The sequence below is a fragment of the Dermacentor silvarum genome, chromosome 2, assembly GCF_013339745.2.
Source record: "Dermacentor silvarum isolate Dsil-2018 chromosome 2, BIME_Dsil_1.4, whole genome shotgun sequence".
Taxonomy (NCBI): Eukaryota; Metazoa; Arthropoda; class Arachnida; order Ixodida; family Ixodidae; genus Dermacentor; species Dermacentor silvarum.
The window spans coordinates 133,830,124-133,974,302 of record NC_051155.1 but is presented as its reverse complement, the minus strand read 5'-3'; the positions used below and the strand labels follow the sequence as shown (position 1 = coordinate 133,974,302).

The 144,179-nt window shown below is 48.1% G+C and overlaps 3 protein-coding genes across 8 annotated transcripts; 2 read left to right on the top strand and 1 right to left on the bottom strand.

The window, feature by feature from the left end:
• The first annotated feature begins 49,932 nt into the window (after positions 1-49,932).
• On the top strand, positions 49,933-92,616 carry LOC125943535 (uncharacterized). The gene is made up of 6 exons (XM_049662902.1): positions 49,933-50,178; positions 50,598-51,299; positions 66,004-66,162; positions 66,582-67,283; positions 82,562-83,263; positions 92,485-92,616. The coding sequence occupies exons 1-6, from the start codon at positions 49,933-49,935 to the stop codon at positions 92,614-92,616; spliced, it is 2,643 nt and encodes an 880-aa protein (XP_049518859.1).
• Positions 59,263-133,649, top strand: LOC119441785 (uncharacterized). Of its 6 annotated transcripts, none has more exons than XM_049661618.1 (5): positions 59,263-59,371; positions 122,286-122,476; positions 129,388-129,531; positions 130,129-131,449; positions 133,206-133,649. In XM_049661618.1, the coding sequence occupies exons 4-5, from the start codon at positions 130,348-130,350 to the stop codon at positions 133,355-133,357; spliced, it is 1,254 nt and encodes a 417-aa protein (XP_049517575.1). In that variant the 5' UTR covers positions 59,263-59,371; positions 122,286-122,476; positions 129,388-129,531; positions 130,129-130,347; the 3' UTR covers positions 133,358-133,649. The 6 variants fall into 6 exon arrangements, with proteins under 6 accessions (XP_049517575.1, XP_049517574.1, XP_049517577.1 ...); XM_049661617.1 differs by lacking the exon at positions 59,263-59,371 and adding an exon at positions 75,247-75,355; XM_049661620.1 differs by lacking the exon at positions 59,263-59,371 and adding an exon at positions 91,246-91,354 and having other exon boundaries at positions 129,449-129,531.
• Positions 133,650-137,040: 3,391 nt separating this feature from the next.
• Positions 137,041-140,489, bottom strand: LOC119440399 (gamma-secretase subunit Aph-1-like). The gene is made up of 3 exons (XM_037705311.2): positions 140,258-140,489; positions 138,725-138,926; positions 137,041-137,429 (listed from the first exon to the last, which is right to left on the bottom strand). Exons 1-3 carry the CDS (start codon positions 140,480-140,482, stop codon positions 137,041-137,043), a joined length of 816 nt encoding a protein of 271 aa, XP_037561239.1. The 5' UTR covers positions 140,483-140,489.
• Positions 140,490-144,179: the final 3,690 nt, after the last annotated feature.

Genomic DNA, 144,179 nt, shown 5'->3' with positions numbered 1-144,179 from the left:
ATTTTCAATGTTTTTAAAAAGTGGGGTATAATAAAATGTGACTGCCTTCAAGCCTCGCCTCTAAACAACTGCCCTTGAATTTGTAAAAAAATGAAAATGTTTTGTTTATTAGTCTTCTAAAAAGGACGTTAATAGTGGCGAAGTATATTCGCCTGGCTTTCCAATTTCTCTGCAAACGCCAGACGTTCAGTAGGCTCATCGCCATTAAAAAAAAAGTATGCATTGTGTAAAAATAATAACACCCTGTACAGTATTCGAGTTTTTATGCATGAAATTTTTATGTGCTTAACAGGCCTCCTCACTGCATCCCGGGGCGCTGCTTTTGCCAGCAGGTATATTCAAAAGTGCGGAAAGAACATTATTCTAAGCTACAACTGGACCACACCCAAACTCGCAAAGGTACTCCCACACACCATTGCTTGCAAATAAGCAAAGGCGCTGCGCTTTTGTGCGACGAAATTACATCAAAAGCACGTTTCACACTTTTTTATCCTAATTATGCAATGTTTCTTTCTACATTTCCATCATTTATCTTGTTCCGTACATCTGTTCCCAGGAGTTTGACGTAGCACTACAATATGCACGGGTTCCTCGAGCATCGGCTTAAGCCATTGCCGAGTAACGTCTTTCAGAATGCCAATTCATTTTCGAAAATAATGAAGTTTAGTGCACCGCTAATGGCAAAGCAGAGAGAGCTTGAACCGCACGCATGATTGAAAGTAACCTCCCGCCTTGGTGCCAGGCCAACAGCTACAGACCCCTGGGACTGTGGGCACCGATGTTATGCCAAGCTTCTGGCAGGTAGCTTGCTATGGAGCATCGTTTGCGGTTCCACAAAGCAATACCAAGTGGACCAATGTGTTTGTGCAAGACGCGCAGTTGCGGTTGCGATGCGAGCCTTTGTGTGACGAAAGCACCGAGAAGGCGACGACGATGGTGACGACGATCGTATGACGTCAACGACATAATTTATACTCCGACCATTCGATGCGAGTTTACGACAGATCGATTGTTGGGTTTATGCAGTTGTATGTACTAGTCGGGCGGTCAATGAAAAGAAAAAAATGAGGGTGCATAAGTGTTCCTTGGACGGAAGAAATCATCCCTCGTTACTATGGCCCTCCATGCATTATACTGGGAGTTATATGCTACAAGCATGCAACGACATTAGTCATAAGACAATTTCAGATCACTGCCAGGTGATTGCACCAAATATCAACATTTTTTTAGGTTCAATAGGAGACTTGAAACAAAATATTGTCGGAAGGTGTATTTATTTGGTAAACTGCTCACGCTTCTGCTAAGTTAGTAATCTTATTAACATGTGTTTGCCTGCTCCAAAGCACTAGTGAAATGAAGCTGCATGCTAGCGCCTAAGAGATGCCTGGTGTGATAAATTTGGCCGGGCTTTTTCTGTTGCCTTGCCTTGTTTTGCGCTCTACATTTATTGAACATCGAAGACGTTAAGCCAGTATTACTCACACCAGAAACGTGCAATAACTCAGATAACGTTTAACACTTTACGACCTCGCACACGGCGATTCAAATAAACGCACGCTTTTTCATCTGTTGACTACAACCACGCAACGCATGCGAAAGCCATCTTATCGACTACGGAGAAATTCAAACCTGATTGAAGAATTTGCCCTGAATAATTATTTTGAAATCACGAGCTGTAATCACGATCATGCACACCACGTCTTTGATAAGAATTGTAGAAGCAATAAAGTTTACGCACAATAAAAGCAATACGCTAATTACGCAGGCAGACACAAAGCACACATTTCCATCATAATTTAGGCGTTTTTCGCCCTGTAACTTTGATATTTTCACTAATGAAATTTTACTTGCAAGCTCTGGCTTCTGTGTGTTGCAGGTTGCCGAAAAGGGTTGCCTCGGCTTGAGGCTGTGCTACGCCCATAACGAAAACATAAAGAAAAAGGTGAAGTGTTCATAGTGAATATTGCAATTGTGAATGCGTGTTATCTCTTTTGTTATGTTAGAAATTGTAAAATTGCATTAGAGTGTTTAATTTTATCTGATATTGGCTCAAAGCTTATTCGGAATCACCAGTATTGTGGCGACACTACAAAAAGCGTGTATTGAATTGCTTAATAAGTTATCTGACTGTCTTACTCCAGTAAGCAAAAACAGGAAAGCAAAATGAAAGTATTAAGAACGCCAAATTCCTTTCCGCAGCACCAACAATTGGAGATCACGTTTTCGAAACTTCATCGGAAACAAGAGGCATTAAATAATGTATTGGAAAATATAAAGTTCAACCGAAAAGTTTCAATACAGCAGCAAACGAATGTCTTGCTCATCATTTGATCCGCATTATAATGAAACGAACGTTTAAGAGGTGCTGAAAGTCAACGCTGTGATTTGCAGTCTCTGTCACACTGCTTTATAATAGAAACATATTTTTGTGCAGACGTTATTCGCGGTCATGTCATTTGCCGAAATTTGTGGGTCACTGTGTGATATCGCGAAGAAACTACAAGCGCTCATAAAGTATCAGGTAATTCGAAAGAAACAGTCAAATTTAAATTCACTATATTTAAAGTACAGAAAGTTACACGTCGAGGCTTTTACAGAATGGCACAAAAAGTTTTTTTAATAATAAACACTTTTATGGCCTGAATTGGGTCATTTGCCACCAAAAAGTGGTATTTTACTACTTCCGTAATTTACTACAGTGACTGGTGATGATTTCTAATATCTATATTCGAATATGGGTGGCAACTTACTTGTAGGTCACAACTTTCTTTTTGGTCATAATGCCAAGTTGTGGTTATGGCGTAGACCACACTGTCCCCAAGAGCGTGACATCAAGACGTTAACTCTTTGTTGGGCGAACCTGTGCCCAGCAAAACAAGTGGACTCAAAGCACACCGGTAGAGGCGAGCGCAGTCGGCGATCGTCAAAATGTGATCAGCTGGTCAAGCGCGTCGACTTTTATACGTGACTCATCGAACGTTCCAATGTAATCGTTGTTGCCCGCGTGCCTTCCAGAAAGTACTGCACAATTTGTGTCGCGGACACAGTCCAATTACAGGTAGATCAGCGAGAACATACACAACAGATATAATGAACGATAACATTCGCGTAAGTTCCAAATCATGCAGGCGCATCTTACGTTGAGTGATAACTATAAGTTGTTAGCGAGTGAAATGCAGTCCCCGGAAAAAGGGTAATTAAGTACACGTGTCAATATTGCAAGCTACCTCTCTGCCTTTCTATGTTGTTTCTCGTAAAGTAATCTAGGCGTATGAGGGTCCTGCGCTCACGTCGTCAATGCACTTTGTAAAGCGAAGTTTTCTTTCCGCTTCCTTCAATTTCCCGCTGCGGCTGTTCCTAATGCTGCTCACTGTTGTCTAGTCGCGTAGCTCCTACCAAATTTGTGAGTAATATCGACATTACGTTGTGGTCAAGCCTTCTTATTGCGGTCGTCGTCACTACAGCGTCGTGATCCCATTGTCGTTTGAATTGGATCGAGTTTGAGTTTACTGTCTATAAACTTGCAGGATTGATATACAGAACGATGATATATAACAGGATATACAAAACGAGGTCCCTTTGGCGTCAACACTGCAATGGGACACTCTCGTTGAAATAAACCTAACAGAAATAAAAGTAAAGGAGAAGAAATCGTCATTGTGTTCTCGTCATTTCGTCGACTTCATTCCGCCGTCATCATACCATTCTCTTCATGGCATCATAGTTAGGCCGTCATGGGCGTTGTATCGTCGTCATTTTGTCGCAGTGGTTTCAGCGTCCTCGCGCCCTTCGTCTTCATGTTATCGCCGTCATTCCATCATCGGCATCACATTGTCGTCACTCTACCGTAGTTACACGATCGTCGTCACTCAGCAGCATAATGTCATGGTCTTTATGCCAATTTCGTCATTGCATCGTCGTCATTTTGTCCCGTGACTCCAGTGTCTTCATGTCATTGTCCTCATGCTGGCGCAGCCATTCCATCGTCGTCGTCTCGTAACGTCATACCGTCATCTTCATGCCATCGTGGTCGTTTTATTTTCGCCATTCCTTAAGTCGTCATGCCTGGGATCTGCATGGTCGAATGCACCATGCTTAAGTTGAGCGAGACTGTTCTCAGTGAAAATGTCAACAGTGGACCGCGTGGTCTCCACTTGGAAATAATTAATTGGCAGAAACAGCGTTCTCCGCAAACACCAATTAAATGAGAATCGCAATCAGTTTATTCGCCTTCAGTAATGAAGTAAGAATGACAAAACATGCACATGGAGAAGGAGGTCCCCTATATAGAAACTGAATTAGGACGTCTCAATTGAGTTGTCAATCTCATGCACTGTGGGATGCAGCATACGCTTCGTTAATTCGATTTCCACACCCTATGAAATCCGTTTTTTCTTCGTCTTCTTTTTTTTACTGCCAGTATTCTAAACGTCTCTTGCTCGTCTCGACCGCTCAGCCTTTAACTCTTCCATCAGCTTCAGCGTGCACGGAAAGTGGACGTTCCTGCCATTCCGGCTGGGTAAATACCTTGGTATTCTCATAAGATGTGCTTAATTATCTCCGGTGTTTCCTTCTTTTCGGCAGCACAGACATTCCTCACCCTGTTTTTAATATTTGCTTCTATATTTCATTGCATTTAGGCAGCCAGCTTAGATCACAAAAGGAAGGTAAACCCTTTTGTGTTATCGTACAAGTTTGCTTTCCAATTTTTATGCTTACCATGATAGCAAAATTATATAAACTTCATTGTTTGAATCATTGGCGTCCAATTTACGTTTTGTGTTTCCCCCACCTTTTTTTAACACAAAAGTGTTTTATGACCGGGTCCACCATCGACTTCCTGTAACAGACGTGACGTTGACGCGAACGCGTAAAATATGCTCTATCTTGATCGAGATGGCGCCGCCATCTAGGAGCGGGGAAGCGAAGTACTGTATCATGAAACTAACGAGCGCCGACAGTGAGCGCTGTGGTAGTCAAATCGCAGCGAAGGCTCCAAAGCGGTTTAACCTGGTGTAGGCGGTCATTGCCTCGAGGTAGAGTGACCTAGAATATGGGAGAGTGTCCAAAGCGCCTCGCGAATGCATGGGAGGAGCGAGGACCTTTTTGTGTGAACTCCCGCGCCGCGGCGCTGCTGTACCGGACCCGTGGGCTTTCTCCGCTGCGGAAGCCGCGCGAAGGCGGCGGGCGTCTGCTACGAGCCTGATATTTTGGTTGATATTAGCCAACATTGCGATAATTTGGTATATCTTAAGTACCACGTCACCGGAAGGTAATACCTCAGTGACTCACCGCACAGACAACGCGTTTGCCGGCTGTGAATAGGGGTATTTTGTCTATTTCCTTCTAGCTCGCTTGATCCGCGCTTACGCGGCTGTTTGAGTAACGCATTCCGCGCGCTTACTTCATTTAGTTATGCGTGGAATGAGCAACGTGAACGTGCTGCAGAAGAAAATAGGCTGGAGACCGCGATAATAACCAAGAGAACGTAGCAGATATGGTTTGCTCATGCTAACGCTTTTACACCCTATCGTTTCCTTTATTTTATTTCATGCATTCGATTTGCTTTACAAGACTGCATCCCGCATTCTGTTGTTTCTTTATTAAGGAGAAATCCTTAACTGGGCTCTTGGGAAGCGGAATGTGTCTGTTGGCCGATGCCGCAGTACCAAAAATAAATACAAACTGCTTAACTCTCGCGGGTCGCTCACTTGGTATATATACCAAAGTATAGTGTGGAAAGGCACAAATGTGTGACTAAGATGACTGATGGGTCATGGCATTAGTGACTTGACATACTTGCACTCACGTCACGATTAACGATAACAATATGACGTGTGGTCATATGACAACGGCCAGAAATCCCTCTGCATGATGCTGTGGGTGTGACGATAAAAACGTGTTAAATGCCAATCTCGATCGCAACGTGTCGAACTTACCCATATATCAGGAAGAACTGAGAGCACAGGTAAAGAGTAATAATAGTAATGATAATTTCTGGGGTTTTACACCCAAAAATCACAATATGGCTATGAGAGACGCCGCAGTGCAGGGCTCCGTTCATTTCGGCCACCTGGGGTTCTTGAACGTGCTCCTAAATCTATGTACACGGATGTTTTATGCATTTCGCCTCCATCGAAATGTAAGCCGCCGTGGCCGGAAATCGAACCCGCGTCCTCGAGCTTAGCAGTACAACCTACCAAAGCCACTAGCCACTACCAAAGCACTTTACCTATGCACGGCGTGTATAGGTAAAGGGTACGCGAGAAATATACGCGGCAAAAAGCAAGACAAACCAAAATAAATGACACGCTAACATTGCAACATTGTATACGTATGCCTCATTCTATAATTGCGAGCAAGCGTCAGAAAACGAACATGATGGATTACGTATGTGCAACTCGTCTCTCACCTTCTTTTGTTGCAAGAGCGCAAACACTAAGCGAATTTTAACATGAAAGTAACTTTAGGAATATTTATTGCGTATGCTCGCTGGTTCGTACACAGCAAATATACTTATTGATCAATAACTACGTACTTATATATAGTTACGTAATGAAAGAGCCAACAAATCACCAGAACATAAACTTTTCATTTTTTTGCTGTTATTGAAGGTAACTATTTTAGGGATATGTAGAATCAATAGCGATATTTGTAGTGCATCAAAGACAATAATTTTCAAGACGATTTTCCACTCAATATAATGCAAGCACAAACATTGTCACGCGCCATGAATGCATGGGAGCAGTTAGTTCACGTAAAAAATCACACGTTACGCTATGACTATATGACATTACGAGAAGTTAGATGTTGGTAATTTCAGAGAGGATTCACGGATTATTAAAACAAGGCTATTGCAGTAATAACTTTTACATAACAAATTAGTAAATGGCTAGGCCAGCAGTAGCTACCTATTCATTTCAATGTAGAAAAAAATGTTTTTGTTTAGCTATATTGGCTGGATCGAATGGCTTTTCTTTCGAATGTCTGAATTTGAAAACAAGCTTTGCTCACGGTGAACCTTAAGGTACATCATGCGCGAAGTTTGTACTGAAAAGATAGCGTACAGCAAGAATTGTTTGTGTACGCAATCTTTGAAGCGAAATAAGCCAACAATATTGCTGCGTTAGGGCCGTCTTTGGTCTTTCTCTTGCTTCCCTTACACCTTCTCACTCTGCTCTGTTCATAATAAAATATTGTCGTGGCTAAAAAAATATTAGAATAATTACGTATGCATATAGCTGTGAACCACTACTGACCGTGAGCGAAAAGCGCGTAATGGTGAGCGAAGCGGTCACTGCACGCACGTAAGTATTTTACTTGACTGCGCGAGTAATTTACTTTTTTCGTTACTTTTATTCTTGCAAGCACGGTGCTATTGCCCGCGTACCCATCTTTTTTTACGTTCTTTCCTTGCGCGGGCTCATTTAGCGTGTTTCTGCGCACGCACAGTTACCGTAATACCGTTCCCGAACTCTAGCACCGGAGCTAGGCCACGCTGATGAGTTTGATACGTTAGTTTTTGCATTATCTTGCTGCCCAAGCACAAATAAACGCTCAAAGATGGGTAAGCTCTATGCAGCACCACACTGTTGAAGTTAAATAGAGTTGAAGTGCTTTGCGTGGAAAATGAACGCAAAAAACTACAGAGCGTAGCAGACGACCCTCGCTTCCCGCGCGCTTCGCGAGCGCGAAAAGCCCACGGGTCCGGAGCAGCAGCGGCGCGGCGCGGCAGTTCACAGAAAAAGGCCCTCGCCGGAGCCCGCGCTTTGGACACTCTCCCATATTCTAGGTCACTCTACTCGAGGCGGTGTAGGTAGAGTGACCTAGAATAATAGGGAAGTGTCCAGAGCGTCGGCTACGGCGAGGGCCTTTTTCTGTGAACTGCCGCGCCGCGCCGCTGCTGCTCCGGACCCGTGGGCTTTTCGCGCTCGCGAAGTGCGTGGGAAGCGAGGGTCGTCTGCTACGCGCTGTAGTTTTTTTGCGTTCAGTTTCCACGCAAAGCACTTAAAGTCTATTTAACTTCAACAATGTGGTGCTGCATGGAGCTTACCCATCTTTGAGAGTTGTCTTTGTTCTTGGGCGGCAATAGAATGAAAAAACTTACGCGTCAAACTCATCAGCGGAATGGTAATGCGGTAACTGTGCTTGCGTAGAAACGCGCTAAATGAGACCGCGCAAGGAAAGAACGTAAAAAACGGTATTCGCATGGGTACGCGGGCAATAGCACCATGCTTGCAAGATAAAAGTAACGGAAAAAGTAAGTTACTCGCGAAGTCAAGTGAAATACTCACGCGCGTGCAGTGACCGCTTTGCTCACCACTACCGCTTTTCAGTCATAGTCAGTAGTGGTTTAGAGCCATAAGTGTGTGTATTTATTCATGAATTTTTTAGCCTCAACAATACTTTATCATGAACAGAGCGCAGTTAGAAGGTGCAAAGGCAATAAGAGAAGGAGCAGAGACGGCCCTAACGCCGCAATATTGTTCGCCTATTTCACTTCAGGGATAGCGTACAGCAAGAATCGTTCGTGTAAGCTGTCTCTTCAATACAAAATTGGCGCACGATGTACCTTAAGGTTCACCGTGATCGAAGCTAGTTTCAAAGTTACAGCACCCGAACCCCCCCGTCGGTGCGCCACTGCCATGGTAGCTTCGTGGCTTTGGTAGGTTGGACTGCTAAGCTCGGGGACGCGGGTTCGATTCCCGGTCACAGCGGCTTACATTTCGATGGAGGCGAAATGCATAAAACACCCCTCTACATAGCTATAGGTGCACGTTAAATAGCTCCAGGCGGTCGAAATTAGCGGAGCAATACGGCGTCTCTCATATTGTCATTTTTGGATATAAAACAAAGAAATTATCATTACTATTATTACCTTTTAGCTGTGCTCTCAGTTCATGATATATGGGTAAGTTCGATGCGTGGAGATGGAGATCGGCAGTCAACACGTTCTTATCATCACACCCACACCATCAGAGCGATTTCTGGCCGAAAAATGCGGGTGGGTTTGCACCACACGTCATATTGTTGTCGTTGATCGCGACGTGAATGCAAGTATGTCAAGTTACTAATGCCATGACCCATCAGTCATCTTAGTCACACATTAGCGCTGCAAGTGCTACTGTGATGCGCCACCTATGACCGATTGTGAATGTGTATCTGTGCTCCTTTGTTTGTCTATCTTTACTTTCCTGTCACTTTACCTGCCCCTCCCCTCTCTCCCCAGCGCAGGGTAGCAAACCGGATCTTTCCATCTGGTTAACCTCCCTGCTTTTTCCCCTTTCTTCTGTCTCTCTCTCCACGCTAAACTCTGGTATATATACCAAGTGAACGAGACACGAGAGTTACGCGGTTTATATTTATTTTTGGTGCCGTGGCCACGCCGATGGACACATTCCGCGTCTCAAGGGCCAGTTAAGGATTTCGCCATAATACAGTAACAGCACAACACAGGAGGCAGTCTTGTAAAACAAATCGAATGCATGAAATAAAAGAAAGGAAACGATAGTGTGTAAAACCGTTAGCATGAGCTAGTCATATCTGCTACGTTCTCCTGGTTATCATCGCGATCTCCAGCTTATTTTCTTGCGCAGCGCGTTCACGTTGCTCATTCCACGCATAACTAAATGGAGTAAGCGCGCAGAATGCGTTACTCAAACAGCTGCGTAAGCGCGGACCATGTGAGCTAGAAGGATATAGACAAAATACCCGTATTCACAGCCGGCAAGCGCGTTCTCTGTACGGTGAGTCACTGCGGTATTACCTTACGGTGACGTGGTACTTAATATATCCCAAATTATCGTGATGTTGCCTAAAGCAACCAAAATATCAGGCTCGTAGCAGACGCCCGCGGCTTCCGCAGCGGAGAAAGCCCACGGGTCCGGTACAGTATCGCCGCGGCGCGGGAGTTCACAAGAAAAGGTCCTCGCTCCCCCCATGCATTCGCGCGGCGCTTTGGACACTCTCCAATATCCTACGTAACTCTAGTGTAGGTCTTCTTTTAAGGTGACGACGCAGTTTCGGCACATTGTTCGTCTTTCGCGTCCGATTAGCCTGTGATGCCTCGTCGCCTACGGAGTGCAGCTTCAACATGCATCAGCAGTGCTTACGTGCCGCCTACTGCTTCGCTCGCGACGGCACCAACCAAGAAAACTGCTGCCTAAGGGGCACAGAAAGGCAATGACGTCGACGCGTGAATCTCGTTCAATTCCGGCGAGAGATGCGCCAGCATCAAGCAGAACTCCCTCGCGCATTCGTGGAGTATGCTGCGAACTCAGCCACTCTCATTCCTGAAGCTGAGCGTGTCGCAACTCAACTGGCTGTACGAGACACCATGGAACTGGTCCGAAATGCTCGTACGTTCGCCGAAGCGACTCGGCAGCAGGACGCCGCTCGCAACAGGATGACCCGCAAATCGTGGCCCTTTGGCCTTATGGAGCATCGCATCGTCGGTGATTTTTTTCTCCGCCAATTTCAAGAGCTCTAATTTCGTGACTTGAATTGCCATTCTATATATCACTTACTTTAGTGCAACCGGCCTGTACGAGTTCGTCTCGTGCTTAAAAAGTTTGCCCCTTATAGATACGGTGAATCGCGCTTTCATGCCACCCAATCGAACTTATTTTTTTATATACTTTGCGCCATGGCACCAGTCAGTTGTACCCTGCTCTTTGTGCCCATCTGCCTGATAGCCGTATTAATGTTTATTTCGCCCCTGCTGCCGTGCCATTAAATTCATTGCCTACTGCTTTTTTCCAGTAAAAGTTAAACTTTGGGCTCTCAGACTTCTGTGTTGCTGGATCTGGTTGAGTCAGCAGTAGGCTTGCTTTGTTGCCGAAGTTATCGCTAATAATGGGCCTCATGTAACGCAGCGCGGCCTCTCCTTCGAAGAAGTTACCGTCTTCATACTTCATAAAGAACTGGAAGTTTTAGTTTGCATTCGTTGTTCCTTTATATTTTTGCAGAGTATATTTGGTGTGCATTTATGTCTTTTTCGAATTTCGAATGTTAACTTATTCATTGCACTTTTTTATCCACTAGTTTGCTCGCCCCTAGCTTCCTTTCCCCCGGTACTGGTTCCATCTAAAATGTACTTCTTTTTGTAATACCAACTTTTTGGCTTGTCTATAATCCCTACACGCTTGCTCACGTTCCTTTATAGCTTGCTTTAGTTCCTTGTCCACCTACTGACGGTGATTTCTCTTTCGATTGCAATTGTTTTTAGCCATGTTTGTGTTATCTCGTGCGGTGTGACGTCTACCAGTTTTTTTTTTTTTTTAATCCCAGACTGCTGTAGAAAAAGCTTCCATTTTCTTTTCTATGCTTTTTGCGATGTCGGCTACCTACTTTTCATTCACTATGCACTATTCTGCTGCTGTTGCTTCCCGCCTTGCATCAGTAAATCTCACAAAGTTTAACGTTATATGTTTATGACTGCTATCCCAGCTATCTCTTTTTTTTTCATGTGTCGCCATGGAAGAATGGATGGATGGATGGTACGAGCGTCTCTTTTGGAACGGGGACGCTCCTAACAGAAAAAAAGAACACGATTTCTCTCACCAAACTTTCTGAACCCCTATGAGGACTACGTTTTTCTAAGCCTCCGTTGTTTGCACAGCCTTCTGTTTATCATTTCCCTACTTTTCTTCCACCAACCTTCCAATCGCATCTTACTAATCTCTATTGCGGACACGTTTACTTCCTCCTGCTATCGCTGAACCCAATGGCTTGAAGGAGAGCAGAGGTGCCTAAATCGACTGCTGGGCAGATATCTTCTCGTTCTAATAAAACGTGATAACGCGCTGGAAAGCGGTTTCAACTAAAGCCCCTGGCTTTAATTTCTACCGATTTACAGCGCCACCTGTTGCAGTAAAATGTAACTGTTCCGGCTATAAATAATCTTGGTGCAAAACGTGACATCTACTTCAATACAATTGCGAAAACGACCATCGTACTGTACTGTCTATATTTTCCGAGTAGTTGAATTTTTACTTTTCCTATTACCAGGTCACTCTACTATGTGTGTTTATCCTGCTACTTTATTTATTCATTTTTGCTTGTATAATTATTCGCTTTTTGCTTGTATATTAACCCTGTCATTGCTCCTACAGGGTGGACGGTGCTTAGTCAAGCTGCAGTATCCGCAGCTTTTTCGCCGTCTCCCCCTTTTCACCGATGTTTTTATTTTGGTGAAATAAACAATGACAATACAATACAATATTACTCTTGAATCACCATGTAGAAACAGCACGTTTCATGTAGGAGTAGGCAGAGCCCAGACTACTATAGTGTCCGTGTGCCCTCATTGGGGGATTCTGCAATTTTCCTGTGTTATTTTCCTAATCCAACCTAATTGTGCTAGTCCAACCTAACGTAGAGAGAACCCAAGCTCAAAAAATAAATAACAGAATTACGCAATGCTTGCCATGTGTATTGATTTGCGTAGGTTACTCCAGCCTGTGAAGCATTACCCGCCTGCCAATCCACCTTCCCCCTTCGCCCCCTCCCATACTATTCTGCGTTATCTAGGCAGTAGAATGTCAGGGCCGTAACACCATCTTTCACAGATGTTTCAGAGTAACAAAATCTCGGCTCGTGTTGCGTGAAATACCGTATTAAAATTTACCCTTGTTTCAGCTCTCAATAGGCGTTACGCAGCTAGAATAACGCGATGTCTAGTGGGTCATGAGATGCCCGGAAATCAGTCTAATCTAGGTCTTTAGATACAAGAAATCTGGCTCACGCTAATGTCTGCGTAAAAACGCGAATCCTGTATTCTTCCAGCTTCGTAGCCTTCGGTCCTTGCTAACGCTTGAACGTCTTCATTAATTGAGTGAGATGCAGTAAAGTAACTTGCACTACTAAATTTCCTCCCCAAGACATTCTTCTTATTTCTATGCAGAATTGAAATCACCGACGCGAAATTTTCGGTATTGTCATGACCAGTAGTTTAGTGCATGTTTATACAGTTCTTGACTACTATTGTCGGTATTCGACGAATACTCGCTGCGATGCGACTCTCAGGCGATCCAGGCCTGTCTTGCGCTTCATCAATAACATTGTTTCTCAGCCGTCGCCGTCACAACCAGTCGCTTGTGTCTCGACGTGAGTGTTCGTAAAACGTCTCTCGATTTCATTGCACAACCACTGTCTTCGTCAAGCTTTCAAAAAACAAAACATTCAGCACTGTTTCAGGGTTACCGTATTTTGTGCAGAACGATCTCGCCTTCAAGCAAGCAGTACGGCAGTGCTTAGTGGAAGGCATGCGAGCACTGTACATCTTGAAGCCTGTAAGTAAACATATATCCGCCTTGCGTCTGTAGTTTATACGTACATCTGGCTCAGTGATTCTGACACAAGCTGGATCTAGTGTCAGAAAACTGAAAGGCTTTGCTGCCTGCAAAACAAAAGAAAATTAGGACATAAAATTATGTTGTGCAAGGAGGAGCACGTATATTTCTATGTTATGGATATAGCGGTCTCAATTTTCGCGCGTTGATAATAGGCATCATTCTCACCATATCCAGACGCATGCGCAAGCAATAACTATTATTCCTGCAGGATGCGACCGTGAAGTGTGGGAACCATCTGTTCAGATGCAATTATATCTTAGCGTTGCCAATGCGGGAATGAGATACTCAGCGATGTTGTATGAGCGTTTCCAGAGTAATTTCCTTATGAGGTCAAGGAGTAAATAGATATACAGCCTCCGAACACGAAGAACGTCTCAAGCTGGCTTTGTGTTTGGTTGGGATCCTTCCTCAGATGGCGTACTGAAACGACCGGAAAACTTAAGATAAAGCCTCCAACAGTTGTCATCAATGAATGCAGATCAGCCGGAAAAGCCGCTAATGAGCAACGCATATATATATATATATATATATATATATATATATATATATATAATAGGGACGCGATGACGTAGCATGCCCAACGAAGTTCGTTCAAACCGTGGTTTACCTCTTTAAATCTGATACCAGTGCATTCACCAGGACAGCTTGCACAAATTATTCTTCTCGCATCTTTACTAGAGGTGTGAGAGAACTATGCGTAATAATTAATAAGATGCGAAATTCAACAAATGAACATTATTCATGGATTTCACCAAGCGCCAGCTAGAAAGAGGCGCCGTGGCGTCGGTTCGCGGATACTCAGACAGGCCACGAACTGTGACACAAGAGCAAATAAATTTCACTTGGCTAGCCACACATAACGCATGAAGCAGCTCCGTTTGTTCTGGTCAAATGCACACGAAGTTTGAATTAGGAAAGTGTTTGTACATTGCCAGATGATCGTAAAAAGGAAAGATGTACACTTAAAGTGATGCATGGAGTGGAATGCGCAAGTGATTCTATACGGTGGTAGGATTTATATTTCAATTTGTTTAAAAAGAATGTGAATAAATTAGAAACACATTTCCTTTCGGTGCCTAACTTTTCTGCGCCTAATCAACTGCGTGTAAACCAGTAAATGCGGACAGGGAGCTTCCAGGGGGATATGGAGTCCGATGCAAGAGTAAGGCCTAGCAACAAAGAAAGCGTCCGTCTGAGGGTTCAATTCGTAAACCACTCTGCAATTCGATACGGATTACATTCGCCACTTCTTCGAAATGTGCGATCTACGTCACCGCCTGCATGTGCGTGAGAATTTCAATTGGTGGAGGTGTGTGGATATCGGTTTGAGAACACAGTGTTGCTGAGTGTTGCACTGATCTTATGGCACAGCAGTAAAACTGAACGGAATGTTGAAACGCCTGTTTCAAATGTAGTGGTAGCGTCGTCTGCTACACTGTGTGGCGCATAGAAGCCGACGGGAAAGAGGTTTGGAGGAGTGCGCGTGGTACGCGGAATTCGGTACATGGACACGAGAAAAAGAAAAGAATAAATGAATCCCTAAAGACGAGCTGAGTATTGTCTATTTGTCTCAAGGCTGGTCCGTCCCCGACTACGAAGCCTGCTCTTTCCTTCGAAAAGGCACTCGCCTTTACACGGAATCTCCGAAATTTCCGCGTATTAATAGTCGCACCACCGCAGACCGACGACAGGAAGTAACTTGCACTACTGGGAAACTAACAGGAAATCACAGTGCAACATTATCGGCTCCGCCTGATGCTCAGCTTTAAGCGAACAAGTGCGAAATATCAGGCTCGCTGAGCTATATCCCAAACCACAATATGTTTACAAGCAGTGCAGTTGCACTCATAACTGAATCACTTTATTAGGAGCAGCTATGAAATGTAACACGTAAGAATAGAGATCATAGAATTATAGCATTGTAAGGTTATAGCTGCGAGACACAATTCGGAATGAAGAGTGATGCTGTAGTGGCTAGAGGAGCTGCACGTACTCTAGCGTATTCGAACTGGCGCTGTTCTCCACGAATTTACGTAATGAAACACCATGACGTCACCTAAATAACCTCATTTCAATAACGAAGGCGCCCTGCCAAGCCTGAGCGTCTGTGGTATGGTGGGAAACATGCAGGTCCCCGACCACGAACGGTCGCCTTAAGATGTTCGCTTACACTGACAATCATATTCAATTGTTGCTGCACATTTTAATGCTTCTTACTAGTATTAATACAATTCATAGGCCACTCAATTCAAGAGCATAAATGTCATTGCAAAGTGCCTTAGCACATTACAACTTGCGCGTTTGTAGCAAAAGCCTCATGATTAACCAGAGAAATTATCTTAAGAACAAGGACGTTCGGCACGGGAGTCGTCGCGGGGGCCTTTCGCATTTCTCATGGGCGAAAGACCATAGCGCTGAAAAAAAAACACAGACACCTCTGACGGTACTGCGCTGGCATGCTGTTCAACCATCATGTAGCAGCGCTGCTCTCTTCAGCGAGAAATTTCGAACCTTAGTGCGCAAATTTGGCCTAAACCATAACACATATTTCATAGGTCTTGTTTGAACCTCTCGCCTATTGCTGCACTCGAAGAGCCACCACATCGAGTAATGCATGGCGATTCCAATCACACTAAAAGGGTTGGTGTATTGTTTACGGAACTTCTTGTAGAGAGAGTCGAAATAAACCCAACGTATGTTTCACAAACAGACAGTACCCTAATATGGTAATACACAGCATATCTATAAGCCCTCAAAATACTGAAGTGGGAGAAAAACAAGCGTAGCAAATTGGAACTGCTGGATACAGCACGTGCAATTCTTCCTTTCACGAAACGGTCTAGTTAGTGCCAGGTTGTCGAGGAAAACTACATGAGAAATATAACTCTGTTCTTAAAAACTGGAAGCACAGCAGCACGTCAATGAATTATCTCACTGACTTCCAGCAGCGCTTGTATATTGAGGTTTCGACAGAACAAGAAATGTTTTCCATACTACGAACTATCAGCTTTGCTTTTCAAAAAGAAGTTCGCGCCCAAGTTGCCTCCAAAGAGTAACAAAACCAAAGTAACATGTCATGGAAAATATTATGTATTTTTTTCTTACTTGCTTCCCAGGAAATTTTCCTCTTCAAAGAAGATGAGTTCCTTTCACTGGCGCAGCATTTCAATGTAAGCAATTGAACCTTCTCCTTTCGTACGTTGAGCAAGAGTTTGTGGGACGCGTTGAAATAACTTCGTGACTTCAATAGGCGTTTAAGCATGGGCAGTTTGAATTGCCCACTCACGAATTCCCACTGCTTGCAATAACGCCATTTCTTTTGTCGCAGACCTATGGCTCTGCTACTTTCATGATGTCTATGAATAGGCAAGCAGTTTCTTTGGTGTCACAACACTCACTGAGGTTTCACAATTTTGTCTGAGAAAAGCGACAAACAAGCTAGAAGCAAGCGGTAAGCAACCCTCAAAACTACAACAAATGGAATACATCTTCACGAGCTCAGCCTATACTTCCTAATTGTGTACTGGTTACGTCGATACATGTGTACGTCCGTGCCGATGATCACATGTCTAGGGTGTCCCAGCTAACATACAGCAACCTTCAAAAGAAAAATGATCACCAGACACCAGACAGGAAGACAAAGAACTTTATTAAATAGGTCCTGAGAAGCCCTGCCCTAGGGCAGAGCTGCGGGCCGCTCCCACGTCGGGACGGGTAGGCCGAGCCTAACCGCCGCATCGTGGGCTCTCTGGACAGCCCAAGTTGTGACAGTTCTGAGCTCTGGATGGCAGAGCTCCATTCTTCTTCCGTGATGCGATTGGGCCGCTGTAACGAGGGGCATCGCCACAGCATGTGTTCTAGATTGCTAACAGCCGCACAGACGGGGCAAGTAGAGCTAAACGCCTCTGGAGTGATCGAATGAAAAAGGGCCAGGTTGGGATAGGACTTAGTCTGAAGCATGCGTAAAGTGAACGACAGAGGTCTAGCCTGTTTTCTATGAGGTGTAGGATAAGTCCTCCTACCCAGGTGATAGTGCTTAGTGATTTCGTTGAAAGTAGTGAGAGTGTCCCGAAACTCGAGAACCCCTGCCTCTGAGCTCGCCCTTGCTCCCGCGCGGTGGGTTAGTGCGCGCGCTTGAGAGTGGGCGATGTCATTGAGATTGGGCAAGGAGTCAAGCTGGGGGCCGAGGTGCGCCGGAAACCACGTGATGGTGTGCGTAGAGATGATCTTGTTCTTGAGAATCTTGTGAGCCTCCTCAGCAATGGACCCTGAAGCGAAAGCCCTGACCGCCGATCTCGAATCAGTGAAGAGCTGTGTTCTGCTGTCATCTAGGAGTGCCATAGCAATTGCGACCTGCTCCGCTCTGGAACGAGTTGAGCACTTCAGGGAAGCTGCATTCACTATCTGTTCGTTCTGATCAACGATGTCATTGGCGAAGTTAGACGACTGTCCATATTGGGCTGCGTCGACAAAACATGCCGAGTGGGGATCGTCTTTGATACTCTTGAGGAGAGCGAGGGCTCTTGCCCCGCGTCTGCCTACGTTGTGTTGAGGATGAACATTGCGGGGAAACGGCGCGACTCGGATATTATTCCTTTGATCTTCTGAGATTTGATGTTTCCGTTATTTCATGAGTATAGGGTTGATCCCAAGAACCACCAGGATCTTCTTTCCAGCAGGGGTGCAGGATAGACGGGCCAGTTGGGCCGACTCCTGGGCCTCAATTATCTCGTCTAATGTGTTATGCACTCCTAGTTGCATAAGGAGGTCCATGCTCGCCCGTAACGTAATGCCTAGTACTCTTTTGACACTATTTCTGATGAGTGTGTTAAGTTTTTTTCTTTTCGGAGTTATCGCAATTGTGCATGGCTGCCACATAAACTATGTGACTCATGAGGAAGGCGTGGAATAATCTGGGGAGGTTTTCTTCTTGAAGGCCTCCACGCCTATTCGAGACTCTGTTGATGAGCCTGACCATGTTCTCGGTTTTGGCTGTGAGCTTGTTGAGCGTCGTATTGTTACTGCCATTGAATTCGATGAACATGCCAGGACCCGAATGGTGTCTCCTCTGGGGATGGTACAGCCGCTTTTAGTGTAGAGTTTTATGTCTATTTCAGACAACGGTTTCCAGCCTCTAGGTTTGGGACCTTTCCTGACTGGCCTGTAGGCCTGTACAGGAGGAGCTCAGACTTGTTCGGGGAGCATCTAACCCCGTACTTTACAGGTACATCTCTGTTTGATCTACAGCCTCCTGTAAGCCTAATTCAACATCTCCTTCGCTTCCTCCGGTGCACCAGATTGCTATGTCATCGGCGTAGAGCGTGTGATTGATCCCTTCTATGTTGGACAGCCTTTCCGATAGTTTCTTCATGGCAATGTTAAAAAGTAGTGGTGAGACTAACGCTCCTTGTGGCGTGCCTCTGGTGCCCAAACTAAAATTGTCAGACTGGAGGTCACCAATTTTGAGCGTGGCCTTGCGATCCCTGAGGAATGAGCTTATGTATCTGTGGAAGGCTTCTCCCAAATTGAGCTCTGAGATGGAGTTCAGAATGTGCGTATGGGAGAAATTGTCAAACGCCATCTCCAGGTCTAGGCCTAAGATGCCTCTTATATCTCTTGTGGTATTGTCAATGATTTGACACATGATAAGCTTCATCACGTCCTGCGTTGACAAGGCCAGACGAAAGCCGATAATGTTGTAGGGAAACAATCCTTGTTGATCGATGCGCTTTGATATTTATTTATGACATGTTCCGCCAGCTTTCCGACGCAGGACGTAAGTGAACTGGGTCTGAGGTTTGGGAGACTCGGGGGTCTTCCAGGCTTTGGGATGAGGATGACCGAGGCCATTTTCAGGACTGCGGGACAACCCCTCGTTCCCATGTTCAATTTATCTCTTCTGTCAACCATTCTATGGAACCATCGTCCAGGTTTCTGAGGGCCCGGTTGGGGATGTCATCAGGACCAGGGGCTGACCTGCCGTTTAGTTTCTGGGGGGCTTCCCTTACTTCTCATGACTTGAAGGGGACATCTAGTGATGAGCCTTTGTAGGGCGGATAGTCTTCTTCACTCGAGCTGCCCAGTGGCAAGTACTTGCATGCGAGTCTTTCAAGTACTGTCTCTACCGTCTCTGATTGTGATGCCTCGTGGAGAACCTTCGCTATCAATTGTCTTTGATTCGACTTGGTATTTGTGTCATCGAGTAAATGCTTGAGTAGGTTCCATTTAGCTCCAACTCTCATCTGACCATCTACAAAAATTGCAGACCTCATCCCACTGTTGTCTGCTCAGGGTTTGGCAGTGATCTATAGTTTTGTTGAGCTCCGCGATCTTTTTTCGGGGCCTTCGGTTGAGTTTCTGCCCTTTCCATCTGTTTAACAGGGACTTTTTAGCTTCTAGAAGATGAGCGAGGCAGCCATCCATCCTGTCCACCTCCAGTTCAGTCTGGACTTTCTTTGTCGCCGCCCTGATATCGTCTTTTAACTGTTCAGTCCACTGCTCTAGACAAAGTGCCGAGTCCTGTGTTTGTGCTCGCTCCTCCCTAATCTTGCGAAAGGAGTCCCAGTCTGTAATAGTGAACTCTTTGAGGTTCATGCTTCTCAGGTTGACGCAGGTGGCCAGGATATTGTGATCGCTGCCCAGGTCCACGTGCAGGTTGGACAAAGATGCGGACTCTACATTCCGTATGAAAAAGAGATCAGGCGTGGTATCCCTAGAGCAGGAGTTGCCAATCCTGGTCGGAAAAGCCGGACCTGTTATAAGTGTGAGATTATTATTGGCGGTGGCTTGCCATAGGTCAACACCCTTGCGGTTAGCTTGTGTGTACCCCCATTCTTGATGCGGAGCGTTGAAGTCTCCGGCCACCAGGAGTGGGAATGTGTTGGCTTTGCTAACGGCCCTGTTGATGATTGCTGCGAATCTTTGCCTGAGGTCTTTGGGTGTACTGTATACGTTAAGTATAAATACACTTGTCTTGAACTGTCCGCTGGGGATGATTTCCACGAGCGAGTGTTCAACCTTATTGGATTCAAGATTGAGATCGTGGACTATGAACGTACATTTGTTGGTGACTAGCATGCTGATGCCCCTTTTCCCATCTCCATACCGGGTATGCGATTTATAGCCCGGTAGGGTGACCGTATACGTGAGCATTTCTTGTAATAAGATGACATGCGGCTTTTCCGAGTGAGAGCGAATGAACAGCTGGAGGACGTTCTTTTTACGATGGAGTCCCCTGCATTTCCACTGCCAGACATTAATTCCCCTGTGATGTGCCGCCATGGTGGTACGTAGTAGTTTGCTTGTCTTATAAAGTGCTGCGGAGTGCAGCCGCTGCCGACCTTTCAGTGTCGGTAGTATTCAGTTTGTCCGTCGACGTAATTGGAGCCATTGCCGATACCTGGCGCTCCAGATTATCACATCTGACCCCTAGTGCTCTGACCGCCTCCGCGAGTTTGTCGATTACAATTTGAACTTTTTCGAGGGATTCGTCAATTTTATTTATCGTCTTTTCCAATTTGCGAACACTGGCGCTCTTGTCTAAGGCATGAACCGCCAACGCCCTCTTCTTGGGTAGACCACACATCGGCAGTCGGTTCCGCTACTGGGATCTCCATAGGCGTATCTTCCGCTACTGGGATCTCCATGGGAGTTTCTGCCGCAGGGGCCTGAGTGGGCTGAACCATCTCTCGCTTGCTAGCCTGTTTCAGTTCTGCAATTTCTGCTCTAAGCTGGTCTATTGCGCATTTTACCGAAGCGTTTTCTTTTTCCAACTGCGCTATCCTACTATGCTCTGGCGATTGACCCGCCGTTACCTTTTTCGGCGATTCCTTGACCCGATCAGCCCATCTGGTACCACGATCAGCAGGCTCCTGGATCTGGACTCCTGGTCCCCTGGAGCGGGAGCGGCCCCTTGAGCGGGAGCGGGTCCTGGAAGCCTTGCGGGCCCTGGAAGACGAGCGTTCCATGAAGCGTCCCCTAGAAGAGGCATGGTCCCTGCAGCCGCCATCGTCGCCGCCGGGGTCTCGGGATCGACTCCTGGATCTGTGCGAGCTGCTTAGGGCCGGCTTGAGAGGGGTTGGCGACCTAGTTGATAGGTTGGATTGGTCACGGTTGCGCTGTTCTCTTCTACGTTGTCTAACGACGAACGGTATTTGATACCTTTGCTGGCAGGTTCTGTCAGCCGTGGGATGAGGGCCTCCGCAGAGGGTGCACTTCGGTGTACATTCGTGTTTATCGTCCGGGTTTCTCGCACCACAGCCGCGGCAGATTGCATTTTCAGGGGTTGGGCAAACATCGGCTCTGTGACCGAGCCTTCCACATGCATAGCAAACGTCAGTTTGCCTGCGAAACGGTGAGCATATTACCAAACTGGGACCGCATTTTACATAGTCCGGGACTTTGAGTCCATCAAACAGGATGACTACCGTGCTTGTGTTCTTGATTCTTCTCACCTCGTGGGCGCTTGGATTCTTGGGTTGAATGATGAGGCGTTTGAGCTCCTCCCACTCGATGGTTGGATCAATGTCGCGAATAACTCCCTTGCACGAGTTTTCTGGGGCAGCGAAATAGGCACTGACTTCGTAACTTGCTTGTCCTTTCACATCGCTTTCACATTGCTTTCACATCGGCGTAGGCCATAGCGTTGCGCTTTGATGGTGTGCTTGCCACCAATATGTTTTGCACCATGTTCGGACATATGATATAATCTGCCGTATCCGCCTCCGTAAGTCTAGCGGCGGTAGTGAGGGCCTGGGCAACTCTCAGGTGGCCCATCTTCCTGGTTTCCAGTCCTCCACGGATGGGGACGGATGCCAGACACCAGTAGTTTTTTTTTTTACTCTGAATACTCAAATACTTGAAAAAGCAACTATTTGAACCTCCGACTTCTGGATGCATTTAGAGAACACCAGTTAATGTTGAGTATAACTATGAGGTATTTCGGCAGGCCGGTAAAGAAAAAAAAAAGCTTCAGTGCCACTAAAAAGCTTTTAACACTAAACTAACAGTTTCACAATGCTGTATTCCCACACTATGAAGATGCAGCAGCATACATGTTCTTTCTTTAGTACCACATATTTTCAAGCAGGACAAGCAAGACATGCCCCGCTTAGCGAGCCCTCCGTGAGGCGACCATTACTAAGTTGGCCATCACGCAGGGTACATCTCTCCTTTATACATCTCTTTTTTTTCTTTTTTGCTCTTTTGAATTGCGAACTCACGAATCAAGCAGAAAGCACGTGGAGTGCAATACAAGGGCTGATAAATCAAAAAAGAATACGTCACTGCACACTTTTTGCTTTACTTGCGTGATTAGCCGCAAGCTATTCACCGGGTTTATCAAGAAATACTTTCCAAATTCCCTAAAATTACGTAAGTTGAGACAATTGAATGATTTCTTCTTGATTACTTTTACCACAAAGTCAAACATGTGAAAATATTTCGATGTATTCAATTGGAGTAATACTAACAAAATGCGGAATAAAAAATTTATAAACGACGCCATTCGAGGAGCTCATAACCCAAAAGGATGAAGTTGACGTTACTGATTCGGGTGGCGCGATTTAAGGGTTGTGCCATTGATTGAGGCATCATCATCATCATCATTAAGTCCACTATTGAGACCAATCGCATGACCCTTTTCTTGAGAAAGTTCACTAATCTAATGTGCGTAATAATTGTCTAATTACTACACCGAACCATTTTCAAGTGTGTCCCTCTGTCGCAAAGGTAATGCAGGAGAAATCATTAAATTATGTCAGCTTTCAGAATTTTGAGGAACTTCCAACACATTTTGCGAAAAAATCGGCTAAAGAAAAAATGAACAAATCGGCTTGAAATAGACGCATGCAGTCTCGTATGATTAAGATAGTGCAACAATGAGCTAGTGCAATTGTTGCCTGTTATCCAATGGTCAAAGGCGTCTGAACAATATTCTTTAGGTTGGCCTCCCTGAGGAAGAAGGACGCCGCGTGCACAATTGCTCAGTAAGAGAACTCGCTAGCACACCCAACCTGAGCGGCTGCCTTAACCTGCCGATCCGCAAGAGCATCACCAAAATTACTAGCGAGTGCCAATAAATCGAGCCCGTAGCGGCTCCCTCTCCTCGGCCGCCTTCATATTGCTACATGCATATTGCGTGTTTCTTGTGGACGATGCGCACGGACGCCTAGACGAAGACGAACTGCTCTGGGCTCTCGAGCTATCGGCTGATCTGGCCAGCGGTGCAGCTATCTTTTGTAAATATACTTGTAAATAGTCTCCAGTACTTAATCCTTCGTTCGCGTAACATTTCGGTGGAGGTGCATGGTAGGCACGAATACGGCATCGCCGTATTCGAGCTACTTTTCCCCGTCTCCTCGCCCATATGCCGACCCTCGCCGCTACTCGCCTCGCCGTATGCCTTCTACCTCTCACGTATCCGTCGATGACAGTCGTCCCACTCGCTCGCCGTCACCTCAGCGCCGTCGGTCCCCGTCGCCCCAGCCACGCCGCTATTCGTCGCCGAACAATTATGGACCCTCCCGGACGGAAAACTAGACCATGCAGCTCCTGGGGGTAGCGCTGCATTATCTTCGTCGTGTCAAAATCCTCCATTGATGCTCCCAACGCACCAGAACTTACTTTATGTCCACGTCGACGGTGTCCCTTTGACGGCGTTAATAGATACTGGAGCCCAGGTGTCCATAATGAGTAATAACCTCCGTCGTTGACTGAAAAAGGTTCTCACGCCTGCTACTAGCCGAGCCGTACGCGTCGCCGATAGCAGCACTGTTGCCGTCACTAGAATGACTACTTCCCGGATAAGTATCACCTGCCGGCACGTTCCAGTTGTTTTTACAGTGCTGACCAATTGTCCCCATGACCTAATCCTTGGACTAGACTTTCTTACGGCGCATTCAGCTTTGATCGACTGTTCTACCGGTACCCTTTGCCTCGAACTTCCTCTACTCGCGCATATTCGTGCTGAACAGCCGAACAACTTTAGTACGAGCGCCTTCGTCCGCCTGCCGCCTAAAAGCTTGACTTTCGTCGATTTGCTTTCATCTTTCCCTGTGTCCGATGGTGATTACGTCGCTTCACCTGTTCCTGATGTCCTTTTGATGCGCGATATCACTGTGCCCCACTCCGTCGTAACCATCGCCGATAACCGGACATGCCTCCCCGTCGTCAATTTTGGCCTAACAAAGCAAGTTCTACCCCAAGGCATATCGGTTGCAACGCTGCGTGCTGTAGGAGATGACCACGTCACGGCGTTTTCAGTGGACGGCTGCTCCGATTTTTCACCATTTCCGCAGGATGCTACTTGCCTTGACGCAACCTTTAATTCCATGGTTGCTGCTGACCTATTGCCTGAACAAGCAGCAGCTTTGTGTCGCCTTTTGGATTCTTACCAAGGCATCTTCGACCTCAACAATCGACAATTGGGCCAGCCTTCAATTATTAAGCATCACATAAATACTGGTGATGCCAGTCCTATTCATCGTCGGCCATATCGAGTTTCTGTTTCAGAGCGTAAAGTTATTCAAGATGAAGTGCACAAGATGCTTCCCAAGGCATTGTTGAACCCTCGTCGAGCCCTTGGGCGTCACCCGTTGTGCGTGTTAAAAAGAAAGATGGCACGTGGCGCTTCTGCGTCGATTATCGTCATCTAAACCGAATTACCAAAAAAGACGTCTACCCCTTGCCTCGCATTGGCGACGCCCTCGATTGTCTCCACGGTGCCAAAAACTTCTCATCAATAGACCTTCGGTCTGGTTATGGGCAAATTTCTGTGGATGAAAGGGACCGAGAGAAGACCTCGTTTGTCACCCCTGAAGGTCTATATCAATTCAAAGTTATACCATTCGGTCTATGCAACGCCCCAGCCACATTGGAGCGCATGATGGACTCTTTGCTTCAGGGGTTCAAATGGTCACCATGACTTTGCTACCTAGATGATGTTCTCGTATTTTCGCCTACGTTTGAGACACACCTTGAGCACTTATCAGCTGTTCTTCAAGTCTTTCGCGAGGCTGGGCTCCAACTAAATTCCTCGAAGGGTCACTTTGGTCGTCGGCAGATTACAGTGATGGGCAACCTCGTCGACGCTTCCGGTATTAAACCAGGCCCGGAGAAAATTCGTGCTGTCACGTCTTTTCCTGTACCTCAGTCTGTCAAAGACGTACGAAGTTTTGTAGGACTCTGCTCCTGCTTCCGACGGTTCGTTCAAGACTTCGCAGTGATTGCCCGAGCACTTACTGATCTTCTGAAGAAGGACGTGCCGTTTACGTGGGGTCCCGCTGAAACTGCCGCGTTTGCCCATCTGACCAACATTCTCACCACGCCGCCTATTCTGGCCGACTTTGACCCGTCCTCCCCTACAGAGGTTCGTACCGATGCCAGTGGTCACGGTATCGGAGCCGTCTTAGCCCAACGCCAACAGGGACGCGATCGTGTTATCGCCTACGCTAGCCGCCTCCTCACAGCAGCGGAGCGCAACTATTCTATTACAGACCGTGAACGCCTGGCTCTCGTCTGGGAGGTCTCTAAACTCCACCCGTACTTGTATGGCACGCATTTCTCTGTAATCACGGACCACCACGTGCTTTGCTGGCTTTCCTCACTCAAGGATCCTACTGGCCGGCTTAGTCGCAGGGCTCTGCGGCTACAAGAATATTCCTATGCGGTAGTATACAAGTCGGGCCACCTACATCAAGACGCAGAATGCTTATCACACTATCCAGTGGACGCACCACCCGCCGACCCTGACACCGATGCCGACGCTTGCGTTTTCTCGGTTTCTCAGCTGCCACAAGTCGCCGACGAACAACGCCGTGATGCCACCTTGCGCGCCATCATTGATCGTTTGGAATCTTCGCCTTCTGATTCGTCCCTTCATTTGTTTGTTCACCGGGATGGTGTCTTATACCATCACAACGTCCGCCCCGAAGGTCCTGCCCTACTCCTCGTCATTCCTCGGCACCTCCGATCAGCTGTTCTCCAAGAACTTCACGACTTACCAACGGCAGGTCACCTCGGCGTCTCCCGCACCTACGACCGGATTCGCCGACGCTTCTTTTGGCCAGGCCTTGCCCGCTCCGTCCGGAAATACGTTCTGGCGTGTGATAAATGCCAGATTCCGAAAAACACCATCGACGCTCCCTGCCGGGTGCCTTCAACCGCTCGACATTGCTTCGGAGTCATTCTTTCACGTTGGCTTGGACTTACTTTGCCCTTTCCCTCTATCAACGTCTGGCAACAAGTGGGTTGCTGTGGTGACTGATTACGCCACACGCTGCGCCATCACCAGAGTGCTTCCAACAAGCTGGGCCACAGATGTCATCGATTTTCTTTTACGCGACGTGATTCTGCAGCATGGAGCTCCACGCCAACTGCTCACTGACCGTGGTCGGACTTTCCTTTCTAAAGTCATCGCCGACATCCTGCAGTCCTGCTCAACCAGGCACAAGCTGACTACGTCTTACCATCCACTGACGAATAGTCTCACGGAGCGTCTCAAAGAACCCTGACAGACATGCTTGCAAAGTATGTCTCGTCTGACCATACTGATTGCGACATTGTCCTACTGTATGTCACATTTGCATATAACTCTTCGCGTCACGACACTGCCGGCTATTCCCCATTCTTTGTGTTGTTTGGCCGAGAACCCACATTGCCACTGGACATATCCCTTCCATCCGCCGCAGCAGTGACCAGCGAATATGCACTTGACGCCATCACCAGGGTAGCCCAAGCTCGCGAAATTGCCCACGCTCGCCTCCTGACCTCCCAAGAGAACCAACGGCGTTTGTACGATCGACATCACAGAGACGTTCACTTATCGCCTGGATCCCGGGTACTCCTATGGTCACCGACTGGTCACGTTGGCCTGTCTGAAAAACTCCTGTCTCGGTACACAGGCCCATATTGAGTGCTGCGTGCCGTGACTCCAGTTACGTATGAAATCGCTCCAGTCAGTACCAGTGCCTTGTCTGCCCCGCCTTCCACTGACGTTGTGCATGTAGCACGCCTAAAACCGTATTATCCTCCTGTTCCCACTGATATTTAGACGCACCGGGACGGCGCTTCTGCCGCCGGGGATTATGCTACATGCATATTGCGTGTTTATTCTGGGCGATGCGCGCGGGAGCCCAGACGAAGAAGACGAGCTGCGCTTTGGTCTCGAGCTGTCGGCTGAAGTGGCCAGTGCTGCAGCTATCCCTTGTAAATATATTTTGTATATAGTCTTCAGTACTTAGTGCTTCGTTCGCGTAACAATATCTCCTCCATATTTGATTAAATCGACTGTTGTTCCATCTTCTTCTGAGCAATGAGAAAGATGCAAACTCAGTATATGTAGTTAGGGGCGACTTCAATGCAAAAGTGGGGAAAAAGCAGGCTGGTGAACAAGCAATTGGCAACTACGGCATGGATTCTAGGAACACTACCGGAGAGATGTTGGTGAGAATTCGCTCTGAATAATGAATACCTTCTTCAGGAAGTTCAGTAACAGGAGGTGGACCTGGAAAAGCCATAATGCAGAAACAAGAAATGAAATAGATTTATTACTACGTGCCGATCTGAGCATCGTGCCGGATGTAGGAGTGTTAGGTAGGTTAAAGTGCAGTGACCATAGGTTAGTGAGGTCTAGGATGTGTGGTGGTGGTGGTAAAAAGCATTTATTGAGTGCAAGAAGAGGTGTGGGCCCCCTGTGGGGCCCTGCATACTGGGTGGGATCCCTAGTCCGGGACCCTATTAGTCGAAGCCGGCAGCCTGGCTCTCTGGACCAAGGCTTTTTGGGCCTGGAGGTCTAAGCAACCAAGCAGGGCTGCCTCGCAGTCCTCTCGGGTAGGGTTGGGGTTGGGGGTTAGGGCTGGTTTACTTAGGCAGGCCCAGACCATGTGGAAGGTGTCTGCCACCTCACCACAGTAGTGGCACGTGCCGGTGACCATTGGGTCAAAATGTTTAAGGATTGCTGGGCAAAGCATCGTGTTTGTAAAAGGCGGATAAAGAATGCGTTCGGTGGCCTTCCCCAGGTCCTCGGCGGGCGGTGGGTACATGCGATGTTCATCCTTATAATATTCTGAAATATTCTTAAATCGAAGCAATAGTTCTTCCTCTAGGTCATTGGGGTTGTTAGGAGGTACCAGGGAAATGAGTGCTCGGGCAGCTTCATCAGCAGCCTCATTACCCCTTACGCCCTGGTGACCTGGTGTCCATACGATATTTTTAGGGGAGGGATCTGTGTCCCTCACACAGGTTCGCAGTATTTTCTCAGCAAGGGGGGTGACCCAGCCTGCCTCATAATGTCGGCATCCGCTTCGCGAGTCAGTTATGATATGTTTAGATTGAGAGTTGGATGCTGCTGATGCAATGGCTACCTCCTCCGCCTGTGTTCCCGGTGTTCTATAAGAGAGTCCGTCTATCTGCCTTTGTTCGTGGACCACCGCTGCCCTATACCACCCCCGTGGATTTGGACCGGCGATGTCCACGTAATAGACTCCGTGTTTCTGGCTATAGTATCTTTCTAAGGCTTGTGCCCTAGCTTGTCGGTGTCCATTATGGTCCTCTTTGTCCATTTTCGTGGGAAGTGGGTGAACTATGGTGGCGCGTCGCCATAGTTCAGGTATCCTTACCCGCCCCTGTATGTGTACGTCGTGTTGGATGTGTAGTTGGGTCAAAAGGTTTCGCCCGGATCGTGTTTGTGCTTATCTTGTGTATTGGTTTGTAAGATGAGCCTCCTTGAGCTCCCTGTAGGTGTTTACCACTCCTAAGGTGAGGAGGCGCCCGTTGGATGTGGAAACCGGGAGGTCAAGAGCTCGCTTGATCATTTTGCGTAAGATGACCTCTATTTTCTCCTCCTCGTGTTTGCGGTACCGAGTAGAGGTTCTACTGGTGACAAAAGCATGTGCTAGCCGCACAGAACTCTTGCTTCTGAGCCCTCCTCGCTTATTGGATACCCTGCAGACCATCCGGCCCACCTGATCTCCAATCTTGTGTAATTTGTCTAATGCTGTATACACTTTCAGTTGATTGTTGATGAAAAGGCCAAGTATTCTTATCTCTCTTGCCTCGGGGATAGGTCGACTCGCCAAAGAGATAGTTATGTTCGTGGTGTCTTTAGGAGATGCCCTAATATGGACAAATTCTGATTTGGTCGGTGTACATTGAAGACCACAGTGGTCCGCATAGGATTCTACCATATGGGCTGCTGTTTGCAGGCTTTCTTCAATGTATCCTAGGTTGCACTGAGTAGCCCACAGAGTGATGTCGTCGGCATAAAAGGCATGTTGGACGCCTTCAACCTCACTCATGCGGGCAGGGAGGTGCATCATGACGATATTGAATAGATGGGGGGACAGCACTGCGCCTTGTGGTGTCCCTCTTGTATCTATTTGGTACGGGCCGTATTCATCATTCTGTATGCGGATCAGAGCTGTTCTGTCCGACAGGAAGTTTTTGATATAATTGAAAGTGTTCTTGGCGCAGTGCGTTTCGCTGAGGTGCTCAAGTATTGCACTGTGCTTAACGTTGTCAAAAGCCCCTTTAAGGTCCAGGGCCAGGACGACTGTCGTTGTGGGGCATTGCAACTGGCTGTGTTACCTGTCTGTGCAGTTGTAAAAGAATGTCTTGGGCGGACTTTTGTGGCCGGAAACCGAACATGGTATCGGCAAACGTATTCTTGTTCTCCTAAATATTCGGTCATCCGATCTCGCACTATCGCTATCGGCTGATCTGGCCAGCGCTGCAGCTATCTTTTCAAAATATACTTGTAAATAGTCTCCAGTACTTAATCCTTCGTTCGCGTAACATTAATTGGTGGTCCAGATGTCGCGTCACTTGAGGTGCCGCAGTGCTGGTACTCGTGGCGTGCTCGTGCCATCTAGTAGAGAAATCGAGCCTCGTGGAGCCAGTTAGTCTCTGAAGCGGTTTGGATAGAAGCCACCCAATACAAAGGGCGGGGAGCCTGCGGCTGCGTGTAAGGAATGAGTGCTGGAACTGTGAAGAAGCAGAGAACACTTGTGGTTGGTGCAGGTTCCTCCTTGGGAATAACAGGCACACAGGTGCGTGTGAGGTGGCAATACGACTCATGGCCCCAAGGAAGATTGGAGGACTGGAACACGGTAGAGTTACTGTATATGCTTCCCTTTGGGAGCGTATAGGGAGAAATAGCAGTGTAATGAAGCAGACGCGCCTCCTGTTTCCGATAGCAGCACAGCGACGACGACGACGACCCGTGCTTTCATTTGCAAGAGAGCTCGGGCTGTTCGCTGCTGCTAGGCTACTGTTTATCTGCTGCTTCTCACCTTTCATTAAACATCATTACATTTGGTCGAGGTGCTGGAATCCCTCAAGTCACCCTGGAGCTCCGCACTCGTACGTTGCCCACCGACACCATGACTGACATGATCTACGCACTGACTGAACCCATGGCTGCCCCTGTGATGAAAATGATGTTTAATTAAAGGTGAGAAGCAGCAGATAAACAGCAGCCTAGCTGCAGGGAACAGCCCGATCTCTCTTGCAAATCACAGCACGGGTCGTCATCGTCGTCTCCGAGCTGCTATCGGAAATACGAGGCGCGTCTGCTTCATTACAACAGTAAGTCTGGGACACGGTAGGGAGCCTACATGCAAGCGCTGTTTTAAAACAGCGCTTGCATGTAGGCTCCCTAGGACACGGTGGTCTGGGGCGACGCCTGGTGTCGAACAGCACTGCTGGAAGGTGACGGTATGCGTCACGAAGAGGTGGCTGAGACGACTGGTAACGTGGCAAAGGTTTTCGGGGCGGTGCGCTGGAAGGATGAGACCATGGCCATAAATTTGCATTGTAGCTGATAACGGGGCGCTGACGATCCTCGTAGATGTTCGGCCCAAAATTGCTAGTCGCAGTTCTGCGAGCTGGCTTTCTGGAAGCTTCCGTTATTGCGTAGGAGTAACTGAGCAGTAGTTCAGTCACGTTGTAGATGAATAAGTGGCTGTTAAACTACATAAACTAGAGGGCCGGTTGAGTCACATAGAGCTGATGGACGCCATGGAGGCGGGGGAAATTCACTGGCCCAAAAATGCCCCCGTCCCGCTCGCCGTGTCAGAATGACTGTGCTCACGTTGCCATGCCAAACTCTGACATCTGGAGTCACCAATTATGTAGAGTCAGCTAAGGAAAGGCAGTCGCTTCGGCTGCAATTGTTTGGTGCAGACGGACGGAAAATACTTTATTGATAAAAGCACCTGCGAGGTAGCCGGCCCGGGCTCAGGCCATTCGGGCATTATGTGCGGTGAGGCATAGCCGTTCCACCGCTGCCCGAGCCCACTGCATAGTCCATAGTTGGTCGTCTAAATCTGAGCTATAGTCAGAGCGCTTAGCGATCGCTCCTCGAGAAGATCCGGTTCTATGTTGTCCTCTGTATATTTGTCTGATCGCTGTGCATTTCGATAAGACGTGTGTCATGTCTGCCTGTTCGTGGTTGCAGAGCTTGCAGCTCGCTGTTGGGTATTGTGCGGAATTTACTCTGTTTAGGTGCACTGGGTTTCTGAAGGTTCTGGTTTACAACCTTCTCCAATCTGTTTCTTGAGATCTGTCCAGTTGTTTGTGCGGTTGTGGGTATGCTTCCCTTTGTTTCTTATAGTGTGTCAGTATGTCGTGGTACGTGACTAGTCTGTCTCTGTCGTCCTGTATCGCTACTTCGTCGTCGTCGCCTCCTCCGTCTTCCCCATCGCCTCCACCGCAATCCTCAACCCCCTCCGCGAGGGGTGCGAGGTGTCGGGCTGTCACTATCCGAGCCGCGATAGGTTAGTTCTCGCGCGGCTCGGTGGGCGAGCTTCCCGTTGAGGTTGGGAGAGGTGCACGGGTCTTCTGTGGTTACTTCCACCATGTGTGTGGGGATTCATTTGAGCTATTTGGGCGTGATTTTGCCGTTCCTTAGGTCTCCTGCTCTGCGGTTCAGGATTTTGGCCTCCTCTGTGGAGGCCCAGCCCATTGTGAAGTTCCTAATGGCCACCTTGTAGTCGCTGATTTTAGTTTAGCCTGTTTACCGTAATAGCGGGCTTAGTGGAATAGCGGGATCGAAATGCTCATGCACAGAACGCGAAACGACCCAGACCGTTTACCGTACGCACGCTATTTCTCAGATTTAACGTTATTGTGTTTGCGTGCGTTACGTAGTTTACGTACAGCATGGCGGCGCTCCCGGCTACCCGCTTCGAACTGAATTTCGCGCTGTTTTTGTAGAATTCACTTCATTCGTAGCAAATAACTGAGGGCTTTCGCTTAGTCTCACGCCGCTTCGACGACAGAGTATTCTGGAAATAACCTTGAGGAATTCTCGAGAGCGCTTCTCGTTTCGAACGCGCCTAAACATAAAGAGAGAAATTTTCTCCGAGATGGGAGCGCCACCTATCGGTAAAGTCGGAAGATAGGCGCGACGACGGCATATGGCCTTTGAGATAGGAAGATTTCGGAGGCTATGGTAGACAGCTTGGTTACTGCTTGTTTGGTTCGCTGCAGATCGGCGGACATGGGAAGTAAAAATACAACGCGCTCCTGGCGTCCATTGCGCTGCCTATCGCACTTTCCGGACGCACACAAACATACAATTACTCAGGTCTATGCGCCCTGTGTATGCGAAATTCAAAGCATAACGGAATAGCGTCCCGCACGTAAACTACGTTATCACGCTATACCAAAACTCTCTGCAAAGTTCGTTTGCAGAACGGCAACGCTTCCTTCCCTTAACCACGCTATTACGCTAACGTTAAACTAAAAGTGACTAATATTGATGATCCAAGGCGGCCACAGGGTTATGCGACAATTTAGGACAGGTTCGTTAGCGTGTTCTATTCGCGTGCAAATCCGCACGCGGCCTAATCAAAACTGATGTGCCCGTAGGTGCCCTTGCTTTTCAAAGGAATTTCTCGCTATGCGACGTGACACACGCCAATCATCTCAAAGCGCTGCTTGACGATGCCACGAGAGACGGAGGCGTGCGTCAGCGGCCTAATTAGTAGGCTTTTGTGCTCGGGATTCGGACATTCATATATATATATATATATATATATGGGTGTGTGTGTGTGTGTGTGTGTGTGTGTGTGTGTGTGTGTGTGTGTGTGTGTGTGTGTGTGTGTGTGTGTGTGTGTGTGTGTGTGTGTGTGTGTGTGTGTGTGTGTGTGTGGTGTGTGTGTGTGTGTGTGTGTGTGTGTGTGTGTGTGTGTGTGTGTGTGTGTGTGTGTGTGTGTGTGTGTGTGTGTGTGTGTGTGTGTGTGTGTGGATGGTCGGACGGCTGAACCGATAGATGTGTATTATGATCATCGCATTCGAAAAGTCGTGGCGGCAGATACGTTCAAGCTCTGCTAAAGTAGGTGCACCATCTGGTCTGTACGACAGGAGAGACCATTTGACGCTACGGCGAAACAGCTGCTCACAAAACAACCAGGCTGCAGCACGGATGCAGGTACGATGCGGACGGCACACCGTTGAGCGACAGATGACTAGGTGAAAAATGCACTAAGAGGAAGCTTTAGCTTGGGGCGAACTCCGATTTCCCTATTCAAATTCCTGTGAAACGCAGAAATTATTTATGAGACACCCGCTGGCCGGATTTGAATAGATTTTGATGGAATTGTGAGAGAAAACATATTCCAGTATATACTGTAGGTAGGAGAGTGTTGAATAATTACATTCTCGGGTATCACGTGGCAAGACCACGATATGATATCGAGGCACGTCGTGATCGGGGACTATGGATTCATTTTTGACCACCTGCGTTTGTTTAACGTGCACCCAATGTAAGGTACACCGGAATTTTGGCGTTTCCCCCCATCGCTACGCGGGCGCCGTGGCCTGGGTTTGACGTCACCCGTTGCGGCGCAACACCGTTGAAGCGCCACCAGGACGGGTGCAAAGCGCTGACTTGTGACTCGGAATGTTTTACAAACATTTTTGAAAGTTTGTATGTTTAAAAAAATTTAGAAGAACGAAGTTTACATATTCGTAACTCTGTAGCAAGAAATGTAGCGCAGTTCTGTAAACTGCATCTGTTATTGCTCCTAAAGCTGATACATATTTTTAGATGAACTTACACCTAACTTGAATTTGTTACAATGTTTAGAACACTTTTGCACAAGTACCACTCATATTTATTTGGCATATTTCAAAGCGGTTTAAGAAACATTCATTCTGCCCACTTTAGATAACATAATTGTAATATGCAGTATTGGGATATTGTTTTTCATTGCTGAGTTATACAGTCCTAACTTTCAACAATTTTTGTTTAAAACACTGGCACCCGAATAAAAAAATCTTCCCGATATTTCTATAGTTTACATGTTTTTAAAACGTAATAAACCTCATAAATTTAGTGCAATGCATGCAGGGAAATTGATGTCCCCGTTTCTCTGAGCCGGTATAGGGCAGCAACCGGTTAGAAAGTCCGCGCTTGCAAACACTCGAGCATTAAATATGATGCGAGGTAGCGCAAGTCATGTTTGAGTTGTGGACACCACGGCTGAGAGGCACATAATCCATGTTTCATGACGGCTAAACAAAACATGAAGTGTTAATTGTGCTTGAAAAATGTACATGTCTTGCAAGAAGGGACGGAGTCTCAGTGCACCATAGTATACACAAGCCTGAAAGTGTCAAAGAAAAAGAACAGACACCATCGCCGAACAGCGAGAGCATGTCCGGGTCTAGAGAGAAGGGCGGCCGCTTACGAGCACACGAAGGTGTACTGTGCACTGCGCTCCCGACGAGCCGGCGGAAGTCATGGATATTGTTGACGCTCCGGCTACGGAACGGCAGGAAAGTATGCGAAGGGACGACAGCATCGGTAGAAAAGGAGGATGCACCGAGATCTTCATCCCAGGCCCGCCAATCCTGGCCAAGTTCCGGCATTGGTGTCAAGTCACGCCTTCCGCTGTGCTTCCAAGGCTCCAGTGGAAGCTTCTCGATGAGAACTCGACAACCGACGACAATAAAGTATTATTCGTAATTTATTTCACTTCTTTAAACTGTAGCGTCTGCTCAAGGACTCAGTATAAGTGGACTCAATCACTTTTCCCCCGCATGCTGAGCTTGTTCTACTTTTAGTTCTGAATTATATATGCATTTATCTCTAAAGTGCTAAACCTTGCTTTGTTCTATTAACGATGTCCACAATTCTGGCTTAACTCATTATACGGACGTACGGTGACATGGTTCATTTCATATGTAACGTTGTGGGAAACCGGAACCAAGTATTGACGAAACAATGAACGTACGAAAGAACGGACACGATTGGGCAACATATGTAGCTCCTACAGCTAGCTGAATTGATCCGATAACACAAAAAGTATAAGAAGCTTGTACATTATTCCGGCTTTTGACGTGAAATGTCTTTAAAATCGGTCAGAGGGTGTCCCTCGGTAAAACCGCATGTAAACCGTAGAAAGAAGCCATTACTTGATTGTACATTTGTCGCGTACATATATCGCGCGTGTTTGGCACCACTAATGATACAATCGGAGATAAATTTAGCCTCTCTTTTAGTGTTCATGTTGGCATAGCTCCGCTCTACGTTTGACGATCCGTTTGAGCATTGTAGCGTTTCAGAGATCTCATTCAGCCATAGTAAGTATAATCCATCAAACTTAAACCTACGCTCACCTCGCTTTCAACATACAGAAATGCGGTGGGTATGTAGGAAGTTCAAAAAATTCAGAGCCCTTCCCCTTCTGTGAAGATGGAAGCCAGCGAATCTGTGACTATGGTGGGTGAGTTGTAGTGACTATTGCTTTAGTTAATTTATATATTATCATTATTGATTGTATTGAGCGTCTTGGGCATGTTCGTCAAAGAGCAAGGACACCGGCGCTGTTTCGCCTGGCGCAATGGACAAGTAGTGCGTTTGCTGCAATAAGACCGCGCCATCGTCATAGACTATGAGCCACAGCGTTCATAGCCGCGGCAAACTGGACGGCAGCGTCAGGAATCTGTGAGATCTCTCCCGCTCCTGCTCTCGGCGGCTCATACCCACATATCCAACAGGGGTATGAGCCACTCAGGATTTCTTTCTAACATTGTTTTCTTCTTTCTTTCCTTCTTTCCTTCCTATCAATCATGCCTTCTTTCTTTCTTTCTTTCTTTCTTTATTTATTTATTTATTTATTCTCCCTGGATCATACCGGCTTATCCAATGAGGGTATGCGCCACACGTGATTTTATTATCGTTGGTCGCGACGTAACTGACGAGCATGTGATGTTATCGATGTCATGACCTATCAGTCATGTTAGTCATCCGTTTTGACACCTGTGCTAAAGCACAACTGGCAGGAAACAGCCTCGCACATGAAGCCGAAATGCTGATGATGATAGTTTTATTCTACACACGGAAACGATCCTGGGGGAACTAGCCCTTAACAGCTTCGATGTAAAAAAAAAAAAAAAAAACGTGACCTTCTCCATGGCTAATACCCCCGTAAGCAAGTCAAAACTGCAATGGCTCATACCCTCGTAAGGTTGAGGCTACAAGCGCTCAGCAAACTGAAGCGAACAGTGCATACTTTCATTGAAATGAACCATACAACTCACAGAACAGCATACGTTTCAATCCCGTGCTGAGAGGATGCAACCTAAATTCGAAGAGAAACGTCGTTGGAGCGAATCTGGCCCCCGTATTCAGAAATGCATCTTAACTTGAAGCCCGTGCTGGACTTGATCTACGTGAGGCCTGGCGTTGCGAAGGAAACTCTAGTTGCGTTTCCTTCGGCGCGTTGACGACAGGCGTCATTTAAATCAAGTCAAGCATGACCTTCACGTTAAGATGGATTTTGTGAATGTGGGGATGACTCCTCTATACAAGTGGTCGAAGCCGCAGCTTAGTGTCGATAACGAGCCGAAGCAGCTGAACTGCGAAAGCAGCAATGCGACGATGCAAGACTGCGCATTACAAAGTGTGCAGCAGGCTTTCGGCTTCGCGTGTTACAGAAGTGCAACATGGTGCCGAACTTTTTTGTTGCCCGTTCAGAAAAAATTGCATTAAAAAGCACCCCAAACATGATGCCCACAGTGGAGCGTGTTTTAAATGTTTTTGAAATTGGCGAGGCCGTCCAAGGAAGGCATCCAATCGGGTAGCTCTTCATGTGCCCTAAAAGCTTTGCACGCATACTTTTACCCTGCCAACTCCAATTAGTCAACTGGTGCATGTGTCCCAATGCATAACACACGCTAGAGCAGATGCGCGCTCAAGTTTTCCTTCGGTCTTAGATTTAACGCTCTCTTTCGCTTGCATCTCGGAAGCATGTCAGTTCCTGCCATTCCCGTCTCGCTGCGGCTATATTGGTTTGACATACTCTGTTAGGCTGCACAGCCTTCGACATCGGGCTAGGTCGTAAAGTTTATTAGCCAAAGCAGAAAAAAAAAACAATCGTCTTTCGTCGCAGTTATACCACCTCGTACTAACTTTATCGCCATAGTCACTGCCATAGTTATCGTAAACCTCACGGACGCGTCACATGCTGGTCCGTCTGGTGACGCTTTAATGTACCCTGAACAATGCTATAGATAGCCAAATACAAGCGATATGCTTCGCATAATGTCAATTCCCGCAGCGCGTGGGATTTGCGTAAATGTTAGTGTTATTTTTGTGGGTGCTAGGCCTAAATCATATGCATAAATTAGTAGCATCGCCGGAATGCCCAATGGCTGGGGCGTAGCCAGTGTGGGAGGGGGGGGGGGTTGGAGAGGCTCAAACACTCCCCCCCCCCCCCCCGAAGTTTTTTTGCGCACTCCCCCCCCCCCCCCCCCTTACCCACCGTTTGTTCTCGTCGCTTCGCGCTGACATAATTCAAGAAACCGGTGCTACTATCACAATTTCATTCCTGGGCGCTTCCGTTTGGGTTGGTAATTTACAGCGAATCATGTCTGCATATGGAAAAAACTGTCACTGTGTTTGTCAAGGCTTTGACATTCTGTGAGGTTTTGGGCGAGAATGTGGCGGCCGCATTCTGAAGCAACAAATGCGCAACAAATGCGGCAGCCGCATTTTAGATGAAGGCGAAAGTGTTTGAGGCCCGTTTAGATTTAGGTGCACGTTAAAGACCCCAGGTGGTCAAAATTTCTGGCATACACTTCCGCCACTTCCCTTCAGGTGCTGGTTATGCCGCGCTCGCGCAGGATCTTAGGCTACGTTCACACTTGGTCTCGAAGCTGGCGCAAGCGGCAAAATCTTGCAAAAATCCGCCCGCCTAGGCGGCAAAACAGGCAGAAAAACAGGCGGCGAGCCAAATTGGTCTCAGACCATTTTTTTCGCCATGGCGAAGCGGAAACGCGGCGGAAAGTCGTTCTGCTCGACCGGAAGCTACACTAGCATGTAAACATCCGGTCGTAAAATTGAACATGGCACCAAAAGTGTAGGCTGCAATGCTGATCGACGCCATCAAGACGCCCTTGCTCTACAACAAGAGTGGTACTAAAACGTACTGTCAGCAATACTCGCGATAGTATTCAACGTCGCGCGACCGAAGGTGCGGCAACGAAGCCAACCCAACTGACCCAACTTCTAACACTTTAGCAAAGACAGGCGAACCCACCACCGCCGTTTCCGAGGTGTCCGCGTCTTCCGTTTATTCATTGTCCATTTCTAGAAAACAAGTAGGTCGAAGTCAAAAAGCCATTTCTTTTTCCAATTCCATGGCAGACAATAGTTAGCCAGATTCATCGTTGGCGCTCCATAATTCTCCTCGCACGTGCACGGTAGGTTTCAGAAGTCGCGGCGTGCTTTTCTCGTCGCGACGATAGATTGGGAGCGTAGGTCTCACGTAGGACGCGCAGGCTTCGGCGAGCCCCAACACAAGGGCCAGCCCGGGTTTTAGCTTTGGTGTTCCCGTTGCCGCTTTGGTGTCCTGGAGGCGCCGGCAATAATACGAAATGATGAAATGCTATTAAAACTGGTAAATAAAAGCTATTAAAGAAATATAATCACGCCTAGGCATTAACCTGTGACTCAGCGCTACCGCGCCCGTGTGAGGGGAATTACGGGACGCCAACGAGGAATTTACCGAAGGTCGCAGATGACACGCGAAGTTGCGCAAAATGATCACGTTTGATGATAGGTGGGTCAATGAATGAACATACCGCTCGAAATAATGCGATAATAAGCGCCACCACGCCCACAAAGGTACGCAGACTTAGAGCACTGCACGGGCTCGAGCTTACCCGAAAGCCCGGGCCCGGCTCGGCCCACGGGCCGGGCCGGACCGGGTAGAACAGTTTTTTCACGGGCTCGGGCCGGGCTCGGGCACGGCGTGTGCTTTTTGACCCGGGCCCGGGCCGGGCTCGGGTTTTTTGACGCGGGCCCGGGCCGGGCTCGGGCTTTCTGATGGTGTGCATGTGACGTGCAGCGAGTTATTCTCGGGCGTCTCAACTCTGAAAAACATTATTTTTCGGTCTCGGGCCGGGTTCGGGCCGGTTTCGAGTCGGGCTCGGGCCGGGCTTGGGCCTAAGGTAAAGGGGAGGCGGGCCGCGCCGGGCGGGTACGTAGATTATTTCCGGGCCCGGGCCGGGCCCGGGTCTCGCCATAAAAGTTTTGATCGGGCTAGGGCGGGCCGCCCAACGTAAAAACGGGCCCGGGCCGGGCCCGGGCTGAAACAATCGGCCCGTGCAGTGCTCTACGCAGACTAGATGGATGTGGACGAAAGCGGCAGCGGCGGCCGCGGCGGTAGCAAAACAAATGTGAACAACTTGGACATGCGCGGAAAAGATTTTCCGGCCGCTTTGGCCCTTCCAGCCGCTTTGGCCTTTCCGCCCGCTTGCCGTTTCCCAAGTGTGAACGTTACCTTAGTGTGCGCGCGAAACGTCTCTAGTTTGCGATTGCGCCCCTACGAAGGGCTGGTGGTTACTGTTGTGTTGTTAAATCCCAAACCAGCAATTACGGAAGGCTGGTAGTTGCTGTTGTGTTGTGGAATCCTAAACCAGCAATGTACACACGAAGGGGTTGATGCCAGCGCTGAAATTCCACCGACTCGCAATAGAATGCACGAAAGAGACAGCCGACAAGCATGGATTACTACTGTGCGCAGTGCAGCGTAAGTAAACTCTTGTTGCAGGCGCTGACAGTTCTCGTCGGAGTTCACGCGTCCTGAGAAATGTATTATATGCACTACGCACTGAACAAGACCGGAGTTTATTCCTTCATCACTAGTACACCAATCAGTCGAGATTCTGTGAGGTACAAGGCCGCTTCCTGTTTGCACCGGCGTAAGCGAAGCAGAATTGAGTTGCACGCACTACTTAAGATGCGTACAAATGCCATAGCTATGCTGTGCGGTGAAATATTCTGTACAATTCTGAATATGTTGACGTAAAGGGAAATGACGGCTGCATGCTCGCACACAGCGGAAGACACAGCGGTCCATGCACTTGCCGCAGGAAATGCAACCCTCTCGTATGAGGGAGCAGGGCGACGAAAGCTTCGAAAAAAAAAAGCATTACGCGTTTTGGCGCGTATTTATGTTTTCTAGCGCAAAGACGCAGCGAACAAGCTATTGCTATGGGAGTAGGTATAGCCTGGTCACACGTGCATTTCACGTGTATAGCCGTCCTTGACTTGTGAAACGCACTTCGCCCCGACGAGGACGACGCCATCTACGCGTAACGGAGATTAACAATTAATGATGTCTTCTCCGATCAGGCGGGCCCGTCGTCTCAATGAAGCGTTTTCGAAGACTGGTCCATTCAGTGGCGCGATGAGAGACCGTTGCTCCAAACGCCCAGTGTACCTGTCAACTTACTGTATTTTACTGAGCTTGCTTTACGTTTTACTTAATTTCTTCACAAGCACACGCACTCGCGAGGGGTCCCACGTCTTTGATATACATGTATAGAGTCTTCTTAAACTACCGATATTTATGATTGATCACGTCATGTAGAGGAAAGCAGACGCTTGCCCCCCCCCCCCCCCCCCCCTCCAACCCGGTCGGGCCGGTGAAACCCCCCCCCCCCCCCCCGAAATAAATTTCTGGCTACGCTCCTACACAATGACGTAGGTGTGTCGACACCATGGCCACGCGGTTCCTGCTCCAGCCACCAGTTTATCCTGACGGCTGTGCATTCATGTAGTTGACTGGGACGTTAGTAGTGAACCATTTTGGCATTTCTGGTGCTCTTTTCACATTCAACAGCCAAGTACATATGGGGGAACGCGCCCATGCTGTTTAAGTAATTTTTTCTGCTTAAAAATAGGTGTAAGAAGAGCACCAATATAAAAAACCATACTATATGACTACAGTATTCAAATGACAGGCTGGTGCATTGGTCGACATGTTGAGTGCTGCGCACCGCGAACGCAATGTGGACATGATAAATAACATACCTATTCTGGTTTTTCTCTCTTCGCCAGATGTGCCTTAGGGGTGACATGTTGCCCATGGACGTTTCAGTGGCACAAGGACTGATGCGCTACTTCATCAAGAGCTCAACCATGGTCCGGCCAAACCGATAAAAACCGTGATACTCACCTCCAAGTTGTTTCATTTTGAATATTGTCTCTTGTTCGGTGCTGGAGCGCCGTCTTCATTGCAGCCTCATCATCAGACCACATATAATGTATTGCTAATGCGGAATGCGTAATATATGTGCATGCTACTGCAGAAGATGCAGAAACTCTAAACTTCAGTCCTTGTCGTTAGAACACATGCGTTATTTAAAGGCACATTATTCATAATTCCCGTAGCGAAAACGTGACTTTCGGTAATATTTTAAAAGTACCATATTGATATTACCATTCCGCGTTAAAATAGTCTCAAAACACACGCTCTCTGAACAGCCTGCGACATTATACCATAGACGTAAATAAACCAAACAACCTCATGGCTACAACGCTAGAGTGCTGAACTCGAGGTCGCGGGTGTAATACAGGTCATGGTAATCGGATTCCAATGGAGATGAATTGCAGAAACGCTCGTGTACGATCATTTGATGAACGGCAAAGACCCCAGGTGATGGCTGTTGTGGAAAAAGATTTTTTTTCTTTGCCCTATGGCGATATTGAAGCTGCGAATGACAAGGTGGCCTGGCGACAACGGTCGTCGTCAGCGTCACACAATAAACGAACGCCTAGCTGGCCGGCCAGACTGACGAACGGACAACGCTGGCAGAGTTTAGAACATTTACCTGCTGTCGCTGCAAATTTCAGAATAAAAGTCCAGAGCACTTCCACTAAAGTGAAGATGAAAGCCAGCGAAGCTGTGACTATGCTGGGTGTGCTGTAGTTAATATTGCTATAGTGAGTTTATATGTTACCATTATTGATTATATTGAGCGTCTTCGGAATGTTCGTCAAAGAGAAAGGACACCGGCGTCTTATTTTTGCCCTGCGCGATGGCCAAGCAGGGCGTTTGCTGCGCCAAGTCCGAACCATCGTCATAGACTAGCGTATGACCCACAGCGTTCATTGTTGCGGCACACTCACGGCAGCGTCAGGATCCTGTGAGATCTCTCCCGCTCCTGCTCTCGGCAGCGCATACCCACATATCCAACGCAGGTAGAGCTACACGTGATTTCTTTCTTACCTTCCTTCTTTCTTTCTTTCTTTCTTTCTTTCTTTCTTTCTTTATTTATTTCCTTCATTCCTTCCTTCTTTCTTTCTTGTTCCCGGCTCATACCCGCATATCCAAAGCGGGTATGCGGCACAAGGGATTTTATTGTCGCTAATCGTGACGTAATTGACCATCATGTGATGTTATTGATGTCATGACCGATCAGTCATGTTAGTCATCCGCTTTGACCCATGTGCTAAGGCACAACTGGCGGGAAACCGCCACGCACATGGAGCCGAAATACTGATGATGATAATTTTTTTCTACACGTTTTTTCCTGGAGGAACTAGCCCTTAACAGCTTCGCTGTAATATCTAAAGAAATAGCGCGCAGTGTTGTCCATTCTTGTATAGGTATACAGCAAAGAAGGGTAAAATTGTGTTATAATCGTTGATAATTATGTTTGCAAGCAAATATTTTTCATCGCAAAGCAAATTGTCCTCAAAAACTGTTACTGCAATACAACCCTCTCTTGGTCAGCCATTTATCGTTGCCACACAGTTTCGTCGTTGTCACGTACATTTCAGTTCGGTAACAAGTTTACTGTATGCATGTCATGCATTCGATAGCGCTCTAATGTAACTCATTTCACAGGTGCGACCAGCTGCTCCAAAAACGCATTGCAATAACAACAGACCCTGCTTGCTGAAGCATAGCAGGACATGGAACAGGCCAAATTTTATCGAAAGACCACTGCCATCACTGAAAGTAAACACGTTTCTAGCCTGTATCTGGTATAGGACAGCAGCTGAAAGAAAAACGCATGTATCTCTTTACTTTCTTACTTACCTTCAAGACATTTAATATATGCAGTAGAGAGGGGAGAGCGATTAGAATACGAGGAGCTGTACAATATTCAGAAATACATGCCGTGACAGAAAGTATACGGAGTGGTAAGTATAGGGATATGAATACCCAGATACACATTGACATACGAAATACAGAAGACTTACGCCATAGCGAAAGGTCTACAATACGACATTACTTTCCAGAGGATTCCAAGTCACTGTGAAATCATAGGAAATGTAACAGCTGATCACATGGCACGTGCAGCGCGTCAGGAGAATAAATTATCACTACTTCCTCTAACGACGAGTGATGCGCGATGTCTGTTCAACAAACTATGCTGTAGATTGTCCAAGGAAACTAGGTTCATAAATGATGCGCAGAACTCTCAATTATATAATATTGATCTGGAATAGAATTCAATATTCCGTAGAAAATAAGTCGATGTGTTGAAACAACAGTTCATAGGCTTCGGCTTGGCACTGCCTCTACTAAAAGCTGTCTGTATAGGATAAGAAAAACTAACAGTGCTACATGCTCATGTGAAGAGGCTGAAGAAGACATAGAACACCTTCTTCTGCACTGTAAAAAACATGATGCTCCCCGTAAGGAACTTTAGGAAGAACTCCATGGCTTGGATAGACGGCCACTATTCTTTAAAAAAATTTAGGGTCCATGGCCGACAGATAAACTTCAAGACATCGCTGCGCGTGCCTTAGTACAATTTTTTAGGAATAAAAAATATCACAAAATACTAATTCAGATAACAATTATTGCTTGCAATGTTATTAATAACAGGCATTCTTGATTACATGTTCATTGTGTCTTAGTGTTCATCTATCATTTGTGTCTGCGTACAGGATGGTTGTATTTAGATTGCGGCATTCAAGAGGGACCTAATTCGTAAGTGCTCAACATCTTCTGTGTAAACATCTTGGTTTTGTGAGTATTTATGCTACGTGAACTGTTCCGTTGCGCGAGCATTTATTTATATTGCAGTACTAAGACTCTGTACGCGAATGTTCGTCCGTGTGTTTATTAGTCCAGTTTTGTGATTGTTGACAACTTTCCGACGACGTCGAATGTATGTGGTAAAGAGTAACAGTTTTAACGGTTAAAGATGTTTTGTTTACTTTGCTGGAATAATGATGGTTTAACGTTGTACGACGTGTAGCGGGCAGTAAAGAGCATGCGGTAAATTCAACTGGAGGAGCGTATAATTTGCGGAATGTTTTCTGATTTCATTTGGAAGTAGTAATAATAGCTGTCAGCTTGCACATTTTTATTTGTGTTACATAATTATTAATTCCGGCAAACCAAGCATGTGAGATCGGTCATGCCTCTCTAGATGAGTCATTCACACACGAATGTTTGTGCAGATGACCCTGTTCTATTTGAGTGATTGAATGGTCACCGAAATGGCCGACGACTTCGTGCGGATGCGAACTAATATTTGTTTCTAAAAGCTTCCTGCCTTAGTTCATACGTTGTTTATCTTTAGGCTTATCTGTGTAAAACTTAACAAATGTACTTGTATATTTTCAAATTAACACTTAGTGATGAAGCTGTCAATAAGCTGTGAACACAGGATATCACACAAAGGAATTAAATTCAAGGTACTTGAATATGATTTGTATTCCTTAAACGCACGCCTATATATGAAAAGAAAATGTGAATAATGATAGCTCCAGCGTATCTATCCCACGCAAATTTTGCGCCATATTCAAGAAAGGTATACAAAAGACTACCGCGACAAGATATTATGTTGGAGATATTCGCAGGGCAACCGGTCAACTCTGTCACATACGTGGCAGAGTGTACAGATGAAGGGATATGCCCCCCAGTTTCAATCGCCATTTTATCGTAGCTACAACAACAAAAAAAGTAAATGCTGTAGAAGATGTAGCAGCAGCGGGCAGGTTTACCAATGCTGTTCGTGGCCACTTATGTTGTAGGCATAGTGCAACGTTTTGTGAAATATTATTTGTATTGGGTAAGTTGAAAATTTTGTACAAACACACAGAGAGAAAAACATGACCAGGTTAGCAACTGGGAACTTAAAGTAGCACAACGCGGGCTTATTTTTGAGAGAAAAAAAAACAATACCAAAAAAGTGGAATATGGGAGCAAAGAAAGGAAATAGAGAAGAGGAAGAAGATGACAGATAACAAAAACTAAATAAAAAACAATAAATAATACAACCGTGGCAATAGTAGCAGGCAAAAAATTTAAAAAGAAATGTCACTGGTCCCGTTATTTGAAAAAAAAAACAATAGTTCAAAGGTAAAAAAAAAACTGAGTTGTCATCACTGCATAAGCCGCATAAGTCACAAAAATAAAGAACAAGACGCGCTACGAACCGGGGCACATATGCAGTACGGTGGAATTCTTTGTACAAGCAAATGTAAACCAATTCTAATGCTCAACATGTCATGACCGAAGTTGGCCGACCAATGCCAAATACAATTTACGAACGAGAACCACCGGGAATCTGACCCCGGATGTTTTTTTGCTAGGCAAGAAAAGGGTACGCGATGACCTTGGCTCGCCTCGACAGGGACGACCACTTGGGTGTACGCCTCCATAGAAGGCAATACAAGGCAGGCCAAGAAGACGACAGTCACTCAGTAGCGCTGTTCAAGGTAAATGAAAGCAGAAGACACATATGTAGTGAAGGAAAACATGTCGACAGGCATTCATACTACGTACTCATTTCGAAGCGTGTTTCCCACGAGCAGGTCAACAAGCTTCACAGGACTTCCACAATAGGTTGGTCAACACTTGTGTCGAGCAGCATATTGACCAAAAGCATTAGCCAGAGCAAAAACATGAGCTGATTAAGTAAGCAAGGGTGCTGCGGCGTAAGTAGACCGACATGAAGAGAGACTCGATGACCACGAGAAGGCGCGTGTGAAACGGTGGTGTTGATGAGAAGCGCTTCCCGTGGGCAGCGCGTGCGAAGGGACACACCGGTAGCGCTGCACTGCCGACCCGGGCAGCATTTCATGTGTAGCGTACGTTGGAAAATGTGGCCCGACTATTACTAACTGATTGAACAAGCGTGGTGTGAGCGCGCACAAACAAACATGAATAGATCACACTGAATTACTGCAGACAACGACTGTCAAAACGCTGGCAGCAAGCGCATATATACGCCGCAGCAGCGGGCGAAGGTACGTGCGGTCTATCGCTTCAACGGAAACTGAGCGGCGAATGCACGGCGCATAACGGTCAGAGCCGTGTGGAGATAAGAGACGGCGCGGACGAGCGACGAGCGCGGTTGTTGGCAGCGTAGAAGTGCCCCCCCCCCCCCCCCCCCCCCCCCGCGCTCCTTCCGGCGCTGGCTTCCCGCTTCCTTGCTTGCGCGTGGAAGAGATAAGAGACTGTGTGGACGAGCGACGAGCGCGGTTGTTGGCAGAGAAGTGCCCCCCCCCCCCCCCTGCTCCCCCGGCGCTGGCTTTCCGCTTCCTTGCTTGCACGTGGGAGATTGAGTGCGTTCGCTCTCCTAGCGCGCGTCCCCGCACGCTTCCGCTCGGGCATACGGCGCGTGGCGAAGATTTTATCTATAGGGAACCTCACGGCGACGGCGACGACGACGGCGACGGCAGGAATCCGGTAGAAGTGTCCATATAATTTCTATCGCAATAAAATGTTGTTCGTGGTGTTTTCAAAAAATTACAGAAAAAGTGGCGTGAAGGAATGCTGACTAAAAAACTAGTGTGGTGCTTGTCCCCCCCCCCCCCCCCCCACCCCCCCTCCCCCCCTCCCTCCGTTATGCGTGTTATTGTTTTTAAAACTAAGCCCGACCGGGCCGCTTCAAAGATGTTTACTCGTGCACATTGCACAGCTTTAGAGCTTTGGCATCAAACACGTGCGATAGCGCTGGCCAACCCGTGGGGATGTGTTAATTTTTGTGTATATCTATTTTATTGCAGTTCATGCGGTTTGCGATAGGATGCATTTGCAGAATTTTTACTTTGTCCTTTGAGAAAATCAATTAAGCTCTGAACTGCTTGCAAGCAATAAAGCTCTTTTCATCACCTGATTTACGCACCGACTACTGGCAGATGGCCTTGGAATCCATGGCGGCTTAAATGAATTGATTAATATGCTTTGAGGCTGTAGAATGGTCTGAGCTCTGAGCCAACTATACATATTTTGTTGTACAGCCTGAAGTGGAAGACTTTCCCGTGTTATCCAGTAGACGTCGTTTTTTTATCCTGAATTATCAGCTCACTCGAACTGCTTGAGTAGTCCCTCCGGGAACATCAGTGGTGTCTTTGCAACATGGATTTTCAGCTTGACTTCAAGGAATACCAGATCGGTGCACAAAAACTCACATTCCTTCGTCACGTTGTTTTCAAAGAACGTATTATTTCGAACAAAAGTAAGGAAGGCAAGACGACAGACAAGACGAGGACCGAAGGAAACACCTAAACAGTACTAACGCGATAGTGGCGCCAAGAGTATTCTTCCGAACGCCGACAATATTGCAGTATAGATCGAAATCCTAAATCCCACCTCTCTGCAGCTGCTGCGAAGCTTATTTCACCTATGTTCGCTCGTGTGATGCTTCATTCGACATTTCGCGAGCATTATGGTTCCTTTGACTTAGCCTTATCATAGGCGGAGACGCGTCCAGGTAACGGGCGAGTGCGGACGCATGCAAGATCGGCTCCCTGAGACCGATGCTGCCCTTCTGGTAAATTGTCATCTCGTTTCAAGAAACTTGCCGTGTAGCTACCCGAAGGTGAGTGGAGGCCACTCACCAAGTTTGGCGACCATATCGTCCAGCAAACGTGACTTATTGGACAAAGAAGACCGACACGCCGTACAGGCCGCGCCATGCCAGGCGCGAGATCTAGCTCGGGGAATCACCGGCAGCCCACGATGATGGAAGTACAAGTCGAAGGAACTACCCTCCGAGAAGAGGACTACGACCCAGCAGACTGGACTAAGATCATCGGAACCTATCAAGGCAAGTCCCAGTCAAAAGCCCGAATGGAATATACAAACGGGGTACGCGGAAAACAGAAGGCATCCGCGGAACGCACCGGAACGCTCCCCGCGTCGACGTGGCGTCCGACGTACCGCCCGAACCCGGCGCACTTGCGTGCAACGCAGCAAGTGAAGCGCAAAAGTCGCCAAATGGCTCCACTGCCACAACATGCGATTAAGGTAGTTTTCCGCTCACAGGGAGGCCTATTCTTACCCAACATACAACCGCAGCTACTGCTCCGCTGCCTCTGCGAAACGGCGAAGATACCGATGGGAGAAGAAGTGCAACTACGCGTGCACCCAATGAACAACACGTGCACAGTAGCCACCACTAACCAGGAAGCAGCCCTTAACCTGGTTAAATCAGAAGCATTACACTAAACGCAAAAGCGTATGGGGTGGCAGCGTACATAGTCCCTGCAGCGGACACACTAAGAGGCGTGATATCGAATGCTTTTTGGGATGAAACGGAAGAAGAGCTTCTGCAAGATCTACAAGCGAGAAATCCGGAAGCAGGCATTCTACTAGCAAGACGCATGGGCAAGTCTAAATCCATCCTTATAACCTTTGCCCAGGGACCCATTCCCTGTAGAATCATCTACTATGGGGGAGTACACCTGTGCACGCCATATAGGGCGCGACCAGAGGCCTGCACGAACTGTCGCGCCCCAGGACACAGATATGATGTGTGTACAGAACCGAAAATACCGAGATGTCCAAGATGCGGCGAAGATCACGGCGAAGACAGAACATGTCAGTGCTTGCCCCGATGCATTCTGTGCGGCGGAGAGCACCTTACAGGAACAGGATGGTGTAAAGCAACGAAGCGACAACAAACAACGAAGCCACCGGTAAACAGGGAAACAACCGGAAGACGCCAGCTACACCCAGAAGATTTTCCAAGATGGAATCCATCAGCCCCCCCGAAGGCCCCCGAGGAGCTCACATGGGCAGAACGAATCGTCCGCAAACCAGACCCCCGGGACGAGGAGATGATCCGTCTTCGAGAGGAGGTAAGAAGCTTGCGACAGGCCATCACCCAACCCCACCCATCACCTGTCACCCAAACCATCACCCAACCCTCACACCCATCCACTGGTCACCCTTTACCCCTAGACAACCAGAGTTCATCTCCCGCAGAAACCTCAACCTCCACCCCACATACAAAAAAGAAAAGAAAAGACGTTCCTCCGCCATCAGCCAAAACAACAGAGCTGGAGCAATCAGACAAAACAGCAGAGATGGAGGCTCAGTTTGAAGCCAAACTTGAGGCAAAATTAACAGCGAAACTAGCACACTTCCAACAGCAGATGCGCGATGAATTTCAGCAATTCCTAGACAAGCGCCTGCAAGCACTCGAGGCTCGATTCCCAACTCTCGAAGCTCAGATCGACAGCCTCATTGACGAACACTTCAAAATTTTTGAGAACAAGCTAGATACCTTCTGTACCCAGCTCAGGACACAGATGGGCCTAATGGTGGTGGAGGCAACCAACCAAATGCAGGCGGTGCCCCTACCCCATACCACTCATCCCCCCTCCACTTCCCAAACTTCTGGACAGCAAAATGGCAGGTGATTCATCTAATTCTAAGACTCCTCCCCTTTTAAAACTTTGGCACTGGAACTGTCGCAGCATACGCCGTAAGCGAGAAGCGCTAATTCAACTCATACTAAATGAAGAACACCCACCAGACCTAATTCTGCTACAGGACCCTAAAACAAGCATATCGCTCCCAGGATATACTGTTTATCACTCACCAAACGATACTACTCCGGTTGTGTCCACCTTTATCAAGCGGTTCATAAGGCATACGCAACTTTCATTTTCCCACATAGTACAAAAGTGGGTCTGGCAGGACGGCAACGATGCGGTCACCTTACGTTCAGCATCTGCTTTTCTTGCAGGCTCTTGCATTGCTGCCACTATCCGTCACCAAAAGTCCCGTGATCGGTTGCTCCCATCACCGATCCAAGGACTGGCTTCCTACAGAAACCTTGCACTCACCCGTCCCGGTATTCGAGTCACCACCCCAGCTGGAAAGCGGAAGCAGCCGACAGCGCACTTGCCCTGCGGCGCCCCTACCGGAGCCAACGCTATTCCAGCTGCCGTCATACTCTGCCCCTGGAACCACCGGATCGACACAAGCATCAGCTTTGCTCGATAAAAGGATCGCCGCTCCCTCCCTCCCTCTCAGTGGGTCTGGCAGCACGGCAACGATGCGGTCACCTTACGTTCAGCATCTGCTTTTCTTGCAGGCTCTTGCATTGCTGCCACTATCCGTCACCAAAAGTCCCGTGATCGGTTGCTCCCATTACCGATCCAAGGACTGGCTTCCTACAGAAACCTTGCACTCACCCGTCCCGGTATTCGAGTCACCACCCCAGCTGGAAAGCGGAAGCAGCCGACAGCGCACTTGCCCTGCGGCGCCCCTACCGGAGCCAACGCTGTTCCAGCTGCCGTCATACTCTGCCCCTGGAACCACCGGATCGACACAAGCATCAGCTTTGCTCGATAAAAGGATCGCCGCTCCCTCCCTCCCTCTCAGTGGGTCTGGCAGCACGGCAACGATGCGGTCACCTTACGTTCAGCATCTGCTTTTCTTGCAGGTAAATAACAAATGCTCTTTGTTTGCTAAGCGCACCAGTTACGCTGCCCTCGTTGTGCTGCCGGGCCCACGCAGCTTCTTGCTCACTGTGAAACAATGTACGTGCATTTTGGTAAAACTGCTACCAGTCGCCGGCGACATCGAAGAAAATCCCGGTCCTAGCCTTCGTTCCGCTACTACGCAAACGTCGGGGGTTATTATGTCTGCCCTTGACGAAATTCGCTCAGGACAGACCTCCTTGCTAAATGAAATGAAATCGATTCGCACCAAGTTATCACAAAATGACAAGGTGTTTGAAAGTATAAGAAAAAGACTGGACAAGATTGAGGAGGACTGTTCGTGCATTGCTGCGATGAAAACAAAGTTAGATAACACCCACGACCTTACAATGCGTAACGCCGCTGACATTGCAAATCTGGCGGCACGAATAGACGACGCTGAAAATAGGTCGCGTCGTAACAACCTAGTGTTTTTTGGGTTGCCAGATGCAGGACGTGAAACGTGGGATCAATCTGAAAGCCTAATTATACAGCACTGCAGCTCTAACCTTAATCTTGATATCCAGTCAAGTGACATAGAGCGCGCCCACCGGCTCGGAAAATTCGAACAAAGTAAAAACAGACCTATCATTCTGATGCTCTCCAACTTCAAAGCAAAACAACGTATTCTTTCGAATGCAAAAAAACTAAGAGGATCAGGCTTCAGAATATCCGAAGACTACTCCCGCAACACCCGTGTTGCCCGCAAGAGCCTCGTTGAGTATGGCAAATCCCAAGGGAAAGCTTTTAAGCTTCGTCACGACAAGCTGATTATAGATAATAGGAGCTACGTATTTGATCACTCCAACAATAGGGTCATCCCATATAAAACATAGCTACCTTGCAATGCCTCCAGAAATACGTGTGACCCTTTCCCATTTCTTTACACAAACATTAGAAGCATTCTTCCAAAACGTGATTCACTTCAATACCTTGTCGAAACCACTGAATCTAAAATAATTGCTCTTACCGAAACATGGCTGAATTCATCTGTTGATGATTCGGAACTGTTATGCACTTTCCCCGATTTTGACATTTTTCGTCGCGACCGAGGCGGTAGGCGGGGCGGTGGTGTTATGCTGGCTACCCACCGTAGTCTTAACTGCTCATTAATCAACATTGCTACGCCAATCGAAGCCTTATTCCTGGTTTGTAAAACTTCATATCCACCTGTTATATTAGGTGTATGCTATCGCCCTCCTGACGCTGAACCTTCCTTCATTGTTTCGCTACACGAATTACTTTGCTCTATAACGTCCACACACCGTAACGCTTCCATCATTTTATACGGCGACTTCAACTTTCCCTCCATAAACTGGCTTGATATGTTATCATCTTTATCAAAGAATAACGAAGAATGCGAATTTTTGAACATGTGCCTCACATTTGGTCTTACACAGCTAATCTTGGAAACAACGAGACTTACTGATAAAAGCGCACACATACTAGATCTTTTGTTGACGTCACACCCTGATAATGTCTCGTCACTAACAATTTTACCTGGGTTGAGTGACCACGTAATAGTTCATGGTTCCATTCATTGCAAACTATTACTCCCTAAAAAAGAAAAGAAATTATTAACACTGTACGATAAAGGAGATTATGGCAGCATGAATAGAGACCTAACTGAGTTCTGCACTTGGTTCCTAGTTGATTTTCTGGATAGATCAGTTGAGACAAACTGGCTGTTGTTTAAAAACAAAATGCGTGACCTAATTAATAGATATATACCAACCATTTATGTTACAGAGCGCGTATCGTCCCCTTGGTTCAATAACAACTTAAAACGCCTGAATAACAAAAAGAAGAGACTTTTCCGAGCCGCCAAAAATACTAACAACGCATGCGCTTGGGAAAGATACCAGGTGGCTGAAAAAACATTTCAGCGCTGTGCAGCGGAAGCCAAGCAACGTTTCCTTTCTACTACATTGCCTACAATGTTGCGTAATAATCCAAAGCAATTCTGGAAAACAATTAAACCAGCCCACCATAAAACTGTTTCTTTATGCGACGATCACAATAACCCTCTTCCTGAAGCAGTAGTTCCTGATGTACTTAATGAAACTTTTTCTTCTGTATTCACTCTCGAACCGAATGATGAACTGCCCAATTTTTCTGAATTTAGTTACCCTACTATGCCCGATATACAAGTCAGCCCTCATGGCATCAGCAAACTCATTGACAATGTTAAATTGTCATCTTCTGCAGGCATCGACGGAATTAACTCCAAGGTGTTAAAAAATACCAAGCATAGTACAAGTGTCATCCTGTCTCACATTTTCCAACAGTCCCTGTCATTAGGAGTGGTGCCACAGGACTGGAAGGTGGGCATGATCATCCCAGTCCCAAAGAAAGGTACTTCGTCATCACATAATAGCTATCGACCGATTTCATTAACGTGTGTGGCTTCAAAATTAATGGAGCACGTCATTTATTCGCATGTAACCAAGTTTCTAATCTCTGTTGACTTCTTTCACCCACAGCAACATGGTTTTCAAAAAGGTTTATCTTGTGAGACCCAGGTTGCAATATTTACTCATGACATCAGCTCAAGCATTGATCGCAATATTCCCATAGACGCCCTGTTCCTCGACTTCGAGAAAGCCTTTGACAAGGTACCACACAAACGACTATTCCTTATGCTCTCACACCTAAATCTTAACCCCTTTGTCTTCGACTGGCTGTGTGACTTCCTACACAACAGGCAACAGTTCGTCTGTATTAATGGGCATACTTCCTCATTAGCGCCTGTTATATCCGGAGTTCCTCAGGGCACCGTCCTCGGACCATTACTTTTTTAATCTACATCAATGACCTACCGACAAACATCTCCCCCTGTATTCGACTTTTCGCAGACGATTGTGTCCTTTATCGTCCTATCCATAGCTTCCACGATAACATTTCCCTTCAAAACGATTTACTAACTGTTGAAAACTGGTGTAGAACTTGGCTAATGTGTTTAAATATCAAGAAGACTTCGCAGATCTCATTCCACCGCCGAGCTTCCTACCAAGCACATAGGTACGTCATTTTTGGCTCCGAATTATCTTTAGCTTCATCGTACAAGTACCTGGGTATCACAGTGACTAATGACCTCAGCTGGTCACATCATATAGGAAGCATAACAAATGAAGCTAACCGTGTCCTTGGCTATGTCCGGCGTAACCTTAAGTTTACCCCTCCTCACGTAAAATTGCTAACGTACCAAACGTTCATTCGTCCCAAGCTGGAATACGCATGCGCAGTTTGGGACCCGTACCAGATTAACCTACAGAAATCTCTTGAGTCTATTCAAAACCGTGCTATTAGATTTGTCTTCTCAGATTATTCATACTATTCTAGCGTCACTTATCTAAAACATACGGCTAATCTTCCCAGTCTTGTGTCACGCAGAAAAATAGCGCGCCTGTCCCTCTACCACAAGTTTTATCACTCGTCTCTTGCTCACTCGATTATCGTACCTGCTCATCGCCTTTCGCTCCGCAACAGTCACTCTAAAGCTGTATACCCACCACCTGCTCGCACTACTGCGCACCTCAACTCATTCTTCATTCGAACAGCGAATGACTGGAATCATCTGCCCACCGACGCTGCGCACCACTCCGACCCGTGCCACTTCAAGTCATTCATCGAAGAACTCGTACTAATGTAACCCACCCCTCATGTAATACCCCATACCAGGGGCATTTGAGGTATCAATAAATAAATAAATAAATAAATAAATAAAACGTAGTCCTTGAAGTTATCCCACTCGACATTCAACAGGATTCCTTACTCATTGCCAATATATATAATCCGCCGAGCATGGCAGCAACGCGCTGCGCTCACCTAATAGCGCAAATTACAGCAGCGGCAAATAAAACACCAATAATAGTGGCCGGAGAGTGGCGCGCACAATGATTGGGGATACCAGAGGACTTCTGGCAGAGGGGAGGTTCTCATGACACAAGCTCAACAGTCCCAGCTCACGGTGTACAATGATTTCGACTGCCCCACCAGACAAGGTACAACAGGAATGATGGACACAAGTCTGGATCTCACGATGGGCAGACGCATCCACAACCTTCAATGGAATAGAACAACACATACTTTAGGCAGTGACCATTATATTATCGAAGGTCAAGTCTCAGGTCCCCAAGCGTCTCGAAAAAGAATAGAGCATAAATTAATCAACTGGGATAAATTTAGAAAACGGCGGGAAACAAACCAACAAACAGAGCCGGTGGATGCGCTAGCCTGGAGAGCACAAGTCCTCGAGGAACAAGCGGCGTGCACCAAGGAATATAGCCCAGAACAGCAAGTCCCAGTTATGGCCTCAAAATTGGCGCATATGATAGAAGCGCATGAAAGTCTCATGAAAAGATATGCTAAGCAAAAACGCAACAAGAAGCTCCAAAGCAGGATATCTGAGCTGGCACAGCAAATTCAGGATTACAGCCAACAAGTTCGTAGACAGAATTGGCAGCAGATATGTGAGGGTCTCAGAGGCAATCTCAGTGCCGCTCGAGCGTGGCATCTTTTAAAACATCTGATTGATCCCATGAAAAGTAAACAACACACTAGAAATCTTGTCGCTCGACTAACACACAACCATAAATACGACACGCAGGCGCTACTACAGAAACTTAAGAGCCGACACACCTCGCCGGGCACTTCCACTCCACTGCCGGATTTCGCCGGCCCACCAAATAATGAACTATACAGGGACATAACTATACAAGAAGTCTGAGCAGCACTTCATAGACTCAGCAACACCACGCCAGGCGAAGATCGCATAACAAACGCCGCTCTTAGAAACCTAGACGACAATTCCCTGCAAGAACTTACCGGTATCTTCAACAAGCATTGGCAGAGCGGCACACTGCCAGAGGAGTGGACACATGGAAGGGTCATAATAATACCGAAACCTAACAAACCAGTTACCCCAGAAAATATGCGCCCCATCTCCCTTACCTCCAGCCTAGGCAAACTCTTTGAGCAAGTCATCCTAGCTAGATTGCACGGTCACATGGAAGACACTGGTCAATACCCACACTCAATGATTGGTTTCCGATCGGGCTTATCCACGCAAGATGTGATGCTGCAACTCACAACAGCTATTCTGGACCCCCTCATACCTGCGCACACTAAAGCGGTACTGGCGATTGACCTCAAGAAGGCTTTCGACAACGTCACGCACGAGGCCATCCTAAAGGCCATGATAGACCTAGGAGTTGGCCAACGAACATACAACTACATAAAGGCTTTCCTGCAAAACCGAACGGCCAGCATGTGCGTAGACAACCTTCGTACACGCCGCTACACACTAGCGAACGTAGGCACACCGCAAGGCTCAGTGCTGTCCCCATTCCTTTTTAACGCAGTACTTATTCCGCTCGCGCGGAAGCTACAGCTAATTCCCCATCTTGACCATACCCTGTACGCGGATGATATCACCCTGTGGACTACATATGGATCGGACGCGCAAATCGAAGAAACACTGCAAACAGCCGCAATGGTAATACAGGAAGAGGTCACCAAGGTAGACCTCACCTGCTCACCGGAAAAATCTGAACATTTGTTGATCCCGCCAAAGGGTAGAACGTGTCATACTCCTATTAGAATCTACCTACAGGATAGGGTGGTCCCACAGGTCCACACCATTCAAATCCTTGGCCTCCACCTGCAACAAGATGGGAGAAATACCGAAACCATCAAATGCCTAAAGAGCACGCTAGCAGCTACCAAGCAGCTAATACGCAGAGTAACAAATAAAGCTCACGGCCTGCGGGAAGAAGATACTCTGCGAGTAGTACAAGCGTATACCATGAGTAGAGTACTGTACTCTACCCCCTACCTCAACCTCAATATAACCGAAACCCAAACAATAAATTCTATAGTCAGACAAGCTACCAAGGCTGCGCTCCGCCTGCCCAAAAGCACCAGTAACGAACGACTGGCGGAGTTAGGCATGCATAACACCATACAAGAACTAACCGAAGCACACCTACAGGCACAATATCTCCGACTAGCCAGTACCTCTACCGGGAGGCATATACTTTCCAAACTCGAAATTCGCATCCCTGCTAATCATGACTCTCTAAAAACCCTTCCTACGGAAATTCGTCAAACGCTACGCATTCGACCACTCCCTCGTAACATGCACCCCGACCAAAACCGCGAGCGGCGGAAAGCCAGAGCAGCAGCCCTTCATAAACGGTACGGCGATGAACAGAACGCAATATGGGTAGATGCTGCATGCGATCAGCACGGAGCCACAGCGGTTGCTTACACACTGAACACACCTCCATTAATAAAGGAACTACCCCAGGGAACGGACCCAGAGGAAGCGGAAGAGATCGCTATAGCGCTAGCGCTCGGCAGCTCCAGTGCTACCTACATCCTGAGTGATTCTAAAACTGCACTGCTAAATTATACTAGGGGCAGAGTTCACCCTGCCACCTTCCACATACTGACCCAGAATCCCCCCTTCTCCCGCAGTGCTGAGCTCATCTGGGTGCCCGTGCACTCGGGAAACCCCGGCAATGAGGCCGCCGATTCTTTAGCCCGAGGGTCGAGAAACGGGGCACAGGCGGACCTCATGGGGGGTTTCTCGAGGGAGCGTGCGTGTACCTTCGCTCAGCTCATCGCGAATGCTCGCGCCGAGAGGCAAATATACCCACCGCCCCACTCTTCCCTCACTACCAGGGAGCAACACCTGTGGCGCCGTCTGCAAACGCTGCACCCTACCTACCCCATCCCTCCTCTCCCACTACAGACCCATCCCACCTTCCTGCCCTCTGTACAATGCGCCGAAAGCAAACCTCACCCACATACTCCTGGCCTGTCCGGCTTCTCCTCCCCCTGGCGGCCCGACACCACTCCAAACCTGGGAGGACTGGGAGACCTCACTGTGCTCCACAGACCCGGCAAGGCAGAAGATCGCCGCCATCCAGGCTGCTAACGTCATGGACAAGTTAAACATGAACGTTTGAGTGCGGTGGGGTCGCGCGGGGACCCAGGGGACCAGGGAGGTCCCAAATGCCCTGTCAGAATAAAGTTTTTTCCTCCTCCTCCTCCTTATCATAGGCTCATCGGTGACACAAGGCTTTCAAGCTGCCATCCAGTGTGGGATCACGCATTCGCGCGCAATGCCATGTGCACTCGTACGTTCTTTGCATTCGCCGCTCATATGCTCTGCAGATTGATCCCATACCATTCCTTCAGCAGTTCATATAGGTGTAAGTGCTGCTGGACCCAGTGATCAACCAGCGTCTCCAATGATGAGTGAAATAACTTGGTTACCGAGAAAGGATGTTCGGCCATTGGCTGGTGACTTGTGGTATTTAGACCTAACCTATACAGTGGCCCCCTTTGGCGTCATCAGGGGCCCTCACAACCTTCGATGGTTATCGACTCTGTAAGATCTTTAAATACACATTCAGCATGTAAAGATCTTGAGACAAAGTCGTAAACCAAGCAGTTCAAAGCTGTAAAGGGTCTCCGTTAGAATTTGAAAAGCTTACATGGTTTCGATTTTGTTATGAGTCAAATAACAGCGTCCAAGCATGACATTTCTAAGCACTTTAGGCTGCGTTCGTAACTGGAAATAGGGATGGGAAGTGGTAATTGCATACTAAAAAATCTTAGTAATGACAATGACCTTTCAGTGACGCAATCTAAGAAAATCAATCTCATGCAACCGTGGATAGTTCTGACATTGCGACATTTATCGTTCATGTTAAGATACCGCGCAATATCCGCGGAATGTTTTTACGTTACTGTCAAGCCTTGTTTCATTTTCCGCATTACTACTACGGTGCTTGAACGTTGAAGTCACAGCTGGAGGCCGCTGTTTCGGGGCGAAAAAAAAAAACAATCGTAAAGAAACAGAAAAAAAACTATTTATCGTGCTACAGCTGCTGGAAAAAAACTGTGCCACTAGAGGATGCAGATCACTGTTGGCAGGAGGCACATGCGCGCAATGTTTTTAACAACGACTGGTTCCAGAAGCGTCAGGCTCACCATCCCATTTCGTGTACTTTGCCATTTGAAGGTAGGCAGTGACTGCAAACCAATTTATTCTCCGGCTAATATAATTCTCATTTGATGAAGATTGACCAGGGGATAGGTCAATAGTTTGTGCTCTAGATTTTAACGAAGGACTAAGTGGTGCCCCAGATATGAAAGAAAAAAAAGGTTGTTTATATCAAAGGAGCTTTTGCTCTTAATATGCGACTTGCGCTTGTGCTCGTGATAACGAAGAGGGAATTGCAGTGCGTTGTATTAACATATTTCTCCAGTTGCAGGAAGCCGCTTGTTTATGTGTCCTCGGTTTGAGAGATCAAGCCTCTTTGATGCCAGAAACAAGCAAGGCGCCACTATGAGAGAAGCTGGCAAAAACTTGCTACATCACTATCACGCACCGGCTGTTCGAAGTGTAGGTAACTAAAGGAACGATAAAAAAATGTGGTTGATCCCTCTTATATAGGAATCGGTATAGAACACGAAAGTGAAACGTGTCTTCAATGACATGCGGAGGCACCACATGCTACTTGCTCGAAAGCTACAACGCGCCGCAACCGACTGCGCTTACGAACGCGCATCCAAAGTGCATCCGAAGCGCAAGCGACGCGCGATGCGCCGCTCGGTTAGCACGGTCCCAAACAGTGTCGCCGTCTGGTGGCCTCCGGCGGAAGGCATCACCGGCGGTGCCAGCGTCTCCCATTAGAAACGCCCGGCGGTCGGCACACTAGTAAGTATATTCTAGGCACTATAGTCGTAGTGCTGAGACTACCGAAGCGTTCACTGTCGGTGCGCGTTAGTGTCATAATGCAGTACTTCTCTTTTCTGCTCGTAGGCGGCGGCACCGCCTCGAGCAAGAGCGCGGGTACACGGAGGAGTGTTAGATATATAAGGCGCGTCTGTGTAGCTCTCTGCAATTGCGTTTGTGGCGCAATGGGTTAAACGCTCGGCGATCTATCGTCGCGGACCGAGAGATCGTGGGTTCGATTTCCAAATTTTGCATGTTTGTGGAACTTTTTCTTCTGGTTTCTTTTTTTGTATTATGTTCTATGACGTATTTCCGTGACGGAAATACGTCACTGAAGTCTTGGTGGACCCCGGAATAAAACACTTTCGTGTTAAAAATAAAATCAATATTGTAGTTAAAATGTGCACCCACCCCTTGATGTTCGAATGATGAGGAAGGCATATCTACTAAAGAGAACGCCCTGCCAGTACATTGATTGAAAAGTAGACTAAAATGCGGAGAACGTCCCAAGCTGTCTCGTCTATTGACTGCTTACCGGCTTGTGTACTTGCTACTGAGCCTACCACTTAATGCAAAATGAGCTGAAAGTGTTTCAGAAAGGTAGGAGTATAGTTACCGCATGGTGGGCTCATCGTTGTAATGGTCAGGAGCTGGTGTACTTCAAAACATGTTCGCCGGGAGGAGGACGACTTACCTCCTATTAACCCTATCAAATGCATGTGTATATAGCGTAAGCTGGCTCTGGTTATGCAATGGCTTATCTGGTTTGAACTACATGTATTACACTAAGTTATCTGAAAACCAACTAATTACATAAAAATATATTTTACTTTCTGAATTTTATTGCGATAGCAATTATATGGACACTCAAAAGCAGATTTCTGCCGTCGGCGTCGCCGTCGCCGTCGCCGTCGCCGTCGCCGTGAGGTTCCGTATGACGTCATTTGGAGATGAAATCGTCGCCGCGCGCCGAACGCTGTATGTGCGAGTGAAAGGGCGCGAGGGGCGCGTCTTTCACGGGGAGTGAACGCACGGCGGAGAACAAACGCGCGTTCTGCGCCGTGCTCGCTTAAGGGCTGCAGAAGTAGGCGTCTCTTTTCTCCTTTACAATCACCATATATGTAGAGCAAACGCGCCTTCTTCGGACGCGCGAGAGGCCGTGGGGAGGGGGAGGGAAGGGAGGCGACGTTTAGCTGCGGCACCAAGTGCCTATTATATCAGAGGCTCCAGCAACAGTCACCAACGCCGCACGCATTTTGAGCTAACGCGGGCAAAACGCCGATGGCGTCGACAACAGTTCTGCGTGTTGTTGCTACCAAAGCCGCTCACCTTACTTCGTATGACATTGCTGTGTTGCTATCGCATTCATTGCTTCGCCCTTAGGGCGAAACTGTGACATTTTTTTTTTAGCATAAGCTTGAATGAAAATCACAAAGTAATAAACATAAAGCTTTTCTTATGCGTAATTGCGAAGTTCATCAACAAAGGAAATGCCACAGCTTTTACCATCGTCGCGGGTCCTGCTGAGCTGAGCCTCCTCACGGCTCTCACCCCACTGCTGTGCTGAGCTTCGTCCTGGCTCTCACTCCACTGCTGTGCTGGCTTCGTTCGGGCTCTCACCCCACCGCTGCCCTACCGAGCTCGGGATACGTCACAGAGCTGACGCTCCGGAACTGGCCTACGTCCTGGTGCCACCCTGAACTTGGACCGTGCCGCTGGTGTCCAGGTTGACCCGAATACCTGCTGGAGCTGTGTACCTGCGCCTGGACCGGTTCCTGCCTATTGGCGCGTCGCCAACCGCCGCCCGTACGCACCACCGTCGGAGCCAAGTCCGCCGAGCCATCACCACGAGGCCTGAACTCCTAATCGGAATTGTGAGTGCTCGAGCGTGACAGCCACTGCGTACGACCCAAGCTCAATTGTATGGTCTATAATGAAGAAGAGTAGCTTGCGCCTCAGCGGCATCGCCACCAGCATGAGCTCGTGGTTGCTGTCCTTGGCCGAACGCTTGTGACCGCTTCCCGTTCGCCTGCGCTCATTGCTAATAAACCTCTTAGCAAGTGGTGGAGGTTGCTGGGTTTCGACCACCCTGAAACTTCGGAGTCACACTCTACCCCCCATCATGCCCGACGACGCAAGCCGCACTCCTCCAACTCCTCCACCATCGCCGCCCACCCAGGTTTGTGCCGGTGTCTTGCGTCAGCGAGATCCCCTATCTTCTCCGGCACAGATTAAGAAGACGTTGAAGATTGGATCTCCTCATACGAGCAAGTGAGTGCCCATAACCATTGGGACGATGCTACCAAGTTGAGAACCTTAGCATTCTATCTGTCGGACGTTGCGAAACTATGGTTTCTAAACCATGAAAGTGACCTCACTATGTGGTTGGTCTTCAAGACCATGTTTACCCAAGTTTTTGGTCGGCCAGCAATAAGAAAGCTCCATGCAGAACACCGCTTGCGTACACGATCCCAAGAGATCGGAGAGAATTTCACGAGCTACATTGAGGACATTGTTCACCTTGGCAAACGGGTGAACGCGTCCATGTCAGAGGAGAAGATGATCAAACATATCATGAAGGGTATTGAGGACGACGCGTTCCAAATGTTATTATCGAAGAGTCCTAGCACTGTCGTCGAAGTGATAGAATTGTTCCAGAGTTACGACGAGTTGCGCAGGCAACGGCTTCATACCCGACGTCCCCAGCGCCCGCGGACTCTCGGTCCAGCCTTGGATTTGGAGACGACCATGCTTCTCTGTTACTCAAGATTCAGCAATTTGTTAGCGCAGAGGTCGCTCGCCAGCTATCATTGATGTCTTGTGTCCCGGAACCACCACTCTCTTTGGCGCCTGCGATCCGCGACTACATCCAGGAGCAAGTTTCCCAAGCAATTCCTCCAGCCCATGATCCGAAGCCAGTCACTGCACCTCTCACGAAAGCACAAGCAGTAGCCCGGCCTCGTCCACAAACACTCTCGCCGCCCCCTATGCATCGACCACCGACCTTTTCGCCGCCACCTATGCCGCTACCTGACCGACGGCATTTTCCGACTTCTCAGCTACGAGTCGGAGCTTACCCCCAACAATGGCGCACCTTCGATGACCGTCCAATATGTTTTGCTTGTGGTGCTGCTGGTCATGTGGAGCGCCATTGCCGTCGTCGCATGCTTCCTTTTCCGAACATCTGGCGAGCGCCACCTTTCCTCGCTCAGTTTTCCTCTTCGCCTTCCAGCTTTCCTACCTCTTCCTTTTGCCCTGATCGCCCACCCACGTCTGCCCGCCGCTCACCGTCTCCCCGACGTCGCTCGCTTTCTCCGATGCGTCACCGTACCGAACCCGACGAGCAGGAAAACTGATGGCCGCAGTTCCCGAGGCACGAACTCGTCCTCGCACCACTCCAGCCAACGTAATTGAAGTGTGTTTCGAAGGGATTGCCGTCCTGGCGCTTGTCGATACAGGAGCCGCCGCGTCCGTAATTTCCGCCCAACTCTGTCGCCTACTAAGAAAAGTTCTGACGCCTTTATCCGACCTCTCCCTTCGCACCACGAAGGGAGAGGTCGGTACTTTGTCCTTTGAGAAAATCAATTAAGCTCTGAACTGCTTGCAAGCAATAAAGCTCTTTTCATCACCTGATTTACGCACCGACTACTGGCAGATGGCCTTGGAATCCATGGCGGCTTAAATGAATTGATTAATATGCTTTGAGGCTGTAGAATGGTCTGAGCTCTGAGCCAACTATACATATTTTGTTGTACAGCCTGAAGTGGAAGACTTTCCCGTGTTATCCAGTAGACGTCGTTTTTTTATCCTGAATTATCAGCTCACTCGAACTGCTTGAGTAGTCCCTCCGGGAACATCAGTGGTGTCTTTGCAACATGGATTTTCAGCTTGACTTCAAGGAATACCAGATCGGTGCACAAAAACTCACATTCCTTCGTCACGTTGTTTTCAAAGAACGTATTATTTCGAACAAAAGTAAGGAAGGCAAGACGACAGACAAGACGAGGACCGAAGGAAACACCTAACAGTACTAACGCGATAGTGGCGCCAAGAGTATTCTTCCGAACGCCGACAATATTGCAGTATAGATCGAAATCCTAAATCCCACCTCTCTGCAGCTGCTGCGAAGCTTATTTCACCTATGTTCGCTCGTGTGATGCATCATTCGACATTTCGCGAGCATTATGGTTCCTTTGACTTAGCCTTATCATAGGCGGAGACGCGTCCAGGTAACGGGCGAGTGCGGACGCATGCAAGATCGGCTCCCTGAGACCGATGCTGCCCTTCTGGTAAATTGTCATCTCGTTTCAAGAAACTTGCCGTGTAGCTACCCGAAGGTGAGTGGAGGCCACTCACCAAGTTTGGCGACCATATCGTCCAGCAAACGTGACTTATTGGACAAAGAAGACCGACACGCCGTACAGGCCGCGCCATGCCAGGCGCGAGATCTAGCTCGGGGAATCACCGGCAGCCCACGATGATGGAAGTACAAGTCGAAGGAACTACCCTCCGAGAAGAGGACTACGACCCAGCAGACTGGACTAAGATCATCGGAACCTATCAAGGCAAGTCCCAGTCAAAAGCCCGAATGGAATATACAAACGGGGTACGCGGGAAAACAGAAGGCATCCGCGGAACGCACCGGAACGCTCCCCGCGTCGACGTGGCGTCCGACGTACCGCCCGAACCCGGCGCACTTGCGTGCAACGCAGCAAGTGAAGCGCAAAAGTCGCCAAATGGCTCCACTGCCACAACATGCGATTAAGGTAGTTTTCCGCTCACAGGGAGGCCTATTCTTACCCAACATACAACCGCAGCTACTGCTCCGCTGTCTCTGCGAAACGGCGAAGATACCGATGGGAGAAGAAGTGCAACTACGCGTGCACCCAATGAACAACACGTGCACAGTAGCCACCACTAACCAGGAAGCAGCCCTTAACCTGGTTAAAATCAGAAGCATTACACTAAACGCAAAAGCGTATGGGGTGGCAGCGTACATAGTCCCTGCAGCGGACACACTAAGAGGCGTGATATCGAATGCTTTTTGGGATGAAACGGAAGAAGAGCTTCTGCAAGATCTACAAGCGAGAAATCCGGAAGCAGGCATTCTACTAGCAAGACGCATGGGCAAGTCTAAATCCATCCTTATAACCTTTGCCCAGGGACCCATTCCCTGTAGAATCATCTACTATGGGGGAGTACACCTGTGCACGCCATATAGGGCGCGACCAGAGGCCTGCACGAACTGTCGCGCCCCAGGACACAGATATGATGTGTGTACAGAACCGAAAATACCGAGATGTCCAAGATGCGGCGAAGATCACGGCGAAGACAGAACATGTCAGTGCTTGCCCCGATGCATTCTGTGCGGCGGAGAGCACCTTACAGGAACAGGATGGTGTAAAGCAACGAAGCGACAACAAACAACGAAGCCACCGGTAAACAGGGAAACAACCGGAAGACGCCAGCTACACCCAGAAGATTTTCCAAGATGGAATCCATCAGCCCCCCCGAAGGCCCCCGAGGAGCTCACATGGGCAGAACGAATCGTCCGCAAACCAGACCCCCGGGACGAGGAGATGATCCGTCTTCGAGAGGAGGTAAGAAGCTTGCGACAGGCCATCACCCAACCCCACCCATCACCTGTCACCCAAACCATCACCCAACCCTCACACCCATCCACTGGTCACCCTTTACCCCTAGACAACCAGAGTTCATCTCCCGCAGAAACCTCAACCTCCACCCCACATACAAAAAAGAAAAGAAAAGACGTTCCTCCGCCATCAGCCAAAACAACAGAGCTGGAGCAATCAGACAAAACAGCAGAGATGGAGGCTCAGTTTGAAGCCAAACTTGAGGCAAAATTAACAGCGAAACTAGCACACTTCCAACAGCAGATGCGCGATGAATTTCAGCAATTCCTAGACAAGCGCCTGCAAGCACTCGAGGCTCGATTCCCAACTCTCGAAGCTCAGATCGACAGCCTCATTGACGAACACTTCAAAATTTTTGAGAACAAGCTAGATACCTTCTGTACCCAGCTCAGGACACAGATGGGCCTAATGGTGGTGGAGGCAACCAACCAAATGCAGGCGGTGCCCCTACCCCATACCACTCATCCCCCCTCCACTTCCCAAACTTCTGGACAGCAAAATGGCAGGTGATTCATCTAATTCTAAGACTCCTCCCCTTTTAAAACTTTGGCACTGGAACTGTCGCAGCATACGCCGTAAGCGAGAAGCGCTAATTCAACTCATACTAAATGAAGAACACCCACCAGACCTAATTCTGCTACAGGACCCTAAAACAAGCATATCGCTCCCAGGATATACTGTTTATCACTCACCAAACGATACTACTCCGGTTGTGTCCACCTTTATCAAGCGGTTCATAAGGCATACGCAACTTTCATTTTCCCACATAGTACAAAAGTGGGTCTGGCAGGACGGCAACGATGCGGTCACCTTACGTTCAGCATCTGCTTTTCTTGCAGGCTCTTGCATTGCTGCCACTATCCGTCACCAAAAGTCCCGTGATCGGTTGCTCCCATCACCGATCCAAGGACTGGCTTCCTACAGAAACCTTGCACTCACCCGTCCCGGTATTCGAGTCACCACCCCAGCTGGAAAGCGGAAGCAGCCGACAGCGCACTTGCCCTGCGGCGCCCCTACCGGAGCCAACGCTATTCCAGCTGCCGTCATACTCTGCCCCGGGAACCACCGGATCGACACAAGCATCAGCTTTGCTCGATAAAAGGATCGCCGCTCCCTCCCTCCCTCTCAGTGGGTCTGGCAGCACGGCAACGATGCGGTCACCTTACGTTCAGCATCTGCTTTTCTTGCAGGCTCTTGCATTGCTGCCACTATCCGTCACCAAAAGTCCCGTGATCGGTTGCTCCCATTACCGATCCAAGGACTGGCTTCCTACAGAAACCTTGCACTCACCCGTCCCGGTATTCGAGTCACCACCCCAGCTGGAAAGCGGAAGCAGCCGACAGCGCACTTGCCCTGCGGCGCCCCTACCGGAGCCAACGCTGTTCCAGCTGCCGTCATACTCTGCCCCTGGAACCACCGGATCGACACAAGCATCAGCTTTGCTCGATAAAAGGATCGCCGCTCCCTCCCTCCCTCTCAGTGGGTCTGGCAGCACGGCAACGATGCGGTCACCTTACGTTCAGCATCTGCTTTTCTTGCAGGTAAATAACAAATGCTCTTTGTTTGCTAAGCGCACCAGTTACGCTGCCCTCGTTGTGCTGCCGGGCCCACGCAGCTTCTTGCTCACTGTGAAACAATGTACGTGCATTTTGGTAAAACTGCTACCAGTCGCCGGCGACATCGAAGAAAATCCCGGTCCTAGCCTTCGTTCCGCTACTACGCAAACGTCGGGGGTTATTATGTCTGCCCTTGACGAAATTCGCTCAGGACAGACCTCCTTGCTAAATGAAATGAAATCGATTCGCACCAAGTTATCACAAAATGACAAGGTGTTTGAAAGTATAAGAAAAAGACTGGACAAGATTGAGGAGGACTGTTCGTGCATTGCTGCGATGAAAACAAAGTTAGATAACACCCACGACCTTACAATGCGTAACGCCGCTGACATTGCAAATCTGGCGGCACGAATAGACGACGCTGAAAATAGGTCGCGTCGTAACAACCTAGTGTTTTTTGGGTTGCCAGATGCAGGACGTGAAACGTGGGATCAATCTGAAAGCCTAATTATACAGCACTGCAGCTCTAACCTTAATCTTGATATCCAGTCAAGTGACATAGAGCGCGCCCACCGGATCGGAAAATTCGAACAAAGTAAAAACAGACCTATCATTCTGATGCTCTCCAACTTCAAAGCAAAACAACGTATTCTTTCGAATGCAAAAAAAAACTAAGAGGATCAGGCTTCAGAATATCCGAAGACTACTCCCGCAACACCCGTGTTGCCCGCAAGAGCCTCGTTGAGTATGACAAATCCCAAGGGAAAGCTTTTAAGCTTCGTCACGACAAGCTGATTATAGATAATAGGAGCTACGTATTTGATCACTCCAACAATAGGGTCATCCCATATAAAACATAGCTACCTTGCAATGCCTCCAGAAATACGTGTGACCCTTTCCCATTTCTTTACACAAACATTAGAAGCATTCTTCCAAAACGTGATTCACTTCAATACCTTGTCGAAACCACTGAATCTAAAATAATTGCTCTTACCGAAACATGGCTGAATTCATCTGTTGATGATTCGGAACTGTTATGCACTTTCCCCGATTTTGACATTTTTCGTCGCGACCGAGGCGGTAGGCGGGGCGGTGGTGTTATGCTGGCTACCCACCGTAGTCTTAACTGCTCATTAATCAACATTGCTACGCCAATCGAAGCCTTATTCCTGGTTTGTAAAACTTCATATCCACCTGTTATATTAGGTGTATGCTATCGCCCTCCTGACGCTGAACCTTCCTTCATTGTTTCGCTACACGAATTACTTTGCTCTATAACGTCCACACACCGTAACGCTTCCATCATTTTATACGGCGACTTCAACTTTCCCTCCATAAACTGGCTTGATATGTTATCATCTTTATCAAAGAATAACGAAGAATGCGAATTTTGAACATGTGCCTCACATTTGGTCTTACACAGCTAATCTTGGAAACAACGAGACTTACTGATAAAAGCGCACACATACTAGATCTTTTGTTGACGTCACACCCTGATAATGTCTCGTCACTAACAATTTTACCTGGGTTGAGTGACCACGTAATAGTTCATGGTTCCTTTCATTGCAAACTATTACTCCCTAAAAAAGAAAAGAAATTATTAACACTGTACGATAAAGGAGATTATGGCAGCATGAATAGAGACCTAACTGAGTTCTGCACTTGGTTCCTAGTTGATTTTCTGGATAGATCAGTTGAGACAAACTGGCTGTTGTTTAAAAACAAAATGCGTGACCTAATTAATAGATATATACCAACCATTTATGTTACAGAGCGCGTATCGTCCCCTTGGTTCAATAACAACTTAAAACGCCTGAATAACAAAAAGAAGAGACTTTTCCGAGCCGCCAAAAATACTAACAACGCATGCGCTTGGGAAAGATACCAGGTGGCTGAAAAAACATTTCAGCGCTGTGCAGCGGAAGCCAAGCAACGTTTCCTTTCTACTACATTGCCTACAATGTTGCGTAATAATCCAAAGCAATTCTGGAAAACAATTAAACCAGCCCACCATAAAACTGTTTCTTTATGCGACGATCACAATAACCCTCTTCCTGAAGCAGTAGTTCCTGATGTACTTAATGAAACTTTTTCTTCTGTATTCATTCTCGAACCGAATGATGAACTGCCCAATTTTTCTGAATTTAGTTACCCTACTATGCCCGATATACAAGTCAGCCCTCATGGCATCAGCAAACTCATTGACAATGTTAAATTGTCATCTTCTGCAGGCATCGACGGAATTAACTCCAAGGTGTTAAAAATACCAAGCATAGTACAAGTGTCATCCTGTCTCACATTTTCCAACAGTCCCTGTCATTAGGAGTGGTGCCACAGGACTGGAAGGTGGGCATGATCATCCCAGTCCCAAAGAAAGGTACTTCGTCATCACATAATAGCTATCGACCGATTTCATTAACGTGTGTGGCTTCAAAATTAATGGAGCACGTCATTTATTCGCATGTAACCAAGTTTCTAATCTCTGTTGACTTCTTTCACCCACAGCAACATGGTTTTCAGAAAGGTTTATCTTGTGAGACCCAGGTTGCAATATTTACTCATGACATCAGCTCAAGCATTGATCGCAATATTCCCATAGACGCCCTGTTCCTCGACTTCGAGAAAGCCTTTGACAAGGTACCACACAAACGACTATTCCTTATGCTCTCACACCTAAATCTTAACCCCTTTGTCTTCGACTGGCTGTGTGACTTCCTACACAACAGGCAACAGTTCGTCTGTATTAATGGGCATACTTCCTCATTAGCGCCTGTTATATCCGGAGTTCCTCAGGGCACCGTCCTCGGACCATTACTTTTTTAATCTACATCAATGACCTACCGACAAACATCTACCCCTGTATTCGACTTTTCGCAGACGATTGTGTCCTTTATCGTCCTATCCATAGCTTCCACGATAACATTTCCCTTCAAAACGATTTACTAACTGTTGAAAACTGGTGTAGAACTTGGCTAATGTGTTTAAATATCAAGAAGACTTCGCAGATCTCATTCCACCGCCGAGCTTCCTACCAAGCACATAGGTACGTCATTTTTGGCTCCGAATTATCTTTAGCTTCATCGTACAAGTACCTGGGTATCACAGTGACTAATGACCTCAGCTGGTCACATCATATAGGAAGCATAACAAATGAAGCTAACCGTGTCCTTGGCTATGTCCGGCGTAACCTTAAGTTTACCCCTCCTCACGTAAAATTGCTAACGTACCAAACGTTCATTCGTCCCAAGCTGGAATACGCATGCGCAGTTTGGGACCCGTACCAGATTAACCTACAGAAATCTCTTGAGTCTATTCAAAACCGTGCTATTAGATTTGTCTTCTCAGATTATTCATACTATTCTAGCGTCACTTATCTAAAACATACGGCTAATCTTCCCAGTCTTGTGTCACGCAGAAAAATAGCGCGCCTGTCCCTCTACCACAAGTTTTATCACTCGTCTCTTGCTCACTCGATTATTGTACCTGCTCATCGCCTTTCGCTCCGCAACAGTCACTCTAAAGCTGTATACCCACCACCTGCTCGCACTACTGCGCACCTCAACTCATTCTTCATTCGAACAGCGAATGACTGGAATCATCTGCCCACCGACGCTGCGCACCACTCCGACCCGTGCCACTTCAAGTCATTCATCGAAGAACTCGTACTAATGTAACCCACCCCTCATGTAATACCCCATACCAGGGGCATTTGAGGTATCAATAAATAAATAAATAAATAAATAAAACGTAGTCCTTGAAGTTATCCCACTCGACATTCAACAGGATTCCTTACTCATCGCCAATATATATAATCCGCCGAGCATGGCAGCAACGCGCTGCGCTCACCTAATAGCGCAAATTACAGCAGCGGCAAATAAAACACCAATAATAGTGGCCGGAGAGTGGCGCGCACAATGATTGGGGATACCAGAGGACTTCTGGCAGAGGGGAGGTTCTCATGACACAAGCTCAACAGTCCCAGCTCACGGTGTACAATGATTTCGACTGCCCCACCAGACAAGGTACAACAGGAATGATGGACACAAGTCTGGATCTCACGATGGGCAGACGCATCCACAACCTTCAATGGAATAGAACAACACATACTTTAGGCAGTGACCATTATATTATCGAAGGTCAAGTCTCAGGTCCCCAAGCGTCTCGAAAAAGAATAGAGCATAAATTAATCAACTGGGATAAATTTAGAAAACGGCGGGAAACAAACCAACAAACAGAGCCGGTGGATGCGCTAGCCTGGAGAGCACAAGTCCTCGAGGAACAAGCGGCGTGCACCAAGGAATATAGCCCAGAACAGCAAGTCCCAGTTATGGCCTCAAAATTGGCGCATATGATAGAAGCGCATGAAAGTCTCATGAAAAGATATGCTAAGCAAAAACGCAACAAGAAGCTCCAAAGCAGGATATCTGAGCTGGCACAGCAAATTCAGGATTACAGCCAACAAGTTCGTAGACAGAATTGGCAGCAGATATGTGAGGGTCTCAGAGGCAATCTCAGTGCCGCTCGAGCGTGGCATCTTTTAAAACATCTGATTGATCCCATGAAAAGTAAACAACACACTAGAAATCTTGTCGCTCGACTAACACACAACCATAAATACGACACGCAGGCGCTACTACAGAAACTTAAGAGCCGACACACCTCGCCGGGCACTTCCACTCCACTGCCGGATTTCGCCGGCCCACCAAATAATGAACTAGACCGGGACATAACTATACAAGAAGTCTGAGCAGCACTTCATAGACTCAGCAACACCACGCCAGGCGAAGATCGCATAACAAACGCCGCTCTTAGAAACCTAGACGACAATTCCCTGCAAGAACTTACCGGTATCTTCAACAAGCATTGGCAGAGCGGCACACTGCCAGAGGAGTGGACACATGGAAGGGTCATAATAATACCGAAACCTAACAAACCAGTTACCCCAGAAAATATGCGCCCCATCTCCCTTACCTCCAGCCTAGGCAAACTCTTTGAGCAAGTCATCCTAGCTAGATTGCACGGTCACATGGAAGACACTGGTCAATACCCACACTCAATGATTGGTTTCCGATCGGGCTTATCCACGCAAGATGTGATGCTGCAACTCACAACAGCTATTCTGGACCCCCTCATACCTGCGCACACTAAAGCGGTACTGGCGATTGACCTCAAGAAGGCTTTCGACAACGTCACGCACGAGGCCATCCTAAAGGCCATGATAGACCTAGGAGTTGGCCAACGAACATACAACTACATAAAGGCTTTCCTGCAAAACCGAACGGCCAGCATGTGCGTAGACAACCTTCGTACACGCCGCTACACACTAGCGAACGTAGGCACACCGCAAGGCTCAGTGCTGTCCCCATTCCTTTTTAACGCAGTACTTATTCCGCTCGCGCGGAAGCTACAGCTAATTCCCCATCTTGACCATACCCTGTACGCGGATGATATCACCCTGTGGACTACATATGGATCGGACGCGCAAATCGAAGAAACACTGCAAACAGCCGCAATGGTAATACAGGAAGAGGTCACCAAGGTAGACCTCACCTGCTCACCGGAAAAATCTGAACATTTGTTGATCCCGCCAAAGGGTAGAACGTGTCATACTCCTATTAGAATCTACCTACAGGATAGGGTGGTCCCACAGGTCCACACCATTCAAATCATTGGCCTCCACCTGCAACAAGATGGGAGAAATACCGAAACCATCAAATGCCTAAAGAGCACGCTAGCAGCTACCAAGCAGCTAATACGCAGAGTAACAAATAAAGCTCACGGCCTGCGGGAAGAAGATACTCTGCGAGTAGTACAAGCGTATACCATGAGTAGAGTACTGTACTCTACCCCCTACCTCAACCTCAATATAACCGAAACCCAAACAATAAATTCTATAGTCAGACAAGCTACCAAGGCTGCGCTCCGCCTGCCCAAAAGCACCAGTAACGAACGACTGGCGGAGTTAGGCATGCATAACACCATACAAGAACTAACCGAAGCACACCTACAGGCACAATATCTCCGACTAGCCAGTACCTCTACCGGGAGGCATATACTTTCCAAACTCGAAATTCGCATCCCTGCTAATCATGACTCTCTAAAAACCCTTCCTACGGAAATTCGTCAAACGCTACGCATTCGACCACTCCCTCGTAACATGCACCCCGACCAAAACCGCGAGCGGCGGAAAGCCAGAGCAGCAGCCCTTCATAAACGGTACGGCGATGAACAGAACGCAATATGGGTAGATGCTGCATGCGATCAGCACGGAGCCACAGTGGTTGCTTACACACTGAACACACCTCCATTAATAAAGGAACAACCCCAGGGAACGGACCCAGAGTAAGCGGAAGAGATCGCTATAGCGCTAGCGCTCGGCAGCTCCAGTGCTACCTACATCCTGAGTGATTCTAAAACTGCACTGCTAAATTATACTAGCGGCAGAGTTCACCCTGCCACCTTCCACATACTGACCCAGAATCCCCCCTTCTCCCGCAGTGCTGAGCTCATCTGGGTGCCCGTGCACTCGGGAAACCCCGGCAATGAGGCCGCCGATTCTTTAGCCCGAGGGTCGAGAAACGGGGCACAGGCGGACCTCATGGGGGGTTTCTCGAGGGAGCGTGCGTGTACCTTCGCTGAGCTCATCGCGAATGCTCGCGCCGAGAGGCAAATATACCCACCGCCACACTCTTCCCTCACTACCAGGGAGCAACACATGTGGCGCCGTCTGCAAACGTGCACCCTACCTACCCCATCCCTCCTCTCCCACTACAGACCCATCCCACCTTCCTGCCCTCTGTACAATGCGCCGAAAGCAAACCTCACCCACATACTCCTGGCCTCTCCGGCTTCTCCTCCCCCTGGCGGCCCGACACCACTCCAAACCTGGGAGGACTGGGAGACCTCACTGTGCTCCACAGACCCGGCAAGGCAGAAGATCGCCGCCATCCAGGCTGCTAACGTCATGGACAAGTTAAACATGGACGTTTGAGTGCGGTGGGGTCGCGCGGGGACCCAGGGGACCAGGGAGGTCCCAAATGCCCTGTCAGAATAAAGTTTTTTCCTCCTCCTCCTCCTTATCATAGGCTCATCGGTGACACAAGGCTTTCAAGCTGCCATCCAGTGTGGGATCACGCATTCGCGCGCAATGCCATGTGCACTCGTACGTTCTTTGCATTCGCCGCTCATCTGCTCTGCAGATTGATCCCATACCATTCCTTCAGCAGTTCATATAGGTGTAAGTGCTGCTGGACCCAGTGATGAACCAGCGTCTCCAATGATGAGTGAAATAACTTGGTTACCGAGAAAGGATGTTCGGCCATTGGCTGGTCACTTAGAAAATTTAGACCTAACCTATACAGTGGCCCCCTTTGGCATCATGAGGGGCCCTCACAACCTTCGATGGTTATCGGCTCTGTAAGGTCCTTAAATACACATTCAGCATGTAAAGAGCTTGAGACACAGTCATAAACCAAGATGTTCAAAGCTGTAAACGGTCTCCGTTGTAATTTGCAAAGCTTACATTGTTTCGATTTTGTTATGAGCCAAATAAGAGCGTCAAAGCATGACATTTCTAAGAACTTTAGGCTGCGTTCGTAAATGGAAATAGGGACGGGAGGTGGTAATTGCATACTAAAAAAATCTTAGTAATGACAATGACCTTTCAGTGACGCAATCTAAGAAAATCAAGCTCATGTTTAGCCGTGGATAGTTCTTACATTGCGACATTAATCGTTCATGTTAAGATACCGTGCCATATCCGCGGAAGTGTTTTTACGTTACTGTCAAGCCTTGTTTCATTTTCCGCATTACTACAACGCTGCTTCAACGTTGAAGTCACAGCTGGAGGCCGCTGTTGCCGGGCCAAAAAAAGAAAACCAATGCGTAAACAAAAAGAAAAAAAAAACTATCGCGCTACAGCTGCTGGAAAAAAACTGTGCCACTAGAGGATGCAGATCACTGTTGGCAGGAGGCACATGCGCGCAATGTTTTTAACAACGACTGGTTCCAGAAGCGTCAGGCTCACCATCCCATTTCGTGTACTTTGCCATTTGAAGGTAGGCAGTGACTGCAAACCAATTTATTCTCCGGCTAATATAATTCTCATTTGATGAAGATTGACCAGGGGATAGGTCAATAGTTTGTGCTCTAGATTTTAACGAAGGACTAAGTGGTGCCCCAGATATGAAAGAAAAAAAAGGTTGTTTATATCAAAGGAGCTTTTGCTCTTAATATGCGACTTGCGCTTGTGCTCGTGATAACGAAGAGGGAATTGCAGTGCGTTGTATTAACATATTTCTCCAGTTGCAGGAAGCCGCTTGTTTATGTGTCCTCGGTTTGAGAGATCAAGCCTCTTTGATGCCAGAAACAAGCAAGGCGCCACTATGAGAGAAGCTGGCAAAAACTTGCTACATCACTATCACGCACCGGCTGTTCGAAGTGTAGGTAACTAAAGGAACGATAAAAAAATGTGGTTGATCCCTCTTATATAGGAATCGGTATAGAACACGAAAGTGAAACGTGTCTTCAATGACATGCGGAGGCACCACATGCTACTTGCTCGAAAGCTACAACGCGCCGCAACCGACTGCGCTTACGAACGCGCATCCAAAGTGCATCCGAAGCGCAAGCGACGCGCGATGCGCCGCTCGGTTAGCACGGTCCCAAACAGTGTCGCCGTCTGGTGGCCTCCGGCGGAAGGCATCACCGGCGGTGCCAGCGTCTCCCATTAGAAACGCCCGGCGGTCGGCACACTAGTAAGTATATTCTAGGCACTATAGTCGTAGTGCTGAGACTACCGAAGCGTTCACTGTCGGTGCGCGTTAGTGTCATAATGCAGTACTTCTCTTTTCTGCTCGTAGGCGGCGGCACCGCCTCGAGCAAGAGCGCGGGTACACGGAGGAGTGTTAGATATATAAGGCGCGTCTGTGTAGCTCTCTGCAATTGCGTTGTGGCGCAATGGGTTAAACGCTCGGCGATCTATCGTCGCGGACCGAGAGATCGTGGGTTCGATTTCCAAATTTTGCATGTTTGTGGAACTTTTTCTTCTGGTTTCTTTTTTGTATTATGTTCTATGACGTATTTCCGTGACGGAAATACGTCACTGAAGTCTTGGTGGACCCCGGAATAAAACACTTTCGTGTTAAAAATAAAATCAATATTGTAGTTAAAATGTGCACCCACCCCTTGATGTTCGAATGATGAGGAAGGCATATCTACTAAAGAGAACGCCCTGCCAGTACATTGATTGAAAAGTAGACTAAAATGCGGAGAACGTCCCAAAGCTGTCTCGTCTATTGACTGCTTACCGGCTTGTGTACTTGCTACTGAGCCTACCACTTAATGCAAAATGAGCTGAAAGTGTTTCAGAAAGGTAGGAGTATAGTTACCGCATGGTGGGCTCATCGTTGTAATGGTCAGGAGCTGGTGTACTTCAAAACATGTTCGCCGGGAGGAGGACGACTTACCTCCTATTAACCCTATCAAATGCATGTGTATATAGCGTAAGCTGGCTCTGGTTATGCAATGGCTTATCTGGTTTGAACTACATGTATTACACTAAGTTATCTGAAAACCAACTAATTACATAAAAATATATTTTACTTTCTGAATTTTATTGCGATAGCAATTATATGGACACTCAAAAGCAGATTTCTGCCGTCGGCGTCGCCGTCGCCGTCGCCGTCGCCGTCGCCGTGAGGTTCCGTATGACGTCATTTGGAGATGAAATCGTCGCCGCGCGCCGAACGCTGTATGTGCGAGTGAAAGGGCGCGAGGGGCGCGTCTTTCACGGGGAGTGAACGCACGGCGGAGAACAAACGCGCGTTCTGCGCCGTGCTCGCTTAAGGGCTGCAGAAGTAGGCGTCTCTTTTCTCCTTTACAATCACCATATATGTAGAGCAAACGCGCCTTCTTCGGACGCGCGAGAGGCCGTGGGGGAGGGGGAGGGAAGGGAGGCGACGTTTAGCTGCGGCACCAAGTGCCTATTTATATCAGAGGCTCCAGCAACAGTCACCAACGCCGCACGCATTTTGAGCTAACGCGGGCAAAACGCCGATGGCGTCGACAACAGTTCTGCGTGTTGTTGCTACCAAAGCCGCTCACCTTACTTCGTATGACATTGCTGTGTTGCTATCGCATTCATTGCTTCGCCCTTAGGGCGAAACTGTGACATTTTTTTTTAGCATAAGCTTGAATGAAAATCACAAAGTAATAAACATAAAGCTTTTCTTATGCGTAATTGCGAAGTTCATCAACAAAGGAAATGCCACAGCTTTTACCATCGTCGCGGGTCCTGCTGAGCTGAGCCTCCTCACGGCTCTCACCCCACTGCTGTGCTGAGCTTCGTCCTGGCTCTCACTCCACTGCTGTGCTGGGCTTCGTTCGGGCTCTCACCCCACCGCTGCCCTACCGAGCTCGGGATACGTCACAGAGCTGACGCTCCGGAACTGGCCTACGTCCTGGTGCCACCCTGAACTTGGACCGTGCCGCTGGTGTCCAGGTTGACCCGAATACCTGCTGGAGCTGTGTACCTGCGCCTGGACCGGTTCCTGCCTATTGGCGCGTCGCCAACCGCCGCCCGTACGCACCACCGTCGGAGCCAAGTCCGCCGAGCCATCACCACGAGGCCTGAACTAATCGGAATTGTGAGTGCTCGAGCGTGACAGCCACTGCGTACGACCCAAGCTCAATTGTATGGTCTATAATGAAGAAGAGTAGCTTGCGCCTCAGCGGCATCGCCACCAGCATGAGCTCGTGGTTGCTGTCCTTGGCCGAACGCTTGTGACCGCTTCCCGTTCGCCTGCGCTCATTGCTAATAAACCTCTTAGCAAGTGGTGGAGGTTGCTGGGTTTCGACCACCCTGAAACTTCGGAGTCACACTCTACCCCCCATCATGCCCGACGACGCAAGCCGCACTCCTCCAACTCCTCCACCATCGCCGCCCACCCAGGTTTGTGCCGGTGTCTTGCGTCAGCGAGATCCCCTATCTTCTCCGGCACAGATTAAGAAGACGTTGAAGATTGGATCTCCTCATACGAGCAAGTGAGTGCCCATAACCATTGGGACGATGCTACCAAGTTGAGAACCTTAGCATTCTATCTGTCGGACGTTGCGAAACTATGGTTTCTAAACCATGAAAGTGACCTCACTATGTGGTTGGTCTTCAAGACCATGTTTACCCAAGTTTTTGGTCGGCCAGCAATAAGAAAGCTCCATGCAGAACACCGCTTGCGTACACGATCCCAAGAGATCGGAGAGAATTTCACGAGCTACATTGAGGACATTGTTCACCTTGGCAAACGGGTGAACGCGTCATGTCAGAGGAGAAGATGATCAAACATATCATGAAGGGTATTGAGGACGACGCGTTCCAAATGTTATTATCGAAGAGTCCTAGCACTGTCGTCGAAGTGATAGAATTGTTCCAGAGTTACGACGAGTTGCGCAGGCAACGGCTTCATACCCGACGTCCCCAGCGCCCGCGGACTCTCGGTCCAGCCTTGGATTTGGAGACGACCATGCTTCTCTGTTACTCAAGATTCAGCAATTTGTTAGCGCAGAGGTCGCTCGCCAGCTATCATTGATGTCTTGTGTCCCGGAACCACCACTCTCTTTGGCGCCTGCGATCCGCGACTACATCCAGGAGCAAGTTTCCCAAGCAATTCCTCCAGCCCATGATCCGAAGCCAGTCACTGCACCTCTCACGAAAGCACAAGCAGTAGCCCGGCCTCGTCCACAAACACTCTCGCCGCCCCCTATGCATCGACCACCGACCTTTTCGCCGCCACCTATGCCGCTACCTGACCGACGGCATTTTCCGACTTCTCAGCTACGAGTCGGAGCTTACCCCCAACAATGGCGCACCTTCGATGACCGTCCAATATGTTTTGCTTGTGGTGCTGCTGGTCATGTGGAGCGCCATTGCCGTCGTCGCATGCTTCCTTTTCCGAACATCTGGCGAGCGCCACCTTTCCTCGCTCAGTTTTCCTCTTCGCCTTCCAGCTTTCCTACCTCTTCCTTTTGCCCTGATCGCCCACCCACGTCTGCCCGCCGCTCACCGTCTCCCCGACGTCGCTCGCTTTCTCCGATGCGTCACCGTACCGAACCCGACGAGCAGGAAAACTGATGGCCGCAGTTCCCGAGGCACGAACTCGTCCTCGCACCACTCCAGCCAACGTAATTGAAGTGTGTTTCGAAGGGATTGCCGTCCTGGCGCTTGTCGATACAGGAGCCGCCGCGTCCGTAATTTCCGCCCAACTCTGTCGCCTACTAAGAAAAGTTCTGACGCCTTTATCCGACCTCTCCCTTCGCACCACGAAGGGAGAGGTCGGTACTTTGTCCTTTGAGAAAATCAATTAAGCTCTGAACTGCTTGCAAGCAATAAAGCTCTTTTCATCACCTGATTTACGCACCGACTACTGGCAGATGGCCTTGGAATCCATGGCGGCTTAAATGAATTGATTAATATGCTTTGAGGCTGTAGAATGGTCTGAGCTCTGAGCCAACTATACATATTTTGTTGTACAGCCTGAAGTGGAAGACTTTCCCGTGTTATCCAGTAGACGTCGTTTTTTTATCCTGAATTATCAGCTCACTCGAACTGCTTGAGTAGTCCCTCCGGGAACATCAGTGGTGTCTTTGCAACATGGATTTTCAGCTTGACTTCAAGGAATACCAGATCGGTGCACAAAAACTCACATTCCTTCGTCACGTTGTTTTCAAAGAACGTATTATTTCGAACAAAAGTAAGGAAGGCAAGACGACAGACAAGACGAGGACCGAAGGAAACACCTAAACAGTACTAACGCGATAGTGGCGCCAAGAGTATTCTTCCGAACGCCGACAATATTGCAGTATAGATCGAAATCCTAAATCCCACCTCTCTGCAGCTGCTGCGAAGCTTATTTCACCTATGTTCGCTCGTGTGATGCATCATTCGACATTTCGCGAGCATTATGGTTCCTTTGACTTAGCCTTATCATAGGCGGAGACGCGTCCAGGTAACGGGCGAGTGCGGACGCATGCAAGATCGGCTCCCTGAGACCGATGCTGCCCTTCTGGTAAATTGTCATCTCGTTTCAAGAAACTTGCCGTGTAGCTACCCGAAGGTGAGTGGAGGCCACTCACCAAGTTTGGCGACCATATCGTCCAGCAAACGTGACTTATTGGACAAAGAAGACCGACACGCCGTACAGGCCGCGCCATGCCAGGCGCGAGATCTAGCTCGGGGAATCACCGGCAGCCCACGATGATGGAAGTACAAGTCGAAGGAACTACCCTCCGAGAAGAGGACTACGACCCAGCAGACTGGACTAAGATCATCGGAACCTATCAAGGCAAGTCCCAGTCAAAAGCCCGAATGGAATATACAAACGGGGTACGCGGAAAACAGAAGGCATCCGCGGAACGCACCGGAACGCTCCCCGCGTCGACGTGGCGTCCGACGTACCGCCCGAACCCGGCGCACTTGCGTGCAACGCAGCAAGTGAAGCGCAAAAGTCGCCAAATGGCTCCACTGCCACAACATGCGATTAAGGTAGTTTTCCGCTCACAGGGAGGCCTATTCTTACCCAACATACAACCGCAGCTACTGCTCCGCTGTCTCTGCGAAACGGCGAAGATACCGATGGGAGAAGAAGTGCAACTACGCGTGCACCCAATGAACAACACGTGCACAGTAGCCACCACTAACCAGGAAGCAGCCCTTAACCTGGTTAAAATCAGAAGCATTACACTAAACGCAAAAGCGTATGGGGTGGCAGCGTACATAGTCCCTGCAGCGGACACACTAAGAGGCGTGATATCGAATGCTTTTTGGGATGAAACGGAAGAAGAGCTTCTGCAATATCTACAAGCGAGAAATCCGGAAGCAGGCATTCTACTAGCAAGACGCATGGGCAAGTCTAAATCCATCCTTATAACCTTTGCCCAGGGACCCATTCCCTGTAGAATCATCTACTATGGGGGAGTACACCTGTGCATGCCATATAGGGCGCGACCAGAGGCCTGCACGAACTGTCGCGCCCCAGGACACAGATATGATGTGTGTCCAGAACCGAAAATACCGAGATGTCCAAGATGCGGCGAAGATCACGGCGAAGACAGAACATGTCAGTGCTTGCCCCGATGCATTCTGTGCGGCGGAGAGCACCTTACAGGAACAGGATGGTGTAAAGCAACGAAGCGACAACAAACAACGAAGCCACCGGTAAACAGGGAAACAACCGGAAGACGCCAGCTACACCCAGAAGATTTTCCAAGATGGAATCCATCAGCCCCCCCGAAGGCCCCCGAGGAGCTCACATGGGCAGAACGAATCGTCCGCAAACCAGACCCCCGGGACGAGGAGATGATCCGTCTTCGAGAGGAGGTAAGAAGCTTGCGACAGGCCATCACCCAACCCCACCCATCACCTGTCACCCAAACCATCACCCAACCCTCACACCCATCCACTGGTCACCCTTTACCCCTAGACAACCAGAGTTCATCTCCCGCAGAAACCTCAACCTCCACCCCACATACAAAAAGAAAAGAAAAGACGTTCCTCCGCCATCAGCCAAAACAACAGAGCTGGAGCAATCAGACAAAACAGCAGAGATGGAGGCTCAGTTTGAAGCCAAACTTGAGGCAAAATTAACAGCGAAACTAGCACACTTCCAACAGCAGATGCGCGATGAATTTCAGCAATTCCTAGACAAGCGCCTGCAAACACTCGAGGCTCGATTCCCAACTCTCGAAGCTCAGATCGACAGCCTCATTGACGAACACTTCAAAATTTTTTAGAACAAGCTAGATACCTTCTGTAACCAGCTCAGGACACAGATGGGCCTAATGGTGGTGGAGGCAACCAACCAAATGCAGGCGGTGCCCCTACCCCATACCACTCATCCCCCCTCCACTTCCCAAACTTCTGGACAGCAAAATGGCAGGTGATTCATCTAATTCTAAGACTCCTCCCCTTTTAAAACTTTGGCACTGGAACTGTCGCAGCATACGCCGTAAGCGAGAAGCGCTAATTCAACTCATACTAAATGAAGAACACCCACCAGACCTAATTCTGCTACAGGACCCTAAAACAAGCATATCGCTCCCAGGATATACTGTTTATCACTCACCAAACGATACTACTCCGGTTGTGTCCACCTTTATCAAGCGGTTCATAAGGCATACGCAACTTTCATTTTCCCACATAGTACAAAAGTGGGTCTGGCAGGACGGCAACGATGCGGTCACCTTACGTTCAGCATCTGCTTTTCTTGCAGGCTCTTGCATTGCTGCCACTATCCGTCACCAAAAGTCCCGTGATCGGTTGCTCCCATCACCGATCCAAGGACTGGCTTCCTACAGAAACCTTGCACTCACCCGTCCCGGTATTCGAGTCACCACCCCAGCTGGAAAGCGGAAGCAGCCGACAGCGCACTTGCCCTGCGGCGCCCCTACCGGAGCCAACGCTATTCCAGCTGCCGTCATACTCTGCCCCTGGAACCACCGGATCGACACAAGCATCAGCTTTGCTCGATAAAAGGATCGCCGCTCCCTCCCTCCCTCTCAGTGGGTCTGGCAGCACGGCAATGATGCGGTCACCTTACGTTCAGCATCTGCTTTTCTTGCAGGCTCTTGCATTGCTGCCACTATCCGTCACCAAAAGTCCCGTGATCGGTTGCTCCCATTACCGATCCAAGGACTGGCTTCCTACAGAAACCTTGCACTCACCCGTCCCGGTATTCGAGTCACCACCCCAGCTGGAAAGCGGAAGCAGCCGACAGTGCACTTGCCCTGCGGCGCCCCTACCGGAGCCAACGCTGTTCCAGCTGCCGTCATACTCTGCCCCTGGAACCACCGGATCGACACAAGCATCAGCTTTGCTCGATAAGAGGATCGCCGCTCCCTCCCTCCCTCTCAGTGGGTCTGGCAGCACGGCAACGATGCGGTCACCTTACGTTCAGCATCTGCTTTTCTTGCAGGTAAATAACAAATGCTCTTTGTTTGCTAAGCGCACCAGTTACGCTGCCCTCGTTGTGCTGCCGGGCCCACGCAGCTTCTTGCTCACTGTGAAACAATGTACGTGCATTTTGGTAAAACTACTACTACTCGCCGGCGACATCGAAGAAAATCCCGGTCCTAGCCTTCGTTCCGCTACTACGCAAACGTCGGGGGATATTATGTCTGCCCTTGACGAAATTCGCTCAGGACAGACCTTCCTTGCTAAATGAAATGAAATCGATTCGCACCAAGTTATCACAAAATGACAAGGTGTTTGAAAGTATAAGAAAAAGACTGGACAAGATTGAGGAGGACTGTTCGTGCATTGCTGCGATGAAAACAAAGTTAGATAACACCCACGACCTTACAATGCGTAACGCCGCTGACATTGCAAATCTGGCGGCACGAATAGACGACGCTGAAAATAGGTCGCGTCGTAACAACCTAGTGTTTTTTGGGTTGCCAGATGCAGGACGTGAAACGTGGGATCAATCTGAAAGCCTAATTATACAGCACTGCAGCTCTAACCTTAATCTTGATATCCAGTCAAGTGACATAGAGCGCGCCCACCGGCTCGGAAAATTCGAACAAAGTAAAAACAGACCTATCATTCTGATGCTCTCCAACTTCAAAGCAAAACAACGTATTCTTTCGAATGCAAAAAAACTAAGAGGATCAGGCTTCAGAATATCCGAAGACTACTCCCGCAACACCAGTGTTGCCCGCAAGAGCCTCGTTGAGTATGGCAAATCCCAAGGGAAAGCTTTTAAGCTTCGTCACGACAAGCTGATTATAGATAATAGGAGCTACGTATTTGATCACTCCAACAATAGGGTCATCCCATATAAAACATAGCTACCTTGCAATGCCTCCAGAAATACGTGTGACCCTTTCCCATTTCTTTACACAAACATTAGAAGCATTCTTCCAAAACGTGATTCACTTCAATACCTTGTCGAAACCACTGAATCTAAAATAATTGCTCTTACCGAAACATGGCTGAATTCATCTGTTGATGATTCGGAACTGTTATGCACTTTCCCCGATTTTGACATTTTTCGTCGCGACCGAGGCGGTAGCTGGCGACCGAGGCGGTAGCCTGTTATGCTGGCTACCCACCGTAGTCTTAACTGCTCATTAATCAACATTGCTACGCCAATCGAAGCCTTATTCCTGGTTTGTAAAACTTCATATCCACCTGTTATATTAGGTGTATGCTATCGCCCTCCTGACGCTGAACCTTCCTTCATTGTTTCGCTACACGAATTACTTTGCTCTATAACGTCCACACACCGTAACGCTTCCATCATTTTATACGGCGACTTCAACTTTCCCTCCATAAACTGGCTTGATATGTTATCATCTTTATCAAAGAATAACGAAGAATGCGAATTTTTGAACATGTGCCTCACATTTGGTCTTACACAGCTAATCTTGGAAACAACGAGACTTACTGATAAAAGCGCACACATACTAGATCTTTTGTTGACGTCACACCCTGATAATGTCTCGTCACTAACAATTTTACCTGGGTTGAGTGACCACGTAATAGTTCATGGTTCCATTCATTGCAAACTATTACTCCCTAAAAAAGAAAAGAAATTATTAACACTGTACGATAAAGGAGATTATGGCAGCATGAATAGAGACCTAACTGAGTTCTGCACTTGGTTCCTAGTTGATTTTCTGGATAGATCAGTTGAGACAAACTGGCTGTTGTTTAAAAACAAAATGCGTGACCTAATTAATAGATATATACCAACCATTTATGTTACAGAGCGCGTATCGTCCCCTTGGTTCAATAACAACTTAAAACGCCTGAATAACAAAGAGACTTTTCCGAGCCGCCAAAAATACTAACAACGCATGCGCTTGGGAAAGATACCAGGTGGCTGAAAAAACATTTCAGCGCTGTGCAGCGGAAGCCAAGCAACGTTTCCTTTCTACTACATTGCCTACAATGTTGCGTAATAATCCAAAGCAATTCTGGAAAACAATTAAACCAGCCCACCATAAAACTGTTTCTTTATGCGACGATCACAATAACCCTCTTCCTGAAGCAGTAGTTCCTGATGTACTTAATGAAACTTTTTCTTTAGTATTCACTCTCGAACCGAATGATGAACTGCCCAATTTTTCTGAATTTAGTTACCCTACTATGCCGATATACAAGTCAGCGCTCATGGCATCAGCAAACTCATTGACAATGTTAAATTGTCATCTTCTGCAGGCATCGACGGAATTAACTCCAAGGTGTTAAAAAATACCAAGCATAGTACAAGTGTCATCCTGTCTCACATTTTCCAACAGTCCCTGTCATTAGGAGTGGTGCCACAGGACTGGAAGGTGGGCATGATCATCCCAGTCCCAAAGAAAGGTACTTCGTCATCACATAATAGCTATCGACCGATTTCATTAACGTGTGTGGCTTCAAAATTAATGGAGCACGTCATTTATTCGCATGTAACCAAGTTTCTAATCTCTGTTGACTTCTTTCACCCACAGCAACATGGTTTTCAAAAAGGTTTATCTTGTGAGACCCAGGTTGCAATATTTACTCATGACATCAGCTCAAGCATTGATCGCAATATTCCCATAGACGCCCTGTTCCTCGACTTCGAGAAAGCCTTTGACAAGGTACCACACAAACGACTATTCCTTAAGCTCTCACACCTAAATCTTAACCCCTTTGTCTTCGACTGGCTGTGTGACTTCCTACACAACAGGCAACAGTTCGTCTGTATTAATGGGCATACTTCCTCATTAGCGCCTGTTATATCCGGAGTTCCTCAGGGCACCGTCCTCGCACCATTACTTTTTTAATCTACATCAATGACCTACCGACAAACATCTCCCCCTGTATTCGACTTTTCGCAGACGATTGTGTCCTTTATCGTCCTATCCATAGCTTCCACGATAACATTGCCCTTCAAAACGATTTACTAACTGTTGAAAACTGGTGTAGAACTTGGCTAATGTGTTTAAATATCAAGAAGACTTCGCAGATCTCATTCCACCGCCGAGCTTCCTACCAAGCACATAGGTACGTCATTTTTGGCTCCGAATTATCTTTAGCTTCATCGTACAAGTACCTGGGTATCACAGTGACTAATGACCTCAGCTGGTCACATCATATAGGAAGCATAACAAATGAAGCTAACCGTGTCCTTGGCTATGTCCGGCGTAACCTTAAGTTTACCCCTCCTCACGTAAAATTGCTAACGTACCAAACGTTCATTCGTCCCAAGCTGGAATACGCATGCGCAGTTTGGAACCCGTACCAGATTAACCTACAGAAATCTCTTGAGTCTATTCAAAACCGTGCTATTAGATTTGTCTTCTCAGATTATTCATACTATTCTAGCGTCACTTATCTAAAACATACGGCTAATCTTCCCAGTCTTGTGTCACGCAGAAAAATAGCGCGCCTGTCCCTCTACCACAAGTTTTATCACTCGTCTCTTGCTCACTCGATTATCGTACCTGCTCATCGCCTTTCGCTCCGCAACAGTCACTCTAAAGCTGTATACCCACCACCTGCTCGCACTACTGCGCACCTCAACTCATTCTTCATTCGAACAGCGAATGACTGGAATCATCTGCCCACCGACGCTGCGCACCACTCCGACCCGTGCCACTTCAAGTCATTCATCGAAGAACTCGTACTAATGTAACCCACCCCTCATGTAATACCCCATACCAGGGGCATTTGAGGTATCAATAAATAAATAAATAAATAAATAAATAAATAAATAAATAAAACGTAGTCCTTGAAGTTATCCCACTCGACATTCAACAGGATTCCTTACTCATCGCCAATATATATAATCCGCCGAGCATGGCAGCAACGCGCTGCGCTCACCTAATAGCGCAAATTACAGCAGCGGCAAATAAAACACCAATAATAGTGGCCGGAGAGTGGCGCGCACAATGATTGGGGATACCAGAGGACTTCTGGCAGAGGGGAGGTTCTCATGACACAAGCTCAACAGTCCCAGCTCACGGTGTACAATGATTTCGACTGCCCCACCAGACAAGGTACAACAGGAATGATGGACACAAGTCCGGATCTCACGATGGGCAGACGCATCCACAACCTTCAATGGAATAGAACAACACATACTTTAGGCAGTGACCATTATATTATCGAAGGTCAAGTCTCAGGTCCCCAAGCGTCTCGAAAAAGAATAGAGCATAAATTAATCAACTGGGATAAATTTAGAAAACGGCGGGAAACAAACCAACAAACAGAGCCGGTGGATGCGCTAGCCTGGAGAGCACAAGTCCTCGAGGAACAAGCGGCGTGCACCAAGGAATATAGCCCAGAACAGCAAGTCCCAGTTATGGCCTCAAAATTGGCGCATATGATAGAAGCGCATGAAAGTCTCATGAAAAGATATGCTAAGCAAAAACGCAACAAGAAGCTCCAAAGCAGGATATCTGAGCTGGCACAGCAAATTCAGGATTACAGCCAACAAGTTCGTAGACAGAATTGGCAGCAGATATGTGAGGGTCTCAGAGGCAATCTCAGTGCCGCTCGAGCGTGGCATCTTTTAAAACATCTGATTGATCCCATGAAAAGTAAACAACACACTAGAAATCTTGTCGCTCGACTAACACACAACCATAAATACGACACGCAGGCGCTACTACAGAAACTTAAGAGCCGACACACCTCGCCGGGCACTTCCACTCCACTGCCGGATTTCGCCGGCCCACCAAATAATGAACTAGACAGGGACATAACTATACAAGAAGTCTGAGCAGCACTTCATAGACTCAGCAACACCACGCCAGGCGAAGATCGCATAACAAACGCCGCTTTTAGAAACCTAGACGACAATGCCCTGCAAGAACTTACCGGTATCTTCAACAAGCATTGGCAGAGCGGCACACTGCCAGAGGAGTGGACACATGGAAGGGTCATAATAATACCGAAACCTAACAAACCAGTTACCCCAGAAAATATGCGCCCCATCTCCCTTACCTCCAGCCTAGGCAAACTCTTTGAGCAAGTCATCCTAGCTAGATTGCACGGTCACATGGAAGACACTGGTCAATACCCACACTCAATGATTGGTTTCCGATCGGGCTTATCCACGCAAGATGTGATGCTGCAACTCACAACAGCTATTCTGGACCCCCTCATACCTGCGCACACTAAAGCGGTACTGGCGATTGACCTCAAGAAGGCTTTCGACAACGTCACGCACGAGGCCATCCTAAAGGCCATGATAGACCTAGGAGTTGGCCAACGAACATACAACTACATAAAGGCTTTCCTGCAAAACCGAACGGCCAGCATGTGCGTAGACAACCTTCGTACACGCCGCTACACACTAGCGAACGTAGGCACACCGCAAGGCTCAGTGCTGTCCCCATTCCCTTTTAACGCAGTACTTATTCCGCTCGCGCGGAAGCTACAGCTAATTCCCCATCTTGACCATACCCTGTACGCGGATGATATCACCCTGTGGACTACATATGGATCGGACGCGCAAATCGAAGAAACACTGCAAACAGCCGCAATGGTAATACAGGAAGAGGTCACCAAGGTAGACCTCACCTGCTCACCGGAAAAATCTGAACATTTGTTGATCCCGCCAAAGGGTAGAACGTGTCATACTCCTATTAGAATCTACCTACAGGATAGGGTGGTCCCACAGGTCCACACCATTCAAATCCTTGGCCTCCACCTGCAACAAGATGGGAGAAATACCGAAACCATCAAATGCCTAAAGAGCACGCTAGCAGCTACCAAGCAGCTAATACGCAGAGTAAGAAATAAAGCTCACGGCCTGCGGGAAGAAGATACTCTGCGAGTAGTACAAGCGTATACCATGAGTAGAGTACTGTACTCTACCCCCTACCTCAACCTCAATATAACCGAAACCCAAACAATAAATTCTATAGTCAGACAAGCTACCAAGGCTGCGCTCCGCCTGCCCAAAAGCACCAGTAACGAACGACTGGCGGAGTTAGGCATGCATAACACCATACAAGAACTAACCGAAGCACACCTACAGGCACAATATCTCCGACTAGCCAGTACCTCTACCGGGAGGCATATACTTTCCAAACTCGAAATTCGCATCCCTGCTAATCATGACTCTCTAAAAACCCTTCCTACGGAAATTCGTCAAACGCTACGCATTCGACCACTCCCTCGTAACATGCACCCCGACCAAAACCGCGAGCGGCGGAAAGCCAGAGCAGCAGCCCTTCATAAACGGTACGGCGATGAACAGAACGCAATATGGGTAGATGCTGCATGCGATCAGCACGGAGCCACAGCGGTTGCTTACACACTGAACACACCTCCATTAATAAAGGAACTACCCCAGGGAACGGACCCAGAGGAAGCGGAAGAAATCGCTATAGCGCTAGCGCTCGGCAGCTCCAGTGCTACCTACATCCTGAGTGATTCTAAAACTGCACTGCTAAATTATACTAGGGGCAGAGTTCACCCTGCCACCTTCCACATACTGACCCAGAATCCCCCCTTCTCCCGCAGTGCTGAGCTCATCTGGGTGCCCGTGCACTCGGGAAACCCCGGCAATGAGGCCGCCGATTCTTTAGCCCGAGGGTCGAGAAACGGGGCACAGGCGGACCTCATGGGGGGTTTCTCGAGGGAGCGTGCGTGTATCTTCGCTCAGCTCATCGCGAATGCTCGCGCCGAGAGGCAAATATACCCACCGCCCCACTCTTCCCTCACTACCAGGGAGCAACACATGTGGCGCCGTCTGCAAACGTGCACCCTACCTACCCCATCCCTCCTCTCCCACTACAGACCCATCCCACCTTCCTGCCCTCTGTACAATGCGCCGAAAGCAAACCTCACCCACATACTCCTGGCCTGTCCGGCTTCTCCTCCCCCTGGCGGCCCGACACCACTCCAAACCTGGGAGGACTGGGAGACCTCACTGTGCTCCACAGACCCGGCAAGGCAGAAGATCGCCGCCATCCAGGCTGCTAACGTCATGGACAAGTTAAACATGGACGTTTGAGTGCGGTGGGGTCGCGCGGGGACCCAGGGGACCAGGGAGGTCCCAAATGCCCTGTCAGAATAAAGTTTTTTCCTCCTCCTCCTCCTTATCATAGGCTCATCGGTGACACAAGGCTTTCAAGCTGCCATCCAGTGTGGGATCACGCATTCGCGCGCAATGCCATGTGCACTCGTACGTTCTTTGCATTCGCCGCTCATATGCTCTGCAGATTGATCCCATACCATTCCTTCAGCAGTTCATATAGGTGTAAGTGCTGCTGGACCCAGTGATGAACCAGCGTCTCCAATGATGAGTGAAATAACTTGGTTACCGAGAAAGGATGTTCGGCCATTGGCTGGTCACTTAGAGAATTTAGACCTAACCTATACAGTGGCCCCCTTTGGCATCATGAGGGGCCCTCACAACCTTCGATGGTTATCGGCTCTGTAAGGTCCTTAAATACACATTCAGCATGTAAAGAGCTTGAGACACAGTCATAAACCAAGATGTTCAAAGCTGTAAACGGTCTCCGTTGTAATTTGCAAAGCTTACATTGTTTCGATTTTGTTATGAGCCAAATAAGAGCGTCAAAGCATGACATTTCTAAGAACTTTAGGCTGCGTTCGTAAATGGAAATAGGGACGGGAGGTGGTAATTGCATACTAAAAAAATCTTAGTAATGACAATGACCTTTCAGTGACGCAATCTAAGAAAATCAAGCTCATGTTTAGCCGTGGATAGTTCTTACATTGCGACATTAATCGTTCATGTTAAGATACCGTGCCATATCCGCGGAAGTGTTTTTACGTTACTGTCAAGCCTTGTTTCATTTTCCGCATTACTACAACGCTGCTTCAACGTTGAAGTCACAGCTGGAGGCCGCTGTTGCCGGGCCAAAAAAAGAAAACCAATGCGTAAACAAAAAGAAAAAAAAACTATCGCGCTACAGCTGCTGGAAAAAAACTGTGCCACTAGAGGATGCAGATCACTGTTGGCAGGAGGCACATGCGCGCAATGTTTTTAACAACGACTGGTTCCAGAAGCGTCAGGCTCACCATCCCATTTCGTGTACTTTGCCATTTGAAGGTAGGCAGTGACTGCAAACCAATTTATTCTCCGGCTAATATAATTCTCATTTGATGAAGATTGACCAGGGGATAGGCCAATAGTTTGTGCTCTAGATTTTAACGAAGGACTAAGTGGTGCCCCAGATATGAAAGAAAAAAAAGGTTGTTTATATCAAAGGAGCTTTTGCTCTTAATATGCGACTTGCGCTTGTGCTCGTGATAACGAAGAGGGAATTGCAGTGCGTTGTATTAACATATTTCTCCAGTTGCAGGAAGCCGCTTGTTTATGTGTCCTCGGTTTGAGAGATCAAGCCTCTTTGATGCCAGAAACAAGCAAGGCGCCACTATGAGAGAAGCTGGCAAAAAGTGTAGGTAACTAAAGGAACGATAAAAAAATAAAATCAATATTGTAGTTAAAATGTGCACCCACCCCTTGATGTTCGAATGATGAGGAAGGCATATCTACTAAAGAGAACGCCCTGCCAGTACATTGATTGAAAAGTAGACTAAAATGCGGAGAACGTCCCAAAGCTGTCTCGTCTATTGACTGCTTACCGGCTTGTGTACTTGCTACTGAGCCTACCACTTAATGCAAAATGAGCTGAAAGTGTTTCAGAAAGGTAGGAGTATAGTTACCGCATGGTGGGCTCATCGTTGTAATGGTCAGGAGCTGGTGTACTTCAAAACATGTTCGCCGGGAGGAGGACGACTTACCTCCTATTAACCCTATCAAATGCATGTGTATATAGCGTAAGCTGGCTCTGGTTATGCAATGGATTATCTGGTTTGAACTACATGTATTACACTAAGTTATCTGAAAACCAACTAATTACATAAAAATATAATTTACTTTCTGAATTTTTTTAGCATAAGATTGAATGAAAATCACAAAGTAATAAACATAAAGCTTTTCTTATGCGTAATTGCGAAGTTCATCAACAAAGGAAATGCCACAGCTTTTACCATCGTCGCGGGTCCTGCTGAGCTGAGCCTCCTCACGGCTCTCACCCCACTGCTGTGCTGGGCTTCGTTCGGGCTCTCACCCCACCGCTGCCCTACCGAGCTCGGGATACGTCACAGAGCTGACGCTCCGGAACTGGCCTACGTCCTGGTGCCACCCTGAACTTGGACCGTGCCGCTGCTGTCCAGGTTGACCCGAATACCTGCTGGAGCTGTGTACCTGCGCCTGGACCGGGTCCTGCCTATTGGCGCGTCGCCAACCGCCGCCCGTACGCACCACCGTCGGAGCCAAGTCCGCCGAGCCATCACCACGAGGCCTGAACTCCTAATCGGAATTGTGAGTGCTCGAGCATGACAGCCACTGCGTACGACCCAAGCTCAATTGTATGGTCTATAATGAAGAAGAGTAGCTTGTGCCTCAGCGGCATCGCCACCAGCATGAGCTCGTGGTTGCTGTCCTTGGCCGAACGCTTGTGACCGCTTCCCGTTCGCCTGCGCTCATTGCTAATAAACCTCTTAGCAAGTGGTGGAGGTTGCTGGGTTTCGACCACCCTGAAACTTCGGAGTCACACTCTACCCCCCATCATGCCCGACGACGCAAGCCGCACTCCTCCAACTCCTCCACCATCGCCGCCCACCCAGGTTTGTGCCGGTGTCTTGCGTCAGCGAGATCCCCTATCTTCTCCGGCACAGATTAAGAAGACGTTGAAGATTGGATCTCCTCATACGAGCAAGTGAGTGCCCATAACCATTGGGACGATGCTACCAAGTTGAGAACCTTAGCATTCTATCTGTCGGACGTTGCGAAACTATGGTTTCTAAACCATGAAAGTGACCTCACTATGTGGTTGGTCTTCAAGACCATGTTTACCCAAGTTTTTGGTCGGCCAGCAATAAGAAAGCTCCATGCAGAACACCGCTTGCGTACACGATCCCAAGAGATCGGAGAGAATTTCACGAGCTACATTGAGGACATTGTTCACCTTGGCAAACGGGTGAACGCGTCCATGTCAGAGGAGAAGATGATCAAACATATCATGAAGGGTATTGAGGACGACGCGTTCCAAATGTTATTATCGAAGAGTCCTAGCACTGTCGTCGAAGTGATAGAATTGTTCCAGAGTTACGACGAGTTGCGCAGGCAACGGCTTCATACCCGACGTCCCCAGCGCCCGCGGACTCTCGGTCCAGCCTTGGATTTGGCGACGACCATGCTTCTCTGTTACTCAAGATTCAGCAATTTGTTAGCGCAGAGGTCGCTCGCCAGCTATCATTGATGTCTTGTGTCCCGGAACCACCACTCTCTTTGGCGCCTGCGATCCGCGACTACATCCAGGAGCAAGTTTCCCAAGCAATTCCTCCAGCCCATGATCCGAAGCCAGTCACTGCACCTCTCACGAAAGCACAAGCAGTAGCCCGGCCTCGTCCACAAACACTCTCGCCGCCCCCTATGCATCGACCACCGACCTTTTCGCCGCCACCTATGCCGCTACCTGACCGACGGCATTTTCCGACTTCTCAGCTACGAGTCGGAGCTTACCCCCAACAATGGCGCACCTTCGATGACCGTCCAATATGTTTTGCTTGTGGTGCTGCTGGTCATGTGGAGCGCCATTGCCGTCGTCGCATGCTTCCTTTTCCGAACATCTGGCGAGCGCCACCTTTCCTCGCTCAGTTTTCCTCTTCGCCTTCCAGCTTTCCTACCTCTTCCTTTTGCCCTGATCGCCCACCCGCGTCTGCCCGCCGCTCACCGTCTCCCCGACGTCGCTCGCTTTCTCCGATGCGTCACCGTACCGAACCCGACGAGCAGGAAAACTGATGGCCGCAGTTCCCGAGGCACGAACTCGTCCTCGCACCACTCCAGCCAACGTAATTGAAGTGTGTTTCGAAGGGATTGCCGTCCTGGCGCTTGTCGATACAGGAGCCGCCGCATCCGTAATTTCCGCCCAACTCTGTCGCCTACTAAGAAAAGTTCTGACGCCTTTATCCGACCTCTCCCTTCGCACCACGAACGCTCAAAACATTACGCCTCTCGCTGCCTGTACTGCTCGAGTCTTCATTTAAGGACTTCTGTATACCGTCGAATTCGTCGTGCTGCCCTCATGTTCCCATGACATTAGACTGGGACTTCCTTGCAAATAATAACGCCAATATTGACTGTTGTCACGCCGAACTCGAACTTTCTGCACTTCACGATTTCGAGACAATCGACAACCACCCTTCTAGTGCTAAACTGTTAGTGTGCGAAGACAATACCGTTCATCCGTGCTCTTCCCTGCTTCTGCCTGTGTCCTGCGCCGCTATTTCTGATGGCAGTGTCCTCTTAACGCCCTCTGAAGTGTTCATTCGCCGCAAACGTTCTCCGCTGCCCTTTGCTCTCCTTACTCTTCAAGAAGGCACCCAGAGACACAAAGAGACGTCTTTATAACACGAAACGGCACATGAGACTAATGCGGGAAACACTTTGACCATACAAATAAGCTTGGGTTGTACGGAGTGACTGTCACGCTCGAGCACTCACAATTCTAATTAGGAGTTCAGGCCTCGTGGTGATGGATCGGCGGACTTGGCTGCGACGGCGGTGAGTACGGGCCGTGGTTGGTGACGCACCAATAGGCAGGACCCGGTCCAGGCGCCGGTACACAGCTCCGGCAGGTATTCGTGTCAACCCGGACAGCAGCGGCACTGTCCAAGTTGAGGGTAGCACCCGGACGTAGCCCGGTTCCGGAGCGTCAGCTCTGGGACGTAGCCCGAGCTCTGCAGCGCCGCGGTGGGGTGAGAGCCCGGACGAAGCCCAGCACAGCAGGGGAGTGAGAGCCAGGACGAAGCCCAGCACAGCAGTGGGGTGAGAGCCGGGAGCAGGCTGAGCTCAGCAGGACCCGCGACGATGGTAGAAGCCGGGGCGACGCCCGGTTTCCAGTACAGGACCGGGATACCGGGATGTAGGCCAGCGTTCGATCCGCTCCAGCTCGCTGCACTGCGCCGTTCTGTCAGCTCGGCTGCCCCGTCGTTCTAGATGGTTTCACGCGGCACGCGCACCAGCCACTTGCACTTCCGCGCTTTTCGGCGCCGTACACCGAGCACAAACGTCAAAATGCCGTCCTACTACCACAGAGGAGCATTTGAGTGACCGCAATGGAGAGTGTTTTGTCTAGACTACAGTGCCTCAGAAAATGTTCCAGATACTTCAATTTGTGTAGATTGATTGTGTTTCCTTGTGGACCTAAAGCGATTTGTATGTTTATTTGGACAAAACCGAAAAGCCTCCCACTCCTCTCGTTAACAAGTATGCAAGCATGCTTGATACAGTGTATCTCTTGTTTTCATTTGATGAAGTAACTCAGAAGTTGTCGACGGTAGTCATGTTTTACGGCTATGTCTGCACTCGTTTAGCGGAAAATAGAAATAATAGAGGCGCGTGAAACTTGCAAGAAAGTTGTAAGCATAATTTTAACCTATAAGTTTCCTTGTGTCGCTGCAATCTACCTTCATTAGACTTTCAAAAAAGAACTGAGCTCCATATCTGTCATCAGTTGGAAGTTAATTGTTCGTTTCGTCGTTTTACCTTGTGTCATTTGTAACTTCGTGAAATTGTCGTCGTAACTGCCTCCTCGTCGTTGCATTACTATGCAAGGTTCTTCTCTAAATAAACGCTTCTATATCTATCAACCTTCGGCAAATAATGTGAAACATTTGGGACCTGTTTCCTCCAGTCTCTAGAATTCAGCTTTCTCTCCTAATGCAAAGAGGTTTGTACAAGTAGGTTCAGCGTTTGTCTGTAGAAAATTTCTGCATTTCAGATGCATTTAAATAGAGAAATAGGATGAGGCCCCAAGGCAAAGCTTGCTGTAATATACATTTACGCGGCCCTAATTATAAACACGTTTTATCATGTGGCTTTTCCTTCACCTTCGAGCTTATGGATGCAATTTGTCTTTTTTGTTCTTTAGATTATACGCCGAGTGTTAACAAATTGTTACCTTGCTTTGAGTCTGGAGTCAGCATGTGCCACCTGTACGTGTTTTGTTGAAGATGCGTCATGTATATAACGACGCTCATCATATAATAATGGCTCTCAAAGGGTTAGTAGTAAGAGCAGTAGTAGTAGGAGGAGCAGCTAGCAGTGCAAGTAATGTACTATTAGTAGCAGTAATAGTTGAAGAAGTACCTTCCTTTCTTTATTGCTGTGTGTACCATATAAAAAGGGAAGAAGCAGCAGGAGAGAGAGGGAGAGAAAACAATTATTGTTAATGAGGTGGGCCGACTTCCTCGTAAGGTGGAGCATTGGCTCGCGCCACCCCGCGTGCCCGCTGGATCATCAGTTGCTGCTCTTGCGGGTCTAAGCTGGTCAGCGCAGTCTACCAGGAGGAAGATGAAGGTGTAGAAATGGGGGAGTGGCCCGGAGGGTGTGAGCACTCACAATTGCAAATGTTATACTGTGGGCTTTGCTCCAAATAAGGAGCAGTACGGGGGATATTGTGTGGCTTGGAAGAGGTGAAGGTAAAAGAGACAAGGGAACGAATTGGGCTGTAGCTGTCGCCACGTGACGGCGTCTTCCCAGTTAAGAGGTAGGTGTGGTGGGGGAAGTGTCTCCTACTATCTCTGTAATGTTGTAGAGTTTCTGTGTAGTTCATTGGTTCTGTCGGTGCATCATCTGGGTTGGACGGCTCTTTCAATGGCCCCTGGTTAGCGAGCTCTCGGGCTACCGCTTTAGCGCCTACATTAACATGGAGAGAGGCATGTCCAGGTGTTCAGACGATACGCAACCTGTGTAATGCTGTGGGGTGTAATGATGTAAGGATGCGGTGTGGTAGGCTGTCACCATCTCTTGTGCCAAAGTTTCGCACGCGGTTTGGGAATCAGTGACCACTGTGATGGGTCCATCCAGTGTGGTATGGCTAAAGCGTGTACGATGGCTAGGGCGATGGCAGCCTCTTCTGCCGTGCCACTGCCCACAGTGTTGAGCGTGGCCGAATCTCTCAGTGTCTGTGCTATCTAGTACGACTACACACACAGCACGTCTTTGTGGGTGTCGGGCCACGTCGGTGTAAAGGCCTGGTGTGCCCGATGTGTCATCACCTAGGATTCGAGCCACGGCTTGTGCATTTCCTGTCTCCGGCCTTTATGACAGTCAGGGTGCATATTGTGCAGCAAGAAATTCTGCGCCTGCACACAGTTTCCTAGCGGTACACACCTCGTTCACGAAACCATAACAGACGCATTCTAGAACAAAATCAAAGATTATGATGTGATATGAGACACTTACAAAAACAGCTGATAGCAGATAGTATTTCTACAGTATAGCAACAAAAATACAATGCACTCGTACTTAGGCATGAGAAATATAGTGCGGATCCTAAATATCAGTTATAAGTTATATTGACTGGCCTTCCAAAGCAATTTGTTTCTCATGGAAATATATACACCGATTATTAAGATATTTGGAATTAAAAACAAAATCTAAAATGGTTGATAATAAAATTGCTATTATTTGTTTTTGTAATTTATTCAAGTCTTTATATCTCTTGATATTCCTGTTATTTTCGCTTCAGTATTCTCACTCAAATTGTTCAGGGTTACAGAAGCTCTTGATTGCTCAAGACAGAGAACAAGTGGACTTAAAATAACAACAAAATTGCCTGCATTCTGTTTTTTCCACTAATCTGAGTGAGAAACAAATCTACGTACAGGTCATAATAAAAGTGGCAACTATTCCTGCTTCGGGTGCCGTATTTTGTAACAATGCATTAAAATTTTCATTCTAAATACTGACACGTATACACGTTTATCTTTCACCGGTGGCCGCTTGATAATAAAATTGAGAAGCATCCGATGCAGGTCGCGCCTGCATCGGAAGCTTCTCAAACGTTATCGATGTTTCTATCCGTCGTCTGTGGTCACCGACGCTCATGTAATGTGATTGTATGAGCGACGCGAATTGTCGATAACTTTCTGGAAGACAAGCGGACTCCAGGGATTAATCTGGAACCTTCGATGACTCACGTAGAAAAGCCGACTTGTTTCACCGCAGATCAGATTTTCGACGATCGCCGACTATGTTCGCCGCTATCGTTGTGCTTTGAGTGTAGCTTGCATTTGTGGGCACAGGCTCGCCCAATAAACAGCCAGTTTCGTCATACACAGTTTTGCGACTATTTACTTCAGTGTCACTACTACGTGACATATGGTGGAGGTGCTAGTGCGGTCATGCAGCGAAGGCCCCCGAAAAGCCGCGATCCAAGCCCGAAACCGGAGGACAACGCCAACGTCGCCAAGGACCATCGAGCAAGCCGTAGGCAGCAAGGACTTCTCCCGGAGTACGGACTTCTTCCCGAGCAGACCACAGCGATCAAGGCCAAGTCAACGGCCCCAATGGCAGCCCCAGCGTCCTCCATCCTACTCCAACAACCTCGGGAGCCACCGACCTTCCGTGGATCATCGGCTGAAGACCCTGAAACCAGGCTGGAGACATACGAGAGGACCGCGACGTTCAACAAATGGAGCGACGACGACAAGCTGCGCCATGTCTATTTTTCGTTGGATGACGCTGCTCGGACCTGGTTTGAGAACAGAGAGACCACCCTGGTGACATGGGACCTATTTCGTGAGAACTTCGTGAGAACCTTCACGAGTGTCGTACGAAAGGAAATGGCTGAAGTTCTATTAGAAACCAGAGTGCAATTGCCGAACGGGAACATCGCGATCTTCACGGAAAAGATGACTCGTCTCTTCCGCCACGCCGCCCCCGATATGCATGAGGAAAAGAAAGTTCGGTTCTTGGTGCGGGGCGTCAAAGAGCATCGATTCACCGGATTGATGCGCAATCCGCCCAACACTGTGGCAAAATGTGTTTCAGAGGCCACAACAATAGAGAAGACGCTTTAAATGTGAGCCAGGCTATACAACCGATGTGCGTTGACAAACTACGTCGAAGCTCAAGCGCTAGGCGCCGACGACCTGCGAGAGACGATCAGAGCGGTCGTACGGGAAGAGCTGCAGAAGTTATTCCCAAGGTCACAGCCTCAGGTGGCTTCGATCGCTGAAATAGTTAAAGAAGAGATTCAGTGGTCACTGGAAGTGCCAGAAATTCCGGCATCACCTCAACCGCAGCCGGAAGCGATGACCTACGCCGCCGTCGCCCGCCGTCAAGGTCCCCCTCCACGCTCGCACCAGGGCCCCGTAACGCCGCAGTTCCGTCGCCCACCGCCACAGCCCGCACGCCCGCCCGTCGCCCAGCGCAGCTACCCGAGAAAGACAGACATTTGGCGCGCCCCCGACCACCTCCCCCTCTGCTATCACAGCGGGGAAGCCGGTCATGTCTACCGCCGATGCCCATACCACGAGATGGGCCTACGAGGGTTCGCCGTCAACTCGCCACGTCCACAGCTTGGCGAGCGGCCACGTGACATCGCCGACTACATCGCCGGAACGCAGTGGTGACCCCGACGTCCTTCGTGTTCGCCATCGCCAGGACGCTACCTGTTGCCGCAGCACTGACCATACACTGGCCCAGCCCGGGGCCGGTCTATGAGCCCCTACCAGGGAAACTAAAGGCAGCAACCGATGGAGGTGCAGTTGCTGTACGACGCAATGCCGAAGATCCTCCGCCGCCGACGACAACGACGATTCGCGAATCATCACGACGAGATATCAGCACACCGCCTGCCAAGAGCCTTGACAACAACACTTCGCCGCCGAAAGAAGACCTGCTGACGCGTCGTAGCAGCAGCGGATCAAGCCGACGCAGCCTTGATCCGACGCCACGACTTAACCGCAACGCTAGACGACGGTCGACGGTCTACCGACTTAGACGTGCTAATCGATGGTCATAGCGTCACCGCTCTCGTCGACACTGGAGCCGACTATACCGTCTTCAGTGGCCCGTTCGCCGCCAGGTTAAAGAAGGTGAGGACGGCCTGGCAAGGACCCAATATCCGGACAGCGTGAGATCACCTAATAACGCCGGCTGGAATCTGCACAGCGCGAGTCACAGTTAAGAATCGCACTTACCCGGCGAGCTTCATAATCATGCAGCACTGCTCCAGGGACGTCATCCTAGGCATGGACTTTCTAGAGCAACATGGTGCAGTCATCGACTTAAGGTCGAAGTCGATAACGCTTTCAACGCACAAAGCGATACCGCCGGATACCAACATCCGTTACCATGCCTTGAATGTGCTCGAAGAACAAGTCACCGTTCCACCTCGCTCCAGCGTAATGGTTTCCGTCGGTACCGAAGTGCCTGCAGACATGGAGGGTGTTATCGAGAGCGATCATCACTTATATACTGCTCGACCATGAAATTTGCGTCGCTAGAGGCATAGCTGAGCTACGTGAAAGGAAAGCAAGAGTTATGCTCACGAACTTCAGCCCCGAATACAAGCACATTACCAAAGGCACCATGGTCGCCTACATCGACGAAATAGTACAATCCAGTGTGCTTTCGCCTTCACGGATTCTAGTGCGCCTGCAACGACGACTGTAGTACCTGAACCAACTTTTTACGTCAATCAGAACCTCCCCAATCATAAGAAAGAGCAGCTAAAAGCTCTGCTCCTCGAATACAAGGACTGCTTCTCGTCGTCATCAAATCTTCGACAAACCCCTGTCGCCAAGCACCGCATTATAACCGACGAATATGTCGGCCCACTCCGTCAGAGCCCATACCGAGTCTCGGCGCGCGAACGCGAGGCAATAAGGCAACAAGTCAGCGAAATGCTACGCGACGACATCATCCAGCCGTCCAAGAGTCCGTGGGCATCCACCGTTGTGTTAGTAAAGAAGGATGGAACCCTACGTTTCTGCGTCGATTATCGTCGCCTCAACAAAATCACGAAGAAGGACGTATACCCTCTCCCGCGAATACGCGACGCCTTGGATCAACTCTACAACAGAAAGTATTTTTCGTCGATGGGCGTAAAAACCGGCTACTGGCAAATCGAAGTCGACGAAAGGGACCGGGAGAAAACTGCCTTTATAACACCAGACGGACTGTTCGAGTTCAAGGTCATGCCCTTTGGTCTTTGTTCGGCACCTGCGACTTTCCAACGCGTCATGGATACAGTATTAGCAGGCTTGAAGTGGCAGACTTGCCTCGTCTACTTGGGCGACGTCGTTGTGTTTGCCTCAAGCTTCGAAGAACACCTGCGGCGCCTTGAAACAGTTCTTCAAGCAATCAAGACCTCCGGACTCACGTTGAAGCCATAAAAGTGCCGCTTCGCATACGAGGAGCTCTTGTTTTGGGGCCACGTCATCAACAAGTCTGGAGTGCGCCCTGACCCTCAGAAAAACGCGGCCATCTCTGACTTTCCTCCGCCCGCCGACAAGAAGGCAGTACGTAGATTTCTTGGACTGTGCGCCTATTACAGGCGCTTCGTCAAGAACTTTTCACGGATCGCCGAGCCACTGTCGTACCTCACGAAGGCCGACGTCGAGTTCAAGTGGGAGACGCCGCAAGTCCAAGCATTTGAAGAACTGAAGCGACGCCTGCAATCGCCGCCAATACTAGCGCCTTTCGACGAAAACCCAACAACAGCGAGCAGACCCGGAACTAAGGAGCTTTGTAGACTACCTGGAAGGCAAGACCGTCATTGTGCCCAAGGTGTTCAGGCGAGGTTTGGCGTTGTTTTTCTTGCAAAACGACATTCTCTTAAAGACCAACTTCTCGCCTCTTCAAACCAACTACCTCCTCGTGGTACCCTCAGCATTGCGTCCAGAGGTTCTGCAAGCTCTCCATGATGACCCAACGGCTGGACACCTCAATTTTTCCCGCACGCACGTGATGATACAAGAACAATACTACTGGCCTCGCCTCTCTGCCGACGTCGTTCATTACGTAAGAACATGCCGAGACTGTCAGCAACGCAAAACACCGCCGTCAAATTCGGCCGGACTTCTACAGCCGATCGAGCCACCTCGCCAAACGTTCCAACAGATTGAGATGGACTTACTGGGGCCTTTTCCGACGTCGACGTCCGGGAATAAGTGGATCGTCGTAGCAACGGACTACCTCACCCGCTACGCCGAAACAAAGCCTTAATTGCCCAAAGGCAGTGCCGACGAGGTAGCCCGATTCTTCGTTGAGAACATCCTCCTGCGTCACGGTGCCCCAGAAGTCCTCATCACCGACAGAGGCACGGCCTTTACAGCAGAACTAACTCAAGCCATCCTGCGATACAGCCAGACAAGCCATCGGCGGACCACCGCCTACCACCCGCAGAACGAATAGCCTCACAGAGCGCTTAAATAAGACCATCGCCGACATGCTGGTAATGTACGTCGACGTCGAACAGAACACGTGGGATAGCATCCTTCCGTACGTTACCTTCGCATACAACACGGCCGTGCAACAAACGACGCACATGGCACCGTTCAACCTGGTCTACGGAAGGAACCCAGCAACGACGCTTGACGCCATGCTACCAGACGTCACCGATGAAGAAAATCTCGACGTTGCCACTTATTTGCAGTGTGCCGAAGAAGGTCGACAGCTCGCCCGCCAGCGCATCAAGAACCAGCAGAGGACCGACAGCCGGCACTAATATCTTCGACGACGCTACGTCTAGTACCAGCCCGGCGACCGTGCTTGGTTCTGGACTCCGATACGCCGACGAGGACTTAGCGAGAAACTGTTACGTCGCTATTTCGGACCCTATAAGATCATCCGACGTATTGGTGCACTGGACTATGAGGTCGTGCCAGACGGCATTTCGCAATCACAGCGACGGAGCGCACATCCTGAAGTCATCCACGTGGTGCGTCTTAAGCCTTTCTACGCCCGCTGACGAACTTAGGTCCTTTGTTGCTTTGTTATGGTTTTTTTTTTTGCCTTTCTGTACGCGTGGTTTTGTTTTCGCTTTCGCGTTTGTTGGTAGCATCGGGACGATGCTTTTTAAGGGGAGGGTACTGACAAGTATACACGTTTATCTTTCACCGGTGACCGCTTTCCACCGGCTAACAAATGTTAAACGTTATCGCTCGGCGCAGGTCGCGCCTGCATCCGAAGCTTCTCGAACGTTATCGATGCTTCTATCCGTCGTCTGTGGTCACCGACGCTCATGTAATCTGATTGTATGAGCGACGCGAATTGTGTAGAACTTTCTGGAAGACACGCGGGCTCCAGGGATTAATCTGTAACCTTCGATGACTCACGTAGAAAAGCCGACGCGTTTCGCCGCTGATCAGTTTTCGACGAACGCCGACTGTGTTCGCCGCTTTCGTTGTACTTTGAGTGTAGCTTGCTTTTGTGGGCACAGGTTCGCCCAATAAAGAATCAGTTTCGTCATACACAGTTTTACGACTGTTTACTTCAGCGTCACTACTACGTGACAATACTTTGATTCTCACAAGTTCAGCTTAGCATCCCATCTCGATTATAATGGCGGCTCGGCTGCGTCCTAGACAAGAGCGATGAGTGCAAACGAGGAAAAATTAATAGAACAATACGATGTAGAGCCCTATGGTTATTATTTTGCTAACATTCGATTTCATTATCCATTCTTGTTCACTTATCGTGTGGCATGCCGAGTGGCGAATCCTAGCGATTATAGTGGTGCTAGAGCGCCAAGTCAATGACCCAGTGCAAATAAGAATGAAAACTGATACGTTTTTTTGCAACAACATCATCATCATCAGCCTATATTTATGTCCACTGCAGGGCGAACGCCTCTCCCTGCGATCTCCAATTGCCCCTCTCTTGCGCTAGCTGATTCCAACTTGCTCCTGCCAATTCCCTAACTTCATTACCCCAACTAGTTATCTGCCATCCTCGACTGCGCTTCGCTTCTCTTGGTACCCATTCTGTAACTGTGATGGTCCACCAGTTATCCATCCTACGCATTAAATGGCCTACCAGGCTCCATTTTTTTCTCTTAATGTCCATTAGAATATCGGCTATCCCAGTTTGTTCTCTATACCACACCGCTCACTTCCTGTTTCTTAACGATAGGCCTAACATTTTTCGTTACATCACTCTTTGTGCGGTCCTTAACTTGTTATCGAGCTTCTTTGTTAAACTCCAAGTTTATACCCCATATGTTAGCACCGGTAGAATGCAATGATTGTACACTTTTTTTCAACGACAGTGGTAAGCTCCCATTCAGAATGTGGCAACGTCTGCCGTATGCACTCCAGCCAAATTTTATTCTTATAAATTTTCTACTCATGATCTAGGTCCTCTGTGAGTAATTGACTTAGATAAACGTACTGCTTTACACACTCTAGAGGCTGACTGGCGATCCTGAATGAGGCCCCACAGTTACGTGTACCGATGTAACTACGAAACTGTCTTGTGCGCAGTAGCGAAAGTGCAGAGAGAGCCACTGGTTGACATCACATGTGGGGTTCCCAATAACAAGTGCATATTACAGCAACATCGGCAGAGCACGCTAAATAAAAATTAGTCAGGGCTCCTTATAAAGACAAACGCATATGTTATGGGAGCATGTGAGACAGCAAATCTGGGGCCATATGCCAGTTATAATAGTTGTTTACCTTCGAGTGTTTTGTTATTGATCACATCCAGTGGCCGATCCGGTGTATAGGGATGATACATGGATGAACCCAGTAACGAAATGGGTAGAGGATTAGTAAAGAAAACCTTATTTGGAAAATCCGGGCCCTAGCCTCAATTTCAGAGACTCCCGAAAAGCCTAAAAAAGTTCATGATCGATTGGCACCCTGTAAGCCTTTGGCTTCCACTATCGCAGTTATTGGTTACACGTCTTTTTTTTCTCAACAGCTCTTTAGGGGATCTTTCTGAATATTGCAGCTAAATAACAAATTCTGGAAATATGCTCGCAAAAATTATCTCAATGCCGTCGGCAAAATATAGGAGGTTTCAGCGAGCACTCTCAAAATTTTTATAGGTTGCCTGTGGCAGATAGCACAATTCTAATTCTCATCATCAACATCCGCCACTATACGGGACCTGATGTAGTAAATTACAAAACCTATTTGATCAAGCTCTCCTTCGCTGCTTGGTTTCAGTCACTTGCCGTGTAGGCATTATAACAGTTCCAAAGCTTGAAAAGCTGCACTGAATTCAGCTTCGCTAGCGCAATTGAAAGAGGAGATAGCTGGAACGGGAAAAAATAAAAAGGGGATCCTGGCACCGGGCACGTGAGCAAATTGCACAGTGCATGAGACACTCGGCCACGTCAATGGCGTGGAATGCGGACATTGCCATTATTCACATGACCCATCGCGCATCTGCGAACTTCACAATTGCTGCTATGTGAAGCGGTATCAGTGCTTCTATGCATGCAACAATAACGCGCCGGAAAGTGAGCACCGCCCGAAAACTGAGCGCCGAAAAGTAGGTACTGCTTTACACCTTAGGACGCGTGGAAGGGAATCGGTTATAGCTTTCATCACTGGAGTGATTTATTAATGGGTGTCATGCAGATTTCCGGTATTGCAATGGAACCAAAATACGTAATTATCTGACGTAGTGGTGCCCAGAGAGCCCGCTTCAGAACCAACGAGTAGCCATTTGTGACCCATCTGTCCCGTCAACAGGAACTGAATGGTGTTCTGGATTTTCGCTATCCTTTATCTCAGCTCACCAACGAAGTACCGGAGGTATTTGGGTGCTCTTATTTAGATTGTTTGCTATAGCGCGGCATCAAGGCCTCTTTTAACTTGGTAAAACTACATTGGCTAAAATATAATGCATATTTTTACGCTCTCACGCGCAAGCGGCTCAACATATGATTGCCTTGGATTGACGCGGTTTAATACAGCCCACTGCAGCTAACACTGATTTTATTGTGATAACAATTGTATGGACACTCGAAGTGCATTTCCTTCGTTTCCGTCGCCGTGATGTTCCGTATAACGTCCAAGGGCAATAACACCATCGCCACGCGCCGTGTAATGTATGTGAGAGTGAAAGCGTGCGAGGGGAGCCGACGATCGCGGCTCAATCTGGCGCCCGCAATAGAGGGAAGCTGAAAGGAAACGCGCTGTCTTCCGTTGCGCGAAAGGCCGTGGGAGGAAGGGGCAGAGGGAGGTGGGGAGGCGGCATTGTTCTGCGACAGCAACTGCGTATTTTGCGACCGCGCGCATGGGGAACCGACCATCGGAGCCCAATCTTGCGCGCGCAGGGAGGGAAGCGGGAAGGCAGCGCGGGAGGGAGGAGGGGGCGGGGGGGGGGGCAGCTTCTACTCGGTCACCAACTGCGTACTTTGAACTGTCGCGCACGCCTCATCTTGAAAGCGTTCTGCAGGTGACTCATACCTTTGTGCGTGCGGTGTTCTCGTCGCTCAGTTTACGTTGAAGCGATACACAGCACGATGGTCACTTCACTCGCTGCTGCGAACGCTATTCCTGACGCTAGCGTTCTGAGGAGTGTCCGCGGTCATCGAGTGTGATGTCCTCATGTTTGCACGGACGCGCTGACAGAATGATTGTTTATTTAGTTAGCAAGCGAATAGTTCCCAGTTTATACAGCCGATAAAACTACTATGCTTAGTTCGTTTATCTGTCTACTAATTTGCTACAGCAATCGATGCTTCGCCTTTCGGACGAAACTGCGGCTGTTTTGTTTATGGTAGCTAGAGCCTCCAAACGATTGCAAAAGTCATTGATGTTGATGAACGCACATGTGCTAAAACACCGAAATGTCTTGTAATGGTGCTAAATAAGCGGGAACATGAAAATGCACATTTCTTGTACGCTCCTTCTTCACACGCTTCGTGCACCCTTTGTGGTGTACTTTCTATGTGTCGTTATGTCTTCGTTTATTCCGTGTCATCGCAAATTTCATAACCAAAACACGCACAAACTTGCAGCACACATTTGATCGAGATAGAGACCGGTCGCGACCATTTGCGATTGGCTCATTTGCGCAAGGCGCATAAGTTGCGGAAGGGAGCCAATCATGATCCAAAAATATGATCCTGATCTCGCTCGATCATCATGGCAAGTGCGCCGTGTAACCAGCGCATATAAATATCTGTACTCGCACGCCGAAACCTAAGTACTCTATACCGGAACGCTTATGCATGAATTCATCGAAAATATGAAAAATTCCTAGCCTTTAGGCTCGCGTTTGCTCGCGTTTGCTCCCGCAGCTCTAGTTTTACGGACAGCGGGAGCCCAGTGGCTATTGCGTTGTTCTGAAGAGGTTGAAGTCGCCTGTTCCATCCCGGCTACGGTCGCCGCATTTTTATTGGGGAGAAATGCAAAAACGTTCGTGTACTTCTATTCATGTACATTGCGCTTCGTGCGTCGCTTGGCCCTGGCGTCGGGCGTCGTAAGGCTGTCGAGGAGGAGATGCGGTGGAGCTATTCATGTGCTGGATCAAGCTCTCACATCCCACCCCTGTCTATTCACCAAGCCCCGTTGTCAGATAGAATGCGATACACACTTCACTTCAGCGAAATGCTGTCGCGGCTGAAGGAAGCCACCGAGTACGCTGTGGTGACGCAGGCTGCACCTAAGCTGTGGAAGGCTCATTGTCCACTTAAGTGTCGCCAGGAGCTTTCGCATTGGACATTTGCATCTGATGATCCAGTGAAGAAAGTGCAGGAACGTGGTTTTAGCTAGGATATGTGCACTTTTCGCCGTCGGTCAACACGAGCTTTCGAACACGAAGCACGTAAAGCATTAAAGATTGATAGTATTCATTGATCTAGGAAACTATAGATAGAATTGTACCAGTGCGTAATCCTCTGAAGGAGCACTGGTGCATGTCCGCTTGTCCATACTCTTTCCTTCAGAGTGAATGTATGGGAACTATCATTGCCGTGTTTTGCACGCATCTGGGGTGCTTCCATATGGGTGGCTTTATGCGGGTACGGCGCTTGGCGTATCTAAGAGCACGTTCACCCCTTAACTGCCAATGAAGGGTTTACTGCTCATTACAAAGTTTACACTACCTTGCAATTTTGACACATAAAAAAATTATGGTTGCTCCCTCTTTTATGGGAATTGGTAGAACACGAGAGTGAAACGTGTCGTCACCGAAGCTGTTGCATGTTTGCTTCGTGAACTCCCGGTCCGCTGCAGCAAAAGGCGCACGATTTGCGGGCCGAGGACAATGTAGCAGGTTTGCTTCACGCGGGATCCTGTTGGCGAGTGACGTCCTGCTGGCGAGTGGCTTCGGCGAAGGTGCCAGCATTCTGGTCCGGCTCCGTAGTGGCTACGGCAGCCAGTCGAGCTGCAGCACCGTGCACCGCGAACGCGCGAACGCATTCTGCTTCACGCTGGAGTGTCCCTCGCCGGAACAAAGCGAGATTGGCCCGGCGACGTCGTTGCCTTTCTGTGCCTTTTAGTGCAGCAGTTGTCTTAGGTGGCTGCCATTGCAAGCGAAACCGTAGGCGATGCACTGCTGATGCACGGTGAAGCCGCAAAACGTAGGTGACGAAGCGCCACAGGCAAATCCGACGATAACTGCGTACACGAGGCCACAGAGGTAGGTGGTTTTGTCTGATCTTCGTGCTTGCGGATTTAGACGTTCTTGTGCCTTTGTTTATGGCGCTTCATATGCCTTCACTGTCGTAAATTTCCGAGCAATGTATACTTTTTGAAGCGCCGAAGACGCTGCGAACACGCACAATCGCTACTAATTACAACGGTTCAGCTTGGCGAGGTGGCCAAATCGAAACGCGCCAAGCATCTCAATGCACTGGCTTGCCCATGATAAATTTCTAAGGGCGTTTTATCTCGTGTGTCGAGGCGTTCGTTCGTGGCGTACGCCTCGACACGCGACATAAAACGCCCTTATGAATACATCACGGGCGTTCGTCCGTGGCGTACAATAAAGAAAGAAAAAATTAGTCTGCGGCGTAATGGTCTCAACATCGGGCTTCTCATCCAGAGTTCCCGTGTTCGAATACTGCCGTAGGACAATAATAATGTCTTTTATCGTATGATTATTTATTGTATAATTATTGCATGAAACTATGCACGAGGCTATACTGGGTTGTTTATTCTAGAGCTAAACCGCGTTGGACCCTCCGCTGTGCGGCGACTACCGAAGCGCTCCGTGTCGGTGCTCGTTATTGTCACAATGCAGTGCTTCGCTTCACCGCTCCTAGATGGCGACTATCACACCCGTTACATCCGTTGCCGGAAATCAGTCGTGAAACCCGGGATAAAACACTTTCGTGTTAAAAATATTACGCAATGTGTTGCTATTTTCTTTTTTTGCAGCAGGAGCTGTAAAAGCACTACAGCTATTCTTGATGCCTCATTTTTACAGAAACAAATGGCAAAATAAATTTAGGTGTGAAGAAGTAGGCTCTGGTCATTATTATTTTTATATATCATGGCTGTTACTGGGTTAAGGAACCCTAAGTTATCAAAGTTAGTCAACTGTCCCCCACCACGGTGTGCCTCATAATCATATCGTGGCTTTGGGACGCAAAGCTCCAAAAATTATTTAATTCAATATTTTAGTTGTAGTTTATTAAAGAATGAAAGGCTCATTGGAATCCACAATCGTTCGAAGGTGTCAGAACGCTTTTACAAATCCTTCTTTATTTCTAACCGCAGCCTACTCACCAGTAGTACAGAAACACTGTATATAGCTCCAGTTGTGATTTCTAAGTTGTAAGCGCAAAGGCGGCACCTGGTCTTGCGGTGTTTTATGACAAACCACCATAGAGTCATCATGAGTAAACGCTGCATCAATGCCAAAAAAAAAAAGCGCCAGGATGAGGTCCTTTGAAGCGAGCACAGAACGCTGCTAAGACCGCGCTTATCATGCCGATTTCGATCATCGGCCACCACGTGCTTCTGTACACATCTTGGGCCTTATTCCGACAGCCGTTGAACGCCCCATCCCGTTGCGGTCGCAGCACTGGCATCCGCCAAGGGTCAACGTTTCCTCGCTGGATTCTGCTGAAAAATAGCCCGCCGGTGAGCTGGCCGATGCTCTTAAGGTCGCCGGCGTCCCATTTTTGCAGATAAGCAAGTGAGAAAGCGCTGCCTCATGAAGGACAATGGTGTCATGACGCTGACGGGACGGCGCGTTTGATGGCTGTGTGAATCAGACGGTAGATGTTACTTTCATCGTTCATGTAGCGGTCACCAGTCACCGCATTTGTAGCTCCGTAATTAGTTTTTTTTTTTGAGAATGTACTTGATTACTTCGGTAATTTAAATCTGATAGAAAGCACGTTGCTGCAAAACTGCGTGAACTTTATGTAAGAAATGACGACTATAAGTAATCAACGCGATGTTGGCTAAAAATGGTGGAACATTGAAACATAAACGCACGTGAAAACAAATATTGTTATTCTCCAATTTATTAAGTCGTTTTACCAGCAGCCTACTGCGGCAGAGCTCCTGACCTCTTTGTCTGTCTGCATATTCACTTTTGTGCATGCTGTCATTGTATAATGTATAGCTCTCTAATCATTCTATTCACAACATTTTTGTAATAAATTGCTAATATTAGTATCAGAAATACACCGCCTGCTGCAACTATATTCCGAGTAATATTGTTACGTTAAGTTTTACTGAAGAGGCGGTTTAGCACCGACACACTGAATGTACTGATAACCGTCGTCTTTCTTTTTCACGTGGCTGTTCACTGTAGCATCAGACTTCTCCCCTAGCAGATGAACCACGCTAAGCAAGTCATTCGTTATGGAATGGCTGCTACTGGTCATGAGGTGGGACACCACGGCTGGGATCCCTGACAGTGACAAACGGGTGTAGAGAGCTGAAAACGTATAGGCGCCGTAAGAGTCCACAACATAGTGTCACCCTTCGCGTAGAACACATGTGGATTCCGGCCATCATCATGGACCTTAGCATGATATCAGGTGACTAGTGTACGAATACAGGCGGTGCGTCAAACCTCTTACGCGGCAAAGCGTCTAGGCGATGAAATGTTTCGTGTTAATGAAGAAAAAAATTGATTAGTTGTGTCTTGTGCATGAAGGGGCAGCGACCGGAACATAGGCAATAAGAGCTGTATCCAGTGGTCTCATGCTATGCAGCATTACAGGCCTAACTGATAAACGTTTCTTTTTTGCCCCGTTTTTGGTGATTGCAATCTGCATACGTTGCAAGTATGTTCGTCTGATTCCTGTTAGTGCGTTCTAAGAGGATGTTGGTCTGCGTAAAATATGAAAACATCATGCAACTTGGCAGTGGCAATGTGGAGGAACTCCTCCATGACATCAGTGAACTGCCGGCCGCGGCCACTAATATTGACACGAGGAGGACGGAAGAGTGCCTGCTGGCGCTTGAAGCGCGAGACATTGGCCGTCGCTGCGGCCGGAAACGCAACTGTTTCGGCATATTGCGTCTAGTGATCGAAGCACACGATGATTCATCTGCTATCATTTGTACATCGCAGATAACAACCGGTAAGCAGACGCCCACATTTCGCAAGGGAATGGTATGTGGGGGCGAAACAGGACGGAGAAGCGCAAGATCGACACTCGCGCCACACTTGGGGCGTTGGCGCAACTCGCTGCTTGCAAGATATTTCGCCGAGCTGTGGTGCACATTTGCCCAGTTGAAACGCTGCTGTACCTAGTGCAATGTTTTGGCTAAGACCGTATGTCTAGAGGTCACGTCATCATACATATCTAGCTCGGAAACATGGGTTAGTAAACTTGAACGAACTCGGCCGATCACGTGTACCTGCAGAGGAGACCATCTTCAACAAAAACCGCAGCTTTGAGTTGCCGTCTCAAAGACAGCTATCGAGAGGAGCCAAGCTGCACTCTTTTTAAGCATGAAATGCTTTTAGCTCCCGTTGTCGGCGACATTAGATTACCGTTGTCGGAGACTCAAAAACCAGAGCCGTTATGCGAGCACTCAAACGAGAACATCCGCGCATCGTTGCGGGAACAAAACGAGATCATCCGGGAAACCAGTCAAAAGTTAAGAAATTGCGGTCTCTGGCCCCCAACCCTTTGTACAGGACCGCATTACATACGCTAGATACTTCCCAAACAAATAAAAAAAATTGCTTCCGATTTCTTCCTAATGTTTGTTCACGATATCACTAGAGCAGTAACTTCTACTACGCTGAAGTTTTATTTGCCATTTCCAATAGCGACGTTCAAAAGACAAATAGAGAGGTTGCTTATGCTCTTTTGAATGCCAGTGGTCCGTGAGTCCTGAGCGGTCAGCGACACGGAGAAAAAGTAGCCTCAGACGCTGAGCGCGCCGCATTGTTGGAAGAAGAAAAGCGGTTGAAAACGGCACCACCACAGACAGCAAAAGACGCAATATGGTAGGAACTTCATGCTTACATCAACTCTCGATTACGGGAGAGCCAGCATTTTTTTTTTCTTTGTTCTTCGCAGAATGCAGCAATGGCTGGCTATCTTATTATGAGGTCTATGTGCAAAATAGAGATACCCAGGAGGCTCCTTTTATGTGCATGTTTTATGTGGTGATTTATTTTGCGAATACGCACAACAAAAGTGCGCTCATTGCAACTACTTTGAAGGTCAACGTGCAGTGGTTATATAAGCTGCTTTGCTGCAGCTCGTATTTAGTGCGCATAGAACCTTTATATGCAACTACAAGTATTTTGACAGTATACTGGCTGGCCGACGCACGAACGCGAAACCGCGGAGAGTTAGACAGCGGAAGTTTCTTACATCGTCATTGATGCGGGTGTTGCGGGTGTAATGGTATGGACTACCCACAGCTGCACGACTATACCACGACTACGATTTTAAAATGACTGTTAAGAAGTCATGGACACTGTAGCAATTGCCCGGCATGGGATGTGGAGAAACAGAGGTTTCTGTTCTGATAACTTCCTGGGGCCAGATTCACAAAGGCTTTCTTTCGTAAGTGCTCTTTGCCATTGGCCGGTTGCCTTAGGTAATAATATGTCTTGCATCCGGATTGGCTGAAATTGTTTCTTGCAAACAATTCTATAATCCAGAGTTCGACGGAAACCCGTCTGGCGAGGAATGAGCATAGTGAAATAAAACGAACACTCGCCAAGGAAATACATGTATTGGAAAATAAAACTTGACGTTTCGAGTCCCGTACGGGACCCTTGATCACAATGAAAGCAAACACGGTGGCTCTTTTTAAAATATGGGATAGATGGCGTAGTGCGCGTGTGTAGCTTTCTGGCAGGTTCCCACGTGTCCTGTTTATCGCATGTTGCGTCGTCTGAATGTGCAGCGATTCAAGCATTAGTCTTGCAGGCAGTTTCTTCTCTGTGGCCATTATGGATGCCGATTCCCAGTCTATGCAGTGACCTGTGTTTTCGTGGTGTTCAGATAACGCGTTTGAAGATGAGTTGCCCTTGTCGGCATCGTACTGATGCTGTTTTATGTGTTTTTTTTTTGCACTGACTACGCATTACTACGTATCAAAGATGGAGGACCTGCTTCAGGACGATAAAACGTATACATTGATAAAACGTGACCCAACTCGAAAAATCGAAGGTGATCTGCAGACACTTCTGTTCAATGTCTTCCAGTTCGTGCCACCTGAGAGCAAGCACCTTTATTACAAACTGCTATGTCATAACGGGTCTGCGCCGGCAATTTATGGCCTGCCGAAAGTGCACAAACCTGACGTGCCCCTGAGACCGATTGTCGACTTTACCCGTTCACCTCTTCACAGGCTTTCCGGCTACCTTCACAGTGTACTACGCCCGCTAGTTGGAAAAACTTCTACGTTTGTGAAAGACTCAAGCCATTTCGTTGAAAGGTTAAAGGAGTGTACAATCGACGAAGACCACATCATGGTCTCATTTGACGTAAAATCTATGTTTACGTTGGTGCCTGTCGATTTTGCGATACAATGTTGCAGAGAAGCACTGGAACGGGATCGCTCTTTGCCCTCTCGCACGCCTATTCACGTCGATGACTTATGTCGTCTGTTAGAGTTCAGCCTCAAAAATACATACTTCGTTTTCAATAAGCATTTCTACCGACAAGTCTTTGGGACCGCCTTGGGGGCTTCTGTATCAGTCGTCTGCGCTAATCCACCCTGGAGGCAATCGAGGATGCCGCGTTGTCGTCGTTCTCCCCTGCTCCAAAATTCTTCGTCCATTACGTTGACGAATGCTTTTGCGTTATTCGCCGCACTGACGTCCACAAGTTCCTGGCCCACCTGAACTCGTTCAAGCCCATTCTTCTTTCTTCTTCTTTCTGGGGTTTTACGTGCCAAAACCAGTTCTGATTATGAGGCACGCCGTAGTGGAGGGCTCCGGATTAATTTTGACCACCTGGGGTTCTTTAACGTGCACTACAACGCAAGCACACGGGCGTTTTTGCATTTCGCCTCCACCGAAATGCGGCCGCCGGCGCCGGGATTTGATCCCGCGACCTCGTGCTCAGCAGCGCAAGGCCTTAGCTGACTGAGCCACCCCGGCGGGTATTCAAGCCCAGTATCCAGTTTACGGTGGAATATGAAGAGAGCAGCCGCATAGCTTTCCTTGATGTTCTCGTGGAACGCATGGACAAAGGTTTCGTCACAACGGTATATCGAAAGCCCACGCACACGGGAAAATACCTCGATTTCCTTTCCGTACACCCAAAGGGCCATAAGCGCTCGGTCGTGTCATCCCTGTTCGATCGCGCCTTCCGTCTCTGTTCGAGCCCTACAAGACGCAGAGCAGAACTGGACACGGTACGGAGGGACTTGTCGAATAACGGATACCCGCTTCAAATGCTCAGAGAGCAGGAACGTCGTGCCTCAGCGACCAACCGCCAAGCGGTTACCAAGAAGTGTATACGCGCACTCAATCCGTATGCGCGCGGGGTAAGCGAGGCTTTGGCAAGAGTTTTTAATGAGTACGACGTTTAGGTTGCGCATGTCCCGTCAAGCAAGTTACGTGGTCAAATGATGCGCGTAAAAGACCTCTTGGAACGATCGAGGTACCCCGGTGTTGTGTATAAAATACCGTGCAGAGATTGTGACGCAACCTATGTGGGCGAGACCGGTAACTTCAAAAAACGCATAAAACAGCATCAGTACGATGTCGACAAGGGCAACTCATCTTAAAACGCGTTTTCAGAACACACGAAAACACAGGTCACTGCATAGACTGGGAATCGGCATCCATAATCGCCACAGAGAAGAAACTGTCTGCAAGACTAATGCTTGAATAGCTGCACATTCAGACGACGCAACATGCGATAAACAGGACACGTGGGAATCTGCCAGAAATCTACACACGCGCACTACGACATCTATTCCATATTTAAACAAGAGCCACCGTGTTTGCTTTCATTGTGATCAAGGGTCCCGTACGGGACTCAAAACGTTAAGTTTTATTTTCCAATACATGTATTTCCTTAGCGAGTGTTCGTTTTATTTCACTATACAAACAATTCTAGCGTAAAGCGTTTTTGTGAATTCGGGCCCTGGCTTTGAAATGGGAAATTAGTCATGAATAGGCATATTCCTTCGACAATTTGTACAATTCCTGAATAAAGTGAAGCAGGCAAAAGAGAAACCCTGACGTATTTAGTTGGGTAGTTTAGAATTCCCAACTCTTTAGGCCAACAATGATAATTGCAGGTCCACATTAGCAATTCTAATTGGTGCAATAGCTCTCTGGCTACGTCAGTAATTACTGTGTTGAGGTGTCACATTTTTCTTTTGGTTCAGTTTACTGCAAGCTTCATAGAATAAACGTCACGTGAAGGTTACAGTCACAGCCACGTACATCAATTTGTCTTGAATCCGGATTGTCTTGCATTCGAATAGGCTGAAATTCTGTCTTACGAACAATTCTAGCGTAAGAGGTTTTTGTGAATTCGGGTCCTGGCGTTGAAATGTTAAATTAGGCATGAATATGCATATTCCTGCGACAATTTGTACAATTCCCGAATAAAGTGCACTAGTCAAAAGAGAAGCATTGACATGTTAGGCTGGCAGTTTAGAATGTCCAACTTTTTAGGCCAACAATGATAATTAGACGTGCGCATTAGCAATTCTAATTGGTCCAATAGCTTTCTGGCTACATCAGTAATCACTGTGTTGTGGTATCACATTTTTTTGGTTCAGTTTACTGCAATCTTCATAGAATAAACGCACGTGGAGGCCAAAGTCCCAGCTGCGTACATCAATTTTAAATGCATTATTTATAAATGTAAATCTGAGTGCTTTCAGCCGTTTTAGCGGGATATAATTAAGAGTCATCGAATTTCTTTTGCGTGCGTACGTATGCCGGAAATATTACACGTCAGCGGAATAATGATATTGAAAATAGCTCATATTAATTGAATATCTTAAAACACGATGTCCAAAGTGTATATGCCATATTTGAAGATAAAGGAAATGCCGGATGCACTTTCTTTCTTTTTTGCTTCCGATAAATAAACTAATTCCTGCACGGAGCATGGTCAACACTGTCAAAGCTGAACATTCGGCAGATATTTGCCTGGTTGGCACATATATTAGATTTAAGCTTACAAAAACTGCACCTGAAAAAACGCGATTACAAAAATATTTCATCGTCCTTTCAATAGCACACGTAATGCTGTTGCAGAGCACTGCGAGCTATTGGCCTATCGTATTGAGTTCAGTGGGGTCATCGTCTTGGACGGAGAAATAAAAATGTCGCAGTTTCGCCCGAAAGGCGAAGCGTCAATTGCGATAGCAAATTCGTAGAGAGCTATACGGTGTAGAGATAGTAGTTTTATCGGCTGCAGAATATTGGGCATATTCGCTCACTAACTGAATTAACAAGCGTGGTGTCAGCGCGCACAAGCAAACATGAATAGATCACACTCAATGACCTCAGACAACGACTATCAAAACGCTGGCAGCAAGCGCAGCCGCCGCAGCGAGCGAAGGTTCGTGGGGTCTATCGCTTCAACGGAAACTGAGCAGCGAATGCACAACGCATACAAAGGTCAAAGCCGTGTGGGATCGCTTTTAAGAGACGGTGCGGGCGACCACCACAGCTGGGCAAAGTACAATCGCAGTAGTTGGCGGAGTAGAAGCTGCGCCACCCTTCCCTGCCGCGCTGCCTTCCCGCTTTCTTGCTTTCGCGTGGGAGATTGAGTGGCCAGTTCCCCTTGCGCCAGATTGCAAGATACGCATTTGGTGCCGCAGGACAGCGTCGCCCCAGCCTCCCTCCCTCCCATGCCCCCACGGCCTTTCGCGCGACGGAGGTCGCGTTTGCTTTCCGCCGTGCGTTCGCTCTCCGTGATAGCGCACGTCCCCCACGCGCTCTCACTGGCGCATAGGGAGCGCGGGGACGATTTTATCACCCTTGGACTTTATACGGAACTTCACGGCGACGCCGACGGCAGAAATCCGGTTGAAGTGTCCATATAATTGCTATCGCAATAAAATTACCACACGTGGCTCTTTTTGGAGTAATAGAGAGTTTTAGATTAGGGGGACGCAAGCGTTGGGGCCCGCTAGCGCTTGGGGCCATGGTTCTGCGCATGTGCAGACCCTTCTGCGCATGCGCAGTACTGTATCCTCTAGCGCTAGGGGGCCCCAATGCTTGCGTTCCCCTAATCTAAAACTCTCTAATAGCTCATCCAAAAAACTACCTAGAACTCTACCCTCTTTTCATGAACTCTCGCGAGAATTTAGACAAAAGGTTTAGTAATGTCGCCGCATGCCTGCTGTCCCCTAGCCTTATAAGTGTCACCGCAATTCTCTCAATTTCACCTCTGAAGAAGAATACGGACCAAGGGCCCTATAACGCACTACTATTCCAATCTCCTGACGTCAAATTTAGGGAACCGACGGTGCAAGCATCGGGTGGGGACGCGCAGCGTTGTCTGAGCAGCCCACTCAAACACTCCCCTCGTTTATAGAAGGTTAGCTTTGTTGGCTTTCAAAAGGAATAACATTGCCTGCAATGATTGGTTTTTACAGCGAAGCTGTTGAGGGTTCATTCTTCGATGGTCGCGTCCGGATGTAGGAAAAAAACTGTCATTGGCCGTATGCTGTATTTGCTAGTGAAAGCGCACGAGGGCGAGGGACGCGCGCTTTCACGGGGAGCGAACGTATGGTGGAGAGCCAACGCGACTCCCAGTGGAAGGGGAGCGGTGGGCGAGGAGGGCATCGAGGTACCCTATTGACCCTTTTCGCGGAGCAGTTTGTTTTAGAGAAACGAGATGACGCTCACAGCGGCGCGCCATATCTCTCCTCAGCAACCGCGCACGAATACGAAACCATTACCGCTTCTACCTTGCTTCTGTGCGATCAGCTGTCGGAAATGCAACTGAGTTTTCGCTAACACATTGTGCTCCAATCATGCTAGATTGAATCATGTGGATTGAAGACTTGTGCAGTAGTTGGCTGCAAAAATAGTGACTGGTATATTGAGGAATGTAATGCGTCTGTTGGGCTAAGTTCACGGACCGCTGCTGCAACTGTCCGAACGTGTTACCAGCACTTCGAGACGTACGGCTTTCCTCGAAGATACAGAAATTTGCTCATCCGCCAGCCTTGTATCGCTAACCTTCAAATAAAGGCCTTCATCCCCAGAACGTCGGCAAGAGTGAGTACCACTCGTTAAACAAAGGCAAAGGGAGTAGCGCCGCTTCCTTTCATAGTAAGTTTCGCGCACGTTATCTATACACATCTGTCCCAAGTGGCAGGAGAATTTACGCCCACTCTATCGCCGACGTATCAAGAATAAGTGAATGGGCGTCCACTTGAATATATGTACACTGAATACGCACATTAAATCATGCACACTACACATATGGCGCACGAATGGTCGAAATTGAATGTTTCGTGACGGTCCACAAGAGTAAGCGAGTTACTAGCTGTAATATATATTTGCTACAAGGTATTACAATGTACAAGACAGCTACGTTTCAAGCCTAGTGCGCAGCAAGAACAAATCTATCGGAACTGAGCACACCCGCAAGCGATTAGGTAGAAAATAATAAGATAGTGGCCGCACAGAGGAACTTCACTGAGTCAGAAAATGACAAGACACTGCTTCAAAATATTTGCCGAATAAAGAACAAAGAGCAAGACACACTAAGCCTGACTGAATTCATAATCGGAAAGCTTGGATAGCTTGGAATACATATTTAGCCCCGCTTTTTAGAACAAGCACCATATACGCTGCTTACGCCGTTTGGACATAGCTTAATCAGCTCCAAAAACGCTTTTGCGTGTTCTCTGAAGCTGTGATGAAAGCTTCGTGTCGTCCACCTAGTCACCGTCTACGATATCTCCGAAAACAGAATTTTTCTAAGCCGCGCCGGCGTCACACAGTTCCATTGTAAACAAGGAGGCAACAAAGGCAGTTGAGGCAAGCAATGGACGCGTCACCACGTGATCAAACATGGCAGCGCTCACGGGATCGCCGCGAAAAGGGTCAATACTGTGCTTGCCCGCTCTCCCACTGTGGCGCATGCGCGCAGCCCTGCCGGCCTCTGCCGCCGACTCTCTCTGGACTCTCGCCCGCCTCTCCCTAACAGTGTCGACAACGGCGTTGAGCCGTTCCACCGCGTAGACATTGCGCTAGCGCTCTTATCAGTTGCCCTTACGACTCGACGCGAAAGGGGGACAGCGGAAGGCAGCGCGGGAGGGAGGTGTTGCGGCTTCTGCTCTGCGAGCAACTTGTACTTTGCGTGACTCCGGGTGGTCGCGCGCACCGTATCCTGAAAGCGATCTGCAACACGGCTCCTACCTTTGTATGCGCCGTGCTTTCGCCGCTCAGTTCCGTTGAAGCGATAGACCGCTTGAACTTTCGCCCGCTGCTGCTGGCGCGCTTGCTCACGCCAGCGTTTTGACAGCGGTTGTGTGCGGTCACACAAACAACGCGAAGAACTGTTGTCGACGGTGGCGGCGTTTTGCCCGCGTTCGCACCAAATGTGCGCGGGGTTGGTGACGTGTTTATGAAGAACGTGCCAACCTTTGCCATACACCCTATAGCGGTGTACCATATAGTGACCATAAGGCCATGATCCCTGTGGTCATTAAATAAGTTAAAACCTCATATCATATATATTTCTCACTCTTTAATGGTTCAAATAACCAATTACACCATCACATCTTAATAGACGTAATGGGAAATACATAATTTCCACCATAGTACAGCTTCGCTGGTCTTCCATCTCCACCCCAGTGGAAGGGCTGACCGTGTTTAGATGCGAAGCAGCTTATGGTTGGGGCTATGTCACTCTCTCCCTCCCTCCCTCCCTCCCTCCATCCATCCGCCGTGCGGCGTCCACACCCGCACTGCGCATGCACATCCTCCTCCCCTTGATAAGTGGTTCTTGAGGGAAAGGGAAAGGTTGGCGCTATCTTCTGCAGCCCTTGAGGGAGCACGGCTCAGCGCCATCCTGTCCCTGTCTCATCTCCTCTCGGCATTCCTCCTCTCCTCTCCGGATTGCGCAACGAATGGCAATACCTGCGGCTCCGCGCGCGATGATGCGAAGCAGCTTAGGTTAGAGGCGCGACGGTAGGTACTGCATACTCCGCTGGAGGGCGCCACTGTAGCTCGCGGTATAATGACGCGCGCGTGCTCCGCTCCTCGCATTCTCCTCCCGCAACGCCCCAATGAGTGCCACGGACAGCGCCAGCGTCAACGCCAGTGTCAGCGCCGTGGACAGCGCCGCGGAGAAGAGGGCTCGAGCCGCTTCCACGAAACGGCAGCGGCGACAGGCCGATCCCCAACTTCGGTCTCGGGAAGCCGTAGCTACGTACCTCAACCTAATGGAAACGACGAACTGAAAACTAATGGGAACTTGAGTCGACCCCACACTACTCTCATACTACTGAGGGTTCCCCTACGGGAAGATGGTGTAATTTTTTTGTTTACTAATTGGTTGGCAAGAGACGAGGAGCACGCTCAAGTGGAGAGGGTTTCGATGGGGTCGAGCCACAGCAGGGAAAATAGATAACCGCATGAAGAGGGTGGTGCTGGCGTCTCCGATTGGTCCATTTCCCTTTACTTAGCTTGCTGTGGCTGGTCACAAATCGCGGCGGCGTTCAACGGAAGGTTAAGAATGCCACTAAAACGGATCCTCAGCAAGGAAGAGTTGGCAGAGCGATGTCGCATAAGCGCCGAAAGGGCTCGAAAACGTTTTACTGCCACGCAAAAAAGTTTATTATACGCAAATAAATCCACGCTTACCGGCAGGTGCCAGTAGCGAGTGCCTGCGCGATCGACGGGCAGCCATCTTCTATTCCTTTCGGAACGGTGCACTCTCTGGTTATTAAGAAAAAAAATCAGGGGCGAGAATCACAAAAAATATTCTTAGGCTAAAACTGTTCGTAGAAGCAGGTATCACCAATGATGGTGGTGGACATGTCATTAGCGAAGGCGGCTGGCCAATGGCAAGCAGCACTTACAAACGAAAAGCTTTGTGGATTCGGCCCCAATTTTCTTCGGCATATTAATGCATCTGTAACGCGTACGCGTCATTTTGACGCGGTGAGCCGTCGCGGTTTTGTGACGTCGCGTGAGACAGGCGAAGTGGGCGCAGCCCGAAAACCTTTGACCAATAGCAGATGGCTAAGGGCCAAAGGCGTCGAATCAGGCATAATTATTTTTCCTTTGTTCGGTTTCATCATCATCATCATCAGCCTATTCATGTCCACTGCAGGATGAAGGCCTCTCCCTGTGATTTCCACTTACCCCTGTCTTGCGCTAGATTATTCGAACTGGCGCCTGCTAATTTCCTAACTTCATCACCCAACCTAGTTTTCTGCCGTCCTCGACTGCGCTTCCCTTCTCTTGGACATGTCATTAGCGATTGTTCGGTTTATTCATGCATAATTATTGTGTACAGGTAATATCGGATGGCTAGCTATCGCTCTTTTCGTGACGTCGCGTGACAGACAGGCGAAGTTGGGGGTGGCCCGAAAATGTTTTGACCAATCGTGGAGGGCTGATTGCAGAATTGGAATAGAAGAGTTTGGAATAGCTTTGCGTTATAGCGCCCCAGGTCAGGAGCACATAGTTGTTACATGAAAACATAGTTGCAGTTTTATTACTTTGATTGAGCTTCACACTTTGCATCGAACGTGTTTTATTCGTATGCCGCGCCTCAAAAATATCCAACTATGAACATACAACGGACGTAAACCAACGCATATATGCGCAGCTTCCTGATGCGGAACCGTGTCGATTGCCGATGGGATGTGGCTGCAGTGGCACTGCTGGCTCAACTTTTTGCATCAGCCACCAATAGAAGCGTCGGCTGGTTCTACGTGGCCTATATCGAGGAGTTCAACGTGGATCGCCAAACCGCCTCCTGGCCGGGATCCGTGCTCTTGGCCTGCCACCGAAGCTCAGGTGAGCAAATGGATACGGTTGGAATGTCGCGTTTTGTTGAGCGTTTCTCCAATTATGCTTCCACGCGTCTTCTAGTCGCCGGCGTACTTAAAGTTTCCCGTGCCGCAACAGCGCAGCTGGGGCGCTATAACGCAAGGTCAGTCCATTCTAACTTTATTCCTATCTCCTGACGTCAAATTTACGCAGTCGTCGACGCAAGCGCAAGGGGTGATCTGCAGTGCTCTTTGAACAGCCCAATCAAACGCTCTCCTCGTTCATAGGAGGTCAATTTTGAAGCGAAAGCTTTATTACGCTACCTCTGGCAGCCGTCCGCGACTCAACAGTTTTCACCTGGACAGCTAGAGGTCAAACCACAAGAGAGCATTAAGGCGCATTTAGAGCCCGACGTTATCAGCACGCGGGCGAGCGTCATCAGACGCCGGGCGCGTCGGAGCGCATTGACCGCGCGTCCGGTTACTTTGGCCGCGCCAGTACGTCGAACCATCAGTCGAACTATAGCCGCTGTTGTTCTCGCCAACGTGACATAACGTGTGCACGCGTTCACGCTACGTCGGACTATATTTAGGCCATTACGGAGCCCTGAAAGGCGACATTGCCGCCATTGCCCGAGTAGAGTTGGGACCGGCGGTGAGTTGCAACCAAGTTTCACTACTTTATTGGACACCGCAGTGCCTTCATATGCATAAAACTGATGAATAAACACTGTATTTATTGCAAACATGTCTGTATATCCACGGCCGCTACATAAAAAAGGCGCGGCCTGCGGCGTCGCGTGTCCGTCAATGGGCGAGCGCGTCTCGGCTAAGTTGACAGTTGCGGCCGCTGTTTTTGGTGAGGACGCCACTGCACCGGTATGCAAGGCAGACGCCGGTTCGTGCTATGGGATTGCCTAAGGATTTATGCGTGTTGGTGTGCTTTTCGTGCACATTCTCGTGTGATTTTTTTGTGTGATCGTGTGTGTGAGCAGCTTGCCTCATGTTTTCTGTGCTTGAGTACGGTTCTTTGGTGTGCGCGTGTGTGGCAGACGGTTTTTTCTAGCGGTGTAATGCCGCGAAGCTGATATGTGCCGCTGTGCAACTCCAACGCCAGAAGAGACGCTACTGTGAAGTACCACGAATTCCCATACGATCTACAGCGTGGGAAGCGTGGCTGAAGAATATTTCTCGCCAAGGGGTGTCAGGGAAAAGAACCAAGTGGGAGCCAAGCGACAGGTCGCTGGTATGTTTATTACATTTTACTGAGAATAACTATAGAAAGAACACGAAGATTAGGCTTTTGCTTCCGACTGCGGTCTCGACTGTGTTTCCCGGTTATCCGCATTACATGCACAAAATAACGCGCAGCCCTGGAAACTTTTTTTTGAGCCCAGGAAAAACAGCCGGCCGCAGCTGTCAACTCAGCCGAGACGCGCTCGCCCATTGACGGCGACGCGACGCAGCGAGCCTCACTTTTCTTTTACATGCAAAGCAGCTTATGGTCGGGGCTATGTCACTCCCTCCCTCCCTCCGCCGTGCGGCGTTCACACCCCTACTACAGGGGCTCTACTGCGCATGTACGCCAAGCTCCGGCTTCCGGAAGCCGGCTTCCGGTTCCGCTTCCACTTCCGGTTCCGCTTCCGGCTTCCGGAGAACGCTTCCGGCGTTTTGCCCGAATGATCCCCCGTTGCTTCGCCCACTCATCATCATTCACTTCGTGGATATGCGGTGTTGAGAAGAGGGCTAGAGCCGCTGCCACGAAACGGCAGCGGCGACAGGCCGATCCCGAACTTCGGGCTCGCGAAGCCGAAAGGAAACGTCAACGCCGCCGATAAGCTGCTACTGGTGCAACGAGGGCTCGCGTAATGGGAACTTGAGTCGACCCCATGGCTGCTTCGCATACTACTCTGGGTTCCCCTACGGGAAGATGGTGTAACTTTTTTTTTATGTAGCGGCGGTGCAACTGCCAGCGCAGAGAGAATATTGAAACGTGCGAGCAGAGTTCGGATGAAGAGATGAATGAAGCTGGGCTGGCTCGGGTGTGGCTAAACCTATATTTACACAGGGCTGGTCTGGCGATATCGCCGCTGTGTCCATTCTGTCTAGAAATAGAAACCATAGAACACTACTTTTTAATATGTCGCCGGTATAAATTACAAAGAAAAAGACTTCTTGAAATTCCGCTCGCCAAATTAGGGGTAAATTTAACATAAAAAATAGTACCCTCTTTCGGTGCCTCGGTATTCGGCTTTAGCCACAGGGACGTGTTTGATGCCGTTTGTAGTTTCATTCAATCAACTAAACGAATAACATTTTAAATCCATACTTTTACAACTAGAGATATAGCATGACATTTATATTATAAAAAGTGAAGTATAGGAAAATTATTCTGTCTGTTCTGATTACTAAATTGCACTGTAACAGTAGTTTCAAAAACCGTATCTAAAAGTTCAGGTGCCCAATTCTTGGCCAATCCACCGGAGTGGGTACGAGCCATGTGCTGAGGATATCATCATCATCATCATCATCGGGTGCGGCACCGTGGACTGTTTTCGCTGAGCGATACCTTCGCATTCATCATCTTGTAAATAAACGCGATCAGTCGTCTTCAAGTCGTCTTGAAGAAACACGTAAATCCATTCCCGATTATTCGTAATAGAGGACTCCTTTTCATTTCAGGTGAGTGAAGCGGGCAGCCTTCATGGGGAGCATGAGGCCCACTCTACAAAAGATTGGCACTCCTAGGGCAGACTTTTCACATATGTGGGGTAGTCGGCACTTCTAATAACGGCTTCAATATTCAACCTGTAATGTGCAACTATAAAACGCGTTATTTACGGCCTGATTAGAGTCACTGTCGCGCGTATAACGCGGCTGTGGAAGCGCTTCTCCGAGAACGGCTGTACCAGAGCAGTGGGGCCAGAGCGGGCGCGAGGTGAACTAGGCCCGAGACGCCGTTTCGGGGCCACGCAATGGGCCTCACCCTTTTTTTTTTTATGTAGCGGCCGTGGTATATCATTGCGAAACCACACCTTGGCCACAGCTCGACAATGGGCCTAGCCAGGGCAGTGAAGCTATCGCTATCAACCAGGGTTAACCAAAGCTAAACCACACCAATTGTTTTTGTTTGCTTTCAAAGCGAATAGCATTGCCTACCATGACAGGTTTTGTTTACCTAATTGACAGAGTAGTAGTAGTAGTAGTAGAGGTTAAGGAAAAAAGAAAAGATGCATGTTTCTGCAGCCCTTATAGGGAGCACGGCTCAGCATCTGAGGGGCGGGGAAAGGGGGATAGAAAGGAGGAAAAGTGGAAGAAGGGGAGGGCTAATTGACAGAGGAGAGGTGAGGAGCATGCCACAGGGGAGAGGGTTTCTTTGGGGCTGAGCTAGCGCAATAAAAGTAGATAACCGGTTGAGGAGAGTAGTGCCCACGCCTCCGATTGTTCCGCTTCCCCTTGCTTATTTATCTTGCGCTGGCTCGTTGGCAGTTACGGCGACGTGCAACGGGGCGTTAGGAATGCCGCCAGAACGGATGCTCAGGAAAGGTTTTGCAGAGTGACGTTGTATACGCGCGAAAGGAATCAACAACATTATACTGCCACGCAAATTTTTTGCATTGTATGGAACGGAATTTTACTCTCGCGGGCAGCTCCGAGTAGCGAGCGCCAGAGCGAACAGTGGAAAGCCATCTTCTATTCCGCTCAGAATGGGGCTCCCATACTCTGGCTGTTGCAAAGAAGTTGTTTTGTTCGGCATATTAATGGCATCTCTAGACCGTTCACCTCACCCTAACCTGGTAACTTTTCGTGGTTTTGTGACGTCGCGTGATAGTGAAACATATTGACCACTCTCGGAAGGTTGGTGACAAATGCCTACAATCGGCAATAAATGTTGTTCTCTTCTTCAGGGGCATAATCATGCCTAATAAGCGCGTATCCGTCATATTCAGAATGGGATCTTCTGTTGTTTGTATCGCGTTTCGTAACAGACAAGCAACGTGGGCGGGGCCCGAAAATGTTTTTTTTTTTTTTTTTTTACCAATCGCGAAGGGCTACTGACGAAAATTGCATAGAATCAGGTTGGAATAGCTTTACGTTCTACCGCCCCTGAAAGGTTAAAAAACAGCATTACGCACTGCTTATAGTTGCAGTTTTACCATAGCAAAATCACGAGAAGTTTCTGTCCGTCGTCCAATCTTTAGGCATTGTTAAAAACGGTAAATGCATATTTTAAGGAAGTTCTTCCTCGGTCATTTTTTTTTTGCTCTTGCTGTAGGTCAAAAACGTCTCTTACGAAGCAACATTCACGGTTTGTCTCACGGCATGCTAGCGCTTCACTCTCCTACCCACTGCCTTCTGCTTGTTTCAGCTAGAAATGCACAGTATTACGGAATCGTGCAGTTCAGCTGTGCACTCGCTAACCTGCAACTGCTCTTCTCCGTTCTGTGCCTTGCACTTCGTATACGAGCAAGCACTTATCCCCAGGCGTTTTACACAGGTGTGCCTTTTCGCTACGTTACACACTGTAAAAAAATTACTCCATTTGAGGATTATCTGGTCCCCAAACAAGAATCGTCTTTTTTCTTGTTTACCTACATGGATCTGCAACTTTCTTCAGAAATACTGATACGCGCACGCCGTTGGTCACACAAGAGTACTGGGCGCACCGCGGTAACAAAAAGAAATATATACAAAACAAATATCCTGGGGCTTAACGTCCCAAAACTGCACAGTGGCTTGTGAGGGTAGCCATGGTGGAGGACGCCGGAATAATTCTGACCCCCTGGAATTTTTTTAGCATGCACCCTATGCACGGTGCGCGAGCGCTTTTGCATTACGTCCCCATTCGAGAGCTGCCCTCGCTCGGAATTAAACCCGTGACGTCGCGTTCAGCACTGCAACGTCATAGCCACAGCGCCATCGCGGCTGCTAGCTACGCGACCCAAATCCAGATTATTTCATGGGGACAAGATAAATCTCAAAAGAATAAAAACTTTTCCTTGAATGTAGCAAATATTTCTTACTAACAAGCGTTCTCGGCTGCACGACAATCATCGTCATCTGGCCGCGATTGGCGCTTTTGCTGAGCGTCCTGGACACGATGTTCATCTGTGGCACGAGCATGACGCCGTCGTTCACATTGTCGTCTCTGTTCTCGCCACTCCTCGTATGCACGCTGCTCTTCAGGAGTCCCCACTATACGTGGCCTTCCCATAGCACTGTCGCAACCACAGTGTGAGAAGATAGGTGTTCCGACGGTGCGCCCGCGCTGGGGCGAGAGAGCGGCCACTTCCTGTGACCGGAAGTGAGCGCCGCCGCTAGGGGCAGCATGCGTTCAGGAGGCCTTGGAGAAGCGGCGCAACAGTGGATAATTTACGACCTCCGTCAGCATTTAAAGACCGATACCCAAAAATATGCAATTTTTCGTTATTTAGACTCCAAATCCTGAGCAGGTAGAAGGTTTCATGCTACTTACAGTCAAAATACCGTCATTTCGAACACGAGAGAGACGCGTCGTCTGCTCGAGCAGACGGCGCGCAGCGCTTACCGCTGCTCGCCGCATCGGAGTCAATCGGAAGGTCGGCAGAAATATAAAGGGAAGTTCCTCCAACCAAGTAGAGTCGTTTTAAGCAAGCGAACGACATATATACATCGAAATAAAGCACTTCTGCCGCGCGTGCCCATAAGAGCGCCAGCAAATCGAGTGAAAAAGTGGCCCCCAGAACACGTGCTGCCCCATTGCGGCAGCGGCGTGCGTAGAGTCACACTAAGTGGCCGCGCCTCGCGCCGCCGTCGGATCACCTTCCTTTTTACACCGTGGTCGCAACACAAATGCGAGGCCTTACTAGGCGGGCTCTGTTTATATTGTCACGGTAATAATAGCGGTCAATATATACATATATAAGTGATGGAGTGGCATCACGTCCAGTGTTACAAACTGCTGTCAGAAACCTACACTTTATTTAATATTTCACATGAGTACTGACGTCGTGCCTCTGTTACAAGAGGATGGCGCTATCATTCATTATGTGCTTCCCATTGCTAATGACCACTTTATCATGCATCATGTGGACACGGGACGTGTTTTGTGCTTTTCTTTATCGAAACGACCTATGTGATATGCGCTGTAGGTGCGATTCGAAAGGATATGCACATTATTGGCTGCAATTTCAGCCTACGATTGCACTACACCCGGTATCGGCCCACGAAATAGGTTATGTTTGCCCACGGACACCACAAGTGCATTCGGGGGCGGGGGGAGAGGGGGCGCGGAGGGGTAGAACTCTACGTCTTCGCTCTAAACGACATTGCGCACATCGTTTCAGTAATGCGTTATTTGTTCTGTTTGCGTTTCTTTATTTTATTCTGTTTAGGCCGACCCTCACTCGACACTGTTATTGGTGCACCGCCACATCTTGGCGTCACCAGACACTCCAGTTGGTCTCTACTATATGCATAGAATTAAGGCTAGTATAGCTGCTTCTCGTGTATGGCGTTGACGACAACTAAAATCAATGTAGACGTACTGAAAGCGACGGGCTACCTAGAAAAGTGATTTCAGTCCAGTTTTTTTTTTTTTTTTTTGAGGGGGGGGGGGAGGGGAGGGTGGGGCTGCTTATTTGAGAGGACAAAGCGCAAAAGCAAGAAAAAAAGACGCACAGATAGCTGTTACCTTGTATTCTCTGGGTCATAAATTAGCTTGATATTCAGTACGAATGCTCGTAATAAAGCACTAGTGTTCTTGAGCAGATCATTGTTCACACTCTTAGAATGTCGAACACCTTGCCATTTATGTCGTTACGCGTCGAGACTCTCGTGCCAAATTTTTAAACGTTTACAACACGAATTGCATAAGGAGAACAGTTAAGTACTCACTAAAGAGGTACCCAGTTAAATAACACGCTTAAAACATTGAAGGGGTTAATGATTTTCACGCAGGTCTGTTGGTCGGTGTACTCCACAAGCGCCTTTCAATGTTTTGGATTGGTCTTATCGGGAGCGTTTTCCTCTGTGGCGGTATAATGGCATCTGCGTTTGCCCCAAGCATTGCCTGGATATCTTTTACTATGGGATTTGTACATGGTAAGTCAAAAAGTGTTGTGTCTGATTGAACACATGTGTTTGCTTTGAGATTTAAGCACACTATTTCGGCGCACGCGTCCTTGCGTAAACATGTTATCCGAGCAGAACATGAGTGTTGGTGAATTTTTCTAATTCAAGGATTAGCTTACACACACCTGAATAAAACCCCAGCAGCTTCAGCATTTAGTTAGAGAAACACAAAGGGGGTCCTCAAAAGAAATAGATGCCAAAAACATAATTCTACATCCCATTAACTTCATTCAATCTCGTCATTGCTCTTGTCGGAATTAAACTAAGCATGAATAAATTGCTAGAAAAAGAAGTGCTGTTGCCTGCCATGACCATGATCTTTTTCCTGTGGGGCACTGCGTGAGTTATCTTTTATGGAAAACGTAAGCAGCTCCTAATTGTTGTCCTTCTCCGCTCAGTAGAGTACTCTAAAATAAAGCTTTGGATGTATCGAACTAGGCAAGTATAAAATTAAATGAAATCCCAGGCAAGATATCAGCGATGCAGTTTATCACAGCGTCAAAAATGCAATGTACTGATACACACATCTGGAGACACTGCTGCTTACAATTTCACACTCATGCGCAGGTATTGGTGTCGGAGTGACGTTGCTCTCACACACAGTAGTGATCCTGCAGTACTTCAACAAATACCGGGGCATCGCAGTAGGTCTCCTACTCACAGCAGGCCCCAGTCAGCGCCCTTTTGTTTCCTGCGGTGCTGTCTGCCCTGACTGTTGCCTATGGGTTCCGCGGAACTTTGATTGTCTACAGTGCTATCAGCCTGCATATATTCGCTTTCCGAGTAATGCTGAAAGAGCCGCTTTGGCTTACCTCTGCCGGAGAGAAGACACGAAGGCGTGTTCGAGGCAGCAAGGACGCATTGAAGACATCTCAACAGCTAACTGAGTGCGACGCCTCACTTCTGACCAAAGCGGACGAACCGGCCGGCACTGCCTTTTCTATACAAAAAATGCTTCACGAGGCTCGCAAACGCAGCCTATCTAACATAGAAGCGGAAACGGTGGACATTGAAGAAGATGTTCACCAAGCCGAATTTAGTTCAATGGAACACGACAGCTTGCGACCAATGAATGAACTCTGTTCTAAACACAGGGAAGAACTCCCTTTCGCTTGTCAATGCTTTACCAAGACTTGCGCAGCTAAACCGGGTCCGAGTAATTCTTTATCAGTAACTCAACAAGAAGCTCACGTTAGACTTCTTCCACACTCTGCGAATAGTTTCCCCACTTCTGATGCGCATCTTGACGACCTGCATCACGTTATTACGACAGAAAATCATTCACCTAAAGTTCGGCAGGCGTATGCGAAAATTGACAAGGACGTGAACGCAATGACTCTCGAATATGCAGGCGGTCAACCTGCGCTTTCAAGGTCCAGAGTTTCGACTGTCTCGCGACAATTGCTACTTAGGATTCTTCAGAGCGTCATGCCGACAAGGCCCTCTACAGCGAGTTTCGTTGCAGCCGTCTTAGCCTCAATGCTGCTGGACTACGTGAACTCGGTGCACCTTTTCACGATGGTGGACTATGCGCGTGACAAGGGCGTCTCCCGTACGCATGCTTCCATGGCTCTTACATACGCAGCAGCACCGGAGATCTTAGGGCGTCTACTTTTGCCTTTCATCGCGGATATCGGCTGGGTCAGCAGACCGTCCTTAACCTGTGGATGTGTGATTGCCGCCGGGATACTGTTCGGAGTCACTCCAGAGACAACGCAAGTAATGCACCTCGTCCTTCGGGCGCTGTCATCGGTGTCAATGGCGGCGCTTTTGACGATGAGGCAAGTGCTCATAGCTGACTACATGGGGCCCGAGGTCGTCAGTATTGTCTCAGGAGTGTCGGGCTCGCTTCTTGTTCCAGTACTGCTGTGCAACCCGATGATATTTGGTAAGTAGGAGGCCAGTGTTGGTAGTTTTTTTTTTTTTTTTTTTTTGCTAGTGTGAACACTTCCGTTGCATGACAAATACTGTTTATACGTTCTCGCAGGCCTGCGCATAAATGACGTTTTGGATCAGAGCTCTTGACCGAAAGGGCAGCCAAAAGAATTATGCGACAAAAAAAAAAAAAAACGTTCTGAATGGGCTAGATGCGAAAGTCACATTGTAGGGTATGTTTTTTTGTTGTTGTTCGGAGAGCTTTCACAAAACGTCATGCATTGTTCTAATCCCGGCAGCGATTCATGTGAACTAGGAAGAGCAACATGCAGCTGTCACCAATTTATTCTAACAGTGGCAACCACACCATGGATAATGTAGCTTTTTGAAAACTATTTGCAGCGCGAAACGACATAAACGACAAACAAATGATACACGGACAAGCGCTGACTATCAACAGACAAATTCATTGAAAGCACACATATAAATAAGCAATGATGCACGTCATAAGAACCGAAATTGGCGCGGTAAAGGTACACTTGACTGGAAATAACCGCACCAAGAAATGTGTAAAGAAAGTTAGCAAAAAATATCTGACTTATGGATGCGAAACAGACGGACGCGTAACACACGTGTCCCCTGTCTTATCAATGAAGTAAGGTTCCACTATGTCTCGGACTGATTTATCCCCGTATCTCGATAGTCCTTTTGTTTTTGAAGATTCTGGAGCACCACCGCAAGAATTGCGGTGGCCCTCCAGAACCTTCAAAATTCGCTCCGATTCTGAGAAGTTTGGAAACGACCGATAAGGTATAATGAAAGTCGGACTCAGTCTGATAAGGTCGATAACAATTGATGAGGGTTGATAATGGTCGGAGCAGGTCTGATAAAATTGATAATGGTGGATAAGGGCCAGAGCGATTCCGATAGCCTTGATAACGGCCGATAATCGACCGATAAGGGTTGATAAGGCTCGGAACGAGTCCGATAAGGTTAATAACGTCCGCTAAATGTTGATAAGAGTTCTCTTAAGCCCGATCAGGTTGACAACGACCGCTAACACTTAATTAATGTTTATACTGGTTGGATCAACAACCTAAAAGATTACAAGACCAATGAAGCATACATTTAATGAACGGTCGCCTGCTTCGTCAATCGCGGTAAACAACATACGTTGATTCGTATGCGTGAAGATAAGCAAGTGGCACAATTTTTTACATACTTACGCAACTCCATTGGAGTTAGTGCATATTTTTTGTGTCAGCATGTGGGTATTATTGTTTAGCTGTAACAAAGCGGACTTGAGATATCGGGGACTTTCCGCGATGAATTAATATCGCACATATTGACGTTGTTTAACGTATTCAGTTAAAGATGGCACGGCGTGGTTTCGGCGTACTGAATACTGTCAGTGTTAAGAGTTCTTGATTGACAACTGTCGTAGAATATAATCAATTGAAATATATTTGAAATGAGTCTGGTGTATGAGATGGTTAAATTTGTTTTAGCCTAGAGCGTTCTTTCTCTTGCTTCCGTAACCTTGTCACTTCGTAAGCCCAATATGAGGAATCCGGGGTGACTGAGACTTCCACTGTAACCCTAAAGCTATAATGATAATTCATTTGCGCTAACTGGAACAATGAATTACCCGCATGTAGCCACAGGTAACGAACATGAACGTTCTCAACAATCGCTTGTACACTAAGAAATTCAAAAGAAGTGATTATTAGTAGGCAGATTCTAACATGCCTTACTCCTATATTCCGCAGGTTATTTCCGGGACGAAATGGGCTCCTACGACAACCTCTACCGTATCATGGCCGGAATCATTTTATGCACTGGTCTCGTCATCTTCGCCTACTTATTTCGTTCACGCAGGTCTAAACCGACAACCATAGAAAGTAGTACGGGTGAATTGTGATGCTACAACCATAGGAAATGGAAATAATTGCCAGCTATATACTGCTACTGTATAGATATGTCATATAGAGTGAAAACGCCATATGCGTTTCAAATAGAGTCAGATGTCACAATGATAATGTCATGCAAACGATCGCATGCACAATGTTACTTGAAGCAACTTCTGCTGTTATACTTGTTGCTAACCCCTGCACGTCAGCAAAGGAAAGGTTTCATAGTCAACTGATTTGTCGAATCGTCCCTTCGTACAATGTGAATCTCGCAGCAATAACCACCAAAATAAAAGACTGGTTAGTGAGTTGCATTTTCTTCTGTTTGTCAACGAGGCGTCCTCTCCGCCCTATTTTCACCACTATTCCTTTTTTAACTTCTGCACTACGTTGCACACCGCAGCAATTGCTAGTTCTGCTTTCATGTTCCCACTTTTGAGCATCACAGAAAAATCAGTAGCGATATTTTCTGAATATGAATGTTTACACGAATTGATCATCTACTGATAAACATCTACCTATAAGCCATCCATTATACAGGAACCGCAGCCTACAATGGTATTGCTGTGATGTGTGACGCGTGTTTTAGTGCTTTTGCTTTCAGTTATGATGAATTACGTTACAGTTTGTGCACAACGCTATCGCAAAATTTTTCGAAAGATTACATCCTACATTTACAGTACGCGACCTTCGGAATATGGTGACTTGCAAAGCAATGCCAACCTAACATTTGTATGACGAAAACAGGGTACTAGTACAGCATTGAAGCGCTGTCAAGATGCGTCGCCCACAATATGCTCAATTTCTGTGACTTGAATGTTTAGTAGGCACATGTAGTAGAAAGGTATCACGCTTAATCGGTACTTATGAAAGTCTTCCGGCAACAACGTTTTACTTCCCTTTTGGAATAATTGAGTAATGTGGATAAATACCAAAGCTAGTGTTGGAAGCATAACTTCAAGGAAATCTTGTCAACCAGGCTGCACTTCACCGTGCCAGCAGCAGCAGCGACGGAGGAAGCGATCATACTGCTTCTTGGTGACGCATGGTCTGAGAAATTACGTAACGACTGAAACGACGTGGTCGAAGGATACAAGGGTTGTCACAGATCCGATTACTCTGATGGATACAGGGCACGTCAAGTTTTATGGTGGTGGTAACGTACGTGGTCGTGGCGGCGGACCCTGTAGGGGGCCTCTTCGCGGTAGCTGCCGTGAATGGGAGAGACAACTCCTTAACCCTCGCGGCCTCCGTCAGGGCTGAGACCCCAGCTGCGGCTGAGACCATAGCCGCGGCGCTAGTAATAAAGCAACATGACAGGGTGGGCAGGGAAGTTCATGTTGTTACCGACTCGCAACATGCCTGCCGCAACTTTACTAACGGTCGAACACCGGTGCTGGCGGCTCAGATGCTAGGCCCGAAGGCTGCAAGACTCCCATCAAATCACGTGGACGCCGGGTCACGCGGGACTGGAGGGGAACGAAAAGGCGAACCCCTTAGCTCGAGCGCTAATTAACCAAGCGGGGCAAAACCATTCGTCTGATCAATCCCCACCCTTTACCTTTGTGCCCCTGCCATCAAATTACTGCGACCGACTCGATATCCAGCGACTCAACCGCAGAATTTATACTCCCCCTCACAAAAAGCTCAGCACTGAAGAGGCAATAGCCCTCAGACTTATCCAAACAAACACATTCCCAAACCTACGCAGATACAGCAAAATATACCCACAAACATATCGCGGCATCTGCCCCTGGTGCGGCGACACACGCCCTACACTCTTTCACATCTCGTGGGGGTGCGGGGGCTAACCTGAACATTTAAAGACGCCTAACACGTCATTTGAGCGGTGGTAGGTACAGCTTACTGGCGATACCCTGGCGGGACAGGAAGCTCTCGTCCAGCAAGTACGTCGAGCAGCCATGGCCAGTGGAGTCCTGGAATGAGGACACCACCCACTCGTCCTCAAGATCAACGATCTGGATGGTCTAAATAAATGTTTTTCTCTCTCCCTTGCAAGTACAAAGCACACGACCATGTTGGACACCTATTCACCGGGAAACGCGTCACTCAATGTGTACTTTTTGCACTTAAACATGTTGATCGTACACATAACGACGAAACAATGACCATGAAAGCACGACGACCGCATGACCAAGACGCATGACGGCCACTTCAAGACAATAGAATGATGACGATTAAATTAATACGAAGCAAATACGATAGTATGACGACGTAGGGGCTACAAGACAGCGTGAGGATGACGGTCTGACAACGGGGTGAGGATGCTGGAATGATGACGACGAACTGACGACGATTGATCGAGCACGACTGATTGATAACGACAGTATGACCATGAAGGCATCACGACTACTATATGACAACTAGGCAATGAGCACGACAGCATGGTGATGTCAGGTTCAGGGCAACAGAATGATGCTTACTGCATAATGACGATTGCATGATGAAGATGGCATGATGACTAAATAACAGCGACGGCATTATGACTAAGGCATGGCGACGATGGAGTGACGATGATGACATAATGGCGGATGCATGCCGACATTTGAGTGACGACAACGAAATAACGACCAAACGACAAGCGCATTACGACAATGTATTGACGGTAAAATAAACGCGACGTTTGACAACGTCGGCATAATGTCCAATGAATGACGACGGATAGAGTGATGCGGAAAGATGATCGAAAATGGCATAATTACGCAGGCATGATGGCGGTTAATGGACGATGATGGTCATGCACGTGACAAAATGACTACGAAGGAATGATGACGCCAAGGTGGCGGCGAAGTCGTGTTCGGGTTGGAGATCACGTCTGCTCTTAAGACAGTTACCTGCTGTCCCGTTTGGCCTTGCTTAGTACCACACCGTGTGTACCAGCTAACGTTAGCCAAACGGTTTACGGGAAAAAATTAATCGAAAAACACGGTGCAAGCTACAACTATAAGATGTACGGTGTCCGGTAGGTCAATGGTCCGACGACCCAACAGCACAGGTCTTAAAATCATATCTTCAATCGTATTTTTTTTAACTTTTTTTCGATGAAGCTTCACTAAAGTTATCTAGGGACACCCTATATACCGTATTGGTAGCACTTTACCGGTGTCCTGCTCACTAGGCAAAACAGCAGCTAATAGCCAGCAGCCATTGCCAAATTTTCGCATAGAACAAAAGTGCTGGTTTCTTGCTCCGTGGCACAACGGCTATGCAAAGTATTCTTGGCTATATACAAAAGGAATCAAATTTTAGTCTGGTCGTGGGTCTGGGTGCGGGCGACAAATTGCCGATTAGGGTGGCAACTGCTCAATTCTGTCTGCACCTTGAGGACCGTGAAATGCATTCGACGGAATCGCATGCCCCACATGCCTTAAACTCATTGAATTGTTTTTCAAACTCCTTGAAAACAAAGTTGTTTTCCACTTATCCAATAACAAGAGCATCAGCTTTAGGCGAAACCTAGATCCGACAATAACGTCAGCGATATATTTTTATGTCCCGAAAAAGCTTCATACAGGTACGATTATGACGCTTCGTGTAACGCTTAAAAGAGTACAAGCCACTATCAGGGCTACTGCACCACATGCACACAAAAACCAAGTTCTGATAAATACAGTACAAAATACTTTGTCCTGCTAGAGTTTCAATCGTTTTTCGTCGCCCGTCAGCAGAATGATCACAGCTGCTGCCTCTCAGGGGCTTCTGGAGCATTGATGGATCCACCTGTGTTGCGTAACAGACCACCGAGGCATGAAAACAGGTTCCGCTGTGTGCCTCCGGACACAACGAAAGCCACGGCAGCAGTCATGTAGAGCACCACGCCGGCAGCGGCGAGAGGTATGGCCTCGTACTGGACGTCCTGGTGCGCCTGTCCAGTTAGGATCGTCACGCCCGAGGTGAAGAGGTGGGCAGCTGGCACGAACAGCAAAACGCAGTAGCGCCGGAATAGCAGCGCGTGGAAAGCTACCACGCTCCATAAGGTCTGGAGCAGAGCAAAACACGCGGCCGTCGCCGAGTAGATGATGCAGTCCAGGCTCTTGTGGTCGCCGAAGAAACCCACCGTGCCTGCGTGCCAGCGACAATGCGATTAAAACCACACAAGATGTCGGAGAGAAGTCCGTGAAAAGGTGACCGTGATCACGCATGCTTGCTTTGCTGTAGACTAGAAATTCCCGAGCTCCATTAGTTTAGATGTATCTCGGAGCGGGTGAGTTAGAAGGAAATAATTGTAAGCAGCAGGCCAACTATGAATATCAATAAGGAACTAAGCGGGAACTAAAGAAGTCCGGTGTGTTCGTTAGTCATTTTTGCCTGTTTGCGCTCTGCTTACAGTGTTCCTTTCCTTGCTTTTGGGAGTTGCTTTGGCAGAATTGCTGACTGCAAATACCCCCCGTGCAAGTGCTTAGGAGTAGGCATAAGATGATGTATAGCATTATCAGGAAAAAAAAACAGAAGTAGGGCCCACTTCTGCGGTGTCTTTCCCATACAAAGTATTTCGTATTCTGGAATGTCATCAATATGGAAAATCACTTCTGCGAAATCCGGCATAGTGGAGAAAAGTTAATGAAGAGAATAACCTTCATCCACCCGAATGACTCGCGAAGCTAAAAGCAAGCGAAAGTCTCAGAAAATGCTATGAAGTAGCATTTTCGTTAAAGGTAATTGTTCTTTTGCCAAACTGGCGCGTGTGGAAACATAGGCGAAGGGTTCAGCAAAATGGGCTAGCTGGAATGTGAATTTAAATGACGTTCTATATTTATTGAGTGCTGCTCCCATTGCCGTAGTAGTACACCTCCCCTCCCCCCCCCCCCCCCCCCCACACACACACACTTTGTACGTGTATCACAACGCTGGGAATTTAAAGTTTCCCGCAAGAGGCGAAAGTAATAGCCATGTATTCTTTGCCATAGCAAGGCCAGCATACCAGTTAAATTTCGCTCGAAGAAGGTCGTGAAATGCACCGTTTTCAAAAAGATTTTTCTTTTACTCAACATAGTTCCTGGGACTCTATTTTGGAATAATAACACACGTTTGTTCGGTTCATAACGCGACATTTTCTGAGCCTACGATTCCGTAGTTTTGTCTGGGTCAGTTAGTCGGTCAGTGGCTGGTCTGGGTCTCGCCAAGTAAATTCGCATTCGCATTAAGAAAAAAAAAGAAATAAACAAAAAGAAGCGCGTCCTGTAGTTGGATTGACACCACACCAAATTTGTATTTCTAGGGAGTAGGAAATATTTAGAGGGTGCCAATCGGTGATTATCGTATGTGCCTAGTCATTCCCTTGGCATAGTGCATAACTATGAGCAACCTTTGACGCAGTTAGCCAGCTCGATCTTCCCAGCCCAATTACCGCGACATACCTGGTCCGGCGCCCACGTCCGCCAGGACGTTGAGCATAGCCGAGGCTGCGCTGGTAGCTCCAAAGCCAAGGCCAGAGACGCAGGCGAACGTTGTGTGGTAGCGAACAAGAGCCACGTCGAACTCGGAGCCGACGAGATTCACAACGTTCAGCGCCTCCTCGGCCTTGCGCAGTGTTCGGAATGCCAGATACCTGAAGAATTCCTGCAAAAAAATCTTTTCATATTTGCCGCTGCCCACAACATGCGCCAAACGTTTAAAAACAATCGGCACTTCGTGAATGAATAAAACCAACAGTATGTTATTCGCACGTACTATAGCCTTCAACAACCAAAATGTTTCATTCCTGCGCTAATTTGGCTAATTAGTTAAGCTCAGTATTGAAAAACCAAGTATTCTTTATGGGATACGTTTCTGAAAAATGAAGTGGAACCTATTCGGATATACCAGGACGCATTTCTTGCTTGAAGTAATTTTTCATGGGGCTCCTAGCAGTTCTGAGCAAAAAAAAAAAAAAAAAAACAACCCACAGCCTCCTTACGGTAATTATTATTATTTCTTTTAGGCTGTTTAAAATTACGCCACAGCCGCCAGCTTCGGCAGTTTCTGATGACTAAATTATCTACCGTGGCACCTTAAGCCGCTGTGCTGTTACACTGCTAAGCACGAAGTGGCGGGAGCAAATCCCGGTCGCGAGATCGAAGCGAGATCAGGATGCCTTAGAACGCGCACTTATAGAACGAGGTACTCCAAGGAGAAGAAGCATGTGCTTACTGCGGTAAAGCTAGGAAAACGATGCAAAACGTTCTATTAGAATGTGAAGATATCTGCCCAGTGGTCGGTTTAAGCTCCTCTGGACTCCTTGAAGCCCTTGGGTTTAATGACAGCAGGGGGAAAGTAAACTTGTCCGCAATGGAGATTATTAAGCGGGGATTGGAATTTTGGTGGCAGAAAAGTAGAGAGACCAGAAACAACTCAGGCGTACAAAAACAAAGTTCCCAATAATGGTTCAGAAAGTTTGATGCTGGGAACTCTTTTTTGTTTTTAAGATAAGTAGAACAATGGGCAAAATAAAAGCTTGGTGGCACAACCTACCACCCTTTTCAACGGGAACGATCACAGAATCTATCGATCCATCCGTGGCGGCGACGGCATTTCGATTGGGGCGAAATGCAAAAACGCGCGTGTACCGTACAATGGGGCACGCTAAAGATCCACTGATGGTCAAAATTAATCCGCAATCCCCCTACAACGGCGTGCCTCATGATCAAATTGGTTTCGCCCCGTAAAACCCCAGAATTCAATTCAATACTGATAATAAAATAATCGCATTAAAATGTAAGGCTCAACCTAATGAATAGTCATCCGTAGATGAATAGTAAAAGAAGCCGCACTGTGCTTTCTTATAGAATTCTGCTAAATCACTAACAAGTAGTTAGTCGATTGCGAAATTTTCTTTCGGCACATAAACGAAAGCGAGTCATTTTTCCACTTCCCATGCATTATGTAAAATATTTCTGAACAAGGCAGTGTACCTGAAAACCCACAGACGTGAAGAGGCAAACGGCGAACGGGGCGTCGAAAAATTCATTGAGCATAAACCAGGCGATGGATGACAGCAGCAGCGACAGGAGCCAGAAGAACGAGGACACAAGGAACACCACGAGCCGGCTCGGCTGACCCACGATAATCACCCAAAAAATGGCCAGCGATGGCCCGAACGCTATCAGCGAGTAGCCCACGCACTCCAACAAGCCCATCGCTTTGCTCGACTTCGAGTCCACCTCAACGACACAAGTAAATCCACTTTCTTCTTTGACCGATACGAAAGCACTGATACCCGGGCAGATTATTCTCCTTCTTCTTTGGCTTCTTCTTAGGGTACTTAAATGACATATTCTCACGCCTGGAAAGCCGTCAACCCACTATAAGAGATATCTTCATAAGCCTATTGCATTGCAACATTACACCCGAAAAGTGTGCTCCGTGTCTCTGGTTATGTTTTCTTTTACAATGAACAGCTGGTAGCAGTTCACAACTTCTGCATCTTCCGACGCCTTCAATCACATGTAAACTTAATTGGCTAGAGCTGGCGCATTGTCTGGCTGGATGTTAAGGTAGTGATGGGCGGGGTTACATGTAAGGTAGGATGCCGGATTCCTGCACATAAGTCAGAAGAGACAGGGACGTGTCGACCTCATTCACTCTTTACTAGAGTTCATTCCTAAAGTGCCGCGTAAGCAGCTTCTGTTGCGGCGGGGGCCCTGCGTTCAAACAGATGTTCCAAGTCTACTACGGATGTCGACCTGTCGCTGTGGCAGGACATCTTGCACTTCTGCCCACAGTTGATGACTGCGGGTGTATTGGAAGCTGAGGATGGTGTCACGGGCGCTCTCCGTGCTGGCAGAAGAGTTGAGCACTAGGTTGCTTATGCTAGTGAACTTCACTGAGATGAGACGTCATCATCACAGCCAGTGCAACAGCTCATCCGAATTGCCTCCAGCACGAAAACCAATAATAAATCACTGTCTATGCGTGCATACATGTAAATGCTTGTTTCATCAGTGCAGCGGTGAACAGGTATATATAACGTGTAGCTGCTGAAAGCCCCGTGTAGCTCTCCAGTTTCTTTTAAATGTTTGTAAGAACATCAGCGGCAATACGTAACATTTTACCGTGACTTTTAATGTTTTGAATAAATTAATGAAAACTAATAGGCCAAAACATATTTAATCAATTATCAAACGAGCAGTGAAGGAAGCGTTGAAAGATTGCAAACACATTGTCTAGTTTTACGCGGAAATATTGACAAAGTTAATTACTTAGTATGCTAAAAACCTTAAGACTTCTCGGTTAGGTCACGCTTTCTGGTGTGTAAACAATGCGAGAAAGAGTTCAATGTTTCTTTTATATATGAGGAATATGAATATGAATATGAATAACAATATGAAGCTATAGACTACTGCAATCAAAAAAGAAACGTTCCGTTCCATTCCCTGAAACACAGTTTTGAATTTCTTTTAAAGCAATAGCTTTCTTTCAATCTTCTCTCCACTTTGCGGCTTGTAGATTTCTGGCCGTTTATGGGAGGAGAATCAACGTCAGTAGCTGTGTATGGGATGTCTTGCCGAGCAGAGAACGTGGGCCACTAGGTATCAGCCCGAATAGAAACGAGGGGTAAAGACGAAGGAAAGACAAACAACTTGCAGACAAAGCAGTTACCTAAGTTGTTCCCACCGTTGGTTTCGAACCTGAATCCCTTAGAACAGCAGCCCGGTGCTCGACCCATTAGATAATTGCATGCCGAGAGGCTTAGGGCGAAAGGAGAACAGTTATATCCGGACATAGACCGACAGGTGGATGAACACCATAACGTGCGTGAAAAATCCTAAGAATACCAATCGTGGTAATAAATTCGCCCCGGTCTAAATTAAGACGGACTGCGTGCCACGGTCTGTGGTGAGAGCTGCTTCTTGTGCGAGAACAGTGGAGTGAGTCTGCCTGTTCCACTAATGCATCGCTGGACTCAAATGACTGTCCAGCAAACTTGTGACACGCGAAAATGGGAACGACAAAGAAGAAGATGGCTGAGAAGCAGCATGACGTCGCATCATCCTCCAAGTCCCGTAGTACGTCGTCAGAGGCCAAAAAACCGCGCACTGTCGGGGCGAAGAACTATGGGGGGCTTGCTTCGCAGCGCAGGGAACACGAAGCCGGTAATCGTGGTGGCCGCAAAAGCGCTGGCAAGGTTGGCGCAACGCATGTCACAAAGGTGAGCTGCATCTTTGCTGACCATACCATTTTCATGGAGGCTGCGAACACCCGTAGTACTTTCCTAAGACAAACCTTTAGCTTGGAGGCAATTCCTATTTCCTGATTTCGCCTTTTCCAGAAAGGCTCTCACTAGACAATCGGCCGACCGATTTAATTGAAATTTGTTACACTACTCTCACAAGGCCCCATCCGAAATTATCATAGGTAAGAACCTGTCTTTAAATATCAATCCTTGTTCAATTTTTTAAAAGATGTACATAGTTTTCATGTTATAGCTCCAGGAAATCCGTAGCATGGCGCCTTAACAGAGGTTTGTGCTGTGTTAGCTGCATTTAAAGAAAGCACCTGACTCCCAGCCTTTGGACTCAAAGGCCTTAAGGTGGCATACGTGCTATTTTCATTTTAGCCTGACGATCACTTGTCATTCCTACAATACACATAGACCACTCCACGTATCAGTGTCATAATTTTATTGTATATATCGTTTTACGCTTCTACGATAGTGATTGATTTTAGGCCACTTTACAGCCATGTTACATCCCATCATCGCAACTCACCAATCAGCACTTTTTACTGCTGATTGGTGATCAGACATTATCAGTCATTGCGCTTTTCGGCCACACCTCGCCCTTGCGCCAGAAAAACCACATATCATCATCATCACAAATTTTAGTTATGCACTGGGAGTTGTACTACTAGTGCAAACGTCTTCCATCTACCGTTCTACAAGTTGCAGCATGATTGGAACAGTATCTTAACGAAGAACCAGTTGCGTTTCGGACAGCTGATCACACAGTAGCTGGAGAGGAGCAGTAATGGTTTCGTATTCGTGCGCTTTTTCTGAGGCAATGTGCGGCGCGCTGCCAAAGCGGCATCTCTATTCTCTAGAGCAAACTGCTCCGCAAAAAGAGTGTATAGGTATAGTTTCGTTTTGTTTTTGTCTTTAACATAGATTTTTAATAGCGGAGCTGTTTAAGCCGGCTGTTTTGTGTGCCGTCTGCCACAGCGTTGCCTAGCAACCACCTCGCGGTGCGTCGCGCGCTATGCTCGGGAGCGAGAAAGAGAAAATGACAGCGAGAGAGAGTGCGCGCGTCGCGCGCTATCCTTGGGAGAGAGAAGCAACCACCTCGCGGAGTGTCGCACGCTATGCTCGGTAGAGAGAATGAGAATATTAGAGCGAGAGAGAGTGCGCGCGTCGCGTGCTTTGCTCCAAAGAGAGAAAGAGAAAATGAGAGCGAGAGAGAGAAACAAAATGTAGCAGCACCAACGAGGGAACTCCCAGAGGTGTTGCCGACGCCATCCGCACTTCTCTCTTTCCCCGCATTAAGGCCGTTTCACATGATGCGATTTTCATAGCACCGGAAGGACGATTTCCGTCACATGCGACGAAAATCACAGTCGCAGTTCCGACTCTGCGATTTTTGGCTGCGACCAACCGGTTAGTCGCAGCGTCGCAACGTCGCAACGATCGCTGCAATTTTCCGTCAAAATTGCGCCGAGAGCTATTTCGCGGTTTGTTTTGGGAAATGGCGTCCGTCGCTCAACACAACGTTAATAAATTCTTTTTATCGATAAATATTGGCTCAACAAGCCTCGAACAGTGTAACTAATTGAGTGGAGCCATGGATTGCGCAATCGGTACGTACCATCAGCATCGACGCGCGAACATTGCAGGTAAGAACT

Coding starts and splice junctions, on each gene's coding strand:
- LOC125943535 (XM_049662902.1), top strand. CDS start 49,933: ATGGAGGCTCAGTTTGAAGCCAAACTTGAGGCAAAATTAACAGCGAAA. Junction 50,179..50,597: donor TGGGCCTAATGGTGGTGGAG/GCAACCAACCAA, acceptor CTTTTCTTGCAG/GCTCTTGCATTGCTGCCACT. Junction 67,284..82,561: donor AGCATCTGCTTTTCTTGCAG/GTAAATAACAAA, acceptor CTTTTCTTGCAG/GCTCTTGCATTGCTGCCACT.
- LOC119441785 (XM_049661618.1), top strand. CDS start 130,348: ATGCTGAAAGAGCCGCTTTGGCTTACCTCTGCCGGAGAGAAGACACGA. Junction 131,450..133,205: donor GTGCAACCCGATGATATTTG/GTAAGTAGGAGG, acceptor TATATTCCGCAG/GTTATTTCCGGGACGAAATG.
- LOC119440399 (XM_037705311.2), bottom strand. CDS start 140,482: ATGGGCTTGTTGGAGTGCGTGGGCTACTCGCTGATAGCGTTCGGGCCA. Junction 138,927..140,257: donor TCACGTCTGTGGGTTTTCAG/GTACACTGCCTT, acceptor ATTTTTTTGCAG/GAATTCTTCAGGTATCTGGC. Junction 137,430..138,724: donor GGACGTGGGCGCCGGACCAG/GTATGTCGCGGT, acceptor GCTGGCACGCAG/GCACGGTGGGTTTCTTCGGC.